Source organism: Cricetulus griseus, chromosome 7 (genome assembly GCF_003668045.3).
Source record: "Cricetulus griseus strain 17A/GY chromosome 7, alternate assembly CriGri-PICRH-1.0, whole genome shotgun sequence".
Classification (NCBI taxonomy): domain Eukaryota; kingdom Metazoa; phylum Chordata; class Mammalia; order Rodentia; family Cricetidae; genus Cricetulus; species Cricetulus griseus.
The window spans coordinates 72,044,088-72,167,519 of record NC_048600.1 but is presented as its reverse complement, the minus strand read 5'-3'; the positions used below and the strand labels follow the sequence as shown (position 1 = coordinate 72,167,519).

Below are 123,432 nucleotides of genomic sequence, written 5' to 3'. Positions count from 1 at the left end.
ACCGTGGATTTCCCATTCACAAAACACCCCCCCACCCCGCGGAACCCCTTCTGGGTGACCATTAGCTGGGGGTGGGGAGCACCACCAAACCGAGTCACGACGGAGGTCAGCTGAGCACGGCCTCCCAGGACCTGTCCAGAGCATTGCCATGGCAACCGGATGGCCGCAGTGCGGCATTTGGACCTGCACGGTCGGCTCTTAGCGCTGCGGGCTAGCGCAAAATGCGACGACCGGAGCCCTCCATCCACTGGCGACAGGGCTCTGGTGGCAACGAAGCCAAGCTGGGATGCACCGTCGCCTCGTGGTCTCTCTCTCCCAAGAGGCAGGAAGACTAAGGCCTCGCAGGAGCCCTGCCCCTTCCCAGGGAGGAAGTGGGGAGCCTAGTGCGGCTCCTGCCTCCATGCCTGGTGCTTCCTCTTCAGGGGGCTGTAGGTAAGCATACAGCAGGTGTCCACCTTCTGACATCCCATCTCCTAGTCACACTGCCCTTTTCATTTTAAATTTTTGTTCCTGAAGAGATTCCAAAATATGACCTGCTGGCTTTTCAAACGGGATTGCCTAAAATTTTTCTCCAGGGAAGTGAAATCCCACAGCCAGACTTTGGGGTAGAAATGTCAAAGGCAGTTTCTGAACCTCAGGCTTTGCTTCTTCTCTGCAGATCTGTAAAATAGAGACACGGGTCTCAAGGTTATGATGAGATTGAACCCCTAGATAGAGCAACACCCCAATGAGGTGTGAGCAGTTAGTAACTGTATCTGCTGTGGGTTCTCTCTGCAACAATGTTGATGGCATTTGCTGCCCAGCGGGACTCTTTTGAGGTGTCGGGCTGTCTAGGCTAGCTAGAGGCTGCACTCTTTCAGTTCGTGTTCAGTGCTCCGTCTTTGCTCTGTTCACCTACTTGTAATTAGATTCAGGAGAGGGTGGCTCTATCATGTGCTAGACATGTGAGGAGCAGCCTTTGAAATTCTTGGAATTTTGTTTTTTTCTTGCCAACAATAGGCCTGGTGTGCACTGAAAGAGCTGAATAGAAAACATCCGGTTCTCTCCACACCCTTCACCTAGAGCTTCTCACAGAACACCGAATGTGTTTCAGGAGTGGAGTATCTGCACTTTAAAAAATGGCTTTCAAACTGCAAAGGACAGAGAGTAAGGTTTAAACGCATTTCTTCAACTGGAAAAGCATAGTTTTGAAAAATACAAAAAGCAATGGTTATAACATGGATCTTAAAAGCACATGAGCTAGCCGAGCGTTGGTGGCGCATGCCTTTAATCCTAGCACTCGGAAGGCAGAGGCAGGCGGATGAGTGCCAGGATAGACTCCAAAGCTACACAGAGAAACCCTGTCTCGAAGAAAAAAAAAAAAAAAAAAAAAAAAAAGCACATGAGCCGAGTGGTGGTGGTGGATGCCTTTAATTGCAGCACTTGGGAGGCTGGGGCAGGCTGATCTCAGTAAATTTGAGGCCAGCCTGGTCTACAAATCGAGTTCCAGGACAACCTCCAAAACCACAGAGAAACTCTGTCTCGAAAAACCAAAATAAATAAATAAACAAATAAATGTTTTGAATAAGTATAAAAACAGGCTAAAGATCAGTGAGATGGCTTCATGGAGAAAGCCCCAAGGCATGAGTCAAATCTCCAGACTCAGATTCTGACCTTCACACATGATCCATGATTTGTACACAGGCAAATAAATAAATGTTACTGGAATAATTAAAAGCAGTGTAAGATTCTGGTATCCTGCCTTCACTTAACATCTGTCTCCTTCGTTGTAAATTTGGGTGGGATTCCTGTATACCTGCACAAAGGCTTGCCTAAACTCCCTTTTTGCCTCTAGATACATGCATGTTTCATTCTAAGTATCTGAGCCTTTTAATTGCAGCCAACACAAAACAACATGCTGTGAAACAATTTCAGGTTTCTGTGTAGTGATAGGTTGAACCCAGGGCCTCACTAACAAACACACTGTGCCTGAGCCACAGCCACAGCCTCCAGTTCACTCTTAGAAATCTGTGTTAAATCTGTGTTATCTGTACTAGATTTTTCCCTTTGCCTTGGGATCTATTAAAGTAACATTTCAAATCTCCTTATACGAATCAGGGAGACCTTTAAACTTCAAAAACCTGGCCTAGCTGTGGTAATGGCATGCTGGTAATCTCAGCACTCTGGAGGCAGAGGCAAAAGAATTGCCACTTGTTCAAGGCCACCCTGAGCTACATAGTAAGACCCTACTTCAAAAGACACAAATTAATTTCAAAACTGTTCCAACTATGCATCGTCTGACTTCATAGAAAGGAATGGATAGCTTGACTAAGGGGCTTGCCTCCCAGAGGCTCCTGACTCCTCACCCGGGATGAAGGGCTCATCCAGGAGGCTTTGCTTATGGAACCTTTGCTGAGATCATAAACTCATGTTGACACTGGCAAATGAAACAGAGACTGATGAAAAGATAAACACACATTCAAGTAAGAAAGGGTGGTGTATGGCACACACCTCTAATGCCAATGCTTGGTTGAGAGGCAGAGGCAGGAGGATGGATCTCTCTGAGCTTGCAGCCAGCCTGGTGAACATAGCAAGTCCTACGCCAGCCAGAGCTACATAGTGAGTGAGAGACCCTGTCTCAAACAAAAAAAAAAAAAAAGAAAAAGAAAAAGAGAAGAATTTAAAAAAGAATGTCACTGTGGTGGCTCACCTGTACCATAGCACCCAAAAGGTTGAGGAAGGAGGATCAAGGCCACCTTTGGCTACATATGGATTTCTAGGCCAGCCTGTGCTATATAAGACTTTGTCTCAAATATATATATATATATATATATATATATATATATATATATGTGTGTGTGTGATTCTGAGAAATTGTCAAAGCTATCATGAAAGAGCCCAAGAGATGACTCGGAAGAATATATTGGGGCGGGTGGGGGGCAAAAGCAGGGAGACTCACAGGCAGGAAAGAAGGCCTCCCTGAGGAGGTGAAATTTAAACAGAAAGGAGAGAAATGAGGAGTTGGGCAAGTGCATTTCAAGCAGAGGCTAAGCGATGAGTTTTTTGTGAAGAGGTAATGAAAGGCCAGATAGCAGCAGAGAGGTGAACCAGGAGGCTGTAGTACAGGGCAACAAGAGGCAGACCTGGGTGGCTGGGTTCCAGTGCCTTGGGAAACCCTGCAGTTCTCACTCAGCACAAGAGCTGATTTAGATTTTGGGGTGGGGGACAAGGTAGTAAGATGGTTTCTCCTAGCATGGGCTAGCTTCAAATGTGAACTCCTGGCTCCAAGCTGGGATTATAGGTGTGTACCACCACACCCAGCCTGGTTTGTCTTTTGGATATGACTTGGAGCTCTACAGATGTAAAGACAGAAACAATTTGAATTCTACTAAATCTGGTCTAAAAAGATAACAAATTTTCCCCATAAGGTGATAGCTGAGATAGGTTTTGCAGGTGACTGACTGAGAATTAAGGCCATTGTGAAAATACTCACACTGCTAAGTGAATACAGCATAAAGAAGAAAGTTGGTCCTGGCCTACATAGAGCTGGGCAGATGGAAATACCGGCCAATGGAAAGAGGCAAGTGAGAGGGAAACTTGCCTGCTCAACTCTTGTCACCTCTGAAACTTCCCTTGTCCTCCATTCACACAGCAATCCCAGTCTCCAATATTGTAACAACAACAACAACAACAAAAAACACCCTTGGATTTTTAAAAGATTTTTAAAAATTATGTGTGTCTGTGTGGTGTGTGTGTGTGTGTGTGTCCCTGTGAATGCAGGTTCCTGCAGAGGCCAGAGGGATTGAATCCCCAGGAACAAGAGTACAGACGATTGTGAGCTGCCAGCCATGGATGCTGGGGCCTGTGGAAGAACAGTGTGGGTGGGCTCTTAATCCTGAGCTGCGTCTCCAGCTCCTGATTGCCTTTCACATCGGCAACACTGACAGCCTTCCTTTGAACTGTGGTGCTCTATAATGTTGTAGTAGCAGGAGCCCAGAGGCTTCGGAATTTCACACATTTCCAAACACAGAAGGAACCAGAGGCTTAGGAGTGGCGAGCACAGGAGAGACATCCTGGAGAGGGGGTGGGGGCTGTAGAAGCACAGGTGAGAGGAAGTTCCTGTGCATATCTGGAAGTGAACAGTGCAAGTTTGCCCATGGCAACGACACTTGGAGAAGTGGATAATGAAATCAGGAAAGGACCCAGAGGAGGTTTAGGTAGCGCTGGAGTTCAGGGCTTCTGTCATGGTAAGCAGGTACCTACCCACTAAACTACACCAGGAACTACACTGTCAGTGCCAGGACCCTGGCCGTTAGGGAACCACATCTGATGAGTGCACACAATAGACTCATTATGTAAACATCACCTAAAGAATGGAGGGAAGTATACTGGTGTCTCTCAGAGATGAAGAAAACGCTGAACAAGTTGTACCCAACCATGTAGTTAATGTTTAAGCAAGTGTTGAATGTTTCACTGAGCCCTGATTTAATGCAACAAACTGGTCCGAGAAAAATATGACTAAGACATGGTCTTTTGTTAGTTAAATAATGTGTAACACATCTGTAAATTAGCTTTGAAAAACAGTCTCATTGGGTAACCTTGGTTTCCCTCCAGTGCTCAGTCCTCCTTTCTCACTCTACTGAATGCTGGGGTCACAAGCAAGCACCATTGTACTCAGCAAGCACAGCAACTCTTCGGTGTACTAGTTGGAAAACTCTCCACATTCAAATGTTAAAAAATGAAGATATAATCCCAGCACTAGGGAAGGAAGAGGTGTGAGGACCAGGTTCAAGGTCATCCTCTATAGGTGGAGTTCCAGGCCAGTGTGGCTTACCTGAGGCCCTGTCTCAAAAAAATAAAGAGGGCTGAAGAGATGGCTCAACTTTTACTGCTTTTGCCAAGTTCAGTTCCAAACACTCCAATCAGGCAGCTCACAACCACCTGTAACTCCAGCTCTCTGAAGGCCCCTGCACCCAGGTGTGTATATTCCCACAGACATTCACATATACACAGTGAAGGGACCAGCTTCCCTTTTGGCAGCCATAACGGCCGAACACGTGCTTCTATGACCTTGACCTAGACACTAGAAAGTCAGATGCCTGCCTCGTGACAAGGAACCAATCAGAAGTTAGCTGGTAGCGCTATGCTTTACGACTCTGGGTGTGCTTTACAGACAAGCGCACAGCAATGACATAGAGAGCATAGCAACCACCCTGGGAGGGCCTCCAAGCCTTGGAGGCACACCAATTGTGAGCCTGTGCGTACCCCTAGACACTCCCCTTACGCTGTCCTATAAGATCTCTTGGGAGACCCTAGGAGCCGTCTTTTCTAGCCATCCGCCATGGCAGGTGGGTGAAAGACCCAAGCTAACATGGAGTTAGCTCGTTAAATTACAATAAAGCCTCGTGCAGTTTGCAGCAAGCTCTCGAAACCGCCTGGTGATTGGGGTGACCGAGAACGTGGCCTGGGACCCCGGATACTTGAGTTTTCGGGGGTCTAACACACAGTAGAAATATTTTTTAAAGCATTATTAAAATAAAATGAAGGAGCCAGGCGTTGGTGGCGCACGCCTTTAATCCCAACACTCGCTTGGCAGAGCCAGGTGGATATCTGTGAGTTCGAGGCCAGCCTGGTCTCTAGAGCGAGTGCCAGGATAGGCTCCAAAGCTACACAGAGAAACCCTGTCTCAAAAAAAAAAAAAAAAATATATATATATATATATATATATATATATATATATGGACAGGGGAATGTGCTCTGCTTGTGAAGGCCTGGCATGCATGAAGCCATGTTCTAGCCTAACTCTGAAGACACCAACTCTGGCACATGCCTATAATCTCACCACTATTGGCGGTCAGGAGAATCAGGAACTCAAGGTCATCTTGATACACGAGTCAAAGTCCAGCCCAGCTACATGAGGACCTGTCTCTCAGAAAATTGAGGAATGGGGCTGGAGAGATGGCTCTTGTGGAAGATCAGAATTCAGTTCCCAGCATCCACACGGAGCAGCTCTGAGGGAGCAGACAACCTCTTTTGGCCTCCTGGGGTACCTGCAGCCAAGTGCTACAGATACACACAAGCCAACACACAGGTACACAGGTAGGTTTTAAAAAGCAATTAAGACTTGGGAGGCAGAAGCTGGCAGATCTTTGTGAGTTGGAGGCCAGCCTCGTCTACATAGCTTGTTCCAGGACAGCTAGCACTGGTACACAGAGAAACCCTGTCTGGAAAAACAAAATGAAATTAAAGTTGGGTGTGGTAGTTGTAGCAAATGCCTTTAAACCCAGCACTTGGGAGGCAGAGGCAGGCAGATCTCTGTGAGTTCTAGGCCAGCCTGGTCTTAAAAGCGAGTTACAGGACAGCTAGGGCTATTACACAGAGAAAAAAAAAAACAACAAAATTAAATGCATGCACTACATATTTTTTTTTTAAGGGAGGGAGAGGAGAAGAAGGAGAGAAGGTGAATCGAATCAGTCACTCCTCTGATTGCCTGCTACCTATGTCTTTTCCTCAGCCTGTCTTCCATGTGGTAACATTTTTAAAACAGAGGGAACATTTTTAAGACAGAGGGAAAAGGGAAGTTGGAAAGGAGCAGAATTTGGGCACATGCCCTGCTTCCTTGAGCTGTCCTCTCTCATTAAGGACATGTCCTTCCAAAAGAAAGGCATTCTGTTTCCAGCCCACGCAGACCTAAACTTTTTCTCATCACGTGCCTGGCCAGAGCCAGTCGGCAGCCATGTAATGTGATCACCAGGGCCAGCCTCCCGACCCACCCAAGCTGAGCCGGGTGACAATAAGGTTAGCCTGCAGAACTACGCAGCAGCCACAAAAACAAACAAACAAACAGAAGCACTACAGGCTGGACCTGTGGCTTGGAGACAGGAACTCTTGGCAACAGCCCTCTGCAGAGGTGAGCAAGGGACTCTTGGGAGGGGAGTATTTGGGAAGGCCAGGATACATCCAAGCTCCGTCTGCCATCAGCCTGTCCTTGCTCCTCCTCGGCAGGTGAAGGGCTGTTCCTGGGCTGTTCCCTCCCTGTTCCTCACCGGGTCAGCACCACCTGCCTGTGTCTGCACCTTCTGTCTCCTCCATGTTGCTTTTCTCAAAACGGACGTAGTTCTAATGAATCCAGTCTACTTCTAAAGCTGGTGGGGGAACAGTTCTCCAAAGGGAAGTGAAACTGGAAGAGACTGCTGGAAGGCAACCCTCATTCTCGAAGGACTGTGGCAAACTGCCACACTCTTAAGTCTCAGAAGGATGTGCGGGCTGGGAGATGGTCAGCCAGGTTAAGGTGCCTTGAGTAAAACAGTGGCTCCAGGTTCAGGCGATTACTACATCCAATGGTCCTGAAGGACTTCCACCAGAGCTACTGGGTAGAGATGGAGCAGCAAAGTAGTTTGCCACGAGAGGTGCCTGGCCAGGCGAGACAAGGGGCTGCTGCATGTGAGTTGCTGTCAGTTTGTCTTGTAATTCCAAACAGATGTCACTGGCCGAGACAGAGAGAGCAAGTCAATTTGATGAAATAAATGCAAAGAGGGTCTGCTTTTGCCTTTACCAAACACGTCACCAGAAGGAAGGAAAACCATAGCACTGGGAACATTCTGGGAGCCAAAACAAAACAAAAGGAAACACTTTTCTTATTTTGGGCTCTGTGTTTATTTATTCAGCAAGTGCTTCCTGAATGTGGGCTGGATGCCAAGCTGTGTTTGGCGCTTTGACACCACTATTAAGCCAACAGGCATGTACTGGCTGTTGGTGATTTAGTTTTAATCGTCCAAAGGATAGAACCCAGGGCCTTACAGATGCTAGACTTGTGTTTTATAATCCAGCCACACAGGTCCTTCTGTTTTTCGTTTAATTTTGAGACAAGGTTTTGCTAAGCTGTCCAGTTGACTGTGAACTGTGATCTTCCTGCTTTGGCATCCAAAGTAGATGAGATTCCGAATGTGCATAATCCACTGGCCAGAAACTCTTAAAGGACATTGCTCCAGGGGAGTCCGAGCTTCTGGAGAGCACTTTATCTCCTCTGTTCAGCATCAGCCACTTTCCTCTTGCCTCATCTCACACCAGGGCCACTGTTGCCCTTATGAGCCTTTCTCCTGCATAAGGACATGTCTAGGCTGCTGCTTCTGAGGCTGGTGACTGACCAGGAGGTCCTCTTGACTGGCTGGCTCTTTCCTAGGATGCAAACAGCCTGTGCAGAAGCTGGGGGTGGACAGAGCATCATGTCAGTTGCTGACTCTCTGACTGCCCCACTTGTGAAATATATATATATTTTTTTCTTTTTGGTTTTTCGAGACAGGGTTTCTCTGTGTAGCTTTGGAGCCTATCCTGGCATTCGCTCTGGAGACCAGGCTGGCCTCGAACTCACAGAGATCTGCCTGCCTCTGCCTCCCGAGTGCTGGGATTAAAGGCGTGCGCCACCAACGCCCGGCATGAAATAGAATTCTTAAGAACATGGAGCCTGGGGCTGGAGAGATGGCTCAGTGTTTAAGAGCACTGACTACTCTTTGAGAGGACCCAGGTTCAAATCCCAGCATCCACATGACAGTTTAAAACTGTAACTCTGGTTCCAGGGAATCTGACACATTCATACCAATGCACATAAAATAAAAACAATAAGTTATTTAAAAAAACAAAAAACTAATCATTGAACTGAACTGGAATCCAGTTGCAGAGAAGGATGAGTGAAGAGCAAAAGGGCCCAGACCAGGCTGGTGAAACCCACAGAAACAGCTAACCTGAACATCGGGGAGCTCTTGGTCCCCAGACTAATAGCATGGGATACCAGCATGGGACTGATCCAGACCCCAAGAACATGGGTTTCAGTGAGGAAACCTCGGAAATCTATGGGGCCTCCTGTAGTAGTTCAGTACTTAACCCTAGCATAGGTGTGGACTTTGGAAGCCCATTCCACATAGAGGAATACTCCCTGAGCCTAGACACACGGGGGGTGGGCCTAGGCCCTATCCCAAAGGATACGATAGACTCTGATGACACCCTATGGAAGGCCTCACTATCCAGGGGAAGCAGAAAGGATATGTGATAGGTAGGGTTTTAGTTGGGGGGAGGGGGGGTTAGGGGAGGAGAGGAAGGAGAGGAAACTGGGATTGTCATGTAAAACAATCTTGTTTCTAATTCAAATAAAAAAAATCTTCAGAAAAAGACAAAATGTTGAGAAGCCTGGCTTCCACTGGAAACCTTGTAGGGTTTGGAGTGAGTCTCTTTAAAAAATATTTCTGAGGCTGGAAAGATGGCTCAGAGGTCTAAGAGCACTGGCTGATCTTCCAGAGGTCCTGAGTTCAATTCCCAGCAACCATATGGTAGCTCACAACCATCTATAATGAGATCTGGTGCACTCTCCTGGCATGCAGGCATACATGCAGGCAGAATACTGCATACATAATAAATAAATAAATCTTAAACAATCAAAGAAACAAAAAACATTCTAAAAAATATTTCTGGCCGGGCAGTGGTGGCACACACCTTTAGTCCCAGCACTGGGTGGGGGAATGCAGAGGCAGTGGATCTCTGTGAGCTCGAGGCCAGCCCAGTCTACAGAGTTCCAGGACAGCCTTCAAAGCCACAGAGAAACCTTGTCTTGAACCTCCCCCCACCAAAAAAAAAATATTTCTGGCCGGCCAGAGGTGGTGCATGCCTTTAATCCCAGCACTCGGGAGACAGAGACAGGCAGATCTCTGTGAGTTTGAGGCCAGCCTAGTCTACTAAGGCTACACAGAGAAAGCCTATCTCAAAAAAGCAAAATCAAACCCCCCTCCCCCAAAAAAGGAGTTACCCTCCTGCACTGGAAGCCAGGCTAGCCACGAGCCAGCCCCATCAATACTGGTGTTTCTACCTGCCACAGAAAAGGAGTTATTGGCTATGCTTGGAATTTTATGTAGGTTCTAGGTAGGGATCTGAACTTAGGTCTTCATGCTTATACAAGTACTCTTCCCCACTGAACCATCTTTTCCTAGCCCTGGAACAAGTTACTATTGTTGTCTGTCTCTTCTCTTGAGCTACAAAACAGAGGCAGGAACAGATGACTATGAGGGCTGGCCTAGTTTGGGATTTGGGGGTCTTGTGTAGCCCATGTGCCTCAAACTTATTAGGTATGGCTGGCTTTGAACTCCTGACTCCTTCAAAAGTTGGGATGTGCCAAGCTGTAGTGGTGCACACTTTTAATCTTAGTACTTAGGAGGCAGAGGCAGGCAGATCTCTGTGAGTTTGAGATCAGCCTGGTCTACAGAGCTAGTTCCAGGACAGGCTCCAAAGCAACAGAGAAATATCATCAGAAAAAAAAAAAAAAAAAAAAAAAAAAGAGTTGGGATGCTAGCCCTGACCTACCACACCCAGCTTGTTTTTGTTCTGTAAGACAAGATACCAGTCCTGCCTGGCCTGGAACTTTTTGGATAGCTCAGGCTAGCCTGAAACTTCCAGTCCTCCCACCTCAGCCTCCCCCATGCTGGGATTGCAGTCATGAGGCAACACCAACAGTTTTGTTGGGACTGTTATTGTTTTTGTTCTGTAAGTTATTAGGCCAGGTGTAATGGCACACACCTGTGACCCCAGCATTCCGGATGAGGTTGGCCTGGGCTACAAACAAAGAGCCTGATACAAACACAAAGCAAGCTGGATGTGCTGTTGCACCCATGATCTCAGCACTCATAAGTGGAGGCAGAGGAGTCAGTTCAAGACCTGGGCTATTACTCCTCCCCAGAGGAAGGGACAAATGAAATAGGAAGAGTCCATGGGGGCTAGCCCAGAAGCAGTCCTTCTTGGTTGCCCATCTAGTTTTCCGTTTATTTGTTTTGTTTTTTGATATTTATTCTCTTTTGCATGGGTATTTAACCTGCATGTATGTTTGGGTATCATGTATATGCCTGGTGCCTTTGGAGGCTAGAAGAGGGGGCTGAATCCCCTGGAACTGGAATTGCAGATGTTGGTATTACAGATGCTGCTCTTGCAGAGGACCTGAGCTCTGTAGCACCCACACTGAGCAGCTCCTAACTGCCTTTAATTTCAGCTTCAGAGGAATCCAACGCCCTCTTCTGACCTCCACAGGCAATGTGGGTTTTTTTTTTGTTTGTTTGGTTGGTTTGGTTTAGTTTGGTTTTTTTTTGTTTTGTTTTGTTTTGGTTTTGGTTTTTCCAGACAGGGTGTCCCTGTGTAACTTTGGAGGCTGTCCTGGAACTCATTTTGTAGACCAGGCTGGTCTCATACTCACAGAGATCCTCCTGTCTCTGCCTCCCAAGTGCTGGGATCATAGGCGGGTGCCACCACCGTCCAGCTCTACAGGCAGTGTTTTCACGTATGAAAACCACACACCCAAACACATACAAAATTAAAAATTAAAAAGAATGCCAGTTATAATGGGGCACGCCTTTAATCCTAGCACTTGAAAGGCAGAGGCAGGCAATCTCAGGCCAGCCTGGTCTACAGAGCAAGCTCTAAGATAGCCAGTCCTACACAGACAAACGTGTCTCAAAAACAAACAAAACTTTAAAAAAAATCATTAAAATAGCTTTACAAGATGTTTACAAAGAAATAAAACTTGGAACTGACTCAGGTGGAAAAGGCACCTGTAGTCAAGCCTGAGAGCTGGAGTTTCATCCCTAGAATCCACAGGTAGAAGGAGAGAAATGACTCCTAAAGGTTGTCTTCTGACCACCACATGTGTGCTGTAGCCATGAGAACACACACACACACACACATTAATGTGTTCATTAATATGTAATACCGCAGCTGGGCAGTGGTGGCACACACCTTTAAAGCCAGCACCAGGGAGACAGACACAGGGAGATCTCTGTGAGTTCGAGGCCAGCAGGTCTACAAAGAATTCCAGGACAGGCTCCAAAGCTACAGAGAAACCCTGTCTCAAAACAAAACAACAAACAAAAAGACTTAATAGAGCGTTTTAATATAAATGATACCCATTCACATAAGGACAACACACATCATAACCCACACCTCCATAAGCAACAATGCAGAGAAACTAACCAGACCACTCTGGGAAGAAAGAAAGATTTATTGGGGATCAGACTGAGGGCAGAGGAAAGAGCAAGTAGGTTTCATATGTCATTCTGCCGGGCAGGGATCTGAGCTGTGATAGGCTGTCCAGATCTGGATCCCTAGCCTAAGGTAACTGACCTTTGGGGGAAGGTTACAGTTAAAATTATCCCTGGAGGATTAAAGGTAGTTCCTAGGAGATAGGGACCCCCTAAAACATCTGTTTTTTCTAGTAAACAGAACCATCCCTTTAGACTTGTTTACCCAATGGCAATCCTTCTGTTTACACCATCACAGCCCAGCTAGCTTTTAGATGCTTAAGACATAATTTTTCTAAATTGAGTTTGTTTGTTTGTTTAAATAAGCCAGCACAGCTCCTACCATCTGCTTTACATAGACCAATGCTGAAAGGTATTAATTTGGAGAAATCATAGCAAGCCAAGTTCTCTTTAAGAGAGAATCAACTCATTGTAATATCAGAAACCTGTTTTTAGTGTGTATTATTGTGTCTTGTTTTCTCTTTCCAGAATGTGTCACTTATCCTAAATAGTACTCACTCTTCCCAACACTGTGTCATCTGGAAAAGTTAGATGATACTATTTCGTAAGTTAGGAACAAGGAAGTCCCCAGGGCCTTCCACACAGGAGGAAAGCCTCATCCTTTTGTCCCATGTGTTTGGAGCAGAGTCCAGCCTCTGCACCTTCTCTTCCCTTGCTCCCAGCAGTACCTGGTTCCCAGAGCTCAGCTCTGCCTCTTAAATGGCCATGGCTGTCACAGGCCCAGCGTTAGGTCTCAGTGAACCAACAGCACCCCAGAGAGTCTACTCCTATCTGTGATGACCTCTCCCCTGGACCCTGCTTTCTCCACAGTCTCAGAACCACCATCCTCTCAAAATCATTTGACCATCAGCTGTCAACTTTATTAGATTCATCTGTGAGGGACCCCGGTGCTTGTCTGTCTGGGCTTTTTTTTTTTTTAAAGATTTATTTATTTATTTATTTATTTATTTATCTTGTATACAGTGCGTGCCAGAAGAGGGCACCAGATCACATTACAGAGGTTGTGAGCCACCATGTGGTTGCTGGGAATTGAACTCAGAACCTCTGGAAGAACAGTCAGTGCTCTTAACCCCTGAGCCATCTCTCCAGCCCCCCCCCTTTTTTTAAAAAAACAAAACAAAACAAAAAATAATGGTCTCCAGTTTGTTCCATCCATCTTACTGAAGATAACAGGGTTCTCCTTGTCATTCTCTATATGGCTGAGACCTCGGTTTTCATTTTTCCATTCATTGTTGGTGAACAGTTAAGTTGTCCCTTCCTTCCTTGTGAATGTAATAATGAAGATAAAATTCAGGGCTTCATATGCATGAGAAATGCTCTGTTATTGAGCTACACCCCACACCTCCCTCCATTAAAAAAAAATCACTGTTTTTTTTTTTTTCTAGATTAAATCACTTTATTTAGTTAACTCACAAATAAAACATCACACAGCTGGCTCAAGGAAGTCGAACACTTGGACAGCCCAACTCTACAAATCTCAGTGACCCCCACACAATGGGCACTGCCTTCCATGGCTACTGAAGCAATGGCACTGTTACAAGAATAAAGTTTGTTGCCAGGCAGTGGTGGCACACACCTTTGATCTCAGCACTTGGGAGGCAGAGGCAGGCGCATCTCTGTGAGTTCAAGGCCAGCCTGGTCTACAGAGCAAGTTCCAGGAGAGCCTCCAAAGACACAGAGAAACCCTGCCTCGAACCCCTCCTCCCCCCAAAAAAGAATGAAGTTTGTTTTGGGTTCACACTTCCACTACCAATCAGGCTCTTACCCCTCAAGTAATTCGCTCAGCAGAGCTTACTTTCCATTTCTTCAGTTTGAAAGGTTCAGGTTTTGGTCAGGTTAACAGTGCATTTAAAGTCTACACTGCCTCAGCACCCTGTTGAAAACTCATAGGATGACCCTTTATGGGCACACTCCAGAAACTGACTTCAAAAGCACAAGACCTTGCAAATTGCTGCTCTACCAGCCAGGCTCCCTGGTAAGGGATGTCAGGTTTTGTGGGTTCTGAAGCCCCCTGGTGTGGGTGTCATGTCATCCCATCATGAGTGCACAGCTGCACGGGCTGCAGTGGTGTTCACCTGTGATGAGAGGCTTTGGCTTCTGTATGTCATCCTGAGTGTTTAGCTGCTCAGCATCTAGATATTCTCAACTGTCAAAAAGATGTGTGTCTATGTCCAAGCGTGTGTGCGTGCATGAGCATGTGTGCCCACCCTCTAGGGCATTCATTCATGCAGAAGTGTTGGTGTGTGCATCTGTGCACTCCTGCAGAGACCAGAAGGCATCGGAACCCTTGGAGCTGGAATTAGAGATGTCTGTGGGTCACCTCCTTACATGGATTCTGGGATCAAACTCTGCAACTCATGGTTGTGCGGCAAGTACACTTAACCACTGAGCCATCTCTCCAGCTCCCATCTTTAATTATTTATTTTTTATTTTGAGGCAGGGTGTTGCCAAATTTTTTTGGGGGGGGAGGGGAGTGTCAGGTAGCTAGGATTGCAGATGTGCACCACTATATTGGCAGTTACTCTATTTCTCGGTGATTGTAAACAGTGATTCATTGAACACGAGAGCATAGGCATCTCAGTGCATTAGTGCATTAGATACACCCATTGGATAACCCTGGGTCACCCACCTGTGATTTCCAAAGGACATGCCCTCCACACCTGGCCAGCAGCTCCGAGTTCCTTTTTCTTTTTTGAGTAGTTCCATTTTATTTTTTATTAGCACACAAAGTGTTAGTTTCATTAAATAGAAACTTCACTGTTGTTGTTGTTGTTGTTGTTGTTGTTGTTGTTGTTGTTCTTCTTCTTCTTCTTCTTCTTCTTCTTCTTCTTCTTCTTCTTCTTCTTCTTCTTCTTTGTTTGTTTTTCGAGACAGGGTTTCTCTGTGTAGCTTTGGAGCCTATCCTGGCACTCGCTCTGGAGACCAGGCTGGCCTCGAACTCACAGGGACCCGCCTGCCTCTGCCTCCCGAGTGCTAGGATTAAAGGCGTGCGCCACCAACGCCTGGCTCATAGTTTTGCTTCTTGTGGTCTGTGTTTTTTGTGTCCCCAGATTCTCTTGTGGTGTTCTATCTAGTTTATACCCTAGCCTGACTCTCTTACATGCACACAAGAACAGACACACACACACACACACACACACACACACACACACACACACACACACACACACCCCAGCATTAAAAGTTATGAGCAGCATCTGGGAGAGAACATGCAGGGTTTTGTTATTTTTTTGTTTTTCCCAAGACAGGGTTTCTCTGTGTAGCTCTGTTCTGGAATTCATTCTGTAGACCAGGTTGGCTTCAAACTCACAGAGATCCGCCTGCCTCTGCCTCCTGAGTGCTGGGAAGCGTGCACCACCAATGCCCAGCTCATTTTTCTTTTTGGCTGAACAAAATTCCATCATGTATAGGTACCACATTTTCATTATCCATTTATCTGCTGATGGACAACTAAGCTGATTCCATGTCCTAGGTATTGTGAATAGAGTAGCAATGAACATGGATATGCAAGCATTTCTATGGCAGGGTGTGGTGATTTGAATGAGAATGGCCCCTGTGGGTTCATATATTTGAATGCTTGGTCTCCAGTTAGTGGAACTGTTTGGGAAGGATCAGGAGGTGTGGCCTTGTTGGAGATGTGTCACTGGGGGTGGAAAACTTGAAGATCTGATGTGAACTCTCAGCTACTTCTCCAGCACCATGCCTGTCTGCCTGTGGCCATATTCCCTCCCCTGATGATCCTGAACTAACCTTCTGAAACTGTAAGCAAGCCCCCAGTTAAATATTTTACTTTCAAAGCTGCCCTGGTTATGGTGGTTCCTCACAATAACAGAACAACTAAGACAGAGGGTACAGATTTCTTTGGGTATATGCCCAGGAGCAGTATGGCTGGCTCATATGCTAGTTCCACTTTTAATGTCTAAGAACGCTCTGTGCTCATTTCCACAATGGCCTAGCTAGTTTTCAGTCTCAATGAAAGTACTAATGTTCCCTTCTCCTTGTTTTTTGGCACCACTTGTTATCTTTCAGATAAGAGATGTTCTTGCTAGGTGTGGTGTACACACTTAATCACAGCCCAAGGGGAGGTTGGAGGCAGAAAGATCAGGACTTCAAGGCCACCCTCAGTCACCACAATGAGGCCAGCTAAGACTACATGAGACTGTATCTCAAAAAAAGAAAAGTAAAAGTGGGGGCGGTGTGTGTGTGTGTGTGTGTGTGTGTGTGTGTGTGTGTGTGTGGTGGTGATGGTGGTGGTGGTGCATGCCTTTAATCCCAGCAGTCAGGAGGCAGAGGCAGGCAGATCTCTGTGAGTTCAAAGCCAGCCTAGCCTACAGTGGGAGTTTATGACAGTCAGGACTGTTACACAGAAAAACCAAAACAAATAAATAAACTGGAGAGACTGAGAGATGGCTCAACAGTTAAGAGCACTGGCTACTCTTGCTGAGGACCTGGGTTCAGTTCCCAGCACACACATGGAGGCTCACAACTCTCCCTAATTCCAGTTCCAGGGAATCTGACAGCCTCTTCTAAACTACATGGGCACCAGGCACGCAAAACATCCATATACATAAAATAACCTAAAACAATTTTTTTTTAAACTGGATTTCAGTTGTATCCCACGGAAAGCTTCCAGAGAGGAGAGCCATGTCCTGATCTCTTCCTTGAGACTGATCTGTGTGTCCTTATAGTGTGCTGTCTCCATGGAAACTGAAAGTGGCAAGAAGGAATATCTTCCATGTCAGACATCACATTCACACAGCTGAATCTTAACTCTATCTTGACATGAAGATCTCCTGCAGCTTAGGCTGGTTTCAAACTCCCTAAATAACTGAGGATGACCTTGAACTACCAATCCTCCTGCCACCACCTCCCACAAGCTGTGTTCACAGAAGTGCCTGCCCAGTTTACGCAGTGCTGGGCATCAAACCCAGGGAGGGCCCCGTGCATGCTAAATGAGCACTCTACCCACCCAGCTACAACTAGCACCCTTTAAGTCTTGACTGGAAACATAGATTCCCCCTGACTAAAGCTCAGCTTCCACTGTATACACTAAAACCCAGTCTAAGCCACTTGAGTAGGTACACACATGTAATCCCAGCACTTGGGAGGCTGAAGCCAGAGAAAGTTTGAAGCAAACCATCTGAGAGGAAACAGTTCACCCTGAGCTTGGTGACATATGCCTAAGGAAGGGAAGAATCCTGGGCACTCAAGGGCTTTTGTCCTCAGCAGTTTCTTAGCACAGGTCCATTCGTTTTTTAAGTCATGTATTAATTCATCGCTGTTTTTAAAAGATTTGTTTTTAGCCTGGTCCACAGAGTGAGTCCAGGACAGGCTCCAAAGCAATGGAAAAACAAACAAACAAAAAGATTTGTTTTTATTTTTTAATTTTATTTATTATGTATACAACATTCTGCTTCCATGTTATCTGCACACCAGAAGAGGGCACCAGATCTCCTAACGGATGGCTGTGTGCCACCATGTGGTTGCTGGGAATTGAACTCAGGACCTCTGGAAGAGCAGTCAGTGCTTTAACCTCTGAGCCATCTCTCCAACCCAAGATTTGCTTTTTAAAAAAGATTTGTTTTTATTTTTAATCTTTGTTTTTATGTGGGAATGTCTGTACACAGGTGTAGGAGATCAGAAGAGAGCACTGAGTCCCCTAAGGCTGCAGCTACAGGCCCTTGTCCAACAAACTCTCTGAACAGCTCAGCCATCTCTCCAGCCCCAGTTTTTAATTTTTGGAGACAGGATTTTTACCATGTTTCCAGGCTGGCATGGGGTTCACTATGGAGACCAGACTGTCCTTGACACTGACCCTCAGTCTTTCACCTGAGGGTCACCTGAGCTTGGTGAGAGGTGCACATCACCAGACTTCTAGATTGGTTCTTCCGAAGGTGATAAAGTATGGGTTTCTGTGGCTGAACTGAAGGTTTTCCTTCAGGTTCATACCTCCAGAATTTGCCACAGTCCCCGGTCCACAGTGAGTTCTTCATGAAAGCTTCTGGAAGGTGTGGAAGAACTCTGGAAGGTCAAAGGTTACATCTCACAAGCTCTTGACAAAGATAATAGTGCTGATTAGATAGGGGGATGCTGGGAGAAGACTTTGACTTGTAAGGGAGGTTCTCTGTGTGCTGTTGCAGCACAAGTTCTGGAATCTTACAGAACAAATACTCCAAAAATACCTACTGCCTGACAGCACCCGAGCAGAAACTGTGAGCCAGAGCTATGCTGGCAGCAGCCATTCTGCAGATGTCTGGATAATGCCCCTCACTCCACCCTCTTGAAGCAAACTTGGACATTTGGCTACTTGTCACAAGACTGTCAATAGGCTCAGCCCTAAAGTCCTCATACTCCTACCTCCCTGGGCTGTCTGTGCCACACTTTTTCAGATCCCCAGACAGCAAGCAAACTATGGGTCTTGGAAGGACCTACGTTACTCAGAGTCCTGGTGGGATGTGAAAGGAGTTTCTCTGACCTTCCCTGTTCACTTGGGGATATGGACCAGATTAAGGCGGAACCACAGAGACTTTTTAGGTCAACAAAGCAAAAAAAGCCAGCAGTGATTTAAAGGAAAATGCCTGCTGGGGTACAGTTCAGCCAGCCAACACTGGACAAACTAGGGATGGTGGCTTCTGCCTGTAAAAACAGCACATGGGTGATGAAGGCAGGAGGATCACAAGTTAAAAGCCAAGGTTTTTTTGTATTTTTGTTTGTTCGGTTTTGGTTTTTTCAAGACAGGGTTTCTCTGTGTAGCCTTGGTTGTCCTGGAACCCATACTGTAGATCAGGCTGACCACGAACTCACAAAGATCCGCCTGCCTGTGTCTCCCGAATGCTGGGATTAAAGGAGTGCACCACCATTGCCTCAAAATACTATGCTTCACAATCCCTTTAGAAGCCAGTTCATTGATGTAATGGCCAGATGCATCTACCTCAGGTTTGTACCAAGGCTTCATTCCCAAAGTGTTCATTGAGAAGGGTCCCCAAGGCTTCCTTGTGGTATAGATACGACACTGTCAGGTCCTATTACCAGCTCCCTCATCCCTGCCTGGCACCTTCAGTGAAAAGCTTGATCTCCAAGGGGCAGGGGAGAAGCAGGCCCACCAGACTACCCCACATCAAGCATCCTCTTTCCCTTTGTCTAGGCTGCTTCCCCTTGTCCCATGTTGGGCTAGGAGACCTGGAATCCTTGCAGCTGGGTAGGGCCCCAGATAATAGGGTGAGCACTGGGTTGACAGTGACCTATTCCTCTGGGCTGGTCTGCAGGCCTTGTGACTTAGACCATGCTGGACGTTCCTACCAGAGACTAGGAGAAATTACTACCTAGTTTTCAGTGACTGTGTGTGCACAAGTGTGTATGTGTGAGTGTGGAGTCCACGGAGGAAGTTGGGTGTCTTCCTCAATCGCTCTTCATGTTACTACTGTGTAGCCTGGCTGCCTCCCAAAGGCATCATCACTATGCCAGGCTATCCATCTTAATTTTGTTTGTTTGTTTGTTTCTCAAGACAGGGTTTCTCTGTGGCTTTGGAGGCTGTCCTGGTACTAGCTCTTGTAGACCAGGCTGATCTCGAACTCACAGAGATCCCCCTGCCTCTGCCTCCCAGGTGCTGGGATCAAAGGCGTGAGCCACCACCGCCCGGCTCCACTTTAATTTTTGAAGTAGGATCTCTCATTGGCTAGCCAATGGGAGCCCCAGGCATCCTTTTGTCCTTGCCACCCCAGCGTTGAGATGACCACTGTGTATCACTGCACCTGGATCCAATGAAAGGTCTCTCCTCTGCACTCTTTGTCTTCCTGAATCCTGAGTGCCGGGATTACAGGCATTCGTGTGTCACCTTGTCTGCTGTTGGGATTGGAACCCAGAGCTTCATGACAGCTACACCTACTCCACTCACTAAGTCACACCCCGAGCTCTGTATTGCATTTTCATAGTAGTTATCCTAGCCAGTGTCCCTTATGCTTAGTGAAGCTGAGTATCTTTCCATTCCATTTAATAAACTTTCCAAAGTTTATTAAAGCTTTGTCATAAAACAAACAGGGTATTCAGTAGTCAAGTCAGAGGTAAATCAAAGCAGGCACCAGACCCTGAGCGCCTCTCAGCACACCCTAGCTGTCCCAGGCTGACACCTCCCAGAGAACAATGGCTCCAAGTCAACTATTGAGAAGAACTCCTAATTAGAATAAAACAGCCAAGAAGCACAATAAAGAGAAAGGGCAGGCTGGACAGATGGCTCCATCAATAACAGTGCTCCTCTCTTCCAGAGGACCCAGTTCAGGTCCCAGAACACATATCTGGTGTCCCACAATGACCTGTAGCGCCACCTCCAGTTACTCTATGGGATGCCCTCTTCAGGTCTCCACAGGCACCTGCACTCATGTGCAGTACCCATGAAAACAAAAACATCTGTACAGCATCTTTTTTTTTTCTTCTTCTTCTTTGCCTGCGCCTGGTGCCTAAGGAGGCCAGAAGAGGGCATCAGATCTCCTGGAACAGGAGTTACAGATGGTTTTGAACCATCATGTGGGTGTTAGGAACTGAACCTGGGTCCTCTGCAAGAGCAAGCAGGGCTCTCAACTGCTGAGCCATCTCTCCAGCCCCCCAAATCAGTTTTGTATAAAGATCTGCCTTCAATGTTGGAAGATCTCACGTTCCTTGTCTCTGCCCCTTCCGTTACTCTCTTTCTAGCATTTTTCCTAGCTATTTACTGTTTATTTCCCTAGTATAAATGTAAGGATCAGTTTATCTGGTGCCAGCCTTGTCTTCCTCCACTGCCTCCTCTTCAGTGGCACATGGCAGGGACTCCAAAACCTGTACTTTATCTTCCAGATGACAGGAGACATGGAAAGCCCAAGACGTCATGAGAGGTCCACCCAGGTAAGCACCTGCTCTCCCACTGTGCTGGTTAAGGGCTGTCCCTCCCGATGCCATATTCTTCTGTTCCCTTTCATTCTTTGAGATAAGGTCTCCCTACATAGCCCTGGCTGGCCTTGAACTCAGAGATCTGCCAGTCTCTGTCTCCCAAGGGCTAGGATGTAAGGCATGTGCCACCACCACCTAGCTCTACTACACTTCCTATACACTCCAAGGCTTTAGGGGTGGCTGCTCCAAGGTGATATTCTCATTTTAGTGACCAGGCAGAGAACACCCAGCTCCAAACCCCTTTGTGACTACACAAAGTATTTGTGTGTGTGTGTGTGTGTGTGTGTGTGTGTGTGTGTGTGTGTGTGTGGTGGTGGTGGTGGTGGTGTGTGAGCTGGAAAGTCCACAGCCTCCTACATTGACCCTCTGCTCTCTGGCTCAGCCCTGAGCTTTGGAACCAGCGAACCAATCATTTGTTGAACTGCTGTAGAGACAATGGAGCTGCATGCACTGAGAAGTGGAGGGACATCCCTTGATCCAGCTCTGCACTGCATGTCTCTGCACTCTAGGGGGCCACTGTCCTTTATTTGGCCTGCTGCAGAGATCAGGAGACCCACTGGAAGGAATCCAACCCTGTACATCAAATTCAGCCTTTCTTTTTAGTTTTTGTAATTAAAAAAAAAAAGGATTTATTTTATTCTATGTGTCTGATTGTGTGCCACCATGCCCAGATCTGAAATTCAACTTTTCATTAACTAATTCAGTTTATTAAATCCAAAAGTTTAAGAATCCTCCAACTGGCTGGGTAGTGGTGGCACATGCCTTTAATCCCAGCACTCAGGAGGCAGAGGCAGGCGGATCTCTGTAAGTTTGAGGTTAGCCTGGTCCACAAAGCAAGTTCCAGGACAGCAAGGGCTACACAGAAAAAAAAAGTGTCTCAAAAAACAAACAAAGAATTCCCCAACTGTGGTCCATGGCTTTAATCCTCCCACTCTGGAAGCAGAAACTTGCTGATCTCCGTGAGTTTGAGCCAGCGTTATTTACATAGGGAGTTCCAGGCCAGCAAGAGACCATGTCTCAAATAAATAAATAAAATTAAATTAAAAAAAAAAAAAACAGGGCTGGAGAGATGGCTCAGTGGTTAAGAGCACTGGCTGCTCTTCCAGGGGACCCAGGTTCAATTCTCAGCTCCCATATGGCAGCTTACAACTGTCTGTACCTCCGGTTCCAGGGGATCTGACACCTTCACACAGACATTCATGTGGGCAAAACATCAATGTACATAGAATAAAAACAAATTATTTAAAAAAACAAAACACAACCAAACAAACAGACAAAAAGAATCCCCTAACAGTCCAGAAAGTTGCTGATTTGTCTTCAGAGCACTATAAGGGATTCACTGTTATAGCCCAAAGAAATTTGTCAAAGTTAGGGTGATGAATGTCAGAGAACAAGCCTGGGAAGATCGCTTGGTCAGTAAAGTACTACATGTAAACATGAGGACCTGAGTTCAAAACCCAGAAGGGATGTAAAAGCTGGGTACCTCAGCATGTACTTTTAATTCCAGCTCTGAGCAGCGGAGTCTGAGACCTCAGGCTTGCTGGCCAGACAACCAAGTCTCATCAGTGAGCTTCAGGTCCCAGTTAGAAATTCTGTCGCAAAAGACAAGGTGGACAGCTCATGAGGAACAGCATCCAAGGTCTTTTTATCTTTTGATGGAGAGTAGAATGAACAGAGCTGAGAACTGACTTGAAAATCCAGGTTTCTGGGGATGGACCAACAAAAACCATATGCCCCTCAGGTCCCGAGCCTGGTAGAAGGTAGTATCCTCTCAGGTCAGCCCCTTCAATGCTCCATGCCTGTCCTATTCACTAGCTGAGTGAGCCCAGGTGCCCACATTATAGAGACCATCACCCCCAGTTATGTCCTTTGTTTTTGTTGTTTTGTTTTTGTAGACAGGGTTTCTCTGAAGCTTTGGAGGCTGTCCTGGCACTCACTCTGTAGACCAGGCTGGCCTCAAACTCAGAGATCCATCTGCCCTTGCCTCCTAGTGCTGTGATTAAAGGCTGTGCCACTATCACCTAGCTAGGCTTAGGAAGAGTTTGGTGTGTGACATTTGTCATTCATGTCTACAGTACATGGGATGTGGGTGTCACAGAGGGAGAGGCCTGGGACCTTGCTATTTTCCCTTGGTGCCTTCTATGACTTCTGGTTAGAGAATTTTTTGGAGATTGTGTAAGGGCTATCTATCGTCCAGTGGTTGTCAGTGGACTCTTTTCAAGACAGGGTTTCAAGTAGCCCGGGAAGATCTTGAATTCTTTTTTTTTTTTTTCTTTGGTTTTTCAAGACAGGGTGACAGTGTTTTGGAGTTTGTCCTGGAACTTGCTCTGTAGACCAGGCTGGCCTTGAACTCATAGAGATCCACCTGCCTCTGCCTCCTGAGTGCTGGGATTAAAGGCATGCGCCACCTACACCAGGCAGATCTTGAATTCTTTTTTTTTTCTTTTTTTTAAGCTTTATTTATTATGTATACACTGTTCTGTCTGCATGCATACACACAGCAAGAGGGCACTAGATCTCATGATAGATGGTTGTGAGCCACCATGTGGTTGCTGGGAATTGAACTCAGGACCTCTGGAGGAGCAGCCAGGGCTCTTAACCTTTGAGCCATCTCTCCAGCCCCCCGATCTTGAATTCTTGATCTTCCTGCCTCTGCCTCCCAAGAGCTGGGATTACAATTGTATGCCACCATACCTGACTGTAATGGTGACCATCGACACACTGAGTGACTCTTTCCCTTTGCCAAGAGGTCTGATGGCATACACATGTCCCAGCTGTTAAAAGCCTTTCTCATCCAGATCTGGGTGGCAACATTGCTCAACAGTTTCTCTGGAGTTGGGGCAATCCTATTCCCTCCCCCACCTTAGAGTTCTGGCTTTCATAAACACACCCAGCTACAGCCAAGAGCCTTTGGTAGGGAAGGGCCTTCCACAGAAGAGGAAAGGTCATCAGCCTGCTCCCAGCAGGAACCTGATCGACCTGCCACCCTCAACTGCAGGAGGGATACATCTGGGGCTCCATGAGGAGGACGGCTCTCATCCTGGGCTCTGGGCTGCTCCTGTCTGTAGCCTTCTGGAACTCAGTCACATGGTAAGTGTGCTCTAGACCTTTGGGGTGAGAGGCATGTCGTGAAAGAGCTGGCTTTCCAGTCTTCTCCCAGAAACATAAATGCTTTTCCTTCCAAGGCATCTTCAGAGATTTTGGGGTGCTTCTGGCTACTTTTGGCAGACCCAGTGGGAGAAACTGCTGTCTACATTTGAAGGCAACGAGTCGATCCTGTTCATTATAGGTGAGGTTCCAGCCAGAGGGCTGTATGTTGGACTCCACACTTGTTCTTTTCCCACACTGCTTTATTATCATTTATTATTATTCTATTTTCTTCATATACATGTGGAGGAGGCATGAGCATGCCATGGCATACAGTGTGGAGGTCAGAGGACAACTTGCAGAAGTTAGGTCCCTCCTTCCACCATGTAGTCCTGGGAATTGAACTCAGGCTGTCAAGCTCAGCGCAAGTGCCTTTACCTTAAGGGCTAAATCTGTTTCGAGACAGGCTCTGAAAATGTAGCACTAGCTGTCCCTGAACTCACAGAGATCCTCCTGGGTGTTGGTATTACAGTATGTGCCACTACCTGCCCAACCTGCTTTTTTTTTTTTTTTAAGATTTTATTTATTTATTATGTATACAACATTCTGCTTCCCTGTATATGTGCACACCAGAAGAGGGCACCAGATCTCATAACGGATGGTTGTGAGCCACCATGTGGTTGCTGGGAATTGAACTCAGGACCTCTGGAAGAACAACCGGTGCTCTTAACCTCTGAGCCATCTCTCCAGCCCCCAACCTGCCTGTTTTAACCAAAGTTTTTGCTAAACACTTGTAGCCATCTTGCCACATGAGCAAAGGCTGATTACATCATGGTGCCAGGTCTGTTCTGTCATGTGAAAGATATTCATCTCCTGTGAATAGATATTTTGGCTACTCTAAATGTTTGTGATTTAAAAAAATACTATTTGTTTTATGTGTATGTGTGAGCCTGAGTGTATGTCTGTGTACCATGTTCATACAGGAGCTGGGAGTGATGAAGAGGGTATTGGTTTCCCTGGAACTGGAGTTACAAATGGTTGTGAGCTACCATGTGGGGAATTGAATCTGAATCCTCTGGAAGAGCAGCCAGTGCTCATCCTTGCTGAGCTATCTCTTTCTAGCTCCTAGGTTTTACTGTGATTTTTATTTATTTAGATTTTTTTTTTTTAAGAAAGCATTTCTCTGTGTAGCTATGGCTGTCCGGGAACTGGATCCATAGACCAGGTTGGCCTCAAACTCACAGAGATTTACCTGGCTCTGCCTCCCAAGTGCCGGGGTTACAAGTGTGTGCCACCACCACCACACATGGTTTTCTTGTTGCTCTTTTTTGTTTTGTTTTGTTTGAGATAGGATTTCTCTGTGTAGCTTTGGAGACTGTCCTGAACTCTATAGACTAGGCTGGCCTCAAACTCAGAGATCCGCCAGCCTCTGCCTCCCGAGTGCTGGGATTAAAGGCATGTGCCACCAACACTCGTCTTTCTTGTTATTCTTAAAGATGCTGTATCAGCATTTCTATGCACAAACCTATGTGTATCTGCTTTCTGTCTCTTTTTCACTTCAGGGTCTTTCCAACTATCCCGCAGAATGAGTCTACCAGTGGTCTTCCCACACTGGCCAAGTCCTTCTTGTGTCCTTCCTACCCCAGATACCATGTTTGATGGGGAAGGAAAGAACTAAAGGAAGGGAACAAAGACAGAACTTAGTGAAACAGCCTCTTTGTCCATCGGGATTCCCAATCCAGTAGTTAGACAACACTGCTGTATCCCTTGGATGACTGCCATAGGTGGGAGAGTAAAGACATAAGAATGTGGTATGTGTGTCTTGTTCTGTATTTTCTTAATTTTTATTATTGTGTTTGTGATGTGGGTGGGGACATGCATATGCCACAATATGTGTGTGGAGGTCAGAGGACAAGTCCAAAGTGACTGCTGCTCTCTGCACTTTTACATGGGCTGTGGGGCACAGCTCAGGTGATCACGCTTATCTAGCAAGAGCATTATCCGCTAAGATAACCTGCAGGCTCTATGTTTCTTCTTCTTGGCATAGGATTTCATGTATCCCAGGATGTCCAAGAATGGGCTATGTGGCTGAGGACGACCATTGAACTTCCGAGCTTCCTGTCTTCCACTAGTATTTTCTAAAAATTTGTTTTTCAAGCAGGGTTTCACTGCATCTCCATTCATGAGATGACATGCCAGGCAGTGGTGGCACACACCTTTAATCCCAGCCCTCTGGAGGCAGAGGCTGGCAGATCTCTGTGAATTCAAGGCCTGGTCTACAAAGCAAGTAGAGCCAGGATAGGCTCTAAAGTTACACAGGGAAACCCTGGCTCAAAAAAAAACAAAAACAAAAACAAAAACAAAAAAACAACCAAACAAACAAAAAGCAGTGTTTCTCTATGTTAACAGTCCTAAACAGTCCTAGCTGTCCTGGAACTAGCTTTACTGTAGACCAGGCTGGCCTTGAACTCAGCATTCAGATTAAAGGCATGTGCCACTACTGCCCAGCTTCTAAGATGTTTTACAGAGCACCAGTACTGAGAATAAGAGACCAGGCAGTCAAATTGCTTCACAGTCCAAATGGGAACATTTATGATGAGAGTAAAAGCATCTGTAACTGTGCTGAGAGGGTACAGCAGCTGTTATCCCAGAAGGCAGCAGAGGCAGGGGGATTGCTGTTGAGTTTGGGGTTCATTTGGACTACACAGTGAGTGATCAAGAGACCCTGTTTCAAATCAAAGGACAAAACAAAACCCCAAATCCCACGTGTGGTGGTACACCCCTTTAATCCCAGCACTCGAGAGGCAGAGACAGTGGGGAAATCTATTATTAGTCAAGGCCAGCTTGGACTACACAGTGAGGTCCTCTGACCCTTTCTCTTTCTTACCCTCACCCTCTCTCTCCCTCTTGTCTCTTGGCAGGGGCACAGAGACAGACAGACAAGCCAGAACAAATACAGTGACTTTTCCAGGCTCCATGGTTAGCATAAGCAGTGAGCCACTGGGGTACCGGGGCTGCTCTAACTCCCTCTGCTCTCTGCCGCAGGTACTGCCCTCGTGCCTGGGCTATGCTTCTGGGGTTTCAATGGCCTTCTACTGGTGGTGGACACAACAGGGAAACCCAACTTCATCTCCCGCTACCGCATCCAACTGGGCAAGAATGAACCAGTAAGTGTCACTGCAGCTTCCAGTTCTGCAAATATAGGGACCAAAGTCAGGGCAAGATAAAGACTTACCCTTGAGGTGACCTGAATCTAGAGGGTTAAAGAAAAGGAGCTGGGCCGGGCATTGGTGGTGCATGCCTTTAATCCCAGCACTCGGGAGGCAGAAGCAGGTGGATCTCTGTGAGTTCGAGGCCAGCCTGGTCTCCAGAGCGAGTGCCAGGACAGCCTCCAAAGCTACACAGAGAAACCCTGTCTCAAAAAACCAAAAAGAAAAAAGAAAGAAAGAAAGAAAAAGGAAAAAGAGCTGGGGTGGTGGTGGTGGTGCTTGGTTGGTAAAGGGCTTGTCTAGCCTCAAAGAAGCCTTGGGTCCCACCCCTAATGCACATGTGGGGGTGTGAAGCTATATAATCAATCCAGTCATTCAGGGAGGTTGAGGTAGGAGGATTAGAAGTTCAAGGCCTTCCTTGGCTGTAACTGTGCTGAGAGGGTACAGCACAGGATGTTTGAAGGTACCTAGGGCTACATAAGACCCTGTTTAAAAGAAAAAGCCAGTGAGATGTTTCAGCAAGGAAGGGCATCTGCTGCAAAGCTTGAAGACCTAAATTTGATCCCTGGAAGTCACACAGTGGGAGAAGAGAACCAACTTCATTTATTCTAGCCTTCAGATGCACATTAAGGCACAGAGGCACACACACACACACACACACACACACACACACACACACACACACACACACACACACACACGAGAGAGAGAGAGAGAGAGAGAGAGAGAGGGAGGGAGGGAGGGAGGGAGAGGGAGAGGGAGAGGGAGAGGGAGAGAGAGAGAGAGAGCATTAAAAAAATCAAATGAAAAGGCCACTCAGTGGCCAGTCTAGACCAATTTCCTGGTCTCCTTATTCCCACCACAGGCTGCCCCATGACATTGTGCTTAGAATATTATGAAATGACTGTCTCAGCATGGAATGGGCTCTCTTAGTGCCAGCAGTGGCCACGCAACACAGGGCCCTTTGAGCTGCCTAAGTATCTGCCTGAATGCCGTATGCATGTCCCACCCATTGTCAGGGGGCGGGGTCAGCATAATGCCAGGTTCCAACAAGCAGCATTTTACCCATGGCACTGAGACCATGGATCTGAAACCAGATACCCACTGTCCCAGGGGAGGTATCCCCACCGTGGCAGGGGGTGATGCAGAATCTAGATATATGAGGTGGTCATTTTAGCAAATCCCTTTTTGTTTTTTGAGACATGATTTTTCTATGTAGCTCTGGCTGTCCCAGAACTCACAATGTAGACCAGGATGATCTTGAATTCACAGAGCTCCACCTGCCTCTGCTTCCCAAATTCTGGGATTACAGGCCTGCGCCACCATCATTCATTGCAACCAGTAATAGTGTGAGCTGTCAAGACCACCACACTGAAGGCAGGAAGAGGCCTGGCTTCTAAGCAGCTACATTTGCTCACAGTAGGGTGGAATCACCACACTGCAGTCTGGACCTGCCTTCCTGGTGCTCTGACAACCTGCAGAGACAGTCTTCCCTTACACAACAGGGCAGTGGCTGACTCTGTAAACAAGCTGTTCCCTCAGCCCCACCCAAACCCTGTCCTGGCAATCGGCTCTTAATCTGCCCAGGTGCCCGGTGAGTCACCTCTGCTCTCAAGGCAGGCTTCCCAGCCTGGCACCAAAGGCAGTAGGTAGAAAGGAGTCCTGATGGAGTCGTCTGAAATGGTCCCCTCCTGAGATGGCAGCTGCCAGAGAGTTAGGAGGACTTCCTCCAGCCCACCCTGGCAGAACAGACTGGGGCCCTTTGTGTTAGTATTTGGCCCCTAAGACCCTTTCATCTATAGGCCTGTTGTCTCCAAAGCAGTCACCGACAAAATGCCTTCATCCTAAAGGCTGAGCACTGTAATGACTGTCATGGTTCAGGTGAGGTTTTGCCATGGTCCCTGGGTAGGACATGAGATAGACTAGAGCCTCTTTTTCTCCCATCCCAAACTGGGTCTCATGTAGCCCAGGCTCGCCTCCAACTTGCAATATAGCTGTGGATGACCTTGAACTCCCAATCTTCCTTCCTCCACCTCACTGGGTTATGCTGCTGGGGACCAAACCCAGGGCTCCAAGGATACTAAGAAAGCACTCTACCTACTGTGCCATGTCCCAGCCCCACACCGGGCCTTTCCAGTTCCAGGGCTCCTACAGACCATCACCAGTCTACAGCTCTGAATACCATGTGCCACCCCGAAACCTTCCTATGTGCAGTGACTAGACAGCACTAGGCAGTGTGGGGCCTCTCTCAGAGGCCTAGGTCTAGAGGTGAGTGACCTGCTCAAGTTTCAACTTTTCAGGTCGCAGGGGCAGAGCTCAATCCATGTAACTCCAAGGCCAGCACACCCCTTCCTTCAGACTTCCTGAGGACACATAAGGAAGGACCTTAGTACCATCTAATCCCTGGCTAGCTGTAGGAGGCGCTGACTTTAGAAGAATCCCAGGAACAGCCTGCAGTGGAAGCAGAGGGCAGCAGGCATTCATTCCTAGGATCCTAGCCTAGCCACACATTCTTCCATCTCCTTCTTGCCTACGCACACCTCTCCTCTCCCAACTCCCCCTTCCTAACCTGGCTCTACTGTACTGTGGGAAGGAAAGGCCCACGCCCAGCTCCCATAGCATTAGGTCTCATGCTGTGTTCTAGGTCGTGCCTGCCACATCTCCTGATCCAGGAAAGGGCTTCAGCATTCTTCCTTCTTTCTTACTATTCTGTCTCTCTCCCAACCCAGCTTTGCATTATCACATGTTTTACCATTTCCATCTCTTAAGAAATAAAACACAAACCTTGGATGGATGCGGTGGCACACACCTGGAATCCTAGCATCTGAGAGGGAGGCAGACGGATAGATTGGGAGTTAAGGACAGCTTTGCGCTACATGCGATTTTCAATACATTTTTTTCTAATGTGTATGGATGTTTTGCCTGCTTGTATGCCTGTGTCATACATATGGAGTACCCACAGAACCCAGAAGGTATCAAATTGACAGTCTTGAGCTGCCATATGTATGTTGGGAATCAAACTGGGTCCTCTGTAAATACAGGTAGGGCTTTTAACCAGAGTCATCTCTCAAGTCCCCAAGACTTTCCAAAACCAGCCCCTGGCCCCACTTAACACAAATACACACTGCCATCCATATGCTCCCCCTTGAGGCAAAGCTCTTTTTTTGGGGGGTGTTATTATGTATACAACATTCTGCTTCCATGTGTATCTGCACATTAGAAGAGGGCACCAGATCTCATAACAGATGGTTGTGAGCCACCATGTGGTTGCTGGGAATTGAACTCAGGACCTCTGGAAGAGCAGTCGGTGCTCTTAACCTCTGAGCCATCTCTCCAGCTCCTCTAATAATTTTTAAAAATATTTTATTTTTACTTATTATGTATACAGTCTTCTGCCTGCATGCCAGCAGAGGGCACCAGATCTCATTCAAGGTGGTTTTGAGCCATGCCAGGAATTGAACTCAGGACCTCTGGAAGAACAGTGCTCTTAACCGCTGAGCCATCTCTCCAGCCCTTTTTTTTGTTGTTGTTGTTGTTTTTCGAGACAAGGTTTCTCTGTGGCTTGGAGGTTGTCCTGGAGCTAGCTCTTATAGACCACTGGTCTTGAACTCACAAAGATCTGCCTGCCTCTACCTCCCAAGTGCTGGGATTAAAGGCACAAGCCCACTACCACCCATCCCTGAGGCAAAGCTCTTTTGACAGAGTCATTTAGGTACTCTCAGGGCTATCTATACTGTCTCAGAGCCTCTCAGAAGTGGATATGGAATTTCTGCCCTTCCTCTTGGCTTTTTCCAAGCATTTAATATTAAGGAAGTTCTAAACAGAAATGTAGGAAAAATATACGAAACTACACACCATTTCAGACTCAACCGTTTAAATACCCTATAATCTGTAACATTTTCCTAAACTGCTCCAAGTTTGAGACATTGGATGACCACTGTTGTTTCTAGTCTCCTTCTGCTGACACCTCCTTCCTGTTTCTGTAGACCACACAAGTGGCCTAATTTGCAGATAGTATATTTCTAGCAGGTGTCCTGCAGCCACTAGGGCACTTGGTGGAGGCTGCCAGTTCTTAGGTAGGCAATCCAAAGCGACCATTTAGCCCTTTCTCCTGGGACAAGTTTGTCACCTGTTCAGCCTCTCTGGACTGGCCACAAGCAGAGCAAGCTGAGGTTGGGGCCCTGCCCATGCCAACCTCGAACCCATGCAGATGTTCCATTTCTGAGGCTAGGGTAGTTGAATCTCTTCTCTAATCCTTCAAGCTGGCTGAACCAATCATCACTGCTTATCTGTTCCTGTGTTTAATTGGTATTTGTTTCATTGTCCTTGTAGAGTACTGGATGTTCTGTGGGTCAGAACTCAGCAGTGGCTGACCCTGGCCCACAAAGCTTATGTTCTGGTGAGACAGTCTGGAGGACAAGCAGGACTACCCCACCCACTCCCAGAAGCCCACCCCGAGCAGGTCAGGTAGACCAACTTCTCATGTGCCCCTCTCCCCATTCCTTCTGTCCCCCGGCAGGTGGACCCCGTGAAGCTGCGCCAGTCTATCCCCACAGTTCTTTTCAACCAGACCATGATCTCTCTTCCCATGTTGGTCATCTTCTATCCTTTCTTCAAGTGGAGGGGAGACCCCTGCTGCCAAGAGCTACCCACCTTCCACTGGTTCCTTGTGGAGCTGGCTCTATTCACCCTCGTGGAGGAGATCTTGTTCTACTATTCACACCGGTGAGCTCTCTATGTACACACAGCTGGCCTCACCCTGGGACAGCTCCCTGGTCAGCAGAGGCCACTAAACTGTGGTCTCTGTCTTTAGGCCCCACCCCAAAATTGCCAGAGAGACACAACTCAGTCTCCAACCTGACGCAATGCCAAGTGAATGGGAGAATGGGTCAGTTCCCATCCACTTCCTGACAGTCTTTTTCTAGGTATCAGTTTATTCACCACTAGGGTTGCCAGGTAAAGTAAGCCAGCCTCATCCTCCACAGACTAGAGGAGGGCAAGGGCTTCTCAGATGTGAACCTCATTCTCACCTTTGCTTTCTGATGATCTGCTCAGGATGGAGAAGGAAAACTATGAATTATCTTTCCAGGCTCCTTCATCACCCGACGTTGTACAAGAAAATTCACAAAAAACATCACGAATGGACAGCACCCATTGGTGTGATCTCAATCTATGCCCATCCGATAGAACACGTGGTAAATACAGGCCCTGGAGCCCCAGAAGTGGAGGCTCATGGTTCCTTACCCCTTTTTCCCCTTCCCACTGAATAGGTGCCATCTCTTGTGCCAGGTACCCAGTGAGTGTTACTGTATTCTCCCCCCCACCCCCCATTTTGGACACTGAATGCTGTAGAGGAAGGTGAAGCTGAGTTGAATGTCTTAATAAGCCAAGGAGGTCTTCCTGAAGCAGCCTTTCTCTTGCAGGTTTCCAACATGTTGCCAGTTCTGGTGGGTCCTCTAGCAATGGGCTCTCATCTGTCCTCCATCACCGTGTGGCTGTCCCTCGCTCTTATCATCACCACTATCTCCCACTGTGGCTACCACCTGCCCTTCTTGCCTTCACCTGAGTTCCACGACTACCACCATCTCAAGTAAGCCAACAGTACCTTTGCTCAAGTGTGCAGACAGAGGTGTCTCCAGCTAAATATAAGTCAGCCAGGGGAGATACCTGGCTGCAGGGAAGATGCTGACTAGGTAGAGCTACCTTCACCTTTTTCCTTCTGACACCAGGTCCTTCCTACAGTTGGGATTTTTAGCTGTTATTTGGGTTCTGGGTCTTCCTCAGAACCTGTGCGCATAAAAAATTGGTACACTTACGTAACATGGCCTCTTAGTTTTGAGATGGAGTTTTTCTATGTAGTCCTTGCTACCCTACTTCTCATGTAGACCAGGCTGGCCTCAAACCAGAGAGCCTCCTGCCTCTTATCTCCTGAGTGCTGGGATTAAAGGTGTCACACAAATGGCCTCATCCCAGGCTTTTCTAAGCACCATCTTAGCTTCCTGAGTCACCTGACACTTAGAACACAGGTTCTTGGGTCCCATCCCAAAACCACCAAAGTACCTGTGAAGCATGGCCAGAGAACCTGCCTAATGTCTTTCAAGGTGTTCTGATGCAGGGAGGCCCTCAAGCTATCTGAACAAGCCTACGTTTGCATAGTTCTAACTTCTACACACCAGAATCACAATAACAGGGGGTAAGGAAGGAGGCAGACAAAGGTGGATCTCTGTTGAATTCAAGGCCAGCTTGGTCTACAAAGTGAGTTGTGGGACAGCCAAGGCTACAAAGGAACACTGTCTTGAAATAACCACCCCAAAGGAGGGGAGGGGCATGGTGGCAGGCCAAGACTCAGCAGGTGGGTCTCCTAGAGTGTGAGATCTCAGCACCCACATACATGTCAACTTTGGTCCTGTGCATGCCTACAGCCCCTAGTATTGAGAGGAGACAGGAGAGCTGGGGCTTGGTGCTTGACAGCTTAGTGGATTTAGGGAGAACTCCAGGTTCAGGAAGAACAGGTAAAGGGGAGGTCAGAGTAGTGGAGGAAGTAAATGCCCACTCTGGTCTCTGTGCAAGTAGTCATGCACGACACCGGAGAGAGGCCTGGCAAGTACTTGCCTAACATGTGCAAGGCCCAGGGTTCTATCCTCCAGTTCATAATCACACAGTGGCTCACAACTTTAATGCCAACACTGAGGAAGTTGAAGCAGGAGCAGTGCCACAAGCTCAAAAACAGCTCACATAGTTTCAGTTCAGTTTGGGGAGACTGAAATTGGAAGCCTTCAAGTGCTCTAGGCTCCACTGTTACAGCTGGGCAGTATGGTGATACTAAGCATGAAAGGTTCTCTTCCCTCCTTCAGGTTCAACCAGTGCTACGGGGTTCTGGGTGTGTTGGATCACCTGCATGGGACTGACATCATGTTTAAGCAGACGAAGGCCTATGAGAGACATGTGCTCCTGCTGGGCTTCACTCCACTTTCAGAGAGCATCCCTGATCCTCCAAAGAAGATGGAGAGTCCACTTGGACCATCTGGACTGTTCCCTCACAAGTAGGGGGTGTGGATACTGCCTAGGGGCCATGTTGCCCTTAACAACTTGGCCACCACACTCTAAAGACTATACCATCAGGGTAAAGGGAATGCAAGATTCCTGCCAGGAAAAGGCCATGATAGGATCTGGGCTTCCACCAAAACTACTTATGTTAGGACCAGGAGTCAACTCAGAGAAAAAGAACTAGCTATTTGGGCTGAAGGACAAAGGAGAAAAATCACTTGAGAGCCTGGAGGAATCTCTTGGTTCTCTGATACAATCCTCATATAGATAGCTCCCCCGTGGCCTAGTTGGCATAGGGTGACGACAGTGGGACTGGAGGCTTCCAGGCTCCAAAAACCTTTCTCACACACAAAACCAGGGGTAGTCACAGGCCAGATGTGTTGACATGCTAGACGCACTCCCTGCTTCCCATCAAGAAAGCCTGGATTACTTTTGCCCTCCCAAGATACAAATCTCTCAGAAGGCTGCCACCATTACCAATTCACTAAATCTCAGCACAATTGTGCTGATCTGACATTTTCAGTTCAAGGTTAGTCAAGGCTCCCTATTGTTGCTTAATTAGAATATTTTTCAAACACAGTTCACTACAGCAGTTTGCACTGTAGTCCCAACTGCTTAGCTTAGACAGAGGAAAATATCAATGTCAAGCCAGTTCTCCAGAACAGGGCTTCATCCTGTGGCACTGAGGCCAACGCAAGACTGGGCCAGCTGGCAACTGAGCATTTTTGCAGTGAGTCCCAGCCTTGGCAACCTGTGTCCCTCGAGTCCCTTAAATATCAACCCACTCCCCCACGCTACCCCCATTGCCAGATGGCAGCCATCCCCTTCCTCATATGAGCAACTGAAATGCAGTAACATCAAAAGGGGCAGGGTCAAGAAGTTAAAAATGGAGATTATGAGGTACATGTTAAGGGTACATGGCCTGTCCCCATAAGGCCCTAATATTGGTGAATAAAAGGTCTTAAATTCTTCATAAAAACATGACAAAGGAGGAGCATGTAAATAAAGTCTCTATTTAACTCTAGTAGATTGTGCTGCCCCCTCCCTATACACACACTTCAAAAACAGCAGGGAAGTAAGGCCATACAACTGAGGAGCCAGCTGACACAGCCATCCCCTAATGACTGTGATTGAGGTGGCTCACCTGGCAATCTACAGAATGGAGGCAACTGGTGGCTGTTATCATCCACTCACCTGGCAGTAAGAAATGCTAAAAGTGTCAATTCTTGGAAGAAAGCCATGACCACACCATACCTACAGTTCTGTAAACACTTTGTACAAGAGTTCTTGCATACATCCTGGGGAATGGAAATTCAATTCCACCCTTTCACCAGCTTCACAGTATGCAGGGTCCATGAGGGCCAAAGGGGCTCAGCACCTGGATAACAGCACTGAGGGCCCTGCCTTAAGTAAAGGCCCAGAAGCCAAAAGCAGCCTCTTCTTAGAGGCTGCTCTTTACACTACGCTCATGCAGACAGCATGGGCTTCTCCATCTGGGAACACACACCAGGCTCCTCTCTCAACCCAACAGCAGTGTCCCAGATGGGAGAACAACCAGTGTTTTGCCTTTTCAAGTTTTTATTTTTATACATTTTTTTGTATTAAAAAGAAAAGCATAATAATTACCACCAATTACAAAGGACTAGAGCAGGACCAGAATAATGAATGAATCACTTCAGCCTGGGAAGCAGACACTCTCAATAATATTAATGTTATGATACAAGCTCATTCAAGTATTTTACATTTTTTTTTTTGTCCTGTTGAATGTGATATCCTAGCACATGGTAAAGACAATGTACGAGCGTAAGGTGGAACCTTCTCTGAAAAGCCCATGATGAGTTTTCCTTTCCTGTGAGAACTGGGCTGAGCGTTCTCTTCTGCCTCTGCCATCACCATAGCTGGAGGAGAGAGTGGGGCTGGGGAGAATCCATGGGCCCTTAACAAGAGAGGTACTCTGGGGCTCAAGTGTAACCCAAGCCTCTGGTACACTCCATTATCCTTGTCTTCATGCCCTTTCCCTTGCTTCCAGACCATCCAAGCAGCTTGCTTTCTTTTGTAAATGTCATCAAAAAGGAGTGGGAAAGAGCAACAGAACAAAAACATTTAACAATTTGACATGGGGCTCAGCAGCTCTGTCTGAACCCAGGGGTCCAGGCAGCCTTCTCTTTGAGGAGCGCATTTGCTCTGAGGCTCAGAGGACAGACTACGTACAATCTGGCCCTTGCTGGGCTCAGGCTGATGACCAACACTGGACAGGCAGAGGATGAAGGCGGTTCAGTTTGGCAGGCTGTCTCTGTCTCAGGTCTTGGATCCCATGGGAAGATGATGATGGGGAAGTAAGTGGCTTGCTCTGGTGGCCCCTGCCACTCCTGGCATACTTGTCACAGATACATCGGTCCTAAATTCAAGTGTCTTCAGAAGGTGAAGATGTAAACTACTCTGCAACGTCAACTCCTAACATGTCACAACAAATACACACACACACACACACACACACACACACACACACACACACACACACACACACACATATTCCCACACACACACACATATTCCCACCCCTCCTCAGCCTGTATTGAGATGATAGCCTTGTCTTCCTGCCCCAAAGGGGCTTCCTTCCTCAGAGGGGCCTGAGAGGATTAGGGAGAGGATGGCAACCCTAGCTTGGATAGTCTAGATGGGAACCACCTTCCCCACACTGGGCCTCAAAGCCCTGAGGTTCTGTGGTACTGGATACAGTATAGGGCTGAATGGGGAAAGGAAGGAGAAAGGAAAGGAAGAAAAAGGGAGCCCACTCTTTGGTGAACGTGCACCATAGGGCAGGTACCAGACTTCGGGAAAGGCCTCAGATCCCATCAGCAGATCCTGTTCCTATATCATTTGAGACAACTGAGTCAGTCACAGGAGCTGACATGGGATGTGCACATACTAAGTAAGCACCGGGAGGGCAGAGTGAGGCAGGGCACAAGCTAAAAGCAACAAGGTACCCAAAGACAGAGGGCAAGGCAAGTTCTTGCCAGCCTGGGATGCTGTGTCCTAGTCCCAGCCTTTGGGACAACAGAGGAACTCAGTGATGAAGAGGGCCACACAAATTTCAGTAACTGAGCACTTCCCGGGTCCCAGTGTGGGGGTGAGCAGTCTCCCCAGCCTGTATGCTCAGTTCTTCATCACCCTCCCCAGCTCCTGATGACGGCAGCCTCCAGCCACTCCTCTAGCATGTGCAGGGCAGCTCAGGCAGACGGTGGCTTAAGAAGAGAAGTCAGGTATACTCTATGTCCGCATATACCTTCCTGCCATAGGGCTTCACCAAACGGCAGGATCCCCCAGCCCTTGGTTCCTCTCACCTCTTGATCCCTCGCAGGGTCAGTGAGAGGGTGGGCAAAGATGGCTTGCAGGGGGTGGGCGTATTAAGATGGGAAGACCACACCAGACCCTTGAAGAATGGCACCTTTCTCCACATTGTGAGACAAACCTCCTTGAGGTCAAAGGTCTTTAAGGTCAGACACAGATCTAAGCTGTGGCTATGAGTGGATGTTCACCTCCTTGCCCTGGGGTTGGGGAGACACTCAGGCTGAGGACAAGTGTGTGCCAGACAAGGCCAACTCTGTTTACAACAGTCTGAAGCAAACTTGGCCTTGGGTTCCGAGGGAAGAGCAGGGTGGGCCTGGTGAGACGACAGCAAGCAGAACAAGGACAGTGGCAGCAGTGTGCAGACACAGGACATCAGCTTGAGACGATGAAACAGCAGGGTGTCCTGGGCACAGCTCTGATCGAGCTGCCCCCAACTCTCTTGCCTCCAGGCAGGAGGCCCTGTACATGCAACTCAGTCCCGAGGAAAATTCTAGTTAGTCCAAACCCAGGGTCATCCCAGGCAGGTGGAGCTCTTCTGAGGCTTGAGGAGGAAAACAGGCATTTGGGCATTAGTTCAGGTTCCCGCTCCACAATAAGGCAACTTTTAAAAAAATATTATTTCCAAAAACAGAACAGAAGAAAAATTCCAAGGAGGGGGAAAGACATCACTTTCTATGGATTAGGTGGGTTCTGATTTTTTTTTTGACATTTTTTTAGTGGTCGATTTTGTCTTTTTTTCCTTTTTTTGTTTTTGTTTTTTTTTTTGTTTGTTTTTGTTTTTTTTCTGTTTTCTCAAGGATGGAAAGGTCAGAGGAAAAAAAAATAAAATGAATCATCTTTCAATAGTCTCTTCTGGTGTGAGCAGCGTCTCTGGGCTGGGGAGAGGGGGGAGGGCAGGAGAGGCTGAAACTCCCCAACCCCCACTCTGAGATCCTTTGGTTTCCTTCCCCCAGAGGTGGCAGAAGGGTATGTGAAACAGCAGGGGACACGGTGATGGAAAACCCCAGTTGATCGAGGGGCTGGTGCTTCTGGGGCCCATGGGCACCGCCAGAGCCTTCTGGTGGGCTGCATAGTTGGCTTGAGGGGAGCGGGACGAGGCGGGAGACAGGTCGGCCTAACAGCCGCAAGAAGGGCTGAAGAGTGATTTTGGTAATCCAGACAAACTATCAATAATTTAAAACTTGATATATATATATGTATATATATATATAAAAAATCTCCCCCTTCCCCTCCCCCCCCAGAAGTTAAGATGGAAGTCATGGAGACAGGAGGGGAAGAGGGAACTTGGAGGCTCCCGCCCAGGGGGCACCACTAATAGCCCAAATGATGTACACTGCTACTTAGCACAAAGGCCCATCCTAGGAACTCTAGGCCTGTCCCTTTTCTGTCCACTCTCCCGGGACTGGGCACCCCCATGGATCCTCGCCCACCCCACCCCTTCTATCCCAAACCCCAGGGGGCTTCTGAGCGTTCACTTTCCCAAAGTCAGTGTGTCCGAGTGCTGGCTTGTCCATTTGGCATCTTCCCGAGTGGCCTGGCCAGTAGGTGTCGTAGGGGGTTGGCAGATCCCAGTGGCAGGCCTGCTGGAAGACTGGGAAGGGCACCGTTTCCTGCCCTCACCGCTGCCTCCTGCTACCACTGGGTGTCGCTTGTGGTTGCCTTCCTCGCCCATGGGGGGCTGTAACAGAGGAGTCACAAGTGGTCAGAAAGCATTAGCCATACCACTTTCCAGGACCAATCAGAGGCCTCCTTTCCACCTCCAAATGTAGACAACGATTTGGTTTACAAATGAAGTAGGGCCCATCCTGTGCTTTCATGCTGACACTACCAGAAATAAGGTAACTGACCAAAGCATAAAAGTAATTTGCCAAAATCCTCCTATATTTAGGTCTATATTCTAAAGAGCAGGTTTGATCCTACATATTTCTGTCCTTTCTATGAAGGGGTCTCTTACTCAGGAAATGACCTGTGGTATGTGGCAAACAGCATGGTGCATGTGTTGGCTCCACAGGGCCACATACACTGGGCCTGTCTTACTCTAGCCCTCACTAGGCACACAAGCCAACAAAGAAGACTGTTGACTCTCAGTCTGCCCTACCAAAGGCCACCAAAAGTACTTTCCAGGTATCAGGGTCAAGCCACTGGTTTACCTTAACTAGTCTACCCAGCTACCTACAGGTTCTTTTCACACAATCGCCTCCCCAAGAGTGGGTAAGAACACAAGCCCAGTTTACCCATCCATACAGGATATAATTCTACCTACATTCAACACCAGGAGCTGGCCCAACAGTGTGCTCACCAACGTGGGCACTGCAAGCAGTATCAGTTTTAAAATAACTGAAGACCATTGCTGCTACTTACTTACTTACACCTACACTTTCCGTTAAAAGTTCAAAAGAACAGTGACTGATACATTATAAAAGGCAGCCTTTGAGACATTCAGAAGCAATACCCAGACTCACCACAAGATGTCACTGTCCAGGCACTGCTCCAGACAATGGAGAACTGGACACTCATTTACAAATTTCTGATCTTTTCCAGAAGGAACAAGTACATTTATCAGGGTAGCTGGTACTAATCCTGGCACAAACTAGCAGTAGTGGGCCTGGGCAAGCAGGTGGGCTGTGACACGAAGGGAAGGAAGGACAACAGGAGGGAGGCCGGAAACCACCAATTCTAGTGAGTACCCGCTGTCCACTCTCACCATCACTTCACATACAGGAGAGGGTGGCTGCTCTTTACAGGACAATTAGAGGAGTCAGAAGAGAGGCTTTCACTCACGTCCACTCGGAAGTCTTCTAGACGTCGGAATTTGCCGAGGTATTCTTGCAGTTTGGGGTCAATGTCCAAATTTTTGGCTTTGGAATATTTCAAGAAGGCCCAGAACTTCTCTAATCCATAGAGCTGGCCTGTGAAGAAAGGAGAGTTGGAGAGCTGAGCTGAGATGAAGGGCCTAATACTCCAAGGCCCAGGAGGGTTCCTGCAGCTCTGACAAGACTCTTACCAGCCTCATAGTCCTTCACAGTCTCCTCCTGGAAATCCTTGAATATGTCCAGTCGGAACTTCTTCTCCAGACCATAACTGTAATATCGAAAAAGGCACTCCAAACCATATCTGTGGAGGACAGAAGCTGGTGAGCTTGGCACACACAATGCCCACTGGAACATGGGGCGGCGGGTGTGTGTGTGTGTGTGTGTTATGGGCGGCGGGTGTGTGTGTGTGTGTGTGTGTGTGTGTGTGTGTGTGTGTGTGTGTGGTGTGTGTGTGTGTGTGTGTGTGTGTGTGTTATGGAACACACCTTGTGGCCTAGCAAAGGAACTCTGGAACAGATATGACAGTGAACTATCCTAGACCAGAAACATGGCAGGCCCACAGAAAAACTTCCAGCAGCACCAACACCAGCCCTAAAGAGCCACAATGTTCAATTCTGCCAGGGCTCAGCCAATTCTACCCACCACACCCTGCACTCACATTCATCTGCTTGCTCTCCGTCTCTTAACTACTGCTTTTTGCCCCCAAAAGCAGTATAGTAGCCGAGACAGACCTTACAGTTCATAAAAGTCAACATTATTTATCTGCTCATAGGAAAACGTGACCTTCCCTGTACTAGCTCTCTGACCCACATCAATCAGCAGGTTTGTTCATTTGCCCTAGTCAGAAAGTTCACCACTAGGAATGTGATACCAAGGAAAGGACCAAATACAGATTCCTATTTTACAGGCACATAAAACCGTTCACAGCTGTTATGGAATAACCTTTTTGTACACTGTGAAGACGTGTTTTTGCCAAGGACTGGCCAGTATCTAGGCAGGACAGCAAGACACAGAGGATGCTAGGAGGAGGATAGGCAGAGTCTAGGGAGTATTGAGGAACAGCAGAAGAGAGAAGCAAGACGAACATGCCATGTTGAAAGAAGGTACCACCCATGGCAGAGGGTAGATAAGAAACATGGATTAATTTGGGCTGGAGAGATGGCTCAGTGGTTAAGAGCACTGACTGCTCTTCCAGAGGTCCTGAGTTCAATTCCCAGCAACCACATGGTGGCTCACAACCATCCATTATGAGATCTGGGGCCCTCTTCTGGTGTGCAGATATACATGGAAGCAGAATGTTGTATACATAATAAATAAATAAAGTCTTAAAAAAAAAAAAAGTTCACACTGAAATTCACTAAATGGGATGGGGTGGCACCCGCCTTTAACCCAGCACTCTGAAGGCAAAGGCAGGTAGGCCACTGTGAGTTCAAGGCCAGGTCTACACAGAGAGAGTTTCAGGACTACACATTGAAACTGTCTTGGGGAAGAAAAGAGAAAATAAATTCACTGAGTGATGTTGGCTACACTGTATTTTACAGTGCTTTGTAGATGACCCTCTGCTTTTTGGCAGGTTAAGAGTCTACCCTATGTGACAAGGCATCCCTGACACCCCCCCCCATATGCTTATGGCATAAAGGCAAAACAGAGTCTGCTCACGGAGCAAAGGGGTGAAGATAAAGGAGACCTGTATGCACAATCATACCACAAAACCTTTTAAGCTCTGAAAAATTGAGTATGTGAATACCTTGCTCATCTTTAAATTTCCAATTTCAGCTCTGGCAGCTGACTCACTGGGGCCCTACCAGTCTCCAAGTGTCACACAGAGTCCCTGGCCCACTCACCTGTAGCCTTCTTTGGCATCCTCCAGTGCCAGCTGCTTGAACTCCTCATACATCTTTTTATTGAAGTGATCCCGGAGGAAGAAGGACCAAAAGCGGAAAAGGGTATTCATCTCCTGAGACTGGCCAATGCCCAAGCGCTTCCGCTCTGATGGGAAAGACAGGAGAGGAGAAAGTCAAGCCAGACTGCCCTTTGTTCACTCAGAGCTTAGTCTGCAGGCCTTGCTAGGCAGCATTGGTCTCTGACCTGGCCATCTGTCTAGCTGAGTCTTACTTGCTATCACTTAGAGCAGTGGTTGTCAACCTCCCTCATGCGGCAACCCTTTAATACAGTCCCTCATGTTGTGGTGACCCCCATCATAAAAAATTATTTCACAACTATCACTTTGCTAATGTTGTGAATTGTAATGTGAATATACATATGTGCATATACACATAAAAGTATACACATAGAAGAGATGGCTCAGCAGTTAAAAGCATGGCTCTTCTTGCAGAGGACCTAGGTCTGGTTCCCAGCACCCACATGGTGGCTCACTACATCTGTAATTCCAAGAGGTTCAACACCCTCTTCTGGTCTCCAAGGGTACCAGGCATGAACATGGTACACAGACATACACATGTATAAAATACTTATATACATAAAATATAGAACTTGGGAGGAGGAGGCAGCAGTTCAAGGCCAGACTTGACTAAAGAAAGTTAAAGGGTAGCCTGAACTACATGCACAGGCAGATACCTGAAGCTTACCAGGCAGCTAGGATACCAAATCTACGAGCTCCAGGTTCAAGTGAAACCCTGCCTCAAAAATAGGTGGATGCTGACTCAAAATATATTTAAAGGGACACACACACACACACACACACACACACACACACACACACACACACACACACACACACACACCAAAAAACCCCAAAATTCCTACCAAAGAGTGATCTGACAATAAAGCCAGATAAAAAAGGATCCGAACAAACATTAAAATCAAAGACAAGGTGAAACAGAACTTCTTTTTTTCTTGTTTTTCGAGACAGGGTTTCACAGGGTTTCACTGTGGCTTTGGAGCCTATCCTGACACTCGCTCTGTAGACCAGGCTGGCCTCGAACTCACAGAGATCTGCCTGCCTCTGCCTCCCAAGTGCTGGGATTAAAGGCATGCACCACCAATGCCCGGCGGCGAAGCAGAAGAGATGCTGCCTTATACCTTTTTAATTTTTGGTTTTTTGAGACAGGGTTTCTCAGTGTAGCTTTGGAGCCTGTCTCTGTAGACCAGGAAGGCCTCAAACTCAAAGAGATCCGCCTGCCTCTGTCTCCCAAGTGCTGGAATTAAAGGTGTGTGTTACCACCACCCAGCTTACATGTTCTTATGGGATCCCATGCTCAGGTTAGGGACTCTGGTGGTTTGAATGCGAATGATCCCTAAAAACTCACTTTTTTTTTGGGGGGGGGGGCGGACGGTATTGTTCTTCTTTTTTTCCTTTGATTTTATTTATTTATTTTTATTTATTATGTATACAGTCTTCTGCCTGCATGCCAGCAGAGGGCACCAGATCTCATTCAAGGAGGTTGTAAGCCACCATGTAAAACTCACATGTTTGAATACTTAGTCCCCAGTTGGTGGAACTGTTTGGGAAGGATTAGGAAATGTGACCTTGTTGGAGGAGAGGTCTCACTGTGGACTGACTTTGAGGTTTTCAAAGCCCACCCCACTCACAGTTACCTCTTGCTTGTTTTCTGCTTCTCCCTGCTGATAAGGATGTAAGCCCTCAGCTACTGCTCCAGCACCATACCTACCTACCTGCCTGCCGTTGGGCATCCTGCCATGATGGTCATGGGTTCACCTTCTGAAACTGTAAGCCCCCCAAATAAACTCTTCTTGCTATAAGTCACCTTGGTTGTGATGTCTCATCACAGTAATAGAAAGGTTATTAAGGGGGGCTGGAGAGATGGCTCAGAGGCTAAGAACATTGGCTGCTCTTCCAGAGGTCCTGAGTTCAATTCCCAGCAACCACATGGTGGCTCACAACCATCCGTAATGAGATTTGGGGCCCTTTTCTGGAGTACAGATATACATGGAAACAGAATGTTATATACATAATAAATAAAATCTTTAAAAAAAAAAAAAGAAAGAAAAGTTACTAAAGACAGGGAGGGACGAAGCACAGTGCCACCTCAATAGGAAACTTCCTCCAAAGGTTAACACTGTTCAAAGTTTGTATTGTACACACCACATAAATTGTGTGTTGTACTTTCTCCCACCCACTCACTCCCAGAGTAAGGAAATACTGAGCAGGTACCAAAGTCATTATTTGGTAACAGACTAATCTGCATATCCTCATATCACCTGTCAAAACCTTACACCTTTAAGGTATCTCATGTGACCAGATATTCTACCAAGGCCCTCTCCTTCTACCATCTTCCAGAGCAAGGCCAGTAACTGGGTTCACTACAAAGGGGTCATAGAATAAGCATTCAGGCTTTGTAGGTGACATAAAGTCTGGCCGTTACTTTTTCTTCTCTACCTACAACTGCTTCAAAGAAAAGTTGTCTGGGTTCCAGAGCCACTCAACAGCAACCTGAGCTAACATGGACCCAAATCTTTACCTAGAAAGTCCTGCTCAGTCTCAGCCCAACCCGAAAAGCCTTGTCTGGGGCACACTGGCAACAGCTAACACAGCAATGTTGCCAGAAATAAGCAAAACCTGACATTTCCTATACCGATGGATAAGACAGAGAAGAGTTAGAATATTCTGGGTACTATAGTTCCTTAACTTCTAGCATTTAATAACCATCTCAGGGGCTGGAGAGATGGCTCAAAGGTTAAGAGCACTGGCTGCTCTTCCAGAGGTCCTGAGTTCGATTCCTAGCAACCACATGGTGGCTCACAACCATCTATAATGAGATCTGGTGCCCTAACACTGTATACATAATAAATCTTAAAGAAAAAAAAAAAATCGCTGGGCATTGGCGGCGCACGCCTTTAATCCCAGCACTCGGGAGGCAGAGGCAGGTGGATCTCTGTGAGTTCAAGACCAGCCTGATCTACAAGAGCTAGTTCCAGGACAGCCTCCAAAGCCACAGAGAAACCCTGTCTCGAAAAACCAAAAACGAAAGAAAGAAAGAAAGAAAGAAAGAAAGAAAGAAAGAAAGAAAGAAAGAAAGAAAGGAAAGAAGGAACAAAGAAAGAAAAAGAGAGAGAGAGAATCTCATCTAAGTCTAACATCAGGTTTTTTCTTAAGTTTTTATTTTTTGAGTTTCACTACGGAGTCGGGCTGGCCTATAACTCAAGTTCCTACTACTCAGCTCAGCTTCCAGAATGTTTCAACTACAGGCCATTTATTATTCCAAGGTCAAAAAAAAAAAAAAAAAAAAAAAAAAAAAAAAAAAAAAAAAAAAAAAAAAAAAAAAAAAAGGCAACTGCTGCCTGCCCTCCACCCTTTATACTCTGGGGCACCGGGTGGGCCCCTTAGCAATGGCCAGGGACTAGGCTGGCCCTTACTTACCATTAAGGCAGCGCCTCCGATACTTGTGGTAGACATGTTGTGTGAATCCATTTTCTTTCAGCAGCTCATGGGAAGGATGCTGGAACTTGGGCAGCGACTGAGGGGTACAGCCATAGCTGCCAACTGCAGGTGTTCCTTCGGAAGGACTGGAGCTATGGAAGCCACAAGAATGATGGCATCACCAGTCACAAAATTCCTACTTAGCCCCACCCTAAGATTAGGAGACATCCTTCTGATCTACCAGCCAGGGTGCAGTCTTGTACTGCATTGCCCTTAACCTACAGCAACCAGCTGTACAGTGAGTGACCTTGGGAAAGTTCTGAGGAGTCACTGAGGCTCACAGGGCTTAGGACACTGGTCCAGGGGTGGTAGAGAGCTATCAATGACAAAGGAACTCACAGTATTATACTTTCTTTAAATCCTTACTTAATTTTAGTGTCCACCATCTCTGGGAAGCCCAAGTACACAGATTGGTGATTCCTAAACCTTACTTTAAAATATTTTCGGCAAAATTAAATTTAAAAAGTGTCTGGGCCCTACACTGAGTAGCTAAGTCATTGAACTGTGATGCTGGGAATGGAACCCAGTCTTGTCATGATAACATGTCTCTATAGTCAGGCATGGTGGCAGTCTACTAACAGCCAGGAATGGTAATCCATGCCTTTAATCTCAGCACTAGAGAGGCAGAATCTCATGGACAGGTGGATCTCTATGAACTCATGGCCGGGCTGGTCTACAAAACAGTTCCATGCCAGGAAGGGCTGCATATTTAAGACCCTGTCTAAAAATAAAAGAACAAAACACAAAGTAGCTTCTAATTCCCGGGCCTTGGGCTAAGACCCCCACACGGCTGCTTGGATTTGGACTCATCTGATGAGAGCCATGTGCCCTACGTGCCCCAAAGGCAGCCTGACTGCCCTGGCCATAGTACCTAATAGAAGCAGTCCTGGGCCTGTGCTCCCGGGAATCCATCACCCAACCCACATGACTCTCCAGGGGGGGGTTCGAGCTGTGTCTTGTCTTCCTTTTTCGAGGCATCTGTAAAATGAAACCACAACTTGTTATCTACAAATCTACTACTATGATGTCATCAAGCAGCCCTTAGCATCCAAGTGATACATCCCATTTTACAAAAGAATTTTCTTATTTTGCTATAACTGCAGGTTGAACACAAAGCTTTGTGCACTAGACAAGGGCAATACCACTGAGCTATATACCCCACTCCTATATAAAAGCATTTTCTGATTACCTTAACCGGTGAAGTGGAGGGCCAGAGATATATGCCTGAGGACTCACATCTGGTCTGCCCTCCTTCAGGCTCTGCAGGCCATGCCTATACTCAAGTCTACTTTGTGAGCTCTCAGCCTAAGTATGCTGCTGGGGATCTTGGTCCTTTGTTGGCTCAGACAGGACAGAAAAGCAGGCAGGACTCCACCTGGCTGAAGTACCTTACCTTGGCATCTAGGGTCCGTCCTTCTTTCACCACTGGGTAAAACCGTGGTGTCTGACTAGAGTCTTTGAGTTGAGGGGTCCGGGGTGTGCGGGGGGTCCTAGCGTTTCGGTAGTTTGGCGACTCTGGGACAGTGGTTGGTAGAGATCGGGCAATGGTGGAGGGCTCAGGAGCACCAAACAGCTTGTTGGCCAGGGCATCAGTAGGAACTGCAGAGGAAGAATGGGGTCAAGGGGCAAGGAAATCTCTTGTTAGGGCTCAATACCCCTTACCCACACTGGGCTTCAGGTGCCCACCCCTTACCTTGTTGGAACCGAGGTGGTCCAGGAGGAACCTCCTGGTTGGGATCCACAGGAGGCTCAGGGGTCAGTGTGTCAAACTGCTCCCGACTAATCATATTCACTTTCTTGAAGTTCTCAACTTCTTGCTGTATATGTGAAGTAGGTGGAGAAGCTGTTAATAAGATGCTCTGGCTGGCTCAGGAATCAAGACTGGCAGGAAACTGGTGAGGCTAGCTTCCCTGTCCACACACAGGAATCCAGTCTCCATCACCATCCCTCAGTGCAGCTACCCTGGCATGAGGGTACTGCTCTCATCTCAGGTCAGTGTCTCCCCATGCATGACAGCTACCAAGGAACTTGCTGCAGACTAGACTGCCCTTACGGTTCCTGAGTCTTCCTACATTATATAACTCGCTCATTTCACAGGCTTACCATTAGGTCTACTCAGCACCAAACACAGCTATTCCCAAAACTGACAAGAAATACGTATCTCCATGAGGATCTCTCTTTTCTCAATTTTCCACTAATAGGAGTCCCTAAAAACTTTTTTACATGTGTCTGATTACTTAAAACTAGAGATAACAATCCAATTTTATCTTTCACAAGGGTCTAGCCAATTGTGTGACACCAAAATGAATGGTTAGATAGGAGAGTTAGTCATCCTATATGCTGTTTACACTTTACATATACATACACACTTCCTCTTGTCACAGTATCAATCACTCCCCCATACATAAAGACAAAAAGTTATAATGAAGGTACCTGCCCAAAGCCACATGGCCAGTCAACCTTCCTCCTCTCCACATGTTACAGGAACCCCAGGCCCTTGTTCAAAGCTATGCTTGAGCCTCACCTTGATCTGTGAATACTCAGGCTCAAACTTCTCAGTCCATAGGTCTTGTTCATAGTAGAAGAGCCCATCATTAATGACCTTGGCCAGCTCAGCACTCATCTTGGCACGAGAAGTATGGTTGCCCGTGCGGTCTCCCCCAGGGTGCCGACGCATGTAAGGTGGTGTTTGAGTGACAATGAGGATCTTGTTGACATCCCGGTCATCAATCTCATAATCAGAGTCCTCATCAGACCAGGCAGTGAAAGTATTCTTCCGCCCATCCATCTGCTCCATCTCCTCATCAAACAGGAAGTCTAGTTCTTCTTGCTCATCCTGATCCTTAGACATCAGCTGCTGGGAGGGAAGCTGCTGAGGCAGAGCAGTCGGGTGGGAGAACCTGGGCTCCTCTGACTTCTGAAATAGGGGCAGACACCAAAGGTGAATGACCTGGGAATGACACATAAGACCCTTGGACCAGATTTTCTAGCTGCCCAAAAGGCTCTCTTGTCTCTCAGTTAAAAAACATCACAACTGTAACCCTGGTAACACCAGCAAATCACAGGTGTCCTCTCTGAACTCAGCTTCATGGAAAAAGAAACACCCCAAAGGAGCCCAGTTACACAGTCATTCACAAACAATTGTCTCTGTTTACCTTCACAGTCTACACACTGGCTGTTGAAAGCAGGCACAAAGCAATTCAGCTGAACCTTCCATTACCTGTCTACTCAACACCTTGGCAGACAGAAGTTTCAGACAAGCAGCCTTGCTTCAGTACCTTCAGTACTTAGACTGGGTCACAGCCAGAGCAGATATTCAATGGTTTAATGAGTGAGCACCCACCCAACAGTACCAGGCTCTGTATGAAAGTCTGAATGACCTGTACTTAGAAACTTCACAGTTCAGCAGGAGTAAGTCTACCAGCAGCCATCTGCAGTGTGGTTCAGCAAAGGCTCAAAACAGGTCTAGGAAGTACAAGGACGGTGCTGAGCCAGTCACAGCTGGGTGTGGTTAGGCAAAGCTTCCTAGAACAAGCTACTAGAGGATATAGGCAGGAACTGAGTGGGCTAGGCAGAAAAGACCGAACATCCCAAAGGCAAGGTGGGACATTTCAGTAGTGACAGACTCAATGGACTGACACCAGGAGAAGCGCTATCTTCCACATAGTATACATCCAGGAGGCAATTCTCTGATAGGTCAAGCACATTCAACAGAAACTCCAAACTACTACTTTCAAGGTTCAAGGTATTCTATGCAGGAGAACTGGGGCTAGCTGCTACCCCTGGCTCCAAACTTCCTAGAACTTGTACAGTTGACTGGGCCTTGGAAGGTACCTGTCTACTCAACATTGTTTTTCTTGGCTGAAGCCAACAACAGTGAGATATTCTGGGAATGAGCAGATAGGACAGGCAAAGAAGACAGGAGAGATGGACATAATGGCAAAATATATACAGGACAGAATTATATAGAAGACAAGTCCAAGGTCAGCTCTGAGGCCACTTCACAAGGCCTAGACCAAAGGTCTCTAAAGAGGGAGTTGAGGTTGCAGAGGTAGAGGAAATGAATCTGATGCCTACAGGCAGGGATCCCACCAGTAGTCAACACACAACACACATACTGCTTTCCCTTTTCTAGGACAATTTGACTCAACTTTCTTCATCTAAGAAGAAACTGAGACCCAAAGACCTAGCCATCACTGCATGAGACTTGCACTCCTCTCCACTGCCTCTTCTAAAGGTCCGAGGGACTCACATACAGAAGACCAAAAACAGATTTGGGGGAAAGGCCTGGGAAATGAAAAAGGAACAGCTGCAAATGAGAAACCTAAGCCACAGCTGCATGACCTTAACCTGAGGAAAAGCCACACACTGAGTTGGGTATCAGAGAGAGGTTCCTAAAGAATATAAACAGGCTGCATTAGCATTCCTACACAAGAAAACCCAGGATCATCTAGGTTTTCAGCTTAGCCCTTCAGGACTAAGTCAGGCCTCACCCACCTTGGGGCGTGCTGGGGAGGGACGAGGCCTTTTCTTCACTTCAATCCAGCTCTCAGAGTCCAGGTCTGGGAGGCTGGCAGACAGGCCCTTGGGAAGGGTCTTCAGGTTGCTGACCTCCTCTGTTTTGGTTGGCACTGGGGTAACAGCACGGGGAGAACCAGGTGCTGACTCTGAAGGGAGGAAAAGCAGGGCTTCATCATCCTAGTCCTTCCAGGGCAGTCCTGAGGTGACTGAACACTGGAGGATAATAAGCTATCTAGCCCCCACTGGGCACCTACCAGTCTCCTTCTGGTAGTGCTGGCGGGGAACAAACTCTGGGCAGTTGAGAAGCTGAGAGAAATCTGTTTGTGAATAATCCACTATTGGTGGACCAGGAAGTGGCCACTTCTCAGGTTGTTCCCTCCTTCGGACTTTCTCCTCAACGATCTCCACCACCGTGCTGTCCTTTAGAGCCTGCAGAGGAAGAGAGACAAGAATGAAGAGAACCACCTAGGGCAAACAGAGATCTGGAGACAAACCAGGACCCTAAGCATTTGGTTCAGTCCAGTAGCAGTAGTAAGTATCTGGCCACACATTCCCTGACTGACAGGCACATGTAAGAGGTACAAACATGAAAATGAAAACCAAAATTACTCAACAAGCCTGCAAGTCAACTTAGAGAAATCCAGAGAACACTTGCACATAAAGGAGACCATATGTCCAAGATTTAGGCAAAAGGCCACTAACAGTGACAGTGACTGTAACAGGAAAAGCACCTGCCATCATGCTGGCAATTTAACCCATAAGATAGGAATAGGTCAGGACAAATACTAACTAACCTTTTATTTGAATTTTGAGAAAAACAAAGATTTTTATAATACAACTGTTATAAGAGGCACAGGTAAGTTATTATGGGTTGCTATCTCTGAATACAAAAGTGAAGATTAGTCTTTTTCTCTTTCTTTCCTTTTTTCTGAGACAGGGTTTCTCTGTAGTCCTAGCTGTCCTAGAACTCACTCTGTAGACCAATCTCATCAAACTCAAGAGATCTATCAGCCTCTGCCTCTCAAGTGCTGGAATTAAAGGTGTGCGTCACCACATGTGGCTTAGTGAGAGATGTTCTATGTAAACTCTTTGAAATCTTTTGAGGGAAAGAAGGAAAGGAAACTTGTGGTAATGGTGTCATTATAGCCAAGGGAAGAGGAAGAGAGATTCTGTGGGTGGGAGTGCAGAAGATTCACATCTAGAAAGGGTTATACAGTTTCTTGCAAAATTAGTTTGTATTCACCTTTGTATCAACTACCCTACTTCTAGAGATCTATGCCAAAGACAGAAAGCTAAACACACAAGGCCATCTGTTTTATACATATGCTGTTTGTATATCAGTAAAAGACTGGAAGCAGTTAAGAACACTTGACTGCTGCTCTTCCAGGAAGGTCCAGGTTACATTTACAGCACCCACATGGCAGCTCATAACTATTTGTACTCTAGTCCCAAGGAGAATTCAACGCTCCCTCTGGCCTCTGGAGGCACTACCCACACACAGTGCACAGACATACATGCAAACAAAATACCCATACATACATATACTACCCCCCCCCCCCACACACACACATACCGAAAGGAACTGGAAACAACCATGGTTGAACACCATGGGATGTTGTACTTTGCAACTTAGAATGGGGTAGTGAGTTCTACGACAGCCAAGGCTACGAAGGGGAACCCTGTCTTGGGGGAAAGAGAAAGGGGGATGGCGCTTCTATTTTAAACCACTTTGCAGCTAGTTCCCAGATAAAACAAAGAAGTGATAAAATACCTGTGCCTTATCACCATTTACCAGCACTTGGGGGGCAGAGGCAGGCAGATCTCTGTTGAGTCCCATGCCATCCTGGTCTACAGAGTGACCCTGTCTCAAAAATGTAAAATAATAAAATAATAATAACATCATCAAGAATTATCTCTGACCCCTAGCAGTAATTTTATACACATAAGTCTCTGTTTTTATTTCTTTTGTTTTTATTTATTCATTTTTGTTGTTGGTGTTTTTCCAGACAGAGTTTCTCTGCGTAGCCCTGACTGTCCTGGAACTCACAGAGATCCGCCTGCCTCTGCCTCCTGAGTGCTTGGATAAAAGCATGCACCAGTACCATCGGGCAAAAATGACAGTTTTAATACTTTAATGTCATATAAAGTATTTGAAAGTCATATAAAGACTTTGAAACCATGGATTTTACTTAATTTTTTCTGAAAACTGAGAATTATGATACCTGATTAATTCTCAAAACTTGAGTGCAAAATAAAATTAATACATACCAAATTAAAGGCATAGTTTTCACAAAAAATATTTTCATGACTTAGAGTGACGTTCATCTGACCACATAAATTGCTAACAAGAAAACAAAACCCAGTCTGCAGTGGTAATGAATGAATTACCATAGGAACAATATGTACATACTATGAATTAAAACAAATTAATTGGGAATTTGGGACACGAAACAAAAAAAAAAAAAAAAAAAAAAAAAAAAAAAAAAAACCCAAAAAACAAAAAACAGAAGCTGAGCATGGTGGCATACACTTTTAATCCAGCACTTGGGAGGCAGAGAGAAGCAGGCAGATTTCTAAGAGCTCTTACATACCGAGTTCTAGAACAACCAGGACTATACATACAGAGACTGTCTGAAATTAAAAGAAAATAGCCAGGTCTGGTGGCAAACACCTTTAATCCCAGCACTGGGAAGGCAGAGGCAGAAGCAGAAACAGGTGATCTCTGAGTTCTAGGCCAGCCTGGTCTACACAGTGAGTTCCAGGACAGTCAGGGCTACACGGAGAAACCCTGTCTTGAAAAACAACAACAAAAAAAGAAAAGTACATCTCATAATGTACTTTACTCAACCTAGAAACAATGACTAAGCAAGAAGCAACAGCAATGTGTGGTATCTAAACTCCAGTTCCTCTGAAGAGGAATTAATGTATTTTAATCTCAGCAGCTGGGAGGGACAGGCAGGCAGATTTCTCTGAGTTCAAGGCTAGCCTGGACTAAAAGCAGCTCACCTGGAGCAGGCATGAACCAGATATAGGAAAGATCCAACAATGGACTGAAAAAAAAATATAGAGCAATCTCTATTGCTTATAATATATAGTGAGTGCTAAAGAGAAAAGTCATCTTTGAAGGACAAGGGGAGCCAACTCTCAAAGTTGTATGAACTCTTCACAGGGTACAGAGGATCAAGCTCCTCATATGTCCCTCCTGTTCTACATCTTGGTTAGCAAACAACTGACAAGCAAGTGTCTCTCCACATGCTAGCTAAGCAAAGGTTGACTAAAGTGATTAGAGTACCACTATTTTGTAACCCCTAAGGAAATTGTTTTTGTAATAACCACAGGTTTTATCTATCTCAGGAGACAGACTGTCACATGCCATCCAAAAGAAGACATTAGCCATTTATTTACAAAGCCCTGATCCTCACCATGCCTCTAGAACAGAACACCAAGTTACCCAAATTCAGGACTATAGATGAGTATGTGAGATGATGCCTCTGTCCCATAGACATGTAATCTTGTATAGGAGACATGGCCTAATTTATCTAACAAAAAATAGCAAAAGAAAGAAAGGGTTGAAGGAGATGCAAGTCCATACAGATCTGATCTGGACTCTTATATTTACAAACCATTTTATTTTATTTTATTTTATTGAGACAGGGTTTCTCTGTGTAACAGTTCCGGCTATCCTAGAACTCACTTTGAAGAACAGGCTGGCCTCAAACTCACAGAGATCTGCCTGCCTCTGCCTCCTGAATGCTGGGATTAAAGGTTTGCGCCACCAATGCCCAGCTTATGAACCATTTTTAACTATATCTGACAGCAATTGGGGAGAATCTGAAACAGAGTATCTGGCAATATTAAATAACTATTAATGTTTTTAGGTGTGATGATACTGTGGCTATTGAAATGCTTTATTTTCTAGGAAGACCTACAAGATCAGGGGTACACAGGCAAGACCAGCTGTTGTTGATTCTTGCTGTAGCTGAAATGCTATACCATGGTGGCACCTTGGGACTCAGTATATGCAGTTAGTGGGGTTTCATCCTGAGTTTAGTCCATCAACTCAGGACTCACAGGGATGATCTTACTTTCCCACCCTTACCCACAGGAGAAGACATACCGAAAAGATGAGTGAAATGTCAGTGGTTAGGGCCTGTACACGGTGAAAGGAAGCAATAAGGGTGATGGGAAGGAAACCATCAGCATCCATTTTCCGTCTCAGGAAGAAGTCTCGCTCTAAATTGTCCACGCTGAAGTAGTATTCACTAAGTGGGGAAAAAAGGCATCACTGAGGGGCTATGGGCCTTCCCTGTTTCCTATCCATCCCTGCAATCTCTAGCCTTCTCACCTCTCTCCTAACATACAGCTTAAAGCAGAGGCTCTCAGCCTACGGGTCACAACCCCTTTGGGGGTCAAACAAGCTGACCCTTTCACAGGGGTGGTCACCTAAGCCCATCAAGAAACAGATACTTACATTATGATTCGTAACAGTAGCAAAATTACAGTTAGGAAGCAGCAACAAAACTAATTTTATGGTTGAGGAACTGTATTAAAGGGTCACAGAATGAGGAAGGTTAAGAACTACTGGCTGAAAAGAAATGATGCCCTGCTACTGCCTTCCACCCTTTCTGCCTTTCAGCTATCACAGGTGAACCCAACAAACTAATCCTCCTTTGAAACTCAGTTCCCATACTGTTCTGCTCTTATAACACTAACGCTACACTGCCTGCTCCCCTGTATGGGTTTTCCTCTGTTCTGTGAGATGGCACACATTAGTATGAGTAAGGGCAAAGTATATAGAAACAGCTTTAACCCTGTGCTTTGTTAGATATTGTGACTTGGAGGAATTACTGGCCTGCCTGCCTGCCTGCCTGCCTGCTCCCCTATAAAAGAGGGATAGGAGGAGACCCAGATCATGGGACTCCAGTATGCAGAAGTTATAGGATGGGATAAGAATAGCCTGCAATCACTTGGCAAGAGCCTGGCCACAGTGACAGCTCAAGGACATGCTTGCCAGCATCCACCACACTGCTGATGGGCTGCTTTGTGACTATAGGAGTATACAAGGGAACCAGGCTGTTCACCTGCTAATGGTAGTTCATTTTGCATAGCTTAAAACAGGGCTACTACATCATTGCTCACTAGACCCTGTTCTGGGCCCCATTCTGGCATAGACCGGCAGAGCCTTCACACTCACATCTGGCGCTTGATATAGTCCTTTAGCAGCTCCTGGTCAACATTGTAAATCTCAGTGCTGCTGAGATTGTCAAAGTAGTAGGTGATGTTGTTCATGTACTTGGGGGTGCGAGGCCCCTCTGTACCATCAAATTTTCGGTAGCCAAACTGGTAGTCAAAGTGGGCTACAGGAGAAATGGGCATCATTAGAGAGAGAAGATTCCCCGTCTACTACTCCTCCCACACACCCTTGGACATCCCAGAACCCAAATGGGCTTCACGTACTTCGAGTGCCACCCCGTCCACGGCCCCGTCCACGACCACGCCCCCGTCCACGGCCACGGAAAGAAGCCCGTGCCCCACCAGCCCCATCACTCTTCACACTTGATGTCTCATCCTGGTCATGCCAGGCAGGCTCTGGTTTGGTCTCTGGTTGCCAGGCTGGGGTGGGTGGGGCAACAGATACAGGCATGTAGGTGACAGGTTCAGATCCTGTGGTGAGAAGGAGCACAAGGTAAATCCTGAGAACATCCTCGTCATCCAGACCGTCCATACACAGACAGTACATACCTTTGATCTCCCCTCGGCTAGCAGGTGTATGTCTTGGCTCCTGTGGGCGAGTGGGACGTGAGGCCAATTTCTCTCTTGGTACTTCAGGCTTCATGTCTATTTGCAACGGAACCCACTTGTGTTTGTTCCCTGAGGGACAGCATGGGCATGTGAGAGAGGCATGGCAGGCCCCTCCTACATGACTTTTTTTCCCCTTCTCTCAAAGTTTTGGCCCAAAACTACCCATCTGGTAACCATGGGAACATTCTTTCCAAACACTGTCTCCCCTCACCCAAACTCTAGAATAAGGAGGTCAAGGTCGGTAGCTCTCAGTGTAAGCATCACTTTCTGGAGCCATATACCTGGCTGCCCCAAATTAAGATTAACTTTCCAGTCTTCCTTCACACATATGCCACATTACTGCCTGTGAGAACTGTGAGGGACCAATTTAGGTGGAGTGAACAGAAAGCAGGGAGCCATTTTTGAGGGAGGCTGCTGTGCTGAGGTGAGAATAAGAATGAGTCAGGGTTGCTACCTCAGGCCTGGCCTGTGAGTCTGTGAGAAAAAGCAGTCAAGCCTGTATCATTTCAGCAGGTTTTAGAAACTCTTAGAGCAATGTAAAAGCCCATTTAAGAGTAGATACACTAAGGCTTAACACGGCTGTTCCAAGTAGTGTGCCACCTCCTGATCTGAAGACCCTTCAATCGAGCGATAGACTTATGTCATTTAAAATTTCTGCAAGCCATACCTCCTAGGTCCTGCCCGAACAGGAGCACTTACCTTTCTTCTTCTGCCCGCCTCGCTGGCAGTCCTCATCCCCATTCTTTTCCTCCCCTGATTCATCTGACTTTGTTTTCGGGCTCTCCTTACTATCACTTCCATCTCCTTTCTCCTGCTCCTTCATGTCCTTCTTGGGAGGCAGCTTACGGGCAGGCTGAGGCTTGTGGGACTGTGGCTGCAGTAGGCAAAGGAGAGAGTGAAGGATACACCTGGTCATTGGGAAGGTGTTAGGGCAGGCTACACTGGATACATCCTAAGGCCTAACATTCATTACAAGACAAGGCCACACTAGCCATGAAGTAGGAGAAACGATATCTGTGGGCTAGAAGAAATGCTTGTCTGTACCACCTTTACAGTAAGGGTAAGACCCACCGAGGTGGTCACTAGTTCAGAACAAAAGTACTGAGAGGAACAGAACTGAACAGTCTCTTCTGTCAGGGTCCAGGGGAGCTAAATACACTTTCCCAAGTAATGGAGAAATATGGGCTTTGGAAAACTACAACACAGCTGTCTCCTAACCTACTGAACCATCAAGAGCTACTATACTAACTTCTGGGGATCATTTCACTAGAAGGCAAAGAGGAAATGAACAGTGCTTGGCAGATCCTGAAACTAAGCAAAGGCTCACATGACGGTAATTCCTAATTATTTCATTGCTGCTCACCTTATATAATTAATCAACATGTGTTTGTTCAGATCAGAAGGGAGTGTGTGTCCTATGTTACCCAGAGAGGCCTTGAACTCCTGGACCAAGCAGTCATCCTTCTTTTGAGTAGCTGGAACTACAGAAGGATCCTACAGTACTCCTCTTCAAATCTCAAGAAAGGTGAGACTTACAGCTCTTGGACAAAAGCCAAAGGAGTTTGTAAAGATAGCACCTGAACCTGTCAGCCCCTCCCCACACTCACCTGCACGCTCTTGTTGGCTATCTCTCCAGGTGTAGGCCAGTTGATTGCATCTCCAAAGTCACCAACCTACAAGACATAGTCTATGAAGGCCCCAGGATTACCCTGCCTGGGTCATTTCACTCACAGCCACGCTCTAGTTTCCTGAGAGATTTAGACCACTTCAGTGTATACAATCAAGATGACGTGCATGGGCACCCAGAAGGGGTTTCCACACTCTTCATGAGGGGCCAGAAGTGCTTACTAGAATAAGAAGAGGGATCACCCACAGGAGTCACTTGCTCCTTACCTTGCTGCCCTTGCGCTGTTTAGGAGCAGCTGCCCTCACTACCTTGGCTGGAACAGAAGGTTCTGTGGGAACAAGGAGGAAAAAAAACAGCTGTTAAGAACCTGTGTCACCACCATGCCCACCCAACCATGCACCTGCAGGTTCCCAAAGGAGCCACTGCAGAGAGGGTAAGAGTATGTGCTGACAGCCCTGCACCCAGGAGTCCAACTCTGAGATGGGAAAGCCCAGAGTCCAAGTCCGTATTTATGAGATGCCAACTGAAGCTTGAGAAGGAAGCTCATGCCCCAATCTGCACTGTTTAACTCAGGCTTCCAAAACTATGGCAAAATCTCTAATGAAAAAAATAAATTTCTTCATGAACAGAGAAAGGGAAGCTAAAGACATATAAGTGGACAAGTCCAGGGCCATACCAAGGCCTACTTTGTCCTAACTGACCTATAGGTGAAGCAAGAACCAGCTTCTCTGTCCCTAAAGAAAAGGTATACTCCAATTTGACCCCATAGTTCCGTCTATTTGGACAGCATCTCACAGTGTAGCCATTACTGCTTTAGAACTCTTCACGAACACCAGGTTGTTGAATTCACAGAGATTTCCCCTGCCTCTGCCTCCCAAGCACGCCACCATGACTAGCCAAAGTTTAATTCCAATAGTACAAGTTAAGCATGAGCTATGCACAATTTCAGCTCCAACAGTACTGAAACCACCAAATTAAGTCTATCCACTTCACAAGTCACTAAAATATAATGATCTCCAATTGTGTGAAGATGGACACAATGAAAGAGAACAGTCACAAAATAATATTTTCTATGGAACAGATAAGAATGTGTACATTCACACATCCATAGGGCAAACTCTGGAAGGATGTGTATATCTACAAAGATGAAGACAGCTTTTAAAGAAAGGGGTGTGCATGTCTTTTCTAAAGGAAGTGGTTCTGGTTAGTTTGCTCCCGTCTACATACATGTACTTTCCCAATGCAGCTCTGAAAACCAAGAGTGTTGTCTGTCTTTCTCTCCCTCCTCTAGAGATCCACAGGACTCAGCTCATCTACTTAGTTCTTGCTTCCCTTCCCTTCCCCTGCCATGCCAGGCCAGGAACTGCCCCAGCCTCCAAGCACAGCGATCTGCCCAGCTGGCTTCATAAGAAGGTTCTTCATCAGACCATGTCTTTTAAATGAGCAGAGAGTGTCCTTGCCCAATTCCTAACTGTGAGGCCAATGCATTCCTGGCTTCCGGCCATTACTGGAGTCACTGCCCCTAATGGTAGATACATGCCTTCTGATAGCTGGGGTTGTAGAACCCAGCCCACAGCACCCTCACCCTCCAGCATTGAGAAGCAGAATACCAGAAAATCTAAGAAAACCACTGTCCTGTGACCCCAGGATGACACCTGTGCCATATGTGGTAGCGTATTCCTCAGGAGACAGGAGGATCTCTGGGAATTTAAGGCCAGCCTAGTCTAGATAGAAAGTTCCAGGACAGCCAAGGATACCTAAGAGTGAGTGAGTGTGTGTGTGTGTGTGTGTGTGTGTGTGTGTGTGTGTGTGAGAGAGAGAGAGAGAGAGAGAGAGAGAGAGAGAGAGAGAGAGAGAGAGAGAGAGATTGAGAGATTGAGAGATTGATTTTCACCTCCTTTAGCCCAAGCCGGGCTAGTCCCTCCCAACTTGAGCGGTAACTAAAGTAATTTATTCATGTGCTCAGAGGCATTGGCGCATGAAGGAAAGCAGGCCCCAGGGCTAGGGACAAAGTTTACTTAACAGGAAGTACATGAGAACTGGGAGTAAGGTATACTAAAGATGAGTATATTAAAGGAAGTGGCTCTGGTTAGTATACTTCCTTTAGTATACCTCTGAAAAGAGGCAAAGGTTTTCTAGACATTGGTCTTTTTAAGTTTCTTGGTCTGGGTAAATGCACATCACCAGAAAATGTAAAATCAACTCCAACTGTTTTCTGATTTCCACAGGCATGCCATGGAGCTCCTGTTCCCTCAAATAAATAAATGTAATAAAACCCCTTTAAGCTCTTTCCTCATTTTTTTTTTAAAGGAAAGGTCTTGCTATGTAGCCTAAAGCAGACTCAAAGTTCCAGCAATCCCCTTGTCCCAGCCTGCCAAGTAGTAATTCCAGATGTGTGCCCCACTACCCAGCTTATTTCTCTCCTCTCTCTGTCCCTCCTTCTCCCTCTCTCTCATTTATTTTGTTTTTTTGAGACAGGATTTCTCTGTGTAACAGCTCTGGCTATCCTGCAACTAGCTATGTAGACCAGGCAGGCCTTGAACTCTCCGCCTCTGCCTCCCGAGTGCTGGCACTGAGAGTGTGCAATATACCATGGCTCCCCAACTTATTTTTTATAAACTCTCAAAACTGAACCATATGCTGGGATCACCCTGAGATCTCAGCAGAACACGATCATGGACTGTAAGTTCTGTCTCCAGTACAGAGAAGAGGCCTAAAGGAGTCTACTCATTCCTATCTGAGCATCCACCTGAGGGATAGGAGAGGGGGAAAGCGGCCTCACACTTTCCTGGGTCACACAGAAGTCTTAAACCAATCTATGGAGTTTGTTAGAAAGTTCCACCCCTAGAGGGCTCACTAAGAGGGTCTATGGTGTTCTATCTCCCCCCCCCCCCCCCCCGCTAGAGTCTCATACTGCCTCCAACAAGCCCCAGAGTTGGGAGGGTAAACCAAAAGGGACTTCGAGAAATCCAGCAATGTTCTGATGAGCTGCCACCAGGGATCTTTGAGAGCTTGAAGAGAGAACTAGGCTTTTGCATTTGACCTCATTCATACATGCATCATCCTCATGCATGTACAGGGGTGGGGTAGCAGACAGACAAAACACTGGTCCAGCAGGACTTGACACCTAAAATCATTTCCAATGAAAAACAAATCTTTTGTGCAGAGGCTGACACTGACCCTTGTCATCCTGCACCAAGCCAAGTCAGCCCTCCTATTTATTGCCTTCTAAAAAACCTGCACCTGCCCACTGACCCAAGCCAAGCTCAGAACATACCATTGTTGCTTATACAAGAAAACACACATTTAAGGTAGATCTAACCTCACTGTTTGCAGATAGTGAACATGGGAAGGATTTTCCTACAATCAGCTAAGGGCTAAAGGGCTTCATTCTCTTGCAAGGGCTCCTATCAGCTTATGAGGAACTCCATGGGTTCCCAGATATCCACTGCCAGTACAAAGCCCCCTTACTGTAATTTAGGGCTCTTCCCTATTTTTCCCAACAAGTTAGTTACCACAGTCTGGGCTCAGAGAAAGGGGGGGGGGTAGGTGATATGGTAGGCCCAGGCCCTAGAGCAGGTTCCTCCTCAATGATCCGAAGCGCTGTAGGGTACATGGAAGAGGAGAAATTACCTTCTGTCTCAGATGGCCAGGTCCAGTCAAGTACTGAGTCATCTCTAAGGGTGGGGCCTCTCCCCCCCCCCTCTCTCTCTCTCTCTCTGTGTGTGTGTGTGTGTGTGTGTGTGTGTGTGTGTGTGTGTGTGTGTCTCCCCACACAGGGCTGATGGTTCAGTGGGTAAAAGTGCTACCACATCTGGCACCTCAGTTCAACACCAGGACCCAATGGAGGGCTGGGGGCTTTTGAGGTAGAGTTTCTCTGTGTAGCCCTGGACCAAACTGGCCTCAAACTCGAGAGATTCATCTGCCTCTGTCTCCCAAGTACTAGGATTAAAGGCAGGCACAGCTACCACCACCACCACCACCCAGTGGACCCATGATTAAAAAGAACAGATACCTGCAACTGATCTTCACATGTGTACTATGCACACACAAATACATAAAGGAAATAAGTAGAGAGATGGTTCAGTGATTAAGATCACCAGTCGAAGCTGGGTGGCGATAGTGCACACCTTTAATCCCAGCACTCGGGAGGCAGAGGCAGGCAGATCTCTGTGCGTTCGAGACCAGCCTGGTCTACAAGAACTAGTTCCAGGACAGCCTCCAAAGCCACAGAGAAACCCTGCCTCGAAAAACCCCAAAGGGGAAAAAAAAAAGATCACCAGTTGATCTTCCAGAGGACCTGGGTTCAGTTCCCATCACTTATATGGAGACTCAAAAAATAAACTGGGGAGGGTGGTGGTGGGTGGTGATTAGCACAATTAAGAAAAAAGAAAGAAAAATAATAAACTGTCTCTAACTCTGGTCCTAGGAGATTGAATGCCTTCTTTGCATCTTCACAGACAGTAAACACATATATGCAAAAAAATAAAGATTAAAACATTTAATAGGAAGTACATAAACAATTTTTTTAAAAAATCCCTAAACAATAGCAAAAGAAGTTATGTCTGTGATCTTCCGCTCTCCAGTGTATGACCCTTTACTCAAAACAACTAGGAAGCCAGTGGCATAGTTATGCACGTGGAATGAGCCCTTTGAGTTTAAATCTCTTCTGTGAGAAGTGAGATAATACTTATGTCAGAGGACACATTGGAACATTTAAGTGAACAAAACACAGAATGCCTAGCGCATAGTAAAGCACTCAACAAATGTTTTGTTACAATTTGAACCCTCACCCTCAGCAGTGGAGAAGGCCAGCAAGACATCTCTCAAAAGGGAGATCACCATTCCAGGAGATCTTTTCTAAATTTAGTCTGCTTCAATTCCCACCCAATTATAAACCAGACCCCGTAGCCTGTCTCCTAGGCAGAGATCTGTGGGGAGTAGGCACCCATAGCCTCACACTACCCCACAGACAAGAGATAGCTGGGCTTCATGGTGTTTCCCTAAGAAAGAAAACCTTAGGGTTCTACAGCTATAATAGGAAAAAAATGAGGAAATTTACTAACTACTACCTCGCCCTTTAACTCACACAGCTTTTCATAAAGCTCTGTTTTGCTAGAGGAAGAAAGGCCTAGGGTCCCATCAGTTGAATTTCTGGAATTCAGTTCACTCAGGAAGAGGAAGAAAAGCCCAGGCCTCAGGGAATCCCTCCAGCCCAGCAAAAGGGCTAAACACACAAACACCTGGCATGAAGCTACCAAGTATTTTCTGTATTGTCCAGTTCTAGAAAGACCTAAGGCTGACATTTTGTAACAAAGGCTACCCCACAGAGGCTGAACACCTCCTGAGTTGAATTGAAGACTTAGTTCAACCACACTGAAAGTAATTAAGGTTTTTGGAGGAGAAGGTATGTAGTGATCCAACCTTGTCAGGCCACAGCATACAGAAATGGGTAGGGAAAGAAATACTGGATTGAAACCATGGGCCAGTATGGATGGAGGGATGAGATGGGCTAGTTGGTAAGTCTACAAGAAGGAGTGGGTGGGGACCATAATGGGAGGTCCTAGATTTCCTGGTGCTGGTTATTATATCCTACAGACCAGTGTCTAACAGGCTGAGTTTAGCCTGACTGCTGGGCTTGGCTGCCTGAGATTCACAAATCAGCCAGTTATCCCATCCATACCCCAGGCTCCTCCAGCTCCCCCACCAGGCTAAAGTCAATGTTCTTTTGGGAGACCCCCCCCAGAACCTGGGTAAAGTCAAGACCCTCTACTAGGCTCTATCAGGATATGGTACAAGCATGTTAATATCCAGTTACCTATTGGCCTCTCCAGATAACAGGTTTCCAGATGAATACAGGGACCAGGCTACTCTTACAGCAGCAAGCACAGAGCCTAGTCCCAGTAGACTCGTGTCGTGGTCCCAATCTTTGGGCCTTTAGTCTGAGCCTTCCAGGAGAAAAGAGAAACAAGCAGCCTAGATATTACTGGTTCTCAGAGGCCCTGGGCCCAAGGCCAGGCACCAATTCTATCAGATACAGGGTTATGAGAGCACTGCCAATCATCTCAGCAACAGCAGTTTCTTCGGTTGCACTAAAAGCTGATAGGGCTCTGCAGTATGAAAAGAGAAAGTCAAAAAAGACAAAAACCTCATCCCAAGCAAGGTGTGATGGCTAATAATTGTAGCTACAGTTTAAACATGACACGGGTCTCATAATCTTTAAGATAAAGACGAACTCATTCCTTTCACTGGTCCCATAAACAAGAAAATCAAGATATTTAGAATTAGCAAGCCATAGAACAAGACCTAGAGTGTGTAGTCTGATATTAAAGGCAAAGACTTAACCACCAGGAAAAGGTGGGAAAGAAGCTAGGGGTCACAGCAGAGTAGGTCAAACGGTAAGGCCTTGAGTGCCAGTGACATGACCATCTGATAGCCCCCCTCCCCCGACTTTGCCCCAGGAAAAGACTCCTCAGCCAAGCCCTGACTATGGAAGGCAATGAAGTCACAGGGAGGGAGGTGACCCACTTGTACCTCTCCCTCCCAGGCCAGCTAGGTAGAGTCAGAGTTAGAACCTAGAGATAGACAAGTCTGTCTTTGTCTCATTCCTACAAACCCCAGCAATTCCCCAACAGGAGGATTCTCTACATGGTAAAAAGAATGTCCAGAACCTTGTCTCGGGGAAAAAAAAAAGAAGAATGTCCAGGTAGCCTCCATAACCTTGTATGGACTCTGTGTGGCCTTCTCGCCACTTCTCCTACCCAGTTCCCAGGTCTGCAGATAAAACACAGGAGGGACTGTAGGGAGTAGGAGGAGGTAGGCTTCAGAAGATCAGACCATCTAACTTATGCAGAGACTAAGTAGGTATCTTCTAATGAGACACCACTGATTCTCTTCCAAGCAGGAGGAAGAGACTTCCTTTCTACATGTGGTATGTTGAAGCAAAATGGCTGATTCTTCCTTCACCATAGTAAAGCCGCAGTGTAAAAGCATTCTTAAGAACCCCCTTCTCGCTGAGCGTTGGTGGCGCACGCCTTTAATCCCAGCACTTGGGAGGCAGAGGCAGGCAGGTCTCTATGAGTTCGAGGTCAGCCTGGTCTCCACAGCGAGTGCCAAGATAGGCTCCAAAGCTACACAGAGAAACCTATCTCAAAAAAAAAAAAAAAAAAAAAAAAAAAAAAAAAAACCACCAAAAAGTAACCCCCTTCTCCACCACTACCCACAGAAGACACAGAAAGATGCTGTCTCGTAAGCAATTCTAAATCAGGTTCTAACTCAGCCTATGGTGTTGGAGATTCCAAGGGCCCAATGACCCCTGAAGTGTTAGCATCTGTGAACTTACCTCACTCAGGAGGGATGGACCATTATTATTATCACCAGCTCAACACATCCTACAAGTGCCAAACTTCATTTGTGCAAAGCTAGCTCATGTTTCACAACCACTCAAGAAGAAAGTAGGTATCATTATGACAGTTAGCTTACAGAGAAACCAAGGCTCTGAGAAACTCACTCAACTAGCAGGTAGCAGAAGTAGGACTGAAACCCAGGTAGTCTCTATCCAGCGCATTTTGCCTCATAAGCTAGCCATGTGTCTTACAGAGAACTAATGGGAACTCTACAAGTACAGGTCCCCAGCACCCAGTACTTTGTGTCAAACACTCACTGTAAATATTGACCAAACATGGTTACCTCTCAACTCTCAGGGATAGGGGTAAGTGCCCCTCCACATTGTGACCAAGCAGCAAGGCCACACAGCTGGATTCTCACACCAATATAAGCACTCAAGGCCAGCTGTGGGAATATGTGAAGTAGGCAAAACAGTACAACAAACTCCCAATCCATAGGCTTTGGGTGTGAAGCCCCTCAGGCAGTACTATAACCCATCACCAGTCCTGTGGCTGAGGTGCTCCTTTTGCCCTAAGCAAGCAAACAGCAAAATTACACAGGTTGATACTGGTTAGCTATGTCACTGTTTATTCAAAGAAGGATTTTTGAGATAGGGTTTCAAGAAACTCAGGCTAGCCTGAACTCCTGATTCTTCAGTCTCCATCTCTCAATTACTAGAATTACAGGTGAGTGCCACCTGTCAAATTTCATTCCTTTCATTATATAGCCCTGGCTGGCCCGGAATTCATAGAGATCCATCTAATAGGTTCTGGGATCAAAGGCAAAGGCATGCACCACCACCCTTACCTTCAAACAAAATTCATTCCTGGAAACACTTCCATGAGCTATATATAGCCCCATGGCTTCCTAAGTCACTTCCAAGTTCCATCCTGTTTCAGATACAAGGGTGCTCTGCTGCAAGCTGGATTCCACTGTCATTGATGCTACCCTAACACAGACCATTTCTGTCTGGTGATGAGCAACTGCCTTTAGTACTACAACTCTTTTAGTTCATCTTTGAAACTGGGTCTAAGAAATCCAGGTGGGCTGGAGAGATGATTCATCAGTTAAAAGCACTGGCTGCAGCTGGGCCTGGAAGGTCAAGGCAGGAAGAGAGTTCAAGGTCAGCTTGGTCTACAGAACAAGTTCCAGGACAGCAAGGGTTACATAGAGAAACCTTGTCTCAAAAAAACCCCAAAATAAAATAAAACAATACGCATGCACATTGCAAGACACACTTATGGGTAACACCTTCATACACATAATGATGATGATGATGATGATGATGATGATGATGATGATGATGATGGGGGGGAGCCCCAGCTGCTGTCAAATCTCCCTGCCTCTGCCTCCAAAGATCGCACATACCCCTCTACTGCTCTAAATCAAGACTCTCAAGCAGTTGACTGTTGGGAGAGGCTTCTGATTCTCTAAGAAATTACTTTCTACTGCCCGGATTATGGGAATGGATACGCTGACACCCAACCCAACCAGAACAGAATAGGAACTAAAAATACTTATTGCATACTGGGAGTCTGCAGCTTGGGTGCAACCTGGGAACCACATTAGCAGTGAGTTGCTTTTGAAGTGGTCCTGGGATATGAAGTTGCAGCCAATGTAGAGGTCTTCCCAAACTGGGAGATCTAATACTCTCCCTGGCTAAAAAGCTGTGTGCACCCATTCCCATTCACAGGTTAGGGGAGCAACTTTCCCCGAAGCACCCCTGACAGCATCTGCTTCCTCACACATTTGAGTTACTGTATTCTATACTTTCCCCAGATACGGAGGGAGTTTCCTGGAGTGGCCAGGTCATCCAAGCAGGAAAGGCAAGATCACAAGTCTGAGGACAACCCGAGCTACCACAGCAAATTTGGGGCTAGCGTGAGCTACACAGTGAAACCCAAATCTCAAAAAAAAATATAATAAATAGAGGAGGGGAGCTGATTCCCACATCAAACCAATCCTACCAATGATGTACCTACCCAGCCACTGGGTTAAAGGCGTGGACAGTAAAACCCATTTTTCAATGTGCTAACAACTCCAACATAACACACAAGGCCTGGGTCAAAATTAACCAATACATCTCATGTAACCCATAACATGATAAGCTTTAACTGGGCAACATATCATTAACGACTAATAAAGTGGCACAAAACTCGCTGGAAAATGACTCAGAGGTTAAGAGCATGCCTTTAATCCCAACATTTGGGAAGCAGAGGCAGACGGGTCTCTGTGAGTTCGAAGCCAGCCTGATCTACAGAGTGAGCTCAAGGACACCTAGGGAAAAAACAAAACAGAGAAACCCTGTCCCGAAGGGAGGGGGGAGTGGAGCTGTTACAGAAACAGGCCCCAAGTCCCCCCCCCCATTTTGCTTTAACAATCACCTAGATTCCAGAGTAGAAAACAGTTTGAAAAACCCTTACCTCACAGCTGTAGAAACGTGACTAGACATAAACAATAACATGGCACGTTTTCTCCAGACCCCAAAAATCTACCTAGGGAGGTGTGCAGTGTTGGAACCTCCAGTTTTAACAAATTCCCTGTCATAGAGAAAGAATCTGGCCTCCCAAAGGTTCACACCTGATTAGGAGTCAGGAAGTTTTAAAGATGGGAGCATAGAACCAGTGAAGAGGAGCTTACCAACCTTTCTGTACTTAAACCCCACGATTAAAGACGAGGTCACCAGGCTGTGGTGGCGCACACCTTTAATCCCAGCACTTGGGAGGCAGAGGCAGGTGGATCTCTGTGAGTTAGAGGCCAGCCTGGTCTACAGAGTGAGTTCCAGGACAGCCTCCAAAGCTACAGAGAAACCCTGTCTCGAACCTCCCACCGCCCCCCCCCCAAAAGAAAAAGAGATAGACAGTCGAGGTTGGAGAAGGTGGAGCTGTGCCAGACAGGAGGTCACAGGGAGTCAGTCTGGGCTAGGCTTGAAGTTTAGCTTCACACCAACCTCCCAAATGTAGCTGTGCCAGAACAGAAACTCTAAAAGTCACTGTCCGTCTGTGTCATCCTTATAGCCACTGTTTCCACTTTTTTCCCCCCCAAATCTGCCTTTTTGCCTTACTCAATGTCCCATGTTTACTACTGCTTACTAAGCACTTATTCCAGAAATATCAAGCCTCCTGGTGTCAGTCTTTATGCATTACCTTTACAATCTACACAGCAAGACCGTTTTAGAAGATTCGAAGCTAAAGCCAAAAGAATTTAAGTTTAAGCCAACAAGCATAGAGTAGAAATATCTGAAAACACAGGCAACACAGGAAAGAAATGCTAGAGGTTCTTTGTTTTTAATGTCCCCTCAAAAAAACAAAAACAAAACAACAAAAAAACCCTCTAAGCTCAAGTCTGCAGATGTTTTTTTGAGACAGGGTCTCTCAAATCAGTTCTAGTTATCCTGAGTTCACTATGTAGGCAGGACTACATGAGGACTACAGAAGCATGATCCTCATGTTTCTGTCTCCTGAATGCTGGAACTAAAATGTGTACCACCACGCTCTACAATGCCTGCAAGTCTTACAGGAAATGAGGTTACTCACCAGAAAATCAGCTCTCTGAAACTAGTTCATCTATGTGCGTTGGAGGGATCGTGGCTTGGGGGGGGGGGGGCGTTGAGGGGTTGTCAGAGCAATTGTTATCACAAAAGCAATGTTCCATGGCTTCCTAATCAGCAAAGTCTTGGGTTCAAGCAAAAACCAAAACCTCAGAGGATTTTGTTTCCAGAAGCAGAATTGAGACAGGAAGCTAAAAAGCCCACAGATCACAATGTCAAAGAGGAGGCAGGAAAGGGGAAAAAGGTGAAAAACCAGGATGTGCATTTAGGCCCTGCTCTCAGGCCCAAGGGAAAACTGATGGGGGATAAGTTACCTTTCCTTACCAGAGCTAAGTACTTCCTCACCCACCACCACTACATCTGTCTCACTAGAATAAGCTGTTGTCTTCCCACAAGTCATGAATTTCCTGACTTGTCTCAATAACTGGATCATGGACAAGGCTCAGTGATAAATAAAGCCCTGACCCAGTACTCCAAAGGCTCTGGGTTCAGTTGCCAGCAATCTGATTTTGAGATCCTGGGCCTGGGACACTGCCATTAGGAAGCAATGTCGAACAGCCAGTCCCCATTCCTAGTGCTCAGTATATGAGGCTTTAATCTTTAGCCTACCTGGGACTGGCTCATGCTACTGCCTGGTGATGCTCTACAGAATCTCAGACAGCAAGAGGCTCAGGAAAAGTCTAGAGTCTATGCCTGTTATAGGCAGAAGAACAAGAGCCACCAATATGAGTGCCTGTATACAACTCCAGTCAGCAATGGATGAACAGTGTGCATATGATGTGCTGGGTGCTGTGGAAAGGTGAAGGACAGGTCACAAACAGGATCTGCTGTGAGCTGACAATGGGATCAGTGCTGTCTCCATTCAGGGACCGCACTGCCCTAAAACAAGACTTAGAACTCTAAGACTGGGCTCTCCCCCAGAAATGAAGGAAAGCCAGGAAGAACAAATGCAGAAATGCAAACCAATTATGACAAGGGAGACCTGGATGGTGGTCTGATATCTGCTTGGTACTGTATGTCCTAGCTCACCTGTTCAGCTACCAGCAGGACAGTATAGCTGGTAGGCCCCCTACCACCTTGAGCAACATCTTGCCTCAGGACAACAGAGCTCCAAGGAATGCAAGGCAAGCCATCTCTCAGACTTGGCTGATGGTGGCATGCATGATGGTGATAACTAAGAATGGGCTTGAGTCAAGTGTGGAGAAGAAGTCTGCCTTCCCTAGTTGGTAGACCCTTCTCGGTCACGAGCAATCTTATCCCTTCCTACCTAAGGGCTGATCAGAAAGGCACTTTACCACAGCATCCATGTGAGGTAGCAGCAAACTGAAGAGAAGAAAAAGCTGACACACAGTCCATTGGAAATGGGGCAGGTAGTAAAACAGGATGGAGCAGAGATAGTCTAACTTAGCACTGCAGTTCAAAAGCACCTGGGGCCTAGAATTCACAGGCTATCCCAGCAAAAACTCCAACAGCATCTACGCTGCTCACTGCTACTTGTGCTATCCCTGCACACACATCAGGCACAAGGGCAAACTAACTGCCTCCTTCAAAGGGGTAGCTGTCTGGCAGCAAACAAGCAGTACCCTGGAGGCAGCCCCCCCCCAAAAAAAAACCAAAAAAGTTTCATTTTGGGAATGAGAGGACAAAGCAACAAGAAAACTGGTTTCTGTGCACCCTGACCACAAGAGGATGCCCTTCCACAGAGACTGGGCAGAAACGCACAGGCAGCCCTTTGAGGGGGTCTCTCACATACCCACTCTAGCTATGCTGATCAACATCTACCAATGGTGTTCTGGGGGGTTAGAGGCACGTCCTGGACAAGCCCAGAGGAGGGCCTTTGCTTGCCCTCCACTGATTTCTTCTACAGCTACTTCCAAAACCAAATGGTGGGCTATGGGAACTCTGAGAAGGCAGCAGGTGTAGAGGAACACTGGTCCTGCATGGCAGCAAAGATAAGTGTGCCTATGCTGCCAGGCGTATCTCAGCCAGGCCAGGGACATGTGCTCATGTGAATTCCGAACATGACTCTGACCTCCCACAGAGCTCAGGGAGCTAAAAGGGTCAAGGAAAGAGTGAGGGCCTCCCTCTACAGCTGTCTAGCACTGACTAGAGTTCCTGCCTTCCTTCTCCCAAGCCTGCTGGGAGCTAGAGAACTTCCCTCATTCCATGCTAAGCAAGCACTCTACCAACTGAGTAACATTCCCAGCCCTGTATTGTATTTCTAGCAGGCAGTACTGCTTTAGAGAAAGATGTAATCCTATTAGTGCTTACTAGTACTCATGGTTGGTGGGACACAATGCCAAGGTTTTCCTTTTGCTAAAATCTATTTGGACATTTTTGATAATGAATTGTTATTGCCTGAGTAATTTAAAAAGATTTTCCACTTCAAAAAGCTAAAAGGCCCAGCACATAATAGTTGGTGGCCCAGAGGACCTCACAAAAGCCTGGAGAGCCAGCCCACCCTTCCTACTCTTCAGGCCAGACCTGAAAAATCCCAAGGTCAGCAGCTCTGTTTCCAACAGATCTGTATGGCCCCAACATAACTAAAAAGAACAACTCTTGGTGGGAAGAAGGGCCAAGGCTCCCTGGCAGGATCCAAAGTTCCCAAGACTTGGCTCATGCCCACTAGTCTTATGCCCAGATAGCCCAGCCTGCCAGAGGGGTAGTGGGGCCTCCGGGCTAACACTTGAAGGTAAGCAACTTCTTCCAGAAACAGCGTTATATGCATGTGTATGTACATGCATATGTAAACACATACACAAACACACACTCTCTCTTAGGGAGAATGCAGGCTAAAAAAAAAAAAGTAAGGTACTAACTTTGGAGTAAATTTGTTAGAGGCAAATCGCAGCTACTCACTAACTACTGCACAGCCTTAACTAAATTTCTGAATCAATAGGCCCTTCATTTTCTTTTAAAGATTTACTTATTTTTATTTTCTACGTGCATTGGTATTTTGCTTGCATGTTTGTCTGTATGAAGGTGTCAGGTCCCCTAGAACTGGAGTTACAGCCAGTTGTGAGCTGCCATGTGAGTGCTGGGAAACTGAACTTGGGTCCTCTGGAAGAGCAGCCAGTGCTCTTAACCACTGAGCCATCTTTCCAGTTTTCTTACACAATAAGGATCAATGCCTAGTACTAGGCCCCACATGACTGTGGTAAAAATGAATGGAGATAATGAATGGGACGGAGGTTCAGGACTCTGATAAGCATGTAAGAGGCTAAGGGTACCCCAGCACTTTAACCAGAATCTCTAAGGCAACCTTGCCACCCATGCAGCATATCTAATGAGCTAAGACTTGACAGAGGAACAGCAGCTTGGCTAAAGTGATGCACACAACACCACTGTGAGAAAAGATGGCCAAGGTCAGAATTGGCTTCTCCGTGCTTCCATCTCTGCCTGCTAGGGACCCACTGAAGAAAAGTCTTAACCAGCTGGTCTAAATCCACAGCAAGGTCTAGCATGGCGGCATGTGCCTTTAATCCTGGCACCTGGGAGACAGAGTCCCAAGCTAGTCTGGCCTTCCATGACAGTCAGGACTGCACTGTGGCACTAACAACAACCCACAGTGGTTCCTGACGTGGCAGTCTCTGTCCTGAGAGGAACAGAAAACTATTAAGACACAGGGTCTTTGAGGCTGGAGAGATGGCTCAGCAGTTAATAATCTCTTAACTGCTCTTCAAGAGGACCCAAGAGTTTGAGATGTGCGTTAGATTCCCAGGATTCATATCAGGTGGCTCACAAATGCCTGTAACACCATTTCCAGATAGTGACACTTCTGGCCCCTGCACGAACACACACATGATATTTAAAAAAAACAAAAAAAAAGACCTAGGTCATGATTACTCTGTAACTCATCTAGGACTTGAGATTCTTTACCCTGTTACTGCTGGTGCCCCATGCTAATCATCCACATCTTATTCCAACTCTACCCAGCAGGAGCACAGAGCTTAGGAAGGTATGAAGATACCAGCTCAAGAGATCTGGACCAAAGTACCCAATGTCCCTTTTTTTCTGACTGAGATGGTATGACTAGTTCAGCTCCTAGGCACTTGAGATGTTCAAAGGAAGAAAGAAACAGCATTCCACAGGGAGCTAGAGTTGGTTCAAAAACAAAACAAAACAAAACAAACACACACACACACACACACACACACACACACACACACACCAAAAAAAAAAAAAAAAAAAAAAAAGGAAGAAAGACGTGCTGGAGAGATGGCTCAGCAGTTAAGAGCACTGGCTGCTCTTCCTTAGGACCCAGGGTTCAATTCCCAGCATCCACATGGCAGCTCACACCCGTCTATAACTCTATAACTCCCCTTCCAGGGCTTCTGACATTCTCACACAGACATATATGAAGATAAAACACCAATGACTATGAAATAAAAATAAATTATATAGCTGGGCAGCAGTGGCACACACCTTTAATCCCAGCACTCTGGAGGCAGAGGCCAGTGGATCTCTCTATGAGCTGGAGGCCAGCCTCCAAAGCTACACAGAGAAACACTGTCTTGAAAAACGTGTGTGTGTGTGTGTGTGTGTGTGTGTGTATGTGTGTGTGTGTGTGTGTGTGTGTGTGTGTGTATGTATGTATGTATGTATGTATGTATGTATTTTTAAATAAAGGAAAACCTGGCCAGGTGTGGTGATACAGGCCTTTAATCCCAGTCCTGTGAGTTCAAGGCCAGCCTTGTCTACAGAGCAAGTTCTAGGACAGCCAGGATTGTTGTATAGAGAAACCTTGTCCTGGAAAAACAGGGAGGGAGAGACAGAGAGAGGGAGGGAGAGAGGGAGGGAGAGAGGGAGGGAGAGAGGGAGGGAGGGAGGACGAAGAGAAGAGAAAAAAGAAAAGAAAACCAGACTCACAACCCAATCATAGTCTCATAAAGTTTGTTTTCCTTTTTAGTCTTTTGAGGACATGTCATGTAGGCCAGACTGGCCTCCAAACCTGCTGTGCAGCCAAGGCTGGCCTTGGACTCCTTTCCTTCTCTCACCTCCCCAGTGCTGGGATGACAACAAAGTCCCTCTGAAAAAGGTTACTCTCACAATATATCTGGAAAGAAATGCAAGAGGGCAGACTCTACACCTTCCAGCTGCCTAGAGAGTGTTCTATGTACTCTACCAACCCCAGGGCACAGTGCTTGACAGTGCCCCCCCCCCTCGAGTCAGATACTGGAGCAGCTGAAGTCAAAGACTGTAGCCACAAGATCTCCTGTAGTGAGTGTCAGGCAGTGGTGGCACATGCCTTTAATCCAAGCACTAGGGAGGCAGAGGCAGGTCTCTGAGTTCCAAGGCCAGCCTGGTCTAAAGTAAACTTCCAGGACAGCTGAGCAACCCTGTCTCAAAAAAATAAAAATTCTTTTAATTTATGTGCATGGATGTGTGTGTGTATGTATGCCTGAGTGCAGTACCCCCAGAGACCAGGAGGGCGTCAGAGCCCCTCGGGGTAGAATTACAGGCGGTCAGGAGCTACTCCACATGGGTTCTGGGAACAGAACTGGAGTACTCTGAAAGAACAGCAAGTGCTATTAACTAGTTGCGCCCTCTCTCCAGCCCACACATTTCCTAGGAAAGCAGATTTGCAGGTATAAACAAAGACCTTGTCTACATTCTTCTCTGAAGGCAAAAGAAAATTTTTTATTGAAATCCCTTCAATACCATGATTGAAGTCCTGTTTTAGATCAAACAAAAGAACCTTCTGCACTGCTTAAAATCCCTAAGAAACAACACAACTAAAACAACTTTTAACCCTTACCATCCTGTAATTTTGGCTCAATCACTCTCCGAATCAATATGCTACTAAGTATCAAAATGTATCTGGGGGAACAGGTATTCTCCAGCAAGCAACTGGTGTTATTTATTTCCTTCAGGTCCACTGCTGACTCACTTTGAATTTCCTGCAGGCTTTCTGCTTCCATCTTGCTCTCCACCCCATTCTCTCCGAACTTGAGGAATCCTTAACATTTTGTTGTTTTCCAAGACAGGGTTTCAATGTATAACCCTGGCTGTCCTGGAACTTGCTCTGTAGACCAGGCGGCCTCAAACTCAGAGATCCACCTGCCTTTGCCTCTCAAGCACTGGGATTAAGTATATGTGCCACCACTGAGGAATCATTTTTTTTTTTGGGGGGGGGGGTTCGAGACAGGGTTTCTCTGTATTGCTTTGGAGCCTGTCCTGGAACTCACTCTATAGACCAGGCTGGCTTTGAACTCAGAGATCTGCCTGCCTCTGCCTCCCCTGTGCTGGGATTAAAGGCGTGCGCCAACAACACCCAGCTTACCACAGAGAAGTTTTAAAGCATATACTTGAGTATCACTGCTCTCCAGCTTCCACAACAGAATGTGGAGTCCCCTAAACGTATCTGAGCTCTCTCCACCTACACAGGCCATCTCTGTCCTTAGAGGACACTAAGTGCCTGCAGGTTCTCTGGCTAGAATGATCACCCTGATCATACCAATATCTTAATGCCTGGCCCTAATCACTGCCCAGTACTTTTCTATGAAGCTGCCTCCAGAGTAGCTGGGATAACAGGACTGCACACTCGCCCTCAAGATGGCTGTTTCTTTAAGCTGCTATTTTGGGAGGTGATTTGTTAGGCAGGAACAGATAATTGGTGGTTAGTTCACTGCTTCCCTGTGGGAATGTAAACAATAAGGCCAGGCAGGCCGTTCTCTCTACTGCCCAACAGAATTCCCAGGCCCTAACTCTTAGTAGGCTGTTCAAACCAACGGCTAACTATGTGACTTTTCAAGCTGATGAGAGCCAAGCAGTTTGTCACACAAAGGTCAGGTTCAAGCCATGGGATCTGTTTGGATAAACCTGAGCACTGTACTCTACCTGTGTTCTGCTGAGCTGGCTGAACTTGGACCCCAGATTCTACCAGCCTTAGTTTCTACATGTTCAGACCAGAAGAGGATATCTCAGTGATGACCCAGCCTACCACAGACAGGATGTAGAACTCCTCACATTCCTTCCAAGAAGTGCCTACCACTGCCTGCATGCTGTTGATTGAGTATTTGCCACCAATGGCACCATCGTACCCCAACATGAGCCAGACAGAAGCCTAGATAGAGCACAATGCCACACACCTAGAGTCCCACTATCTTAGCCTAGCTCTAGGGAGGAAAGCTGGTCCAATCTGAGTAGAATGAGATCTCAACAACTGGGGTCTTAACTTCTGACTGAATTGATATAGTGAAATCAATCCTAATAGGAAAGAACCTTGACAGACTGTGGCTCAACAACTCCCAAATCACAGGAAGCAAGAAAGGGGGTGGGGATTTTCTGTAAAGTTGCCCAAGTATCTCAGTGAGCTGCATAGCTGAAGCTAGCAGCTGATCTTCCAATGTGCCTGATTCCCTATCCACCCCACTTCAGGGAAGCTGTCTGGGAGAAGTCTCTGTCCAGAGAGAAACGCTCCAAGGAGCCTTCGCTCCCTTCCCCAAACAAGATGACACTGCACAAGGCTTCTACCTGGGATCTTTCTTTCCCTTTTCCATTGTGGTAGCTAACACCTGCTTAATCATTTTCATGACTACAAGATGACTGGGGTAGAAGGGGCCTAAGAGACTGGAACCAATGATGCTATTTATACCCACTCCATAGGAGGAGGCAAAGAAGGAAAGGCTAGCTGGGGCCTAACACAATTTCCTTGGCAAGCTCATCCTTAGCTTTGCTCCATCCAGGGCCTCAGGCCACAGTGCTCTTGGTATCACGTCCTCACCACACTCCCTCTCCCTCAAGAGAAGATTAAATAGCTCTCTCTGGAGAGAGCCTTCCAGTCCCAACCAACAACCCCTCAACTGTTCTACAACAGCATTCTTCGGCTTATACCTTGGACAAAACACTGTCCCTTCTCTTTTGATGATGAAAACACAGGATCTGGGCCCACCAGCCTTATGCTGGAAGAAAGCCTGATTAAGGATGAAAACTCAAGGGCTTGCATGTAAATAGCTACTAGCCAATAGCCCAGAGACAGCAGTGCTTTGGCCAACAGTTGTCAGTGATGGCGCACTTTGATTCCAGACCATGTCCCTCACCCTATTATTCTCATATACAATTCAGCAAAGCTTTATGCATTGCCTTTTTTCTTCTTCTTTAAAGCAAAGTTGGAAATCTCTACAATTCTAGATAATTTCCTTTTCTTTCTTTTTTGGAGGTGTCTTCTGAAACAGGGTCAGTCTCTTCACACAGCTCTGGCCATCCAGGAACTTCACTTTGTACACCAAGCAGGCCTCAAACTCACAGAAATCTGCCTGCCTCTCTGCCTCTTGGGTGCTGGGATTAAAGGTCTTTATGCCACCACACTCAGCCCAATTTTCCCAATTTTCAAATATGGATGGTTTTTTAAAGCAAATCAATTGAAACCTGTCAGGGGGCAAAACCTGTCATAAGGATGTGGATACAGATAAACACTTTGTGACTTGGTTTTGTATTTTGTTCCTGGCTGGCCTGAAACCCCCTATGTAGACCATGCTGACCTCAAACTCAGAGACCAATCCTTTGCCTTCCATGGGCTGACAGGCAAATGCCACCATGCCCTGCCTTTTGGTGTGGCCTGGTTCTTGCTGGAGTATCTCAGGCTGGCCTTAAGTTCAGGGCAATCCTTCTGCCTCCAACTCTAGAGCCAGAATTAAAGATGTGCACCACCACACCTAGCCCACCTGTGACTTCTTTCTTTCAGAATAAAAGCCCCACTGTGGCAAGTGTATCTTGCTTATTGTTTTAATTGTGGTTGAGGGAGGGACTGGCAGCTAACAGCCAACATTTTGTGAATCAATAAACTAGAACTTTGCCAGTTTGTTGCTACAGGTCCTTCAAGAAACTGCCATCTAAACTATTCAAATGCTACTGGGCAAAAAACTCAGCACCTGCTATGTTCACTTGGGAATACTGTTCAAGGTTACCAAATGACCAAGCCAAAATCCACCAATGTTCCCCCCACACCAAAACTTAACCATAAGGTCACTGAGATGATAGGACTTAACTCCAAAACAAGGCTATGCTGTTAATGCCAATTTACCTTTTTGTCATACACAGGAAAGAAGAACTCTCTGCAACAAATCCAAAGCTGTGGAAGGACACCAAGGGACTAAATGGACAATTTTACCACAAAACATCCAGGGTCACCTTCCACTAAAAATTCCAAGAACCACAATTTGGCCCAGCACATAAAGGAGACCTGAATTTGATCCCTGGGCACACTCATGCACCTCACCACCCGCACCACCAACTCCACCAAGTTGTCCTCTGACCTCCAATCACAGGCAGGCAAGCAAGCAGGGAAACAGACACTCATCAGCACCCCCCCCCACAGAGAGAGAGAGAGAGAGAGAAAGAGAGAGAGAGAGACAGAGACAGAGACACAGAGAGAGAGACAGAGAGAGAGCGAGACAGAGAGAGAGAGAGAGAGAGAGAGAGAGAGAGAGAGAGAGAGAGAGAGACTCCATTTGGGTTTCTTACAAGGTCCTTAAATCCGCCTCTACAATAAGTCAGCAAAGGTAAGAAAAATAGCTGGAGGTTGTGACGTGAACTACCTTTTTTTATGCTCAGGTCCAAATTCTGGGGATCACGAGACAGAGGATGATGGGCTTCAACATGGCCCAACATATTTAAAATGGCTTCAACATATTCTCTGTTAAACAAATGAAAGGCCAAATTCAAGAGTAAAACCCCAGTTTCTGTGCCAGGTTCCTGTGGAGCACTTGCACACTCTCACCTAAGCGCACCTTCTAGTGGTACTAGTAGCTGGGTGCTATGGTTTTTTTTGGTTTTTGGAGACAAAGTTTCTCTGTGTAGCTTTGCAGCCTATCCTGGCACTCACTCTGTAGACCAGGCTGGCCTCGAACTCACAGAGATCCGCCTGCCTCTGCCTCCCGAGTGCTGGGTTTAAAGGCATGCGCCACCAATGCCTGGCTGGTTTTTGTTTTGTTTTGTTTTAAGACTGGGTTTCTCTGTGACTTTGGAGGCTGTCCTGGAACTAACAGAGATCCACCTGCCTCTGCCTCCCAAGTGCTGGGATTAAAGGCTCGAGCCACCACCACCCGGCGGGTGCTATGGTTTGACTATGCAATGTATCCCAGAGGTTCACACATTAAAGGCTTGGTCCTCAGCTGGTGGCATCATTTTCAAGAGATTTTAGAAATGGTTTATGAAGTGGAAACCTAGATGGAAGTAGGCGACTGGATATGTGTCCGGTCCCTTCCTCACTCTGCTCCCATGTCCACCAAGAGATGGACAGTCTCCTCCTCTTCCTGTCCAATATTCAGCCTGTCTCAGGCCAAAGTAACCCAGCCAGCCCAAGACTAAACCCTCTGAAACCCAGAGCCCAAACACTTGCATCTAAGTTTTTCTGTCACTGGCCATGCTGTGCCTAACTTGTGAAGGACCCTGTGAAGGACAATTCCATCTCTGCAGCCTCTTCCAAATTTAATAATCTCCATTCTCTTCAAAGAGAAGGAAGAAAACCAAATGCCAAGGCATAGCTACCAGTACAGAGCTGACAACTAGCCTGGTCTGGGAACAAGGCCTACCTCTTAGGTCAGCCTTCTCAGGAAGGCACTTAGTTTAGTGGCCTATCTAGGACATTGCAAACTCCTTGTTACTGAGCACAGGTGTTAATTCAACTGAATTCAGACATGTAGGAAACTTCGCCCAGAACAGTCCAGGACCATGCTGCAGAGGTGCAGTGTTACATGGGGACTCCTTTTTGTAATCTGGGAATTCTAGTCCAAAGGATCAGACATGAAAACTCAAACCATTTATCTTAATGTAAGAGGTCATCTTGTAAAAGGAAAAATTTTGGTCACATCACTTTTCACTCAAAAGTCCCCTAAGGCTCCCCAGTGGCCTTCTACTTAAATTGGGACTTGGCAGCCTATAAAGCAGGACTGCCCACCTTTCTAGTAGTTGGCTATGCTTCAACCACAGGAACCCTCAGTTCCCTGAGCCCCACCCTGCTCTCAACCAAAAATAAAGTGATCACAGGCTCTTCTCAGCAACCCCACTCACTCTTCCTAGTCAGCTCAACCGTGCTCCCCAGAAACTCTGAACTGCACTGCACTGGATGTCCCTGTTGCACCACACATGCTCTTCCCACATGGCATTTTCTTGCACATGGAACTCTGGGTACATATCTTCCTAGCCACTATATTATCCTCAAAACCTCACACATAGCAAACCCACAAAGCTCACTATCTTGTTAATCAGTATGTGCTCATTAAACTGTCCGCTACAATCTGTCAGTCTTGGCTGTAGCACTGGAGACACCTTGACCAAATAGAGACAATGCTAAAAAAAAGACAAAGCATAGTCAGAGGGATGGAATACAGTCCAGGGTCAGGGTTTCTAAGACTATGCAGGGTGGTCTAGGAAGGTCTCACCATTACTGCAATCCAGAGAAAGAGCATTCCCGAACCAAATACCTGAAGCAGAATCATGTCAGATACACTATAGCACTGCTGGAAAGAATAAAGTGGTACATGGTGCATAAGGAATGGGTGGGGACCCAGTTCAGGAAATCTTAGGATGGTCTAAGGACTTCTGTTCTCCGAAACCATCAAAGGATTCCAAGCAAGCGTAACAGGAGTAACAAGAGACAGTTAAAGAGGTTGCTGGAACAACCTAAGTAAGAAATGATGTCTAGTTCATAACTCAACAGAGTAGAAAGAAACACCTAGACCTGAAAGCAAATTTTAAGGTCCAAAAGGATTGTATTGGTGAATTATATGTGCTTTGACAAATACCAGTGTGCAGTTTCTCTGAACACTTAGGATAACTGCTCAATCTCTTGTGAGTATGTTCTTTATATGGGAATTAGGGTAAGAGCATCTGCTGTGACTACACAGTGACTAACTTTAAACCAAACCAACAAACAGAAAAACTATGCATCCTGTCTACTGTAGAATGCAGGAACCTCTAGTGGTTAACAGTTATGTGAATAGTACCCCAGACTAAGATGAAGACCTTCACCACACCTGGACAGCTTTACATGTTTCTTCCACACCTAGAGTTCAATCAGACCAAAAAGACTCAACCAAAAGACAACGGTGTCACATCAAAAGATTATTTCATGGAAAACCCTCAGGAGACATCTCAGGTCACCAGCAACAGGAGAGGAGGCTGGCAATCTAAAAACTCACCAACTCCTGGCTATTGGCCCCCATTTAAGAAAGGCATGAAATACCTCCTTCCCTAAGACCCCAGTCTACACAAATCTGGTTGTGGAATGCATCTTCTGGCTGTGAACCAATTGTGCCTGTGTAGGATGCTGCACCATCAACCTGATTCTCAGAACATAGGCAGCAAGCAGTGCATGAGTCCGAACTGCATAAGGAATGAAGAGGCTAGGCAATCTAGGGAAGGTATAGAGGGAAGGTATAGAAGACTCTGCCCAGGTTCTAATTTAAATTTCTTCAGCTTCTCCCTTCACTTAGGTATCTTCACTAGCTGTTATCAAAACCTCAGCCCCAGGAAGTTAAGGTCATCCATCCTCTCTCTTTCCTGAGCTCACCCTGGAATGGCCAATAAGAGGTCTGTCTGTGAGCATTGATTGAAACCCTTCCAGAGCCAACACCTAATTACCCCTCTGAGCTTCTCTTGGATTTTGTGAACAGGGGCACTCCCATCTGCCAAGCTCTCCATTTTTAAGAGGGCTTTGTGGTTTGGGGCACTGTTCCTTCTCTCTCTGCTTGTTTCCCAAGGAAGAGAAGACAGATGCTGAGTAACAAAATAAAATGCTGACTCTGGCTTGGGACCCCCCTGCAGACCCAGTAGAGATCCAGCAAAGTCTCTCAGGAGGTTCAGAGTTCAAGAGGGCTTGTGCTGACTACCCCATCCCCAAACGCCAAAGCCACCTCCCAATCACCTCTCCTTGCTGGGAAAGTAGCTGAGTCCCTCCCCTACAAAGAATCCTAACTGTGCCTTCTTCAGAAGTCAGAGTGACATGAACCAGGTGCAAAGGGCCTTAAACCTCACTCAAACTGCTCCTAGTGCTCATTTGCAAAAACATTTAACATAACCAACAAACTCCAAACAAGGAATGACCATACGCCCTGAACAAAACAGGATAACATAATATGATCTAAAAATAATCAAATCTCCCATCAAAAGGATTTGTGTAGGAGTCTGCTTGAGACAAGATCTTACTTTATAGCACATGCTGACCTAGGACTCTCTTCCTGCCTCAGTATCCCTGTGATAGGAGGATAGACATGAACCACCATACCCTGCTTCAAAACATCTCATGGTCCAGTTTGTTCAAATGGAGATCCAGGCAAGATTCATAACAATGCATGACTAGGCATAAACCTTTTCATCTTTAACACTTCCCCTTCTCAGAGTCCACTTCTTTGTTAGTAAAAATTTGTTCTGCCGGGCGATGGTGGTGCACGCCTTTAGTCCCAGCACTCGGGAAGCAGAGGCAGGCAGTTCAAGACCAGCATGGTCTACAAGAGCTAGTTCCAGGACAGCCTCCAAAGCCACAGAGAAACCCTGTCTCAAACCCATAAAAAAAAAAATTGTTTTACAGAATTTCTTATTAAACACTGGATATACTAAGTGGCCACACATACCTTTAAACCCAGCACTTGGGAGATGGGGTGTTAGGATAGGAACTAAGGTCATCCTATTTTCTCTATGCATTGGGGTAGGAGGAGTCTTAGGGGTGCTGTTATGAGCTTTCTATCACCACACAGTAAGGCCAATCACTCCACCGCATGCCTTCCCAAGCTACCAACCTCAGGTCATGAAACCAAGAGTCTCTCTCCAGTCTTGGAGTTAAGACATGAGTTCCCCATCACACTGGCAGATTTGAGGAAACATGCACTTTAAAGCTCTGCTTCAATTTTGCTTTGATAGGGAGTGGGTTTGGGGTTCTAGCAGGAAGAACAGTTTTAACACTAGAACCTTAAAACATTTCCATCTAATCAATTCACTGCAGATGAAAAACCAAGGTAGGGAGACCACAGGGTGTTGTGACTGGAGGGCAATCAAAAGCAGGATTAGTACATGATGATAACTATCACAAATATATATGTTTACTTTCATTTATATATGTGTGGTCAGAGTACAACTTGCAGATATTAACCATATGGGTCCTGATAATCCAACTCAAGTCATCAGGGTTAGTAGAAGGTGCCAGATGCCTTTTATCTGCTGAGCCATTTCACTAGTCCCACAAAAATAATTTTAGACAGTATTTACTGTATGCAATACTTATGGGTTCCCTCCGTGTCGGGCACCTGTGCTAAGGGCTTTGTAACATTTACTACCTTCAATTCTCACAACTCTGCAAAACCACTACCATTACTCTCCTTTAGAGGAGTAAATTAATAATGACTCAGAGAGGTGCACAATCCCAAGATTACCCAGGAAGTTAGAAACTTAGCTAGGGAATCAGCTAAGTGTAAACCACTTTCCAGAGCCAGAAGGCTAAAGACTTAAATGATGTTGTGATCACCAACTACTTTAGCAGCAAGGGCAGGGCAGGGTCTCAGGACACCATGAGTTAGCAGGCTTTGGAAACCTGCCTCCATAATCAGCTCCATTTCAAGGAGACTTCCATACAAACACAAATGAAGCACCTGAGTCTCAGACTCTAGCCCCCAGCTTAGGTACAAGCTTTCTCAGTATACCCAGTGAGAGGCAGATACACAACAATCACAGGGGCTACTTGCTGTATATAAGAGAGCACGGTAAGCATTCTCCAGGGTCTAGGAGATGTAAATTAACTAAAGCTTGAGTAGAATTAAAGCTGGACTTGGAGCTGGGCTTGGCAGTACTTGCCTTTAATACCAGCATTCCTGAAGCAGAGGCAGGAGGATCTCTTGTGAGTTCAAGGCCAGCCTGGTCTACAGAGCAAGTTCCAGGACAGCCAGGGCTATACAAAGAAACCCTATCTTGAAAAACAGAACAAATAAAAAAAAAGTAGACATTTCTTTGAGTGACTGACCAACCTTTAAGACTCTCATTCCCAGTCAGGCAGGGCACAACCTTAATCTCAGCACTCTGGAAGGCAGAGGTAAGCAGGTCTCCTAGTTGAGACCAGCCTGGTTTACAAATCAAGTTCCAGGACAGCCAGGGCTGTTACACAGAGGAAAAGGGGAGGAAGGGGCTAATACCATGGGCAGGCAAAAAGGCTTAGCAGGTAAAAGCAAATGCAACCTAGCATGACAATCTGAATTCAATCCTCAGGACCCATATATGGTGGAAGGAGAGGGCAGACTCCTATAAGATATCCTCTGACCTCCACTCACCAACACCCCATCACACAAAAGAAATGCTTAAAAAAAAAAAAAAAAAAAGCTGTCCATATATATGCTTTGCATCCAAAAACAATCAAAGGTAAATTCTTGTGGATTTTTTATTACAAAGGTTTATCAACTCAGAGTCAATTTTTTTTTTTTTTTAAGACAGTGTCTCCAGAAGCTTGCCCTGAACTCACAGTCATCCTTCTGCCTCAATCTCCCCTTTCTGGTAGGATTATAGGTGTGAACCATCAGGCCCAGTACAAAGTTTAACTTTAAAGTATTCCATGTTTCTTGTGCTGAGCTATACACAAAAACAAAACGTGCATTCTTTGATTGTTTCTTTTCACAAGTTAAAAAAAAAAAAAAAAAAACTATCAAATAAAAACGGAGATCCAGACAAAAGTTCCTGAAGTCCCATAATCTCCCAGGAACTAAACCAGTGGTCTCAACCTGTGGGCTGTGACTCCCTTGGGAGGGGGGGAGAGAGGACCCTTTCATAGGGATTACTCAAGATCACTGGAAAACACAAATATTTACATTATGATTCATAACAGTAGCAAAATTACAGTTACACAATAGCAATGAAAATAATTTTTATGGTTGGGGAAGCAACTGTATTAAAAGGTCACAGCATTAGGAAGGTTGAGAACCACTGCACTAAACTAAAGCATACACAGGTGTCAGGTTATCAAAGTGAATGCTCGACACTACCCTTTGAGGCAGGCACATCATAAATTAATGCCTGTTGTACAAATGGGGAAGGTGAAATACACTGCTAAAATGGGGTATAGATAGCACTGTGAACATATGCAGTCTGAGCCCCAAACCTATCTTCTCCTGTGGGCACTCTATAGACTGAAGGTGTGGCTTGAGTAAGGAAAAAAGAATGTAAATAATTCTGTTAGGGAGAGTGTCCAAAAGGACAAATCCCAAAATTTAAAATTGTAAACCTGCTGGGTGTAGTGGCTCACACTTTTAATCCCAGCACTCAGAGGCAGAGGCAGAGGCAGAGGCAGAGGCAGAGGCAGAGACAGAGGCAAAAGTAGAGGCAGAGGCAAAAGTAGAGGCAGAGGCAGAGGCAGGCCTCTGTAAATTCAAAGACAGCTTCATCTACAAAGTCAATCTAAGCCACGGCTGTTTCACAGAAAACCCAGTCTCAAAAAGAACAACAAAACTTATAAACGTAAAACCAGGAATGGCATTACATACCTGTAATCTCATCAGTAGGAAAACAGGCAGGAGAATAAGGAGGTCAGGACCACCCTTGATTAAATAAGTTCCAGGCGACCCTGGGTTACATTAGATAGACCATACCCTCATCCACCTACCCAGCACTCCCACAAAAAAACCTACAAACCTTGAACTTAGAAGTGTAAACTGGATTCAGTACTCCACATGGGAGGGAAGAGATGGTAAAACATGATTTTATTACTAGTCACTGCTTGTGTCCCTTAAGAACTAAAACACTAGCATCTGAGCCAAAAGGAGGCTAAAAATAGGCATTTGCAGCAAGCTTTGGAAAGCTTAGCTTGCTTATGAGACTCAATTCTGTAGACTCCCAAAAACATATGCATCACAGAACACAAAAATCCCAAGACCACACAGCCACTCCACTAGTGTCATATTTAAACATGTCCAGTCTGCAAATAAAACCAGGGTTGGAAAAAATTCCCATTGGCTGATGAGAAAAGGCCAGGACCAAATCTTAGCCGACAGACAACCCAATCACAGATTTCACTCTACAAAGTACCAAGGCTGTAACAAGTTTAAAGACAGAAGCTACTGGATTAATTCCAGTGGTCTGCCAAAAGACTACTCCAAAGATTCTAAACCAACTGGTAGTTAGCTACTCTCTTGTTTTATGATCCCCCAAAATAAACAGAAACAGGACAAGCCAGCGGTGGTGGTGCACGTCTTTATCCCAGCACTCAGAGGCATAAGCAGGTGGATCTCTGTGAGTTCAAGGCCAGCCTGGTCTAGAGTTCCAGAATAGGGCTATGCAGAGAAAGCCTGTGTCGAACCCTCCCCCCACCCCTACCCTGAAAAAGGTGCAGAACATATTTACCCTACCTAGAATTTGTTCTTTAGTCACTTAAATCGTGTCTGACTTTATCCAGAGGGAAAGTTGAGATGCCAGCCAAGCTGTCTTCTTCCCACGATCAATAACCCCAGTGACGCAAGCTATCAAGGGCCCTTGGCTTTACACAAAATGCCAGCTCAGGCACCCAATCCTGCCTGATGTCACAGCTGATTTAAAACCCACAAGGCAGGTTCACCAGTAGCTAAGCGCGGCGGCCTGAGTGAACAGCCTCATTTAAACTTCTGAGGAGCGCGGCTGATTATACCTCTGGGTTTAAAGAGGGGCAGGACCAAAGAGCGTCTTAAAGTTGTTTCCCCCACTCTGTGGGTGGAGAGCGAGGATCTGAAAGAAAATGGAGGTTTCAGCACTGCCCCTTGCATAAGAGGATTCTGGAAGGGAAGGAGAGGAAGAGAACACTGGTACTACAGCACACCCCCCACCACCACCCCATGTGCCCTCCTCCTAATGAAGCAACCCTAAGAGAAATCGAAAGGGCAACCAACGTGCTGCTGAGGATGGGCTGTGCTGGGTTCCCCCGGGGCTAGGCCTACACTTTCCTGCACTCTGGAACCTGAAAGCGGCTAGCTCCGACTTCCTCGGGGCCCACGGTTTAAGGGAATTTTAAAAATAAATAAAAGCACTGAGACTCCGACGGTCAAACTCCAGGGCCACGCTCACTACGAGGCACCCGGGAATACACAGGCGGAAATCCTCTGTGCCCCCAACGCTGTCCCCGAGCCGAGTGCCCCTCGCAGACCAAGCCGATCGCCCTCGGTCGGGATTCCCTAGTCACCTCCCGCCCGGACTCGGAGGGGGAGGGGAACCCCGCGTGCAGCCCAGGCCAGCGAGCGCAGCGAACAGCCCCGGCGCGGCGCATGGCGCCCAACTGTCACCCGCCTGCCCCGCACCGGCCCGGCCACTCCTTCGCCGCCACACACGCCCCTTGCGTCGCCGCAGGCCGCCACCGGCTCCGAGGCACGCTGGAGCCCGCACTCCCCACACCTCACCCGGCTCCCCGAGGCGCAAAGTTGCGAACTTCAAAGCCAGGCCCCGCTCGGAGCCGTGACACATGTTCACTGAACACGCACTCCCGGGGCGCCAGCACGCAAGGGAACACAGGGCACACCGAGAGCACACCGAGCGGCCCCGCCCGGATCGGTCCGGCCAGCTAGGCCCGAGGCGCGCCGTTGCCACCAACCGCTGCTGCCCCGGCAGCCCCGCTCTGAGGGAAACGCCCGCGTCACCGCGCGGGCCAATGCCGCGCCGAGCAGACCCACCTGGAGGCGGCTGTCCGTTCACCGCGGCCGGCGGCGGCGCGTGCTTCGTCCACGGGTTCACCTTGGGCGGCGGCGCCTCCACGAAGTCACGCCTGCCGCCGTCCTCGCCGTCGCTTCCCGCTGGAGCTTCAGCGGCTGCGGGTGGCCGCGGGCTCTCGCGCTCCGCGCCGTCGCGGCTGGGCCTGGCGCAGGCGGGCCTTGGCCTGCGAGCGCTGCCGTCGGGCTCGCCGCCGCCGTCGCTCGGGCCCGGCTCGGCCTGGGCGTCAGGCGCGGGCTTCTTCCTCGCCAGGCCGTGCTCGTCGGCCTGCAAGCAGCGCGGCACCCGCCGGCAGCAGCGGCTCCACTTGAGTGGCCATCTGCGCGGAGCGGCCGGGCGCGCCGCGGGCCCCGCTCGAGGCCGCTGGCGGGGCGCCGGGCCCGGGCGCGCGGACGCGGGGCGGCGCGGGCGGGCGGACGCGAAGCGGCGCGCCGGGCAGAGGGCTCCGGCGCGCCTGGTCGGCCTGGCGGGCCTCGGTCCCCGGCCTGCGTCCCCCCGCCCCCGGCCCGGGGCGGCTCGGGGGCTGCAGCGGTGCGGACGGCCCCGGGGGGAGCGGCGCGGAGAGCCGAGCCAGACCACGCGATCCGCGGCGGGCGGCGGGCGGGCGCGCGCCTCGAGACGCGGGCGCGCGAGGGGCGGGGACGGCGCAGCGGTGGGCGCGCGCGCGCACGGCGGAAGACCCCGCCCCGTCCCCGCCCCTCGGCGGCCATTCCTGCGGCGCGGCCGGCGGACGGGGCGAGCACGTGCCTGATGCAACTCGGGAGGGCGGGGGTGGGGGAGGAGCCTTAAAGGGCCAGCGCCCAAGAGCCGCCGCAGGTGGAGCACATGGGGCCTGGCCACGCGGCCAGCCGGTCTGCTAATGCTGGCAATGTGGGTTGTGGGACTCCGGGGAAGGGATCTTTACATGCGTTGGCCCTGACTTGAAGATGCTGCAAAGGGGTTCTTTGACTGCCCCCCGTGCATGGCTCCTGGACCCACTCCGGTGACCTTGGCCCAGCCACTGCCTGGCCAGGGTACCCGCAGTGGGTCCAAGTGAGTCTTTACTTACCCTTAGAGGCGGTGAACGCCTCGAAAGAGAGCAGAATTCCCAGTAGTGCTCACCCTGACCAGGCCCCCGAATCCCAGTGTTTTATGGGCAAGAAATGGTTTTTCTTTCAAGTAGCTTGAATGGTTTAGGGTGGATTTGAAGTGACAATTGGGGACTCGGAGAGATCTGAGATTGTATCCTGATCTGCAGTAGTCTGCTTCATGGGTCTCGATTTCTCTATTGTAACATGAGGGAACCATTTATTCCAGGTGGTTTCAAATTTCACTGTCATTCGGTTCAATAAATATTTACTGACTTGGTGCTCTGGGGGCCTGCGAAGTTCTTAGAAAGGTCCGCCAATAAACCAGGCTAACATACACCTGTCCTCCCGGAATTTACATGTAGTGTGGGGGAAGGCACAGTAAACACAAGAAACAAATGCTATCCAGTAGTCACTACACAAGGTAAGGAGGAAGAAAACGCGATTAGCTTCTTTAATTGATGAATGAAGGTTTCCTGGAACTCTGATCCCAAAATACTGGAAATGGGAGAACTTCTGGACTAGATCTAGAAATCTGAGCACCTAACTACTGCAGGCCTTCCCAGGAGTCCCACACTCACCTAAGGCCCTAACAACATGGAAGGTTGGTCATCTCCAAAAGAAGTATTAAAAGACAGATGGTCTCCTGCATGGAGGGCAAGGCTTCCTGGAGACTAGGCCTTGGTATTATGATCATCAGGAATACTGGAGGAAATATTAATAGCAATCTGATGTCCAGCTCCAGCTCCAGTTACTGCCCTGAAAGCCTCAGGACCCCTCTCTCAGAGGAAAATCAAGGGCAATTAATGTCTGACTTAAGGAATCAGTGAAACAGCCAAAGTGCCCTATTATAAAACACACAATAAGGCCAGTGCTTGAAGAGGTGCCAAGAAACATAAGGTTTAAAGGGATTCAAGAATTTAGCCAGGGTTTTATAAAACTGGTGTGTATACCCTGAATCAGAGAGCACACTATTACATATATCCACCAGGGTGCACTTTTAGTTATTGGTAAATACTCTCTGAAGATGATATTTACACTAGACCTCCTTTTGGGCTTTGTCGGCGTTGACATAATTGTCATTAGTGCCATGTTTTGTTTATTTTGACACAGAATCTCAAGTAACCTAGGCTGTCCTCAAAATGGCCATATGACCCAAGGTCATGACCTGGAACTCTTTGAGACAGGTCTCTCTCTAGATGTCCTGGAATTCACTCTGAGATCCGGCTGGCCTCAAACTCACAGAGATCCACCTGCCTCTGCCTCCTGAGTGCTGGGATTAAAGGCTTATGACACACACCTGGCATGGAACAGTTCTTATATAATTTCGCGTAGAGGGGAGATGTACCCCCATACGACATATAGCCATAGCAGGACTTCGTGTGGACTATAACTAGCTGGCTTATCTACACCCAGCAATCAGTGTCACAGCCAACAAAGGTGGTCAGGCCTTGCTGGCAGGTAGGAACTGGGGCTCTGAGATGGTTGCTCTGGGCCCTGCCCTGGTCCAGGGAAAGACATGGGGTGGGGCACTGAGAATTTAAGAGACCTTTTAAGACTATCCTCAACTAGAGATACTTAGCCCTGGGAAAATCAACTGAATGATTGCTTCATCTTCTTGTTTTGAAGATGAGGTCACGGAAGTTCAGAGACATACTTATCCAAGGGCACAAGGCCAGTCCATGATAGAAGAAAATCTATGAGTTTTTCCTACATTAAAATAATGGACAGTTGGGAAGCCATGCAGTAGCATACACCCTTAATCCTAGCACTCAGGAGACAGAGGCAGGCAAATCTCTGAGGTCAGCCTGGTCCACAGAGTGAGTACCAGGACAGCAAGGGCTACCCAGAGAAACCCTGTCTTGAAATAAATAAAGTAAATAAATAAGAAAATAGAGGGCTGAGGCTGCAGAGAAGGCTCAATGGTTAAGAGCACTGGCTGCTCTTTCAAAGGACCTAATTTTGGTTCCCAGCACCACTTTCTGGCTCACAACAACCTGTAACTACAGCTCATCAAATCTGATGTTCTCCTTGGGCACCATGCACCCCATGTGGTGCAAAACATATTTGAAGGCAAAGCACTCATACACAAAATAAGATAGAATCTTAAAAAAGTAATAATAAAGCCTGGAGAAATGGTGGCAAATGCCTTTAATCACAGCACTGTGGAGGCAGAAGTAGGAAGATCTCTGTTTGTTCGAGGCCAGCATGGTCTGTAGAATGAGTTCAAAGATAGCCAGGACTGTTATACAGAGAAACCCTGTCTTGAAAAAGCATCATCATCATCATCATCACCATCATCATCCATCATCATAGGCAAGCCAGGGGTGGTGGCACATGCCTGTAATACTGAGGCAAGAGGATTGCAGAGAGTTTAAGGCTAGCCTGGGCTACTGAGTGAGTACCAAGTTAACTGGAACTAAATACCAAGATCCAGTCTCAAAATAAAATACAAAATTTTAAAAAAGTACAAAAATTACAAAAGGCTAGTGCTGTAAATGACCTAAGTATGTAGCTCCATCAAAAAGCAAGGCTGGGGAAATGAGCTGGGTTGTAATGCAGGAGATGGAACTCGGATCAGTTTTTTTGTTGTTTTTTTTGTTTTTTTTCCAGTACTGAAAATTGAATGTCGGTTTCTTCTTGGATGCCTAGTACATGCTGTACCAGAGTACCACTGAGTAATTCAGGCTAATGATTCCAGTGATTTTTTTTTTAATTTTATTCACAGTGCTATGGATCAAACTCAAGGCCTTGAACTTTCCAGGTCCAGTGTTGGACTGTTGAACTTATATCCCCAGCCCAGCCTTCTGATTCTTAACATAATACAGCTTTCTGAAGAGAGAAAATTTTTTTCTATAGACAGGACCAAATATTTCATATAGAGCCAGGCACGTTACTGCATGCCTGTAATTTCAGCATTCCGGTTGTAAAGCCAGGAAGATCAGGAGTTCAAGGCCAACATTGACTACATATTGCATCTGAGGATAGCCTAGATTACCCATGACAAAAAAAAATATACAGTGGGGCCTAAATACCTTCATGCAATTAAATGTGGATGTTTGCTCCTGGTGCTAAGAACTTCCTGAACTGAAGCAGAGTTGGGAATGAAGACCAGGAAACTGGGAGACTGTCTGATAACCCAAATCCCTGTTCTGGAACTATGGCTGCCTTTGGGCAGCCCAGGACCAATCATGCTGTCTTATTTTAGGGCTAGGGATGAGTGAAAGAGGAGTGATACAACTGGTGCTTTAGCTTACAGTGTACTAGTTCATACAAGAGGGTTGGTTTTGCTTTTATTTGTTTGGTAGATTTTTTTGGTTTTTCAGACAGGTTTGTGTGTGTGTGTGTGTGTGTGTGTGTGTGTGTGTGTGTGTGTGTAGCCCTGGCTATCTTGGAACTAGCTCTGTAGACCAGCCTGGCCTGAAACTCAGAGATCTGCCTGCCTCTGCCTCCCGAGTGCTGGGATTACAGGCGTGTGCCAACAGACTATTGTTAGATTTTTTTATATGTATGGTTGTCTTGCCTGTATGTATATGTGTGTCATGTATGTTCTAGTGCCTCTGGAGTCCAGAAGAATGTGTCAGATCTCCTGGAACTGGAGTTATAGATGATTGTGAGCTACCATGTATATACCAGGAACTGAACCCAGATCCTCTGAAAGAGCAAGTGCTTTTTAAATTGCAGACCCATCTTCCCAGCCCCAACAATAAATTTCTAATACTCCTGTCTCTACCACCCAGCTCCTAGGATTACAGATATGCACCTCCACACCTGGCCTTGGACACAGGGTTTTATTCTCCTGTGAGTTTAATTTTCCAAAGGACCTTGGGTTTCTGGAGGAAATTGTGCTGGGCCTCTCAATTCCTCTGGTAGCTAGCTCTTGGGTACAGTACTGCCTATGCCAACTGGGAGTGGGGGGGTATTAGAGAGGGCAGAGACCTAGACCAGAACAAACAATGCCAGCTGGGGAGCATTTTCCATCCCCAAAGACTCACAGGCCTTCTGGCACATGCAGTGCAATGACTTCAGCTGCTGGGAAGAAGCTCAGCTGAGATCACCCCTGTGAAGTGTCATGTAGGAGGGGCTGGCTCCTAATCCCCTTCTATCTCTAGTACCAGTGTTCCAGTCATACATAGAGTGATGGGAATTGAATCCAGGACTTCCTATAAGCTAGGTGAGCACACTAGCAACTAAGCTAACTTGGCAGCCCAGCTGATGGGACTCTTACTGGCCAACCTACTGTGTGAGGTTCACCACACAGCCTCAGGCTGTTCTCTGACACTAATGGACTTTGACAGGCCCCACCTCTGCTCAGCAGCTCAGTGTTCTCACCAGCACAGCCTGACCCTCACCTCCTCTGTACCCTGTTGTCTTCCTCCCACACACTTTCTACCCTCCAGCAACAGTCGGACCACTCTCAGCCAACAAGGAGAAGCAAAAGATATGACAAGGAAATTCATCTCACCTGAGTTAGAAAAGCTCTTATCAAAAAAAAAAAAAAAGAAAGAAAGAAAGAAAGAAAGAAAGAAAGAAAAGAAAAAGAAAAGGAAATGGAAAGAAAGAAAAAGAAAGAAAGAAAGAAAAGCATGTTGGCAAGGATATGGAGAAAAAGAAACCCTTATGCACTGCCAAGGGAGTGTAAATTAGTGTAGCTACTGTGAGCAGTCAGTTGGTGGTTACTGCAAAAAAGCAAAATGGAGCTATTGTGATCTAGCTATGACACTCCTGGGAGTGGATCAGGGGGAATGATATCCATAGACAAGAGGGATGGCTGCATGCCCTTTGCGCATTACAGCGCTGCTGATAGTAGCCAAGATTTAGATCAATCTAGGTGTCCATCAACAGATGTGGAAACATGATAGACAACCATCCAGCCTTAAGACAGAATGAAACATTGACATCTGCATGAAAATGATGAGAACAGGGCGGGTGAGGTGGGGAGTAAAGGTGCTTGCCTCCAACAAGCTGGTCAACCCGAATTTAATCCCCAGATCCCATGTGGTGGAAGGAAAGAACAGACTCTATGCAAGTAGTTCCCTGACCTCTACACCTGTGCACCGTGGCACGTTCATCTACACATATACTCACAACATAAAATAAAACAACAAAATTTAGAAAAGGATGGAGATATAGAAAAATGAGTACCAAAAGAAGAAAAGAAGCCCGGAGGTGGTGGCGCACACCTTTAATCCCAGCACTCAGAAGGCAGAGGCAGGCGGATCTCTGTGAGTTCGAGACCAGCCTGGTCTACAAGAGCTAGTTCCAGGATAGCAGCCTCAAAAAAAAGAAAAAAGAAAAAGAAAGAAAGAGAAAGAGGGAGAGGGAGAGGGGCAGGGAGAGGGAGAGGGAGAGGGAGGGAGGGGGGAAGGAAGGAGGGGGGGAAAGAACCTAAGGGCAGACAAGGGATGATCAGGGCCTCAGAAGGAGGCTAGGTGGCAGGAGGGAGTAGCAAGATGGGTGGGCCTGATGTTGATTAGGCAGGATATGTTCACTGTGGGCCCCATTTATTTGTACAATTATGGTAATAAAAATAATAGTAAGAAAGAACATATAGCCATATAGTGAGATGCCTCTGAAGGTGAAGGTACTTGCCACCAAGACTGATGACTTGAGTCCAAATCCTGGGAACTGACTCCTGCAAGTTGTCTTCTGGTCTCCACCTGCAGGCACAGAAATAAATAAGTAAATATAATTTAAAAAACAAACTATAGCAACTATGAAAAGATAGAACACTGGGCTACTCACTGTTTCCTCAGTTAGTTAACCCACATTAACTGAATATTTACAATATTTACAATTTCTGCTTAACCCCAGAAATAAAACAGTACACACATAATCCCACCTTCAGGAAAAATTCTGTCGTCTCTCCTTAGGCCCCACCTCACCCTATATGACAGGGCAGTTTCTCTGTGTAGTCCCAGCTGTCTTGGAACTTGCTCTATAGACCAGGCTGGTCTCAAAACCAGAGAACTGCCTGCCTCTGCCTCTGCCTCTGCCTCTGCCTCTGCTGCCTCTGCCTCTGCCTGCCTCTGCCTGCCTCTGCTCTGCCTCTGCCTCTGCCTCTGCCTCTGCCTCTGCCTCTGCCTCTGCCTCTGCCTCCTGAGTACTGGAATTAAAGGTGTGTGTCACCATTGCCTGGCCATTTTTATTGTTTTTTAATTGTTTGTGTGTGTACATGTGTGTCTGTGTGTGCACACATGAATGCAACACCCTAGAAAGAAGTATTTCTCAGAGGTATCAAACTCACCCTCTACCCAGGCTCCTCTGTAGCTGGAGTAGTTATGGGATGTTGTGAGACACCTGAAAGAGTATTGGGAACTAGACTTGGGTCTTCTGCAAGAACAGTACATTTCCTTCACAGCTGAGCCATCTCTCCAGTGTGTTTCTCTTCTCTCAAGTACTGTGATGACAGGAGTGTGCCACCCAGCCTGTCTCTAGGCTCAGCTTTTGTTCTTGACCATTTCTTAGTTATAAGACCTTAGTAGTCCCTTGGCTTCCCCAAGCTTTAGTGCTTTCAGATATAAATTGTAAAGGAAAAAAAATCTGTGCATGGTAGTTGCATGCCCTTAAACCAAGCCCTTGGGAGGCAGAGGCAGACAGATTTCTGTAGGTTCATTTATATAGTGAGTTAGGGAGACTCTGTTTCAAAAAAGGTAGGGGAAAAAAACTAAATCACTTGATAAAATTCCTTCTGCCTTTGAAAAGATAAAATGAACCACTATTTATAAAAGAGTTTCCCAGTCCTGCAGGTTCCTTTGTCTCCCTCAGCCTTGGTTGTCTGTGAAATGTTTAAATGTTTTATAATAGCATCTATCTGGAGGGTTACCATAAAGATCAAGTGAGTGAAAGAACGGGAAGACTTGGAGTAGTGTGTAAACAAACACCAACTGGTACTGGGCTCACAGGCATGTCTTTTAATTTTTTGCCTTGGATGTGCTACACACCTGCCTTACCTCCCAGCAGCACACCAGGCCCCACACAATATTTTCACATATGCATATATATTGGTTTAGTTTTTCAATCCAGGGTTGCTCTGTGTAACAGTTCTGGCTGTCCTAGAACTCGCCTTGTAGACCAAGCTGGCCCCGAACTCAGAGATCTGTCTGCCTTTGCCTCCCAAGTTCTGGGATTAAAGGCATACAAAACCACTGCCTGGCAATTTTTAAATCTCTTTTTAAAGTTACATTTACCAGCAGGCAGTTAAAAGCTCTTACTGCTCTTGCAGAGGACCTGAGTTTCGTTCCCAGCCCTCAAATTGTATGAATTGCTACTACCTATAACTCCAGTTCCAGGCGATCCAAAGTCCTCTTCCAGTTTTCTCAGGCAACTATACACATGTGGTATGTACTCACACAGACAGACACACATATGCATAAATAAAAATAAATCCTAAAAACTAAAATGAATTACAGCACTTGTGTGTGTTTGGGAGCCTGTGTGTATGTTACTGTATGGCCATGTGCTCCACACTGAGTTTGAGACCAGCTTCTACTATGTGGGTCCTGGGGATTAAACCCTAGTTATGAGGCTTGTCACCAAGCATATTTACCTGAGCCTCTTGCCAACTCATTATTTTTTTTAATTTAAATATGCATCAATGGATCTAGCACATAGTACTGACCCTTGGTCTAGCGCTCCTCTGATGTGACTCCAGCTCATTGCCCTCATTAGATCACTGGATGACCCTATTCCTTTAGTCATGAGGTGCAGACAAGTCCTTGGAAACTAAAGTGGGGGTAGTGAAGACTCCAAGAGAAAAGGATAGGAAAGAGGCAGGCCAGAAGCCTTCCTGAAAGTGGCTGGGCTTGAGAAAGAATTTCAAATGGTGGAGGATTTTTCTAACTTAAAGGGAGTCTATGGAAGAGGGCAGCTGGCTCCAGACCTTGGTATCCATGAGGGAGGGATGTCTCTGAGTTTCCCTGACAGGCTTCCTAGGCCTTTGTCTTGGTAGAGATGAGGAAAGATATGAGCTGTCCTTTATCTTGGGTGAGCTGTGCTGTCCAGGAGGTCCAGTCAGCACACATGGTCAGTGTTTGTTTGTGAACAGACTGAGTGATCTTCATTTTTCTTCTCAAGACTCTCAGCTTGGGTGGAGGAGGTAGAGTAATAGGCCCAGGTATGATGTGGGGTGCCTCCATCAGTCACAGTAACAAGATAAAAAGAATTATCTATTCTGTCACTGTGAGCCAGAGGCTGGGAAAGGGCACCTTTAGGTTGAGGATGGGAGCCTAATAACACAGATCATGAAGAATCATGAAGATATAGTCCATCTTTGGACCATCTGGAGAAACTTGGGGTAAATAAGGGGAAGATAGTTCAACGGTAGAGCACTTGCCTAGCACGCTCAAATCCCTGGGTTAATGCCTCAGTACTGCAAAATACATAAGCTAATTAAATAAAAACATCAGAGGGGTGGTTGTTGTGCACACCTTTAATCCCAGGACTCAGGAGGCAGAGGCAGGTGGATATCTGTGAGTTAGGGCCAGCCTGGTCTACAGAGTTTCAGGACACCCAGGGCTAAGCAGAGAAACTCTGTCTCAAAAAAAGAAAACAAAGCACAACAACAACAAACCCCTCGGAATTAGGCCTAGTCTGTGCTAGGTTGCCACTAAACTATGTTCAGCACACACGCACAAGCACTGGTGCATTCATCCTCTGTGATGTGTGTGTGGAAACAGAAGATGACTTTCACGACTTTGTTCCCTCCTTCCTTTACATGTTTACTGAACTCGGATTCCCAGGTTTGGTGGCAGATATCTTGCAGATTCTGAATAGCAGTTTCCAGTGAAATCTGTGGCATCAGATGATTAAGGGGAACATAGGACTAAGTAACATTAAGCATGGTTGTGGTGTAGAGTGCAGCCCTTTACCATTCATGGTGATGGCCTTTGATCCCAGTGAGGGGAGGGGAGCTTGTGGTGAGCTGTAGGCCATCTGAGAGCCTGCACCTGTGAATAGCATGAGGTCACAGAGCTTGCACATTCCTGGGTACTTGGATCGCTATGTCCACCCCAGATACATGGAGAAAAAAGGAACTGCCAATGAATGTGAGTGGCCTAATTACCACATGGGTAAAGTACACAGAGACCTGCTTACAAAAGCAGAGTGAAGTCAGGCTCATTTGCATGGGTAGCTGGGACTGGTATAACATTGTTTTTTCCTTCAACTGTTCCTCCTCTTCCTCCCCCTCCTCCCTTCCCCCTCCTCTTCCTTCTTTTCTCCTCTCCCCTTCCTGCTTTCAATTTCTACTCTTCCTTCTGTTCTGTTTTTTGGACACAAGGCCATGTTACTTACCCCTAGCTAGTTTTGAATTCACAGTGATCTTCCTGCCTCAGTCTCCCAAGTGCCCAGTTTGCATGTCTTGAAAAAGAGCCCTCTAACAGCTTCCTATTGTAAGAACTGACTCCAGGACCTTGGCTTTGGGGCACAAGCCTAGAATCCCAGCACTTAGAAGCTGAAGGCCGGAAGATCAGAAGCTTAAAATCATCAGCAGCCATATATCAATTCTGAGGCCAACCTGGGCTACACCAGACCCTGTCACAAAACAAACAACCACAACAAACAGATCTCCCACAAACAGCAGCCAGCTCTAGATTTCCTCTCCTGAGACTTATCCCCGCCAGTCAAGCTCCAGGAGGCTCACCCTAGCTTGTTCTCACTCTCTGTACCCTTGTTATCTACCCTTCAACCCTCAGCTTAAACTGTTCCTCTCAGACAGCCCTCCCTAGAGCCACTTAGCTGATATACTCCTTGTTCTTCATAGCTAGATCACAATGCAACTTTGTGCGACTCCCTGCCATGGACTCCTCTGCTATGGATGAGCTAGGCTTCCCTTGGCATCCCAAGTGCTAAGCTGGGCAAAGTAGGTACTCAGTAAATGTACTGAATGAATGCTATGTGGTCTCATGTCTCTGGGCCTCCGCATCTGCATACATGAAAAGACATGCCAGGCAGTGATGGCACATGCCTTTGATCCCAGTACTTGGGAGGCAGAGGCAGGTGGATTTCTTGGAGTTCAAGGTCTACAGAGTGAGTTCCATGACAGCCAGAGCTACACAGAGAAACCCTGTCTCAAAAAATAAAAAAAGACCTGGCTGAAGTGCACATCGCTGAGTACAGGACTGTGCTGTCTCTGAGAGGCAGAGCTGGACCTCAGGCCCAAAAGCAGTCAAGGCATGTTGCATTTCTGAAGCATTGCCTCAGTACCCTGTCATTTAGCACTCTGCTGTTCCTTTTTCTTACTTTTCAGGCAAGGTCACCTGCCTCACCCTCCTAACACTTCCCCTCTTACTGAACCCAATACCAAAGAGGAAAGAATGTGCAGGTGGGGTGGGGTGGGAAGGAATGTTCAACCTTGGAAGCCCCATGGTGGATGGACTTTCTGTAATGATAAATCTGCCAGCCACCCGAGTTCCTCCCCTCACCATGTTAAGGTCCCAAGTAACACACAGACACTTATATTAGGTACAATGCTGCTGGCCAATGACTAGGATTTTTTTTTTTTTTTTTGGTTTTTCGAGACAGGGTTTCTCTGTGGCTTTGGAGGCTGTCCTGGAACTAGCTCTTGTAGACCAGGCTGGTCTCCAACTCACAGAGATCCGTCTGCCTCTGCCTCCTGAGTGCTGGGATTAAAGGCTTGTGCCACCATTGCCTGGCTTAGGATTTCTTATATGTTAACTCAGTCTTAATTATCAAACATAACTACTAATCTTTATATTACATAAGACTTATCTTATGGAGGACACCGGCCAAATGTGTCCTGTCTTCCTGGGATCACATGGTGGCTCCACAGGAGGAGGAAGAAATCGACTTTCTGCTTGTCCCTGCTTATATTCTGAGTCTACCTGCTTTGTCACTTCCTGCCTGGATCACAAGACTTTACTACATTTCCCAGAATCCTCCTCAACTTCTAGTCCCCTTTCCTATTGGCCAACAGTACTTTATTTATCAACCAATAAAATAAACATACACAGAAGGACCTCCCCCATCAACTTTTTGTCACCATCCTCAACTGAAAGGTTGGAATCTTTTTCATTGTTGTTTTTGAGACAGGATCTTACTTTGTAGCTACCTTGGAACTTACTATGTAAACCAGGCTAACCTTAAACTCACAGAGATTAGTGCTGGGATCAAAGGTTTGTGTCACCACATCCAGCTAAGACTAGACTCTCAAAGAAAAGTCATCAAATCCTGCCATCTCTAGGTCAGAAGGGACTTTTGGGTCACTTGGCCTCCTTTGGATCACTTGATCTAGTCCTCTGCCTTAAACCTAATAACATTCTTGACTCCACTCAAAGTGCTCAGACATGGACCTTGTAGCCTATCATTTGCCCACCTGCTTTCCTTAGAAAGAGTTTCATCAGTGGTGTAGTGTACAGAGAAGCAGGGCAGTGTAGGGATGAAGGTCCCAGGCCTAGATGTGCAGCCTGGCTGGCCAGGTAGGATCCCAACTTTGAAGGCTCACATACTATGTAAGCCGGAGCCAATGGGAAGACAAACCTTTCTGTGCCTCTGCTCCCTGTCTGTCAAACAGAGAAAATGGTGTTGGGCTATTGGGACACTAAGTGTTTACACACAGCAGAAGAGGGAATGTCTGTTGAATGATGCCCTTGCTTAGAAGGTCGAGAACTTAGATATTTTCTGGACTGGTTGGTTGGTTGGTTGGTTGGTTGGTTGGTTGATTGGTTGGTTGGTTGGTTGGTTGGCTGGTGACTAATGGGAAAGTGGGGCCCAGCACAAAGAACCCAGGGCTGGGATTTAGAGTTTGGGGAGGGAGCACTCAACCTGTGCACATCTTTACTTCCTCTTTCAGAGCGTGAAGTATCTCATCTGAATGGCAGGTGAGCAAGAGAAACCCTGTCTGCTTCCTGCACAAATTCAGTGTGTAGATCTAGTGCAAAATGGACACGAAGGCTTTGAAAATGAACAACACCACATTCATGCAAGGGATGCCTTCCTTTTGTGAAGCCTGGCTTTGTGAGCACATCATAGTAGCCTCAGACAGCAAAAGAGCCATTCTGGAGCTGGTCATGTGGCTCAGCACATAAGAAAGGGGCTTTGCTACCACACCTGAGGACCAGAGTTTCATATCCATGGGACACCCTCCACACACATTTGATGGGGGAAGTCCTTCTGTGTATATGTTTGTCCTATTGGTTGATAAATAAGCACTGTTGGCCAGTAGGGAAGCAAGTTAGGTGGGACTAGGAGAGAAGGAGGATTCTGGGAAATGTAGTAAAGAGGAGGGTCGCCATGTGATCCCGGGGAAGGGAGGACACATGCCCCTGGCGTCCTCAATAAAATAAGTCTTTATAAACTATATAGATTAATGGTTATAGTTGATACTTAAGACAGAGCTAGCAAATAAGAAATCCTAGTCATTGGCCAGCAGCATTGTAACTAATATTAATCTCTGTGTGTTATTTGGGGGCCCAACCATAGCAGCCAAACTCAGGCGGCTGGCAGAGTTATCGTTACACACATCAAGGAAGGAGAGAACTGATTCCCATAAGTTCTATTATGATCTCCACATATGAGTGTGGCACATGCCCACCCCTTTCGTAAAATAAATGAATGTAATTTTGATTTTAAATAAAAAGGAAAAAGGAGAGCGAAACACAAGCTATTTGGCCAGCCATATGTTTGGGAAACTTGCTTCGAACTCAAAGCTAATCCCCTAAGAATATTCATTACTTTTAGTACTTTGGCCAAATAAACAAAACATTGTTTTTGTTGTGTGTTTTTCTGTTGTTTTGAAATAAGATCTCACTAAGTAGCTCTGACTGCCTGAATCTCACTCTGTAGACCAGACTGGTCTTGAACCCATAGAGATCCATCAGGCTCTGCCTCCCTAGTTCAGGGATTAAAGGTGTGTGCCACCATGCCCCATCCTGCTTTGATTACAAGCCTACAGAGAACAGATTTTGGTTTGGCTCCTGTCTGCCATTTTTGCTTATTGATATCCCCCACCCCCAATCCCATGGATTTGTTGGCAGGATCTAGGTGAGGTGACTTCAATCTGCACATGTCAGGAGGATGCTGGGACTCCAGTCATTTTAGGGTATCACATGACCTTTGTTCAATTTCTGTCCCGTCATATGGACCCACAACTGGAGGAGCCCCTGCTGTCAGCCTTCAAATTAAAGATTACCTTTTTTTAAAAAAAAAAGATTAATTTCGGGGGCTGGAGAAATGGCTCAGCAATTTAGAGCACTGGTTGCCCTTCCAGAGGACTTGGGTTTGATTCTCAGTACATACACAGCAGCTCACTGCCCTCTATGACTCCTTTTCTAGAAGCTATGATGTAGTCTTCTGGTCTGTACCGGTATCAGGTTGCACAGTGTGCAGAAATAACACAATACACATAAAAATAAAATAAATTGTCGGGCAGTGGTGGCACACACCTTTAATCCCAGCACTTGGGAGGCAGAGGCAGGCAGATCTCTGTGAGTTTGAGGTCAGCCTGGTCTACAAGAGCTAGGTCCAGGAAAGCCTCCAAAACCACAGAGAAACCCTGCCTGGAAAAAACAAACAAAAAAAGGAAAACCAAAAAAAATTTAAAAAAAGAAAAGAAAAAGAATTCCTGGATTCCATCCCCAACATCCCAGGCATGGTGGTACACACCTGTAATTTTAATACTTGGGAGGTTGTAGCAAGAGTTCAGTGAAGAGATCAGACCCTCACCCAGCCCCCTGCTTTAGCAGCCATGACAGGCTGCAGAAAAGACCTAACAAGACAAAGGCCCCTGACTCAGCACTTTACTTAGTTTCCGGCCTTCTGACCTTGTAGGAGCTGCCCCAGTCACTAGGAGATCAGATACCCTCCAAGTGGCAAGGAACTAATCAGAAGTTAGTTGGTGGGCTCTGGGTGTGCTTTACAGAGCTTTATGGTAAAAGTGGCCAAATGCAGAGCATAGCAACCGCCCTGGGAGGGCCTTTAGGTCATAACAACCAGTTGACCAATCAACACAGGACAGGTAGTTAAAGACAGGATGTACACCAATCCTGAGCTAAAACAGTTAACTAGTTAAACAATAAAAGGACTCTTTGTTTTTGCATAGGAATGGGTCTCTTGGTGATTTTGAGGTTCAGAATTTGGGCATAACATTCATAAGTTCAAGGCCAGGCTGGGCTACATGAGACTATTTCTTCCTTTTTCTTTCTTTGCTTTTCAATTTTTATTTTACTTTTAATTTTTGAGCCAGGGTTTCTCTGTGTTAACACCCTTGGCTGTTCTTGAACTAGCTTTGTAGACCAGGCTAGACTCAAACTCAGAGAGATCTGCCTGCTTTTGCTTCCAGAATGCTAAGATTAAAGTGAAGGCATGGGCTACCACAATCCAGCTGAGACTCTGTTTCAAAAATACAATGACAACAACAAAGGACAAAAAAAAAAAAATCTATGTGCCTCTATTTTCACTGAAAAGCCTTGGTTACAATGTAACATCATCTTCTGTTCAAATGCTTATAAGCCATTTTCTCTGGAATATCTCAAAAGGTATGGTGGCTGTTTAGGAGTGACAGCTAGTTTTGTTCATCTGTATTTTTTACTGAACAAATATCTTGCTACTTATTGAAAAAGCTACAAAACTTTACTCCCATTCCAGCCTGTCTCAATAGCCACAACTTTGAATAAGCAGAGTTTACATTTTTGATGCCTTATTTTGTACTTAATTGAAAACTTATTCCTAAGAGCCTATGTTAAGATTATAATGCAGGCTGGGCAGTAGTGGTGCATGCCTTTGACCCTGCCTTGAAAAACTAAAAAAACAAAAACAAAAACAAACAAACAAAAAAACACCTTTGATTTCAGCACTCAGGAGGCAGAGGCAGGCAGATCTCTGTGAGTTTAAGGTCAGCCTGGTCTACAGATTGAGTTCCAGGACAGGCTCTAAAGCAATACAGAGAAACCCTGTCTTGAAAAGAAGAAGAAGGAAGAAGAGGAGGAGGAGGAGGAGGAGAAAGTAGAGGAGGAGGAGGAGGAAGAGGAGAAAACACACACACACACACACACACACACACACACACACACACACACACAAGATTATAATGGTATGGGCTTGTTGAGATGGCCAGCCTGATGACCTGCATTCCAGCCCTGGGACCCACATAATGGAAAGGAAGAATAGACTCCTGTAAGTTTTCCTTTGACCTCAACTCATGGGGCCAAGGTCACTTATGATAAATAAAATTTAAAAAAAAATTTTCAGTTAGTCTGTTTATTGAAACTTGCTACAGAAGATAAAATTCCCACTGTTTTGGGTCATAAAATTATAGAAATCTAAAATTAAAAATTTTAAAGAGATTACAAAGGTAGTATTTCCTAATGTAGGATAACACAATTGTGCTATACAGGAATCAGCTCATGTAATTCTTTGAGGTAAGTACTGTTATTAAATCTTTTATCATTTGAGGGGTTTTCGGGGATGACTCAGTTGGTTAAACACTGCTATGAAAGCCTGAGGACCTGAGTTCTGATCTGAAGCACCCAAGTGAAAAGCCAGGCTTGGCCTTGTGTGTCTGTAACTCCAGTGCTGGAGTGGGTGGAGACAGGAAGTTTCAAGCCCAGTACAAACAGCTGAGGTGTCTATTTAACATATCTAAGCGGGACTTGGCTGCCAGGTTCTCCCAGCATCTATCTCTCAGTCCCTACCTGTTACAGGGTATGGCTTCCATACCCCAACCCTCTACCCTGAATTCTCCATCCCAGGGGCTGGGCTGCCCTTCCCCCAGAGGCTCTTCCCTATACAATCCAGACATTTTGGCTACCCTTCCCTTTTGGATCTCTGACTCCTGGCTGCTGCACCAGGTTGCCCTCTTTCCCTTTTCCTTTTCCTTCCCACTCTGTCCACATGGCCCAACTCAGCTTAGTCATGTCCACTCTGGTCTCTCCCAGATGTCTCTGCCTCTCACTATGCTCTCCCATATCTACAGTAAACTTTCTCCTTCACCATACCTAGGACTAGTCGAATCCTTTCCTTTTTATTTCTTTTCTTCATTCAGGATGATCCCTGGACCAAACTCCAGGGTCAGTGAGAGACTCTGCCTCAAAGAAGTAATGTGGAAAGCAACCAAGGAAGTACAAGACATACATCTCTGGCTTCCACACATGTGCACCCCCTCCCACATGTGTACATACACCCACAAAAACAGATCCCAAAGTTTGTCAGCATTTGGATATGCAATGTTCCTCACAGAAGAGTGTGTGGAATGCTTGCCCGACCCCTGAATCTGGTAGCACTATTTTTGGAGGTAGTGATTGCTAGCTAGAGGAAGTTAAAAGGGTGAGCATTTGAAGGTTGTGCCTGTCTTGTCCCTTCCTCTGTCTCTGCTTCCTGTTAGCATAGGGTGAGCAGCCTCTGTCTCAGTTCCTGCCTCTATAATGTTCTGCCTCGCTATGGGCCTAAATCAGTGGAGGTGAAGACTATGGATTGAAGCCTCTGAAACTGTGAGCCTGAATCCACAATTCCTCTCTTTAAGTTGTTCTTTCAGGTCTTTGGTTAACCTTATGGGAAGTTGGTTCACTCAAAGCCCATCCTGCAGATGAGCAGAGAGGGTGAGAAGCTTGTGTAAACTCTCCTACAAACATCACAGTCAAAGCCATAGCAATCACACCCCAAAACCAATGTTAGTGACAGTCTGGCTGTGCCACTACACCAAAGCCCTGCCCTTACCTGTCTTCCTGACCATGGGTCCTTTCAGTAGCCATGGATCCATAGTGCATGTAAATACATCATGTATGTGTTATAACTGATCATTAAGTAATACGAAGGCTAACTTTCTCTTGGAAATCTTTTTATCCTTGCATCTCTCTCTCTCTCTCTCTCTCTCTCTCTCTCTCTCTCTCTCTCTTCTCCTCTCCCTTCCTCCAACCTTCCATTTCTAACTCTTTTTAAAAATTTTAAATTTTCTTTTTGTTTTTTTTTGTTTTGTTTTGTTTTGTTTTTTGTTTTTGTTTTTGTTTTTGTTTTTGTTTTTTTTGAGACAGGGTTTCTCTGTGAGCCCTGGCTATCCTGAAACTGGCCCTGTAGACCAAACAGGCTGGACTCAAACTCAGAGATCCTCCTGCCTCTGCCTCCCAAATGCTGGGATGAAAGGCGTGCACTACCACCGCCTGGCCTCTTTCCAGAAATTACAAACTGCATAAAGCTTTAAGTGGATTCAGACAGAACCAAGAGTGAGAGCATCCTGGGAAGCTGAGAATTCTGGACTGTGAAATTGTGCGGAGGAAAGACACTCACCTCATCTGCCTCCTCTGGCTACCATGACCAAGGACTACACCCATCTACCAGGACCAGCTTCAACTTGAGGGTAGTGCAATATGCAGTCAGGGAAGGCTGTCAAGTATGGTAATTATGACGTATAATTTATCTCAAAAGAATGATTTGGGGTATGTAATTAATACTTTGTTCACAGACATTTCTTTCTCTCAGGAGCTCTGAGAGATGTGAAGAATATTTAAATATTTATCACATGCACTGCTGGAGACAGTCTAAGGTTTCAGTAGATAATTAAAATTCCTCCCCCTTTGGAATTAGGAGAATTGCCTGCAGGATGAAGCTGATGGCCACCAGACACAGGAGTGGATCTCAGCCTGAGCACTCTGAGCATGGGGCTGTTTGGAAAGGACCGAAAAGTAAAGGCTTTTAGTGATGAATATCAAATACACAGGATACAACCTTCAAATCCCCACTGGTGTTGGGAATTACTAACCTACCTCTGCATTCTTTCCCATGGAACCTGGACTTCTCTTAGGCTTCTCTTGTTTTGATTTGGTTTTTTGAGACAAGGCCACATGTAGCTCAGGCTGGCCTCAAATTTACTATGTAGTAGTGGTTGGCCTTGAACTTCTTTTTTAAATTTTAATATAATTTAATTTTGAGACAGGATCTCACTATGCTATCCTGGTTGGCTTAGAGTTCTATGTAGGCCAGGATGGCTTCAAACTCAGAGAGATCTGCTTGCCTGTCTCCCAAATGATGGTGTTAAAGGCATGAGCCACCAAGCCTGACTCTTTTATTTATTTATTTTTTTTTCAGTTTTTCAAGACAGAGTTTCTCTGTGTAGCCCTGGCTGTCCTAGAACTCACTCTAGACCAGGCTGGCCTCCAACTTACAGTGATCCACCTGCCTCTGCCTCCTGAGTGCTGGGATCAAAGGCATGTACCACCACTGCCTGGCTTTATTTTTAATTACAAGTATGTGTATGGGTATGTGCATTGGATTCCCTGGAAACTGAGTTACAGGTGGGTTCTGGGAACTGAATTGAAGTCCCCTGCAATAGCAGTACAGATTAAACCATTTCTCCAAGCTGACTTTGAATTTCTTTCTTTCTTTCTTTCTTTCTTTCTTTCTTTCTTTCTTTCTTTCTGCCTTCCTTCCTTCCTTTTTTTTTTTTTTTTTTTTTGTTTTGTTTTGTTTTTCGAGACAGGGTTTCTCTGTGGCTTTGGAGGCTGTCCTGGAACTAGCTCTTGTAGACCAGGCTGTTTTGAATTCACAGAGACCTGCCTGCCTCTGCCTCCCGAGTGCTGGGACTAAAGGCATCCACACCACTGCCTGGCTTTGAATTTCTAATTCCCCTGCCTCCACCTCCTAAATTCTGGGATTACAGGGTGTATTACTCTCTCCTCTGGAAGAGATTAAAAAGAACAATCATGGATATACCACCACCTACCAATCACATCAAATCCTATTTGTTATCCTGGACCTTCACCCACGTTTATCCCTACGTGTGATGGAAGAATGGCTTTCAGACAGGCAACCTGACTAAATGGCCATACCACAAAGCCAAAGTTCCCCAGTTTTTTTTTTTTATCTCGATCTCTCTTTTTCCCTCTCTCTCTCTCTCTCTCTCTCTCTCTCTCTCTCTCTCTCTCAGACTCAGACATGGTCTTGATATATAGCCCTGAACTCAAGGAGATCTGCTTGCCTTTTCTCTTGAATGCTGGAATTGAAGGTAAGCACCATGTCTGCTGAATAAAGGTGACCTGGTATTTTTTTTTTCCATGAATCACCACACTGACCCTTTTTGAAGATTCCACAAGTACACTAGATTCCTCTTATGTGAGCCACTTGGAAGCCTTTTTTGAATGATAGTCAGCCTGTTGTTTAAACACGTTCAACATCAGCTTTGATGACAAAAATGGAGACTGCAATCTGGTTTCAAATTTTTGCCACTCTAAAGAAAATGGAGCATTACTAGGTGGTGGTGGTGGTGGTGGTGCACACCTTTAATTTCAGCACTTGGGAAGCAGAGGCAAGTAGATCTCTGAGTTCCAGGACAGCTAGGGATACACAGAGAAACCCTGTCTTGAAAAAAAAATCAAAAAAAGTAGAAAGAAAGAAAAAAAGTAAATGTCTGTGGGATAGAAAAGAGGAAAAGAGGCATGGAGTCAGGCGTTGGTGGTGCACAACCAACCTTTAATCCCAGAACTCGGGAGGCGGAGGCAGGGGCAGGCAGATCTCTGTGAGTTTGAGGCCAGTCTGGTCTACAGAGCGAGTGCCAGGATAGACTCCAAAGCTACACAGAGAAACCCGTCTCGAAAAACCAAAAAAAGAAAAAAAAAAAAAAAGAAAAAGAAAAAGAAAAGAGGCATTGAATGTTTGAGGAATCCTTCATAATCAAGGTACTGAGCTCCTACAAAAACATGATTTGTGTAGGGGTACGCAGAAGGGATACCATGATGGGATAGAGATGTGGCTCAGTGGGTCAGGGTTTGCCTAGCATAAGCAAAGCCCTGGATTCAATCCCCTTGTGCCACTTAAACCGGACATGGTGGTACACACCTATAGCAGCACTCAGGAAGTGGAAATAGGAGGATCAAAAGTCCAAGATCATTCTGAATTTGAGTTCCAAGCCAGCTGAGGTTACACAGTACCTTGTGTAAAATTATTAAAATAGGCTAATCTTAGAGCTACACATCTTTAATTCCAGAACTCAAGACACAGAAGCAGGAAGGTCTCTTTGAGTTCAAAACCAGTCTGTTCTATACTGAGAGGTCCAGGGGAGCCAAGGCAGTATAGTAAGATCCTGTCTCAACAATATTAATAATAATACATAATATAGAAAAAGAAGTTAAGACATTGGCAGACTGCACGAGCTGGTTCTGCTAAGGCTGCTTGAATGTAAGTGGCATTTGAGTGAGACTCTGAAGATCAATAGGATTAAATGTTTCTTTTGATTATTATAAAAAGAGTACAAGGTTATGACACAATTATTGGGAGACACAGAATGTCAAGAGGAAAAGTCACTCCTGTTTTCTTTACCTATGAACCATGCTAATATTTTTTTCTTCATCTGATGTCTTTCATTCCAAGAACAAACATATACTGTTCATTTTTTAAATTTTTTACACAATATACCACCATGCCTAGCTTTATATTTTGATTTTCTAACTATTTTTAAATTATTTATTTACTTTATTGATGTTTTGCTTGCATGTATATCTGTGTGAGAGTGTCAGATCCCCTGGAACTGCTGGAACTGGAGTTACAGACAGTTGTGAGCTGTACGTGGGTGCTGTGAATTGAATTTAGGTCCTCTGGAAGAGCAGCCAGTGCTTTTCACTGCTGAACCATCTCTCCAGCCCCTATATGTTTCAATTTTTCACCTCTTCTTTGTTGTTGTTGGGGTTTTTTTTTTGTTTTTTTGTTTGTTTGTTTGGTTGGTTTTTCAAGACAGGGTTTCTCTGTGTAGCTTTGGAGCCTATCCTGGCACTCACTCTGGAGACCAAGCTGGCCTTGAACTCACAGAGATTTGCCTGCCTCTGCCTCCTAAGTGCTGGGATTAAAGACATGCGCCACCAACACCAGGCTTGATGTTGTTTTGAGGTACGGTTTCTGTATGTAGCCCTGGCTGCTCTGGAATTCTCTGGCCTGGAACTGAGAGATCTGCCTTTCTCCACTTCCTGAGTGCTGGGATTAAAGGAGTGAGCCACCACTGCCCTGTTTCATTTTTTTAAAGTTTTTTTTTTAATTTTTTTTTTTTATCTAATGACAGTGACTCATAGCCAAGTAATTCTGCTACTGGGAATAGTTGAGAGAATGCACACATGTTCCAGAGAGGCACATGTAAACAGGAGTTCTAGTAATAGGAGAGGCTTCCAGGTAACAGCACCTAGCTGTGCCGGTAGCTCTCCTCTACCCATGATCTGCAGAACAGGTGCTTTCTCTAATGTCTGCTTCCCAGGGCACTGTGACCCGAGGCAGGTGGTCACCAAGCCATGAATTTCCCATGAATCCCTCCAAAGTGGAGTGGTGTAGTTGTGTCTCTATGAGTCATTTCTATGAGACTGGCTTTCATTGGCACCTGAGTGGACACACTTGTAGCAATTTCCAAGAGATTCTTTTTTCCAGGTCCCACTGGCCTGGCAGTAGGCCATGGAAACCCCTTCTGCCCCTTAAGGGAAACACAAGCAGGAGCTATTCAGAAAGATCCTGGCTTCGAACTCACAGAGATCTGCCTGCTTCTGCCTCCCAAGAGCTGGGATCAAAGGCATGTGCCAACACCCACCACGTGGCTAATAATTTTTAAAAAATTATTTATGTTTATTTTATGTGCATTGGTGTTTTGCCTGCATGTATGTCTGTGTGGGGCTGTCAGATCTTGGAGTTAGAGACAGTTGTGAGCTGCCATGTGAGTTCTGGGAATTGAACTTTGGTCCTTTTGAAGAAGAGTCAGTGCTCTTAACTGCTGAGCAATCTCTCTAGCCTCTCCCCTGACTCCCCACATCTGTAGACCAGGCTGGCCTCCAGCTCACAGAGATCCACCTGCCTCTGCCTCCCGAGTGCTAGGGTTAAAAGCGTGCGCCACCAACGCCCGGCTATAATCTTTAGCTCTGTTTTTGTTGTTTTGTTTGTTTGTTTGTTTGTTTTGGTAGTTACCATGTGTGACTCTTTTTCTCTTTTAAAACTTAATTTTATGAGTATGAGTGTTTTGCCTGTTTGGTGCCCATGAGGACCAAAATGGGATAGTAGATCCCCAGGAACTAGAGTTACAGATAGTTATAAAAGTATTGGGGGGCTGGAGAGATGGCTCAGAGGTTAAGAGCACTGGCTGCTCTTCCAGAGGACCCAGTTTCAATTCCCAGAACCCACATGGCAGCTCACAACTGTCTGTAACTCCAAGATCTGACACCCTCACACAGACATACATGCAGGCAAAATACTGATGCAAATAAAATAAAAATAAAATTATATTTAAAAAAAAGTATTGGGAATTACGCCTAGGTCCTCTAGAAGAGCAGCCAGTGCTCTTAATGGTTGAGCCATCTCTCCAGGCTGTCACTTTGAAATTATCCAGTCCAGCTTCCAACTCTGCTTCTGCCTCCCTTGTGCTGGAATTACAGACCTGAACCTCCATGTGTGACCTCTTTTGTAGTTCTCTAATATCTTCTGATGGACTGAAAATGGAAAATACTTGCTGGGCTTGCATGTATTTTGTGTTTTCAGTGCAGGGAAACTGCCTGCCTCCTTCCTATCTAAAAGTCTTCAGAAGTTGGTAATTTGTAAACTTCTTTCACTCTTATCTGTAGTTGTAGACAGAGGAAGTCCTTTTCTAGTTCTAGATAAGGGACCCAGAGAAGACAGCCAAAAGCCCCCTCTCACAGACCAACTAAAAACTTGGTGATCTGGCTAGTCGATGGTGCATAGGAAGTGGAGTCAGGAAGACCAGGATTTCAGGGCCGCTTTCAATTTCAAGACCCTGTGTCAGCAGGGCATGTGGACATGTCTTTAGTATCATCACTCATAAGACAAGGAAAGTACATCTCTGTGCTTTGCAGGTCAACCTAGTCTACATAGCAAGTCCCAGTCCAGCCAGGGGCTACAGAGTGAGACCCTTTCTCAAAACAAGCCAACAAGAAGCATGGGCTCTAGCATCAGGCAGACCTGAGCTGACATGTCTGTTCTGACACTTACCGACTGCATAACCACTGAAGTGGCAGATCCCTCCTCTGGTGGAATGGAAATGGTAGACACTGTTCCAGATAGGGTTGCTGGTGAGAGGGGGTGGGGGACAGTGTGTATAAAGTGCTTGGCAAAGGAACTGGATCTGCATGTAGGAGTTACTACTTACGGCAGGATTAACACATTAACACGGCAGACAAAGGTCCTTACTGCAGTTTGCTGCCTGCCCTGCGTGGAGATGCCACAGTCCCGAGTGAAATCTCAACACCTGGTACTTCAGGAAAGGATTCATGGTTCCCTACATGCATGGCTCAAGACACCTCGGCCAGTGTGAAAGTGCATGCTTACAATCTCATTCAGAGGTGGAGGTCACAGTATTAAGACTTCAGAGCTAGTCTGGACTACAGGACACTCAGTCTCAAAAAAAGAAAAAAAAAAAAAACACCTCACAATGAAGCAACACAGAATACCAACTCCAGCCTCAACAATAATCTCAGGGCTGGAGGGCAGGTGTGGGGTAGTGCTTACCACTTAGGGTCCTCTTAGGGCCTTCCTGCATCACTCCTGCTGAAGGCCTCTCCGTAGTCAGGGTGGAGCGAGACTCAGCAATAACTCCAGGAGCATGCCTAGAACACCAAAGTCTCCTTCCCCTGATGGTCTCCAGACAAGTCCCTGGCATGGGGGAGTTATCCCAGAGTCCAGAGAAAGCCAGCTTTGGGCTTGCATCTAAATCTGGCCGCCTCCCCCTAGACAGGGTGAAATTCACTTTGTAGACCAGGCTGGCCTCAGACATGCAGTGCTGGGATTAAAGGTGTCTGGTGCATCTAAATCGTTGTATTAAAACTTTTAAAGATTTATTCATTTTGTTTTATGCGTATGAGTGTTTTGCCTGAATATATGTGTGTGTGTGTACCACATACATGCCTGATGACTTTGGTGATCAGAAGAGGGCATGTTGGACCCATGAGCCACTATGTGGGTGCTGGGAACTAAACTCATGTCTTCTGCAAGAGCAGAAAGTAAATGCCATGGTGCACGTGAAGAGGTTAGAGTACATGGAACTTCTAGAAGTCAGTCTTTTTCTACCTTGTAGGACTCAAGAATTGAACTCAGGTCATCGAGTTAAGCAGCAAGAACCTTCACCAACTGAGTCCTCTTCCCAGGCCCCAAATCATACTTATTTTTGTTTATTTCTTCAGATTGCCTGGTCTGACCTTGAACTCCTGATTCTCCTGAGTCCTGGAATTTGTAACAGTAGACACCATAACCGTTTTATGCTGGGGATCAAATCCAGAACTTCATGCATACTGGGTAAGTACCAACTGCACCAGCTTCCCAGACCTATATTTCAATTATATTTTATATATTTTGTGTGTATGCGTTCTTCAATACCAAAGCAATACATGTGGAGATCAGAGAACAAATTACAAGAGCTGGCTCTCTCCTTTCAACATGTAAAATTCAAGGATTGAATTCAGGTTGGTAGGCTTGGCAGCACGCCACTAAAACATCTCACCAGCTCCTCCAGTCTTACTATTTGCCCTAAGAGACAAGCCAATCCTGGCATTGTTGACCTTGTGCTCTTCCTGCTTCAGCTGCCTAAGTATTGGGATTTGGGCCAAACATACCCACCTCCCAACCTTCCTCTTCATGGATGCCACATGGGGCCTGGGGGGGACTGGCCAGAGTGAGGCTGGGCCTCCAGTGTCTCTAGGGGCCCCCTGATCATCATGATGAGAGGACACTATATTTCAGACTTATAACCTGTCACTGTCCCCCAGTTAGACTCTAAGGTTAAGGTGTGACAATCTCTGGTGAGACCCAGGATTCACACTGCCCAGCATCACTGCATTAACTCTCTGTGGGTCAGTTGGTCCCAGGCCAGATAATCAGTTTCCTGGCAGGAGGCCAGAGCATGAAGACAGGAGGAAACCAGATGTTAGTTCTAGACTAGATGGCCTCAGCTTTACCTGTGGCTTTAGGCAAGTCACTCTCTAGCCCCAGGCATCACTCTCCTCTCAGGAACTTAAACCTGAAGGCAGCCGAGAGTCCGCCTCTGACATTCTAAGAATCAGAGGTTCTGTGACTCTTGCATGACTTGGTAGCTCTCTGTGCCCCCTCACCTGGTTCCAAAAAGCACGGAGAGTGTTCGGCTCTCCCTAGCTGTACTCTGTGGGCTCATCTCCCAGAGTTATCCATCTACTGGTTGAGTGTGGTGGGTGGTACAGGCCTATATCCTGCAATCCTAGTACTTAGAAAGTAGCGACAGAAGGAATCAGCTCAAAACAAAAAGCAAAAAGAGGGCCTGTGGGTGCAACTCAGGTGGTAGGGCACTGGCCTAACACTTGCAAACTCTTGGGTTCCATTCCCAGTAGTTCATAAACTGGGTGCTGCACTGAGCACCCCGTAAAGGGTAAGAGCACTGGCTGTGCACACCTCTGAGGCAAGATGATCGGGAGTTCAAGGTCATCCTTAACTACTAATGGAATGGAATGTGGGCTAGCCTAGGTTACACTGTGACTCAGCCTCAAAGCAAACTAACCAACCAAGACTCTACCTGGCTTAGACAATGGGCAGATTCACTCAGATCCTTCCCTTCCCAGCTGAATTCCCTGAATACTTCCTCATTCCTTCCCACCAGCTTCTGGTGGAGAGAAATCTCAGATTCTGGAATTATTCCTCTACTTCTAGCTCCCTGGAGATGTACTCGTTGTCCTGGGTAACACAGAAGGCACAGAGGACAGGGCAAAAGGTGCCCACAGATCTATGAAAGCATGTACTCACCCAGGTACACATCTGTGCACGAGGAAGTACAGATGTTGGAGAGAGAGCCATAGGGAGCCTGGAGGGTAGCAATGTGGGCTGCCCTACTCTGCCTGGTGACCTAAATTCAATTCTAGGACCCACATGGTGCAAGGATCAAACCAGCTCCTACAAGTTGTCCTCTGATTTCACAGCACAGACCATGGCACACATGTGCCCATAAATAAATACTTTTTAGAAAGAGAAGGGTGGGGACAAGGGAGATGGCTTAGCAGTTAAGGGTAAGAGCACTGGCTGTTCTTCAAGAGGACCCAGGTTCAATCCCCAACACCCACATGACAGCTCACAACTGTCTGTAACTACAGTTCCAGGGGATCTGATACACTTATACAGTCATATATGCAGGCATAACCACCAATGCACATGAAATAAAAATAAAGAAAATAAAATAAAGAAAAACAGACAGACAGCAGGCCAGTTGAATTCCTAATTGGTGTTCTTATCTCTTTCTCTCTTAAAGACAAGACAAAACAAATAAAAAAGGAGTCTACTGGTCAACCTCCTTCTCTCTACACTTATTAAATTAATAAAATTCAAAAGGCCAACTAGTTGACCTCAGAGGTGTGGTTAGTCCAATGATACAATGATGACAGCAAAGAGGTGGTGTCTGGGAGGTCCCCAGGGGGCTGGCATCTAGGAGGTGGGTGTCAGGCTGGATGATAGCTATAGGTCAGGCTGCATTACAAGTGGCTGATGGCAGGGAGGGTGCTGACAGCATCCTTTCTTCCCATCACCTCAGCACCAAGTGTTTATCATCTGTTTTGCAGATGAGAAGCCCAAGACAGAGCCAGAACCAGGAGCTTAAATACTGACTTGTGGCCCTGTGAAAGACTGCTTCTTTGACACAGGACAGGACTGCTTCTTTGATACAGGACGGGGTGTGGGGAAGTTGACCTCCCCGACGCTTACACTGTCTCTCCCTGGACCAGCCCTGCCAGCAAATGGAAGCAGGGGTAACCCCTTTACTACTGTGACCTCAGCTTTGTTTTATGTCATATGAATGGGAGCACAGAGCCAGGGAAAGGTTTTGTCTTGTTTGTTTTGAGACAGGGTCTCCACCTGGGATAGTGTGGCCTTGAACCTGCTTTTACATCTTGAGCCTATGTCACCAAACCTGTTTTATTTTTACATATTTCAAAATATGCTGGAAAGGGGTGAATAGACTTAACCAGTTTGACAGAAGTGTCTATGGCACTGGTATAGTTAAAACCTCTGTCTTGGGACTTCTCTTCCTAAAAAGGGGAGCTGGGGAACCGGTTGGAGGCTGCCAAAGGAGGGTATTTAGGGCTTGGGTCCCCTGAGGTCCCTCTGCTCCAGTGTGCACTCTCAAGCCAAAGAAAATGACACAGAAAATTGGGACAGGAGCAAAGGGACTCTGAGAAGTAGAGCAGAAGCTGAGGAGACGGGCTGGCAAATCGCAGTCTGGTGGCACAGAACTGGGTTCCTCAGCCAGGCTTCCCATGGCTTCTGGGGTCCAGGCTAGCTTCAAGCATCTTCCTTCCCGGGCTTAATTTTTCTCCTCTAAGTCACTAGAGTTGGAGGAATGATGGCTTCAAGGTCAAGTATGGTCCTGTCTGGGTCTGCTCTGCCTGGCTTGGTGCTGGATTTCAGACCAGTCTTCTCCTCTTCTCAAGCCAATTTCCAAGTATCTAGTGAGAAAGCTGACTGGCTCAAAGATACATTTCTCTATGCACCCTGGGTTCTCTCAGCCCTATCTGCAGTAGATATCACCAATAGACCTCAGAGCCTGATCATTCCACACTTATCTAAAGCTTTGGAAGTCTTTTCCTTTTTTGTTTTTAGAAATGGCAAATTGAGGGCTTGAGAGATGTCTCAGCAGTCAAGAGCATGTGTTACACAATCGTGGTGACCAGAATTCAGATCCCAGCACCCATATAGCAAGGCAGATGTTCTATGCATGCCTGTAACTCCAGCAGGGAGGACACAGGAGGATCAGGTTTGTTGACTTCCAGCCTAGCTGATAAAATACAAGCCCCGGGGTCAGGGAGAGACTCTGCCCTAAAGGAATAGGTGGAGAGTGATAGAGGTCACACACACACACACACACACACACACACACACACACACACACGAATGCATACACATATGCTCACATAGACACAGACATAAATAAGCATTTTAAAAGTTTTTTTTTAATGAAAGGACAAATAGTGAAAACTACTTGTTGATGTTATTCCTAGATAGCCAACATCTTATATTCCACCCATTTCCATTTCTGACATTGTAGATTTCTACAGCTATGATCTCAGAGGATGATGAGATGGCTCAGCAAGCAAGGTGATTGCTGCTAAGTCTGATGACCTGAGTTCAACCCCTGAATCTCAAAGGTGAAAGAAGAGAACTGACTTTGGCAAGTTGTCCTCTGACGTGTGTACCCCACTTACATACATTCATCATAACACAGTAATAATAATAAATAAAAAATTTTAAAGATCGCATCTCAGAACTCAAATATGATACTAGACAGGTGTGAAGAGCTGTATAGTTGGCTTTCTCTGGTGTGTGTGTGTGTGTGTGTGTGTGTGTGTGTGTGTTTGGTGGGGCACAGCAGAGAAACTGAGACTGCTCTCTGCTAGGCTGTACATTTTCTCTCATGTACTTGTAGCAGACTCAGGTAAGAGTTGGGCCTTGAGATGTGAACTGTAGGAGAGCCCTTCCTGGGTTGTGTGATGCTCTTACAGCTGATGGAGAGAGTCAGTTGGAAGCCAGCCTCTCTGGTCAAAGTGTTGGGAATTAGTGTTGCATGGGACCCCTTCCTGTCCCCAGGAGACCCACACCACAAGGATCGTTAGGCAAGCAGCACAGCAAAGGCAACAGGAAATGAACACTAGCTGAGTACTGGCACGAAGAGGCCTCGAAGGCAACCCTAGAGAGTCATTTCAGAGCTCGGCAAGCCCAGGTCAGAAGAGGCAGCCAGAGGTAGCATCACCTAGCTGACATCACAGCCAGTCCAGTCAGCACTGCATCTGGGGGCTCAAGAGCAGCTGGGTCACCACAGCCACAAAGTGGAGAAGCCTGAATGAAACAGTGGACTGGGGCAGAGGGCTCCCTAGATGAGAAAGACCCCCCAGGCTGGGGCACCAGGGACTGGTGGAGAAGGTGGTAAGCTAGAGGTCACTACATGCCCTATTCAAAAAGCAGCTAAAGGGCTGGGGAGATGGCTGAACGGATAAAACACTTATGATTCCAGCCTGAGGACCTGAGTCAGAATCACTAGAACTCAGGGGAAGCAGCTGCAACAGCACACATCTGGAATCCCAAAGCTCCTAAGGTGAATGGGAGGTGAAGATGGAGACTCTCTGGAAGCCAGTAGACCAGCCACGTGGCATACACATTGACTAAACGAAGAAATCCTGTCTCGAGAAAAGTGGAAAGCAGCCAGGAGGTGGTGGCACACGCCTTTAATCGCAGCACTCCAGAGACAGAGGCAGGCAGATCTCTGTGAGTTTGAGACCAGCCTGGTCTATCTAGAGTGAGTTCCAGGACAGCCAGAACTACACAGTGAAACCCTGTCATGAAAAAGCAAAAAAAATTAACTAATCAAAAATTTTTAAAAATTCACAAGGTGTGATAGTGAGCACCTACAATCTCAGCCCTCAGGTGTCAGAAGGGTGGAGGGCATTGCAAAGTTGGAGTTACCATGATGTACACAGCAAGACCCTGTCTCCAGACAAATAAGCAAGCTAACTCCTGTGAATGGAAGCCAGAATTCCTCTTGCACTAGGCCAGGCTCCTCCGTGCAGCTACATATTGGGCTGCTACATCAGCCTTAGTGTTGCAACTAGTACCATGAACCAGTACTGAGTCCAACACTATGTAGAATGGCTAGCCCAGCAGGTGCCAGCTAACCCAGCCACTCCTGAAGAAAGCTTTCAAGCTTCCCCGGGGTAGGAGCCCCAGCCCCTACAGAGCATCTAGCTCTAACTCTGTAGGTAGCTGAAAATGACTTGAACTTCCCACCCTCCTGCTTCCACTTCCCCAGTGCTGTGATTACAGCTGTGCAACACCACAGTCCAGTTTATGGGGAACGAACCCAGGACTTTATGTACACTTTTCAAGGTTTGGTTGCTCAGTGCACCTTAAACTCTAATCTCAATACTCACTGCACACACACACACACACACACACACACACACACACACACACTGCTCTGCACCCTCTTGGGAGGATTGTGGAGATGCCAAGGCTGTGGTTACCAAGGAAAGGTGTTTGAAAGCCTTCCCTCGGGTGCAACTTAGCAGTGTTGCTTAGGTCTGCCCTGGAGCAGTGGACTGGCTAGCATGACTCTTCAGAGGCCAGAGAATGTTCCACTAGAAGTTCATTTGCGCCTGTGTTCATGAAGCCCCTGTGTCTGGAAACTGTTCTAGCAGTCACTCACTCCCCTGCCACAGCTTCAGAACCCACATATCTTGAGACTCATGGGGAAGGGGAGGGAAGCAGGGGACAGGCAACGGGTTGTCTCATTGTTTGCTTTGCTGCTGCGTTTAGTTATTTGGTTTTTGAGACAGGGTCTTGAACTGGCCTTGAACTCCTGATTTTTCTGCCTCTGTCTCCAGGTATTGGGATCACAGGCATGGATTACCAACACAATTATTAATGATAATAACCAAATTCTGGGATTACAGATGTGAGGCACTAAGTTAGACATTGATTTCTTCGATTTTAAAATACCTTTGTGTGTGTGTGTGTGTGTGTGTGTGTGTGTGTGTGTGTGTGTTTATCTTACTGGCTGGTCTGGTAGTCACTACGTAGATCAGACTGGTCTTGAACTCACAGAGAACAGTTTGCTTCTGCTGGGACTGAAGGCATGTGACATTGCACCTGGTCCCAGAAATGCATTTTCTTTCTTTCTTTCTTTCTTTCTTTCTTTCTTTCTTTCTTTCTTTCTTTCTTTCTATTATTATTATTATTATTATTTTGAGACAGGGTTTCTCTGTATAACTGCCCTGGCTGTCCTGGAACATACTATGTAGACAAGGATGGCCCTCAACTCATAGAGATCCACCAGCTTCTGCATCCCAAGTACTGGGATTAAAGGCATGCACCACCATCACCTGGCTAAAAAGTATTTGTATCTTTAGATTCCTGCAATTTATTTATTTATTCTCATTGAGCTGTTATTAGCAAAAATTCTTGCAATTTAACCCTCCATGTAATATGGTGCATTACTTAGCTCCAAGAATAAGCCTGGTGATAAAGCTTGTCCAATCCACCTGCCTCTGCCTCCCAAGTTCTGGGATTAAAGGAATGCACCACCACTGTCTGGCTAAAATGCATTTTTATCTTTAAATTCCTGCAATTCAACTCTCCATGTACTATACTGTTTTATTTAGCTCTAAGAATAAGCCTGGCGATAAAGCATTGCCCCATTACAGTTCCCATTTGCAGCTAGAGAGCTGAAGCACAGAGTAGTTAAGCAGCTTGTCTAAGGTCACAGAGTCAGGGGATGAAGCAGAGGTAGGACAACTGTAACCCTGTCCTGAAATCCCCAGCCCACTCTCTGAGGGTGCCTTGATCCCCTGACCAGCAGCAGTACAGTGAGGACCATTGCCTGTCCCACTTGTCTCCGAGCCCCACTTCAGCATAGGTTGGAGGGAGACCTCACTGTACACATCCAAAGCTCCCTGGGCAGAGGTTGAATGAACTGATCAGGGGCCCTAGGAGCACTTTCCACCCATGCAGGAGGCTTTCAACCCCAGCCTACCACCTGCAAGGATGAACCCTGAACCTCATATCTGAGGCAGCATCATTTGACACCAAAGCTGAGCTCAACATGGGAAGTTATTTCTGCCTGGTGTCCTTCAACCTGTATGTGCTGCATCTAGGGGTTCCCGCCCACGGCCCCCATTCTGAAACCTCACAGTGCTATTTCTCGTATTTCACAAGGTCAAGTAAAAATTAAATATTGACTCCTGATAAGATCTCGCAGACAAACTAATATGTCGCATTTCTTTACTTTTGGTTAACCTTGCATCAGCTCAGTGGTAGGTTCCCACTGACCAGAGAACACACACTATTGTAGGGTGGCAATTGCTGCGGAAAGGCTGTCAACAGTGAGTTATGTGACAAGTACAAGTTGGTGGGAAAGATGTTCAAAACATGTGCAACAGAGGGAAACCTCGAAAGGGAACCTAGGCTCCCCCTTCCCCAGGTTGGGAATGGAGGCTCAGAGAGAGCTGGAAATGACTGATTCCAGGTCACATAGCCACTAGAGGCAGCACCCAGGCTTTCTGTCCCCAGATAGGGATCATTCCATCAAACCCTGCTGTCCTGAGGCTCACAAAGCCCAGGGGTCTGGACTCACCAGAGCTGCCAAAGGGGATCAGGACAGGGAAATGGTTCCTCCACGTCACCTGTGCCTTCTCTGGGGCAGCTGCCAAGGTCACTCAGCTTTTCCTTCCTGGGAGGTGGCCAGGGCTCGGCATGAGATCCTCCTGGGAAACGAGCCCTGGGTGAGGTGGGGGTGGCCTTCAGGAGTGACTGGGTCCTAGAGTCACGATGGGGTCTCAGTGTGTGGCTCCTGGCTCCCACAGCTGCCACCTGGCATGATTGGCGCTCACCAGTTGTCACACTGCTTTTGCTGCCAGCTGCCAGTTGCCTTTAAGAGAGCCGCCTCAGCTCATTGGCTGATGGCGCTCCTCCAGCTCTTCACCTGCGCAGGTGAGAGAAGCCAGGCTGGGGGCAGAGCAGAACTCCAGGGAATAATCAACAGACTGCCTTCCCCACAGATTTCCTTCTGCTCTACCATCCCAACAGGTCAACAACCTGGGGCAAAGAACTGGCAAAAGGCTGCACTGTCAGGGGTGGTCATCTATCTCTGTAATTCTAGCACTCAGAAGGTGAAGGCAAGAGGGTGGGAAACTCAAGGTCAACTTCCTCAAGGTCATCTCCCCCTATATAATGAGTCTGAGGCCAGATTTGGGCAAATGAGACCTCTTAAGAAAACAAACAAGCAGATAGCTCAGTGATAGAACATTTCCCAACACGTACAAGGCTCTGGATTTGATCTTCACTAATTCCCCAATTTACACTCCATATAAAGAAAGCATACATTTATGAAGCTCAGAGTAGTTAGGCAGTTTGTCTAAGGTCACAGAGCCAGAGGATACAGAAGTAGGATGACTGTCCTGAAATCCCCAGCCCACTTGCTGAAGGTGCCTGGAGCCCTGACAGCAGCAGTGCAGTGAGGGGTGTAAATTTATGCTATCTTCATGTAGCATGTGCCTGCAGTCTCAGCACTTGGAAGGCTGTTCAGGAGGACTACCACAAATGCAGTGTCAGTCTGGGCTACATAATGAGTTCCAAGCCAGCCTGGGCTACAGTGTGAGCCTGGCTCAAATATATACACACCACATGTGCAAACATACAAACTCCTTATTCCACACACATACTTTACACTGCACACACACACACACACACACACAGCCATCAGACCACACACATAAATGGTGCCACCACACCACACACAGACACCTCTCACACAAATATCCATATCCATACAACACAAACACCGCGCGCACACACACACACACACACACACACACACACACACACACACACAAACACACACACACACACACACACACACACACACACACACCCACCAGTGTTTAGAGCTGATGAGAGACTTCAGTGAGTTCCATAGCCCTGGTTATTGCCCTGTTCTTTTTTTGTTTGTTTTGGTTTTTGGTTTTTTGAGATAGGATTTCTCTATGTAACAGCTCTGGCTGCCTGGTACTCACTCTGTAGACCAAGCTGGCCTGGAACTCACAGAGATCCACCTGCCTCTGCCTCCCCAGTGCTGGGGTTAAAGGCCTGCGCTACCAACACCTGACATATTGCCCTGTTCTTTATGCAGATGGTGAATTAGAGTCCTTGAGTCTGGAAGATGGTGAAAGACCCCCGAAGAGGTACTTTCGTAGAGGGAGACCCACACCCAGGAATCAGCGAGGCCACGAACTTGGATGCAAAAACAAGAGGCTTTATTGGAGACGCGGGTACCTGGGGCGACTTAGCTTCTGTGTGGCTAAGCGCCCCGAGCCAAGGGAAAGGGGTCCTTATATAGGGAAAAAGGCGCAAGCTAGGAGCAGGGATTCTATTGGATAATTCTAATGAGGTATTGTACAGAGCTATTCCCATTGGTCAATGTATATGAGGCGCTATACAGGGTTATTCAAATGAGGCAAAGTACAGAGTTATTCAAATGAGGTGAAACACAGAGTCTTTCAAATGAGGCGAAATACAGAATCATTTCTATTGGATGGTTCAAATAAGACACAGAGCCATTCCAGATCAGCATATTCTCAAGGTCTGGTGTCTGGTACAACAGACTCAATTCCCCCCCCTCCGCGTCCAGATGGCTGACCTTGGGGGCGGAGACCTTGGGACGGAGTGTTTCTCATCGGGCGGGGCTCAGGGGCAGGGCTCCAGGCCGGCCCACCTGGTGCTCGTTCTCGGGCCTGCCCACCTGGTGCTCGTTGCTCGGCCCCAGCCCCGAGGCGCGGTGCCAGGCGGGGCGGGCCGGGGGCGCGAGCCCTGCCGGGGTGAAGGCTTGGGAGGCCCCAGCAGCTTCGGGGCAGGGGGCTCAGGGGCATTTCGAGCGGGTCTTTCATTCCCCCATTTCTCTTGTAACTGAATGGAATCTTCCATTCAGAGGTCTCTGGTTAGGTCTTTCTCTAAGCTTGGCCATGCTGTCTCTAACTATTCCTGTATGGTCTGTAAAAATGATAAATCTAACCCTCGTCTGTTCTGCAGGACTACCTCAGAGAGTGATGTTAAGGATTTCTCGAGTGCACTGACTGACTCTTTTAGGACCTGGATATCTGTGTGCATGGCTTGCTGTAGAAGTTTGAAATGACTAGTTTCCTGTAAGGCAACCGTACCGGTCCCTATGCCAGCTGCTATACCTCCCATAGTTATTCCCCCTAATAATAGGGCCACGGTTAAGGACATTGGCTCCCTCTGATATCGGGTTGACTTTTCTAGTACCCTATAAACATATTTAGGTTAGTGATAGTTTTTACTTTGAGTCTAATTTTAAAGATGCCCCCCCCATCTGGTCCCAACAGGTTTCAGTGAAGTCCCCAAGCATATCCCTTCTGCCATTCTGTTACTTTCTTACCCTCATCCATAAAGGAAATAAGGAGAGGCATAGAGGTGGTACCGGTGGAGCCCTTTTGCCATCCTCTGGTTACCTGAATCTTGTCCCATGAGG

General features: G+C 46.6%; 2 protein-coding genes across 2 annotated transcripts; one reads left to right on the top strand and one right to left on the bottom strand.

Moving 5' to 3' along the window:
- Positions 1–6,701: 6,701 nt before the first annotated feature.
- On the top strand, positions 6,702–35,333 carry Faxdc2 (fatty acid hydroxylase domain containing 2). Its single transcript, XM_027427432.2, has 9 exons — positions 6,702–6,889; positions 20,874–20,921; positions 23,965–24,056; positions 24,152–24,255; positions 27,099–27,220; positions 31,782–31,987; positions 32,352–32,457; positions 32,686–32,852; positions 34,117–35,333. Exons 2-9 carry the CDS (start codon positions 20,874–20,876, stop codon positions 34,307–34,309), a joined length of 1,038 nt encoding a protein of 345 aa, XP_027283233.1. The 5' UTR covers positions 6,702–6,889; the 3' UTR covers positions 34,310–35,333.
- A 536-nt stretch (positions 35,334–35,869) lies between these two features.
- Larp1 (La ribonucleoprotein 1, translational regulator) lies at positions 35,870–87,739 on the bottom strand. Its single transcript, XM_027427431.1, is given in 20 exon segments — positions 35,870–39,338; positions 40,442–40,569; positions 40,665–40,774; positions 42,318–42,462; positions 45,815–45,966; positions 46,746–46,852; positions 47,268–47,473; positions 47,568–47,691; positions 48,399–48,791; positions 50,372–50,541; positions 50,650–50,824; positions 54,513–54,657; positions 55,590–55,752; positions 55,853–56,059; positions 56,138–56,266; positions 56,897–57,071; positions 57,805–57,870; positions 58,091–58,152; positions 87,369–87,678; positions 87,680–87,739. Coding segments are annotated over 20 exon segments (3,219 nt in total). The 5' UTR covers positions 87,725–87,739; the 3' UTR covers positions 35,870–39,131.
- Between the last annotated feature and the right edge of the window lie 35,693 nt (positions 87,740–123,432).

What these genes read in the sequence shown, in the direction of transcription:
- Faxdc2 (XM_027427432.2), top strand. Translation starts at nt 20,874, where the DNA reads ATGACAGGAGACATGGAAAGCCCAAGACGTCATGAGAGGTCCACCCAG. An exon ending in AACTGGGCAAGAATGAACCA is followed by an intron (nt 27,221 to 31,781) that starts GTAAGTGTCACT and finishes GTCCCCCGGCAG; the next exon opens with GTGGACCCCGTGAAGCTGCG. An exon ending in TTGTTCTACTATTCACACCG is followed by an intron (nt 31,988 to 32,351) that starts GTGAGCTCTCTA and finishes TTATCTTTCCAG; the next exon opens with GCTCCTTCATCACCCGACGT.